This window comes from Dreissena polymorpha, chromosome 3 (assembly GCF_020536995.1).
Source record: "Dreissena polymorpha isolate Duluth1 chromosome 3, UMN_Dpol_1.0, whole genome shotgun sequence".
In the NCBI taxonomy this organism is placed as follows: domain Eukaryota; kingdom Metazoa; phylum Mollusca; class Bivalvia; order Myida; family Dreissenidae; genus Dreissena; species Dreissena polymorpha.
Genome location: NC_068357.1, coordinates 60,384,738 through 60,528,916, shown reverse-complemented (window position 1 = coordinate 60,528,916; position 144,179 = coordinate 60,384,738). Strand labels below are relative to the sequence as shown.

At 35.3% G+C, this 144,179-nt stretch overlaps 5 protein-coding genes and 1 pseudogene across 11 annotated transcripts; 3 read left to right on the top strand and 3 right to left on the bottom strand.

Moving 5' to 3' along the window:
* The window catches only part of LOC127874404 (uncharacterized), a 7,565-nt pseudogene extending 2,855 nt beyond the window's left edge, over positions 1-4,710 (bottom strand).
* Positions 4,711-51,454: 46,744 nt separating this feature from the next.
* LOC127874397 (TBC domain-containing protein kinase-like protein) lies at positions 51,455-90,705 on the bottom strand. 3 transcript variants are annotated; one of them, XM_052418702.1, is made up of 27 exons: positions 90,641-90,705; positions 89,399-89,609; positions 87,949-88,021; positions 85,365-85,479; positions 84,451-84,524; positions 81,866-82,007; positions 81,294-81,363; positions 80,838-80,893; positions 79,825-79,886; positions 79,640-79,697; positions 76,949-77,036; positions 69,070-69,208; positions 68,686-68,785; positions 66,828-66,877; positions 66,148-66,250; positions 63,685-63,819; positions 63,395-63,457; positions 61,416-61,593; positions 58,280-58,363; positions 57,750-57,835; positions 56,531-56,567; positions 55,589-55,750; positions 55,215-55,381; positions 54,679-54,854; positions 53,108-53,267; positions 52,149-52,227; positions 51,455-52,117 (listed from the first exon to the last, which is right to left on the bottom strand). In XM_052418702.1, the coding sequence occupies exons 2-27, from the start codon at positions 89,586-89,588 to the stop codon at positions 52,086-52,088; spliced, it is 2,679 nt and encodes an 892-aa protein (XP_052274662.1). In that variant the 5' UTR covers positions 89,589-89,609; positions 90,641-90,705; the 3' UTR covers positions 51,455-52,085. The 3 variants fall into 3 exon arrangements, with proteins under 3 accessions (XP_052274662.1, XP_052274663.1, XP_052274661.1); XM_052418703.1 differs by having other exon boundaries at positions 90,645-90,687; XM_052418701.1 differs by lacking the exon at positions 90,641-90,705 and adding an exon at positions 90,402-90,522.
* On the top strand, positions 73,010-74,967 carry LOC127874410 (uncharacterized). The gene is made up of 2 exons (XM_052418721.1): positions 73,010-73,208; positions 74,282-74,967. The coding sequence occupies exon 2, from the start codon at positions 74,296-74,298 to the stop codon at positions 74,764-74,766; it is 471 nt and encodes a 156-aa protein (XP_052274681.1). The 5' UTR covers positions 73,010-73,208; positions 74,282-74,295; the 3' UTR covers positions 74,767-74,967.
* Positions 90,706-90,773: 68 nt separating the features above from the next.
* On the top strand, positions 90,774-117,550 carry LOC127874398 (rab proteins geranylgeranyltransferase component A-like). 5 transcript variants are annotated; one of them, XM_052418707.1, is made up of 17 exons: positions 90,774-90,943; positions 94,013-94,079; positions 95,051-95,123; positions 97,535-97,671; positions 98,184-98,604; positions 98,877-98,993; positions 99,682-99,802; positions 100,129-100,244; positions 101,577-101,683; positions 102,129-102,203; positions 103,298-103,342; positions 103,877-103,939; positions 104,875-104,935; positions 108,371-108,470; positions 110,517-110,603; positions 111,596-111,750; positions 113,136-117,550. In XM_052418707.1, the coding sequence occupies exons 1-17, from the start codon at positions 90,901-90,903 to the stop codon at positions 113,364-113,366; spliced, it is 2,019 nt and encodes a 672-aa protein (XP_052274667.1). In that variant the 5' UTR covers positions 90,774-90,900; the 3' UTR covers positions 113,367-117,550. The 5 variants fall into 5 exon arrangements, with proteins under 5 accessions (XP_052274667.1, XP_052274666.1, XP_052274668.1 ...); XM_052418706.1 differs by having other exon boundaries at positions 103,877-103,945; positions 111,599-111,750; XM_052418708.1 differs by having other exon boundaries at positions 90,775-90,943; positions 108,374-108,470.
* Positions 117,551-119,647: 2,097 nt separating this feature from the next.
* On the bottom strand, positions 119,648-124,320 carry LOC127874402 (suppressor of cytokine signaling 6-like). Its single transcript, XM_052418713.1, has one exon. It carries the CDS (start codon positions 123,911-123,913, stop codon positions 122,777-122,779), a length of 1,137 nt encoding a protein of 378 aa, XP_052274673.1. The 5' UTR covers positions 123,914-124,320; the 3' UTR covers positions 119,648-122,776.
* Positions 124,321-132,652: 8,332 nt separating this feature from the next.
* On the top strand, positions 132,653-143,377 carry LOC127873112 (zinc finger and BTB domain-containing protein 14-like). The gene is made up of 2 exons (XM_052416751.1): positions 132,653-133,056; positions 141,880-143,377. Exons 1-2 carry the CDS (start codon positions 132,657-132,659, stop codon positions 143,310-143,312), a joined length of 1,833 nt encoding a protein of 610 aa, XP_052272711.1. The 5' UTR covers positions 132,653-132,656; the 3' UTR covers positions 143,313-143,377.
* Positions 143,378-144,179: the final 802 nt, after the last annotated feature.

Genomic DNA, 144,179 nt, shown 5'->3' with positions numbered 1-144,179 from the left:
TGAAATGAGAGATTCACTTTTTTTTATTCAACAGTTTATTCAATATACAACTCAATACTTAAACTTGCAAAATAGCGTTTTGAGGTAGAAAAATTGCATATTCGAATTCTCGAATGACTGGCTGAAGATAAACCCTTACGAAGAAATAATGTGTTTGGTTCTATTTAGATAAATTTAAAATAAACTTACAAAATCAAACTCTTTGAAGTAAATGTCTATGTCTTGCTCAAACTGGCCCGTGTTCGCAGGGAAATAGTAGTCAATACCGAACACGAACAGTCCGTGGGAGGCCAGTTTGGACAAGAATATCGAGTAGAGTTCCGTCAGTACGAGGGTGTTAAGGCCGCCCACATAATAAACAACCGCAAACTCACCCGCGCCCTGAGGGAAGAACACTGCAATGGAAGATGCATTGTTCTGTGAAAACTGGGTTTAATGAATGTGCGTAAAGTGTCGTTCCACATTAGCCATTAGTTTAAACCTATTTATTTTAGCTCGATTGCATAGAAAGTAATTCCTACTTATTTGAAAACTCTCTCGAGTCCGTTTCCTGGGCCTAGAACTAGTACTTGGTGTCTATATGGGAGATCGAAAGAACGCTCCCACAGCGGGGATCGAACCCGTGACCTCACGGTCGCTAGGCGGACACCATATCCATTACACCACGGCGACCATTAGCCATTGCAGTTCGCTGTTAATGTCTCTTCGTTAAAAGAAGTCTCCTCCTAGCGAAACTCCAGATGATTCAGGAAATGTCGTCCCTGATGAGCTTGACACTATAAACACATGCATTATGCCCAGTTTTCACAGAACGAGGCTAAATTTAAAGCAACAGCTGAGATACGAGTTTGACCTGTTTATAGTCCAGGGTGAAGTATCATGTGACTTTATGGGGTTCACATATGGATGTTTATGGATGTAAACACACCGGTAAGCGGTGCTTTTTTCAAATAACTTTTTGTAACAATTGTTCTTCTGAAGAACTGCAACTTGTGCATAAAAGACAGTTTTTGTGCGACAAATGGCAATTTGAAAAACATCAGAATTACTTTATTTAACAAGCCTGTGTTCTTGTCCAAAAATTCGATTTTTACAGTAGTCATATACACGATAATGCTGCACGCAATGTGAAATTGTGGCACCGATTTTAGACGTATTCAATGTATTCTAAAAGAATTTTACAAACATATTTCAAAAACGTTAGAGATTTGCAAATAAAGTTCTGAACGGTATGTTGTCATTCTGTCCAGCCGGCGTGTAAATCCCTGTGGACCCCGTTGATCATGCACCCTGTTGTCATCAGTGTACTTTTCTGTCAAAATCTGAGCGTTCAGGTCTCCCACCGAAAAATAAATATCTCCGAGTGTACAATGGGAGAAACAAAGATACCACTTAGTTAAAACGTAGTTATTGGCATAAAACATGAACCAGTTTTGGAATTCAAGTTTTTAAAACATTTCTAAAAGCATGATTTAGTTCATGTCCTAGAAGTTCTTAAGTATACATGTTTGTATATATTAGCCTCGCTCGCGGACGGTAGCGTTCCTAGCAGCTCAATTGGGCGTTGTCGGTTAATGTACTACTAACAAGTACCTGGTGTACTCTGGAGTATACTAAAATTTACCCCGTTTACATGCAATTCATAAATCATCAGTATAAAGCATCATCAATCAAATATTGTTGACTTCAATACACTTTATACAAATTTGCGCCGATACAGACACATTTCCTATTGTATGTTGCGTTACAAAAATTGTGTCTATGTGTCTTTTGAACCAATCTGCATATATTAATGGGGTGTTCCCAACAGTGCACATATTGTATTCATTCAGTAGGTCTCTGCTGTACAGCAGCGAATTATGTGCAATTGAGAAAAACTGAAGATAATTATGTTTATTATCCTGACTACGTGTTAAAATTTGTATTTGAGAGTTTTATCATCCGCCTGTTATCTAAACAATGTCATTAACACTAGTCTAGGCTCACGCTTCTACAAGTAAGCCAACTTGATCTGATTGCATCTCATAAGAGGCCACATTCATATGACCTTTCAATAACAAATCGTCGCCTTCATAAGCATTTAGCATGGTGATCAGTAAGGATAGCCAAACAGCCAATCTCCACGCAGAGTTGTTGTTCCATGCTCTCACATACAATCTCTGCTTTGACAAGAAAGTCCTTCCAGAAGGAATTTATGTTTTGTTTAAGTATTATTTTCTGAAAAGTAGTATTATTTTCCTTTATATTTTGCAAATAGTGTATACCTTTAGGTTCAAAATAAAAAATAATTACCTAAATTAAAAATAAAATAACAAAAGGAATATTATTGTACCATGTGGCTCGGCTATAATCATGTCATTTGTTATAACGGCAGGGATTTGATCAGGCTATGCTGGTTCCAGTCTAATCTCTGCGCGGAGGTTGCAAAACCGCTTCACATAACGCGATACTTAAAGGGGCCGTCAACCAGATTGACGAAAAAAAGAAAAGTTCTAAAATACTGCATTTTTTACAATTATTAGTTTATATTGATTAAAATATCACGACTGGTATATGACATTACTTGAAAAAAAATGTTAAGTTTAAATATTTTCAGTATATTCGGTAATAAATTTTCGCGATCTGAAATCGAAAGTACATCGCGAAAATAGGTGACATAACGATATGCACACTATATATCACGCAAGTAGATAGATCATTTTATAATAAAAAATATATACAATTCACTACACGTGCGCAATTTGCATTCCTGGGTTTACCACGTGGCGATGATGATCAATCTACTTGCGTTTTTTATAGTTAACTGATAGTTACCTGGTAGACATACTCAGTAAAATTGTACTACCGAATAAACTGAAAATATGAAAACGTTTTTCAAGTAATGTAATATACCAGTCGTGATATTTTAGTTAATATAAACTGATAATTGTAAAAAAAAACGGTATTTTAGAACATTTCTTTTTTCGTCAATCTGGTTGACGGCCCCTTTAATTGGTTGAAAATATACACTTGCAAACCACAACCTAACTTGACCTCTCAAGCGAAATCATAAGAACATGTTTGTGAACACTACCTTGGGAAACGTTAGGATGTAGTTTTAATGAAATCAAGTTACACTCAACCACGTTCGAGTATATTTAAACAAAGATGTGTGTGTGTGTGTGTGTGTGTGTTTGTGTCAGTACCAACGTTAAGTTTATAACAACATTTTTCTTACATGTATGAGCCTTGTTCTGGGAGAACTGGCCTTCATGCGTGGGCGTAAATTGTGCAGTTCGTACAGGCTAATCAGTGACGACACTTTAAGCCTAAACTGAATTTTGGTTAGAAGAGACTACCTTTATAAGAAAAATACTATAAAAGCAGAAAGGATTGTCCCTGATTATTTTGTGGGAACTGCACGGGCTAATATGATATGACACTTTACGCACATGTATTAAGTCCGGTTTTCTCACAACGAGACAGGTACCTTGAACATGTTTAGGACTTGTATCTGTTGTTACGGTGATGTCTAACTTTGCCACTTCTAATGGTCCGTCCGCGTATGGCGACCCCTCGTCTATAAATATTCCTTGCGAACCTACGATAATAGGAAATATATTAACAAAAACCCTGTCTATATACATGCCTTCCGAAAATAGGATATATACGAACATAAGCCTTGTCTATAAATATGCAATCCGTACTTCGTAGCCAAACCTAGAATATATGCGAATATCAGACCTTCGTGGAGAAACCTAGGATAACTGCAAACATAATTCCTTCGTGGTCAAATCTAGTATGTATGAAAACATAAGCCATTCATGCCAAAACCTCGGATATATGCGAACATAAACCCTTCGAGGCAAAATCTTGGATATATGCACACATAAGCCATTCGTGGCAAAACCTATGATATATGCAAACATAACCCCTTCGTGGCCAAACCTAGTATGTGTGCAAACATAAGCTATTCGTGCCAAAACCTTGGATATATACGTACATAAACCCTTCGTGGCAAAACCTAGGATATATGCGAATCTAGCCCATCGTGGTAAAACCTAGGATATATGCGAACATAACCCCTTCGTGATTAAACCTAGTATGTATGCACACAATGGTGTATGCGAACACAAGCTCTTCGTGGCCCTTGTTTTGCCCCATCATCATCATCATCATCATCACCATCACCATCACCATCATCATCATCATCATCATCATCATCATCATCATCATCATCATCATCATCATCATCATCATCATCATCATCATCATCATCATCATCATCATCATCATCATCATCATCATCATCATCATCATCATCATCATCGTCATCATCATCATCATCATCAACATCATCATCAGCATCATCATCAGCAGCAGAAGCAGCCGCTACATGATAACATAAATCAGTATCAACATTATTGATAAGTATTTTTAGTGGTAAACGAAGTGGAAGATGTTAAGTTTGTTGTATAAAAACTTGATGACAACATACTATTAGTTGATTTATGATGTATGCAATAATAAATTCATATTATTTATGGTTAAGTAGACTTATCGAATTCTACATATACCGTTACCGCGACATGCGTTAGTTAAATACAATTTCTTACCTTTGCTTAAAATAATGGCGAAGAGTATTGCAAACCCGTTCATGTTGTAATATTTACTACACTTTCATACATATGATAACAATTTTGTATCGTTTATCAACACATTCAGGCGTTAAATAATTGATATAAAGCCTTAGATAACACTTTCATATTGTACAAAATAGGTTACATTATTGTATCCGAAATAAAAGATAAATACAGATGCAGGGGATAGCGGGTATGGGGGAAAGGAAATATATTACAAGAGTCAAGAGTAAAGAAAGTTTAATATTGAGCAAGGAGAGAGAGGAAGGGGAATGACGAATTGGCCAGATACAGTTGTTGTTCGTGTTTTATTTTGTTTAATCATTACATTGACATTTGAATGTGACTCACAAGGCGGATACTGTTACCGTTTATTTTGTTATTAAGCTTTCATAAATAATACTTTATTTGTCTTTCTTCAAACAAATATAAAAAGTTAAAACAAAACAATTATTTTCTAATTAAATTCTTGTTTTCCATGTGTGTGTCTTCAATTCTGGTGTGTGCACACATATAATTTAATATACTTCAACCTGCGATTACGATATCAATAAATAAAGCATGATGGGGGGAAATTATTATCCTGTGTTTAAAAAGCCTAACCCATTTCAGTACATTTATGAGCGTAAGCGAATTTAGCATTTTGTTCTCGATCAGTATATTTCGAAAACCAATTTACATAACGTATATGAATTTACCATACACTTAACCGACGTTTGTTTTGTATAAACTGGTATGCCATTTATAATTACTTTAAGGAACCTACTTTAAACAGTCATACATTTTACGAATGTTAATGATTGTCACTTTTTAATTATAAAAATAAGTTCATTTGACATGATATCAAAATCGTCTTATTCAAAATAAATAAATACACATTCACTTTTTTTTCAAATACGCATTAGGCTTGCTACATTGAGCACATGTTATTCCACAAAAGAAATCATGGATACTGTGGCTTGTTTGCAAAAGAAAATACGATGATCGTGCGAATACTTTGTTTTAAACGCGCGTCAGATGTGCAAACACATTCTGAATGTTTGGAGATCTCAAGATTCACGCACAGAGGTCTTGCGAGTCGCGTTGAACATTAGCATGCGTGCGTCACTCTTGACGTTCCCGCGCAACAACCGCACTATGACTAAACGTACATTTTCATTAACTGGATGCGTTTGTCTTGCGAACACAAACCCGTGGAACTGCTTTGCGGTCTGCGTCAGACGAACTTGATTTGATTGTAAAAAAGGTTTAACCGAAGCTGCTTATAATAAAAAAATACGTAATTTAAAACCATGACTGGCGGTTTATGCATATCTAAGTACAATGGCGTTGTTTATAAAGCATAAGAAATTACAAGTTCAGAAAAGCTTTTCAATACAGGTCCAATGCCCATAACACAGTTTGCCCAATACGGGAACCTAGGAATACTGATATTAACCATCATGGGATCATATTGCAAATAACACTTCTGTTAAGATCGCTAATCGATGTTTGTATTTTTGTATTTTGTACATGTGTAGCCCATCTTACTTTCTAAGACACATTTCTGCGATTCTTTGCTAAATTATTTGAATGTGTATGCTACTGTAACTGCGAAGGTGCGTTCAGTATATTTGGAAATAAGTGTGTGTGACTATGACCTATTCAAACGTTTAATAAAACTGCCGAATGTGTAATGGATTTGAGTTTCATAAACGTTTTGTTTAGAAATCCAAGCATAATCATGTAATTAGCTGTTGTAATATTGATAATATTCTGAATGTTTTGATATTTAATAACGAAGTATTTATTGCTTGTTTTTGTGTATTTAAACATGGAACACACATGTTTTTATTTCTAAGAGCACAAAAATAGTCAAGCGGATGCGATAATTATATAAAAGTATAAACCCTTCCAAAGTCAGAAGGATATTTGATAGCTAAAATAGAACTCTAGTATAGATAGCCATATGCATAGTTTAAATGTTTAACTCTAGATTTGATATAGATTTACTGTTTATTCATATACATTCAAATGTAATTATCTTATTCAAGGCAACGATTTGTGTTTGAAATCCCCACCAGAAAACCTTTCCGTACATTTTTTCTGCGATGCAGTTGCAGTACCCATTCGACGATATTTTATTTAAACATTTTATATGTCATCTGCATATGAAGTGCTACAGAGTAAAAACAACACAATTATACCAAACCGTTTTCGTTAAGTTGCTTTTTTAATATAAACCTTTAACATACTGGTTCTATGTATCATCGTAAAACTGAAGTAGTTGGATTTATACGATTTGTATAAATTATTTTCTTAATATACGTCATAAATGTGTTTGTACTTTTCTTTTGTTTTGTTAAAAGAGCGAATTCCTGTTTTCCAAGTACAATGCCCTTTTTACTTAATGCCTCGTTTTTGGCCTGGGGCGAAGCCCTAAGGCCACAGTAATGATACAAATTTCTGAGACAGTCAGAATTGGCTGGCTGCCAAAACAACCACGAATGAATGAATTCCTAAAAGTGTGATTTACCACTTGGCGGTCATTCATGCGCAATCAAAGAAGAGGGACCTATACAACAAATAGGTCCCTGCAAAGAAGTTCTCAATAACCGGCATTGTAAATACAAAACATCACTATATAACATGACAGTGTCATAAAACGTGTAAAAATATTATTGAAGCCAAAGTGCTAAGCATTGGGTACAACATAGTTTTTATTATTGTTTGCATATTCATGCGAGAAAAAGTTCCTCACTTGACGGTCTAGGTCGAAAAAATACGAGTGTCTACGGAGACATTAAGAATAATTTTTTCTGACACATTTTTTTAAGGTATTAGCACCCTAATGGACTTCGTGCAATATAGCCTTCTTTCGTATATATATATGTCACTCCGAACGTAATCCGGGAATGTGCGGAAAACTACGAATATTCTATAAATACGCTATGAAATACTAAATGTAGGATCCCCTAAATACAATAACAACAAATATGGCCGACATTGTACCTCACAGTTTGGGTCGTTTAAAGAAAAAGCAATTTGCTATATTGAAAGGAAAGATTAATAAAAGTGTTATTATTGTTCATATTAATGTGACTGGAGTTAATGATAAACGTCAACTAATGCATGGCAGTGTTGATATTTATGAATAAAACGATTCCTGTAAATACGGATGTCAAACGCTTGAAAATTTTGACCACTGTGAAGAATAACGTTTAGAACCCGTGTCACTTACAAAATTTAATATTGTTGGTGAGCAGTAAAAGGGGATATATGGATTTATGCTTGTGTGATGACTGTAGCCAAGTGAACGGGTTATCGTACGGCAAACCCATCACGTAAAGAAGAGTATTCAACTTTACAAGAAAGGAATGCCTTGTTTTGCTATCAACACAAAGCTCGGAACAGGAAGGTATATGGATTATGCAATATTTTTTTTCAAGTATAACAGTTTCATTATTCATAATTGGAGTAAAGAAGATTTTGAAAGGAAAAGTGCACCCTGTCAGTGATTTTTACCACATAATCAGGCTCATATTTGCATTTTGAAAAATAAAATATGCCATGTAAGGAAAAAGTTGTGTTGTAAATGCATGGAAATCAAGGACAACATATTTTAATTTTATGACCAAGTAATGATGTTTTCCTCAAACAAACAACAAAAAAGTATATTATGTCCCAAATACTAAAATTACTTTTCTGCAAATGATATGCCAATGACTGCTACTTGTGTGATCACCTAAATTATGTATTATGATTATTCATATTAAAATGCTGCATATTTATTATCTTTTAAGCAATGATCAACAACATTGGTGGTCCAGGAACGGTTAATTACTTTTTGTCAACACTGTATGTTCCAATGATCAATTGAACTTAAAGAAAATAGAAATACGTGCGGGAAGGACGTACGTTCATCAAGTTTCAACTATCTCCTTTATAGCAAACAGGCTTATAAGATGGAAACGAAGTAGGTATTTCACTGATTTATGTGATTGTTAATGTAGAACCAATGTTTCAAGTAATAAATAACATGTAACGTTAATAGTCAGTTTCATATCAAGTAGTGATAATACATGTATTTGGTATTAACATTTGGATGAAGAATGTATATATGTGGTGTTAACACTTACTTATTAATCCAGTTTAAAAGGGTGTATCATATAAAATACTAGTAATGACATGCTATGTCGTGAATGTCTGAATAAATAAAAACGATGACGCATATCATAATGGATTATGTCACACTTCTCATGAAACACTTATGTCAGTTCTTACTCCTATACAAGTGCTTGTGAATTTGACATCTGTATATGATTGTTTTGTTAAATAACATGAAGCAAATGTTGTTAATTTATAGAAACAACTTTGAGAAGGCTTATTGAAGCCAAATTAATAAGAAAAGACCATATATTTTTATCTTAATAAATAAAAATGGTTAAAATGATTCATACACAATTTGCAACTATGCATAGTTTTCTTCGACTGAAACTTATTGAAGTTCTTATGAACCTGCCTGAATTTAACTACATGTACTAGTCGAATATCAACTTCAAAGGAAGGATGGTGTTATCTGTTCAGTGATACAGTGTATGCTGATTGCCTGTGCAAAAGGAAAATGAAACCAGACAGATTATGGACTCAAATTCAACCCGTAAAAAAGCTAGGAACTTGCAGTCACTGAGTGTTCTTGTTTACAGTCGTGTGTTCAATGCTGCAACAACATACATATTATAGCTGGCTCTGGACTCAACCTTATGCTTCTTAAAATGATCTTTGATTGTAAAGCGGGAACTTTTCGTTTTCACTGGTGACCCTCATTTTTAGCTGCTTATTATTTTAAAGCCTGTTATATATGAAATATTTGTAGTGGAGCTATCCTACTCACATCGGCGTCGGCGTGAGCGTGAGCGTGCATATGTTAAAGTTTGCGTACCACACCAAATATTTCCTATGTGCCTCGACATATTGCTTAAATATTTTGCATACGTCTTTACCAACATGACCCCAACTTGTAAACAAGAGCAGACAACTGTATCAAGCATTTTATAAGAATAATGGCCCTTTGTTCACTTACAATATGTATATTATTAATGTTAAAGTTTGCGAACCACCTCAAATATTTCCTATGTCCCTTGACATATTGCTTTAATATTTTGCATACTTCTTTACCAACATGACACCAACCTTTAAACAAGAGCAGACAACTGTATCAAGCATTTTGTATGAATTATGGCCTTTTTTTTCATTTAGAATATGCATATTATTAATGTTAAAGTTCGCGTACCACCCTAAATATTTCCCATGTCCTTTGACATATTGCTTTCATATTTTTCATACTTCTTTACCAACATGACCCCAACCTTTAAACAAGAGCAGACAACTGTATCAAGCATTTTGTAATAATTATGCCCTTTTTCACTTAGAATATGCAGATTATTGATAAATCTATGTTAAAGTTTGCGTACCACCTCAAATATTTTCAATGTCCCTTGACCTATTGATTTCTTATTTTGCAAACTTCTTTACCAACATGACCCTAACCTTTAAACAAGAGCATTACACTGTGTCAAGCATTTTGTAATAATTATGGCCCTTTTTATGTCCCCGGTAGGGTGGCATATAGCAGTTGAACTGTCCGTCAGTATGTCAGTCAGTATGTCAGTATGTGTGTATGTCAGTCTGTCCGTCCGTCCGAAAAAAAAAATTAACGTTGGCCATAACTTTTTCAATTTTTAACATAGCAACTTGATATTTGGCATGCATGTGCATTTCATAGAGCTGCACATTTTGAGTGGTTGAAGGTGAAGGTCAAGGTCATCCTTCAAAGTCAAATGTCTAATATACGGCGTCTTTCCGTTCGTTCGAAAACTTTATCATTAGCCATTAATTTTTCACTATTGAAGATATCAACTTGATATTTGGCATGCATGTTTATCTCCTAGAGCTGAACATTTTGAGTGGTGAAAGGCGAACGTCAAGGTCATCCTTCAAGGTCAAATATCTAATATATGGCGTCTGTCCGTCCGTCCAAAATCTTTAACATTGGCCATAACTGTTTTACTATTGAAGATAGCAACTTGATATTTGGCATGCATGTGTATCTCATGAAGCTGAACATTTTGAGCGGTAAAAGGTGAAGGTCAATGTCATCCTTCACGGTCAAATGTCGAATATATGGCGTCTGTCAGTCCGAAAACTTTAACATTAGCCATAACTTTTTCAATATTGTAGATAGCAACTTGATATTTGGCATGCATGTGTATCTCATAAAGCTGCACATTTTGAGTGGTCGAAGTTTAAGGTCAAGGTCATCCTTCAAGGTCAGAGGTAAAAAAATAGCGGCTTGCTCATGAAGCTGCACATTTTGAGTGGTGGAAGTTCAAGGTCAAGGTCATGCTTCAAGGTCAATGGTCAAAAAAAATATCAAAGCGGCGTTCTCATGAAGCTGCATATTTTGAGTGGTGGAAGTTCAAGGTCAAGGTCATCCTTCAAGGTCAAAGGTAAAAAAAAAAATCAAAGCGGCGTTCATGAAGCTGCACATTTTGAGTGGTGGAAGTTCAAGGTCAAGGTCATCCTTCAAGGTCAAAGGTCAAACAAAATATTTCAAAGCGGCGCAATAGGGGGCATTGTGTTTCTGACGAAAACATCTCTTGTTCCATCTATGTTAAAGTTTGCGTACCACCTCAAATATTGTCAATATCCCTTGAAATATTGCTTTCATATTTTGCAAACTTTTTTACCAACATGACCCCAATCTATAAACAGTAGCAGACAACTATATCAATCATTTTGTAAGAATTATGGCCTTTTTTGTCTTAGTACCTGAATATTTACTTATATTTTGTGTTTAGATCAACTTGACTTCTAACGTATCAAAGCTATTGCTTTCAAACTTCAAATATTTTCTTACTACCATGAGGGTACTGTACCTGGCAAGTTAACTTGTACCTTGACCTTTGAATAACCTTGACTCTCAAGGTCACAAGAATCAATTTTAGTTAAATGCCATAACTTCTTTATGTATGATAAGATTTTATTCATAATTTGACAATACAACACTTACCTGAATACCACAATGGACTCCACCCAAACAAAACAATACCCCATGCCCCAACCCAGAATCCCTGCACCCCCCGCCCCCCCCCCCCCGTAAAAAATTGTGTTTCCTTTTATATTTGAATGAAAGATTGAGTAATAAATGACCACACCCCAAGTTATACCCCCGCTTAACCCCCCCTCCCTACCCAACCCCAAAAAATATTTTTTTCTTTGAAACATAGTTTAAAAAAATTGTTTACTTTATTTTTGAAGGACCACCTAAGCTATTGCTATCAAACTTGAAAAAAAAATCTTATTGGTATGTTTTATGTCTTTACAAATGTTCAATAGATTGTTGAAAATATACCTGAACTATTACCTTGACCTTATTAAATAATTTGAACAATTTTCCCATGATGGCTTATGTTATACTGTCAAGCACTCGAATAGTCGAGCGCGCTGTCCTCTGACAGCTCTTGTTTTCTTTATTTTTCATTCAAGCATACAGTGTAGATAATTTCTATGTTCGAAGATTGTAATTTACTTTTGACATGTTTTTTGTATGCCCCCTTTCCAAGAAAAGGGGGCATATATTGATCGGACTGTCCGTCTGTCCGTCTTTCCGTCACACTTTGCGTTTAGGTTTCGAAAAATGCTCATAATTTCTATGTCCCTTGAGATAAAGCTTTCATATTTGGTATGCATGTGTATATGGACAAGGCCTTTCCATACGCTCAAAAATTTTGACCCATGTGACCTTGACCTTGAACTTCGGGTCTGCGTTTAGGTTTCAAAATCTGCGTTTAGGTTTCGAAAAATGCTCATAACTTCTATGTCCCTTGAAGTATAACCTTCATATTTGGTATGCATGTTTATATGGACAAGGCCTTTCCATACGCACAAACATTTTGGCCTCTGTGACCTTGACCTTTAACTTAGGGTCCGCGTTTAGGTTTCGAAATCTGCGTTTAGGTTTCGAAAAATGCTATAACTTCTATCAAGCGTATATAGGGGGCATATTTCATCCTATGGTGACAGCTCTTGTTTGACAATTTATTTAAAAAACGACACGTGACTCGAGATTGCAATTTTTCTCTTTTTCGAAGGATGATGACATCACTTGTTTGTTAATGTTTATGCCCCCCTTCGAAGAAGAGGGGTTATATTGTTTTGCACATGTCGGTCGGTCCGTCGGTCGGTCCGTCCACCAGATGGTTTCCGGATAATAACTTAAGAACGCTTAGGCCTAGGATCATGAAACTTCAAAGGAACATAGATCATGACTGGCAGATGATTCCTATTGATTTTCAGGTCACTAGGTCAAAGGTCACAGTGACTCGAAATAGTTAAATGGTTTCCGGATGATAACTCAAGAATGCTTAGGCTTAGGATCATGAAACTTCATAGGAACATCGATCATGACTGGCAGATGACTCCTATTGATTTTCAGGTCACTAGGTAAAAGGTCAAGGTCACAGTGACTCGAAACAGTAAAACGGTTTCAGGATGATAACTCAATAATGCTTACGCTTAGGATCATGAAATTTCATAGGTACATAGATAATGACTGGCAGATGACCCCATTTGATTTTCAGGTAACTAGGTCAAAGGTCAAGGTCACAGTGACTCGAAATAGTAAAATGGTTTCCGTATGATAACTCAAGAATGATTACGCCTATGATCATGAAACTTCATAGGTACATTGATCATGACTGGCAGATGACTCCTATTAATTTTTAGGTCACTAGGTTAAAGGTCAAGGTCACAGTGACGAAAAACGTATTCACACAATGGCTGCCACTACAACTGACAGCCCATATGGGGGCATGCATGTTTTAAAAACAGCCCTTGTATCTTTATTCATTTTGTCACATGTTATAAACTATCATATTTGTATATAGTATGCATTTATCTATTAATTTATACTAAAAAAGTGCTGTTTGTTCAACTTTGGATGAATGAGTGTGAATTTTGTAAATAAATGGTTCACAAAAGATGGAGGAACAAAATTTGGGGGGTTCAAAACTGAAAATGTCAAAAAAACAATTACTGTACAATGAATTGTATTTAAACTTTAATGATCAATGCAGAATACCACAATACTTAGAAATATGCGAAGAAAGAAGAGAAAATCAACATGTCAACACCCTCAATCTGCGAAAAAAAGCGTTAACTTTTTTATACAATTTTCTTTTCCTTTATTTTAATGAATGCCGTTAGAGTCCCGGTATAGCTACGGTACATAAGAAAACCGGCGCTCTGCCGGAATGCCACCGGCATTCACCGGGACTCCGCAGGTGCATAATCGGCGACGGCGGGGAAAAAAACGGGGCGTTGTCGTAGCTCTGCCGGAGTCTGATGCCGGTATAGACACGGTGAGTGCCGGCGGTGTTACGGTATACCGGGGCCCTGCCGGGACGCTGCCGGCTTTCACCGGGGCACTACCGGCGACGACCAGGGGCTTTGCCGGGACGCTGCCTGCTTTCACCGGGGCACTACCGGCGACAAACGGGGCTTGACCGGGATAAACCTTAGCCAGTCCGGGTTGACCGGGACTCTGCCGGGCTGTTGACCGGCTTCAACGGCGTGGCACCGGGAAATAGTGTGACTGCGTTAAAAATGTCTACGCTACGAATCATCCCGGTCCTCGCCGGTCGACCGGCGTTAGCAAACCGGGATGGACTGGGGCTCTACCGGCAAAAGTGAGACTTGGGCTTAAGTGGATTTTCTTTTGTATACACATTACAATGGAAGTATAAGTGTTTTCCTGATCTGTTAATTATGTAATAGAAAACTATTTTAGGCTATTGAAAGGTATTTATTTGACCCCAACAATAACAGTTTTTTGCGGCCATGTTGTGGTTGTATATCTTCACTGCCTATGTAGACAAACCTCTATCAGATCTGTAGAGTTGAACAAAAGGTTATCGTTCCCACAACCAGTATCGTGTTGTCCTCCACCGTCTATGTACACTGTAGTATATACACAACTTTTGTCTTTTCTTGCAGTTCTTGTGCTTCTGCACTCAACCGCTAGGGCCAATCCGAATAAATTTGGACAAAGGGAGAAATTCGGACAAAACATCCTAAATGAATTTTACGTCACACTAAACATAGCTCCAGGCCTTCAGCGCCTACAGCGCTTAGATTTGTATAAGTGTCTTTGTTGTGGCGACATTCGTATGATACATGTAAATGCAATGCTTATAAATTAACCGTGCTCTGAGAAAAGGGGGTTTAATGCATGTGGGTACAGTGTCGTTCAGGATTAGACTGAGCAGTCCGTATAGGCTTATCAGGGACGACACTTTTTGCCTAAACTGTATTTTTTCTAAGAAGAGACTTTCTTTAAAGAGAACAAATTAAAAACGGAATGTTTCATCCCTGATTAACCTGTGCGGACTACACAGTCTAATCTGGGACGACACGTTACGCACATGCATTAAACCCCCTTTTCTTAGAGAGCGGCTCAAATGTAATTAAATAACATTGATATGAAAATATCTTCTAGTGGGCAAACTTGAGTTTTTATAAAATTATTTACAACATTTCAACATTACGCGAAGTACAATACGTAGGTTATATTTTTGCGTATCTAATACTTGAATGTTCGTTAGTTTACCATACGACCAATTTACAAACCGTTTGTATATCGAATTATTTAACATAGACTATCCAAGACTATTATATTTTACTTAAGTTATGTAATAGACACTTGTTCCTGGACGACAATTATGAGTAAACTGTTCATAAGATGATTTAGTTCTTCATTAGAGGGACACAGTCAAACCATAATAATTGTTGTCAATTCTAAGAAATGATGTTGCTGTTGCAAAATACAGATTAACTTCAAACATAAAACATTATTGTTGTAAAGCATTGAACTATACGTATGTATGTACATGTAATATACTTCTTTTCCGAATTCCTTATTACTCTGCGAAAATATTAATGCAAACCTACACTCATCAAGAGCCTTAAGTATTTATTGGCCAATTATTATGCACAATAAGAGTTTGGGTGTTATACTCACAAGAATTATTTGGTACTTGAGAAGCAACTTTTATATTGTACAACCTACTTCCGTTTTATAAATAGAACCACTTAATTATACAAAAAACATGTTTAAGACAAGGGCGTTCACTATAGAGAAATATTTTACACTATACGGGAGGTTAATATTTTAACAACGTTTAATAGAAACATAAAGTAAAAGAACAATGTTTGTCGTTTATGTTCTTGGGTTGGGTTGTTTGTTAGCAAATTGCGGACAGTGTGAAATAACATGGGAAAATTCGTACAACCGGCTGTCATTTCGACTGGACGATAACGTGTTTGATATAAAGTCCAAACAGAATTCAATGATGAAACAGGTCCAGGATCTCATGTCCATGATGACTGCGACAGATCAGAAGTTGGCCTCCTTTGAAAAAAGGCTCAGTGAAGTGGCTGATTGCAGTGCGAAGCCGGTCACCTTCGATGACAAACCTTTTCAAATCGAGACTTACGCCAAAGAAGTCGTAGAGTCGGTAGTAGGGCGACGGACGCATCTATTGAGACGAGGTCTTGAGCAGGAAAAGGCGGCAACGATGACACGATTTGAATCACTTCGGAAGAATCAAGAGCAAATCCTGTCGCGGACTGTTGATATGGATACGCGATTGAATGAAACGCAAGTTAATGTATCAAATATTGAACATGAGGTGATTGGTACGGTTAATAACACAAGTATCTTGTTTGGAAGTGTCAAAATGCTTGAAAATACGCAGGTAGCGATGAAAGTGACTGAAGAAAAAACGAGAGCGCTGATAGCGGTCATTGAAGTGGAAGTTAAATCTACGCAGCGAATCACCAATACAATCCAGTCTCAGGTTCAAAACCCTTGCGAGAACGCAACGGGATCTTCAGTCCAAGACAAGAGCTATCGAAGCAAAGGTCAACACGACACAAGCGAATATATCTCGGCTAACTGAAGAGAAAACGAGAGCGCTGGTAGCGGTCATTTCAGAGGAAATTAAGTCTACGCAGCGCAATTTTCACACACTCCAGTCTTAGGTTCAAACCGTTGTGGGAACGCAAGCGGAGCTGCAGTCAAAGACAAGGACTATCGAAACACAGGTCAATAAGACACAAGTGGATATTTTTCGGCTTCAACGTATCACCGGTAATATTATTTAATACATTTTGTTCACTGAACTGTATTTATTTTTGTTAAAGCACTCATGTATCATCTGAACTTTAGTATAAAGTTATCTATAGTAAACAAAATGCCAAAGATAATGTGGACATTATTCGTTGTGAAGCACAATCAAGCAATACACAATTAAACTTCATGTTTGCTATTGGACATGCAACATCGTAAAGTGGTCCTCTTTAAAGTTTGTTTAACTGATACCCCTTTGTCCTTTTCTCTTGGGCTGTAACATGTTTTCTGTAAGTGTACTTATCGGTCCTGTGTACATGATTTATTTTTCCAAATACAATGATAAAAAAGCATCCGTAAACCAGTCCTGTATTTACAGTAAAAAAAGACTTATGATATGATTCAAGGTCTTTACAAGTTTAATAATGAGGACCCCGTCATGCTGGTTGTCAATAATATTTTATGAAGATTTGATGTCCGAGGCGCACCTACTCATTGTCAGATATGCTTGAGTATTGATTACGCAAAATCAACGTACATGCAACTACAGTTGGTGACGGGCTAATAATGCGAATAGTTGAACGGCTGTGCATTTGTTTATAAACTACAGTGAAATATGAGTATGCTTTTCTTTTTTGCGTCCGATCAATTTTGTTTATAGTGTTTAAGAAACTTATGATCAATTATATTTTTCCAATCGATAATGATTTATTAGTATATTTTGTCATTTTTCAGTTTTCAAATATTTATACTGGGTTGTGTGAACTATATCTGCGATCGATCTGAACTCTTCAGACGATAAAAAACCAATGTATTAATTCAGAATCATTCAACGGTTGCTCCAAGCTTCTAAGCAGTGGTACCGCGCAGCTAAGTGGTGTGTACAACATCAACACCCCTCTCACTCACACGAAGTTACAGGTGTACTGCGACATTGAGACATATGGAGGAGGCTGGACGGTTGTATCAGTTTAAATACTTCAAAAATTTATCACCATTCAATCGCTCACAGCAATATACAGCTGTCTTCTGGCAAAGTTACGGATGGAGGATAAATAACGACAGTAATCTTTTTATTATAAATACAATATCACCATTCCATTCACTCATACAAAGATACGGTTGTAATGTGCAATGGAGTCTTAAGAAGAATGCTCGTGTAATTGCATCATACATTCAATACGTTCGATTCACTGACGATTTTTATTCAACAGTGGCTATTCTTCGGTTATATTGTTATGCCATGTTGCTTCTTTAGTGATGCATTTTCCCTATCATTGACAAACGTGTGATCTTATACACATGCATATTTTAATTATATAATTTTGTGTTCACAGAGGAATAACTTATGGGCTTGAAAAAAGGAAATTATTGAGCTCGTGTCTCAAAATATGAATTGCTCTTAAAAGTAATTAAACCTAAACAAACATATTAACCAGCATGTCAATTTTCATGAACTGCATACATGTAGTTAGGTTAGTTATTGGTTTAACATATACACAAAATATATGTATGCATTTCTAAACACTATGTATCCTTTAGATGTTTTCACACGGAATATCACTTTCATCATTTTACGGCGATGTTCTTAAACATGATCGCTAATGTAAATATGCAATGGCGAATACATGCATAACGCATATGCATAATCATAGCATGTGTATACTCTTTTTTATCAAATATATTTTACTTACACTTAAATCTGCGTGATTACTCGTGTTTATTATTGCATTTGTTAATCTTTACAAATAGTGACTTTTTTAATTTTGCGAACTAGGAGCTTCAATGTTTTCGTGTGTTAAACATATTACGTCATCGGACGCACTGTAGGTAAGTGTATTGCGTCATAATCTAATTGATTTTAAAGTCTCTGCACACTATACAGAACAACGATTGTTTAATTAACGGAATGTTTCATCCCTGATTAAAACACTGTTTATCACTTATTTCCTAAAGGTAAATACACATACATTTTTTTTTTGGTTTCTAAATACAATATTTCTTTAAAAGTTTGTAAATGATTTAAAAATAAAACGACTTTCTATCTACAGTGACTATCTCAAACGGGTGCGCCACACGTTTACATTTATAAATGAATGCAAATAATAACTCGTGTCATATGGTACCATATGTCTTATCGGAAGGAGATAATTTGATAAACCTTATATAATTTTAGTTAATACTTTATGCTTGTTCTTTTTATATACCGAATATATTCTGTCTTAACACAGATCGAGTTTCAATGTGGTGAACAAGAAACTTGTATGTCTTGAGATTTAAACAAATGCCATCGTTTGAATTGCGCGCTCAGACGATAACGGCATACAATTATCGAATCGATTTTACTGTTTCAGAAACGTAGTTAGAAAAGTCAATATTTTAAAGCGTTACATGGTTACAGTTTGTGTTGGCATGAATATTCGTATTTGACAAATTTAGTCTGCAAAATAACGTATGCTATTGGCCGGGTGTATGTGGGTTGGTGCGTTAATACAATAAAAATAAAAACACACACTCATCAATAGACAAAATATTTCAAAATCCGGCAATCAATATTTTCAACTTTTTATATTGTTTGTTTAATGATTGGAAATAAGACCAATAATGCAAGTTTTCAGTTTTTATTTATTCCATGGCATGCAGTAAAAAAACCCACAATAAATGCACTAACATTATACGATATTTGAATAAGTCCGTTTAACGTTCAGCTCCTTTCAGAATGAATTATGATGAGCAATGCATACATATTTTTTCTAGCGACCAAACGGTATGCGTGAAGTGTCAAAATAGTGTGATCATGTAAAAGTACAATAATTCACGCGTCTATGGTCAATCGTTCAACTTCCGGATATTCCAGTAAAGCGGGTATAAACATGGACATTACACGATGTTAAAACTATTTCACATTAAACTATTCAATGATGTAACAGTCCATAACAATAAGTTGTTTATAGAGTATTTTTGAATTGAGGAAAAAAACTGCATGTACATATTGAGCATGAACACTTGGCCATGTCATAATTTTATAATTAAGGTAGTGTTCATTGCAACCTGCTGAATGCTTTTTGTTTTCCATTATATTTAAGTACATGGTTTTAAGTTCTCGATTTTGTCTCGACTTTTGTAGGTATTTCAAAAGCGGTTCAATGGCAGTTAGAATTTTTATCGGAAGTTCAGTGACTATGAAGCCGGCTTTGGATCTGTTTACGCAGAATACTGGCTGGGTGAGAGTTGATACAACTAGTTTAATCTAGTATTTCATAAACATGACGCTCAAAACAATCCTTAAGTATTTTCTCAAATGCCTGTTGCTGTTTTTCAAAATGTTTTAATGATACGACTACATGTTGTTTTCAGGAATAAACTTTTTTAAGTATGTAAACATGTTGTTTTTTAAATAAGTTGGGATATAGGCCCAGTGTTTTTGTTTAACGTTTGGATTACGTTTTCTGAATTAAATGTGTTTCTTTATATATTCAATACAATAAATAATGGACAAACATCTAGCATATCAAAGTTCACATTCAACAAGATAGGCATGATTTCCTTTTAGTTCTTACCTGAGCTCAATGCACACTATTTATATAAGATTATACTTGGTGACCTTGTTTTTAGCTCACCTGAGCGATAGCTCGGGGTGAGCTATTGTGATCACTCAGCGTCCGGCGTCCGTCCGTCTGTCTGTCTGTAAACAATTTGTAAACATCTTCTTCTACTAAACCACTGAGCCAATTTCAACTAAATTTCATGTGGAGCATCCCTAGGTCATAGGACAAAAGAATTGTTAAAAAAAATTTGATCACATAACCAAGATGGCCGCCATGACCATATATGGTAAAAACCTTAAAAAATCTTCTTGTCAGAAACCGCTCATCAGATTTTCAAAAAAATTTCACAGGGATGACCTTTGAAGGCTCCCCTGAAAAAGTTGTTCAAAGAAATTTGATTCGTCAAAAAACATGGCCGCAGGAGCTCGTTGAACTTTGCATGTTTATTCGTTTTTGCCTATTTTGTGAAAACTTTCAAAGATCTTCCACATTTTACATCCAATCTTTATGAAATTTGGTCAGAATGTTTGTCTTGATGAAATCTGGGTTGGAATTGTATATGGGTCATCTGGGGTCAAAAACTAGGTCACAAGGTCAAATAATAGAAAAACCTTTAACAGCATAATTAATTGTTTTTCACTAAGTGTATTATAATAATTTAAAAATCAGATTAAAGAGAATAAAATTTTCTTTATAATGGTTTTTATTTCATGAAAATCCATAAAGGATAAGTTATTAATCGTTGCTTAATTATTGAACAATGCGAAATATCGGTATTGATTTTTTTCCTGACATGCAGTCCCAGATATTAACCGCTTTAAGCTGTAGACTGTGCTTCAATACATCGCCGTGTTATTGAGCTGAAAAATTGATACGCAGTCGGCATACACACCGGTCATCGAGACAAATTACTGATGTGAAAACAAAGTGTACATCGTAGCGGCTTAAATAAACAATTACATCTGATTAAAGATTAAAGATTGCTGCCGATTTAAATCAATTTGAGTACTTTTTGCATATATTTAATGCCGAATGGGAAGCTGTGTTTAGACTCAAGTTGACAAAAATGGCAACGAGATACTTGCCTGTTGGATATAAGGTGAAAGATCTTGAAGGTGCATAAAATAAGTAGCGCTGGGAATGGTTACACGAGAAATACTACGCTGTAGTCTACGGGCGTGAGGGAAATGGTTAATAAAAGTGGAAGCTTGTGGAAAAGCGATTTGAGAAGTTTGTAAGAAAACCCTAAATTATCAGTCTTGTGGGAAGAAGGCATTTCGTTTCCACGCAGAGGACCCTAATCACATAAAGAATATAAGAACCCTCAAGACCAACCAGGTAGGGTTTTTATTTTTTTTAAACTAACAGCCCGAATTTGGTCGTATTATCTGTTGCTAAAGTTTATTGTTTAGTTTTTTTTTGCATCAAAAATCAGCAAGATAGATCTAGCAAATTTGCCAATTTTTTTTATTAATAACGTTTGATTCATTGATTGTGAGCTTTTAAAATATTTTGACCTTTGAATAAAGCATAAAACAGGAAAATAATTTTAACAGTAATTGAAAATACGATCAAATACGCCATTTTTGCTGACTGGGACAGGTCTTTTTTAGTTAAATAAAATGTTTTATTGTCCCCAACATATGAGCCCAGCAGCAAGAAATGTTTTTTTTTACTTTTTGAAAAACAAATATGGGCAACCTACCGTAACCCAAATTCGACGATGTTCTATTTTTATCGATTAAATGGATGATTATTGTCTTGGAATCATTTCAAAGTAATACAGCCGAGTTTTAAATTATTATTTTGTGCTATTTAACATTTCATTATTTCTTTAATTATTTGCTACATATTGCTTCATGTAACCATTACATCGTCGAATTTGGGTCACACCGGGATACAATTATTTAGCATTCAAACAAAACGATTGGGATAAAAACTAGGGGAACCCATGCTGAAATTTTCAATTTTAACTGTTGAGCAGAAGCCACCATACCCAATTTTCTTAGGTGAATGTGGAGGCTTCTGGAAGCATGATTCTGTGAATATAAATGGTGACAAACATTTGATTCCGCATTTATTAAACATGTATTATTGACTTTTTAAAGTATGTGTGAAAAATATAATAATGTGTAACGACTGTTACAGGTTTGACCGGGTTCTTCAAAAGCAACACCTGCAGTCGAGTCCATGCCAGACAGTGGGTGCATGTGAATGAATTGCCTTTTGACTAACTTTTGTGTGTTCCGTATCAAATACATGAAGATTTTCAAATATATGTGTATGTTTTTTTTTTAGAAAATAGAATCACCAGAACAGGTACAGGCACCCTTTTAATGCGTCGAATCCAGGAGCTTCCGGGGGCCTCCGGCCCCCTTGTCCCCTGGACCCACTGAGGGCCCTGCGGCCCCCTGGCCCGCAGCTTTAAGTTCAGGATTTTCAAAATATCCAACTTTGACCCCTGCAAATGCTTTGCTAAAACTTTGGCTACAGTTTCTAAAATTTGGCTACACTAAATTCCATTTGGCTAAAAAGTTGGCTACAGAAATTTTTGGGCCAGGGGAGCCCTGTTTGGATTGTATTTGGGTCATCTGGGGTCAGCAACTAGGCACTAGGTCAAATAATAGAAAAACCTTGTGTAGACTATAGAGGTCACAGTTTTCATCAGACATTTATGAAATAGAGTAAGAATGTTTGTCTTGTTAAAATCTGGGTTGGGATTGAATTTGGGTCATCTAGGGTCAAAAACTAGGTCAGATTTAACAAAAACTTTTGTAGACAGTAGAGGTCACAGTCATTAAATCTTTATGAAATTTGACCAGAATATTAATCTTGATGAAATCTGGGTTGGGATTGTATTAGGGTCATCTGGGGTCAAAAACTAGGTCACCAGGTCAAATCATAGAAAAACTTTGTGAAGACAATAGAGGTCATAGTTTTCATATGATCTTAATGAAATATGGTCGGAATGTTTATCTTGATAATATCTGATTTTGGATCGTAAATGGGTCATCTGGGGTCAAAAATTAAGTCACCGGGCCAATTCTAGTAAAACCTTGTGTAGATGAAAGAGGTCACAGTTTTCATCACGTCTTAATGAAATTTTGTCAGAATGTATTAATTAATGAAATTTGGTTTGGGATTGTATATGGGTCTAATAAAATTTAAGTTTATGAAGCAAGGTTAGTCAGGTGAGCGATTCAGGGCCATCATGGCCCTCTTGTTTATTTTAAGTGACTCACTGTTACACTTCAAGTAGATATCTATATGATTAATATTTAGACTTACTTTCGTTGTCATAATTGTCTGGCAAATCAGATTTTCTGTTGTAAAACATGTCTCGATCGTGCGAGTGAAAGAAGAATCAGCACATCCAATGTTCCAAACTTTATTTATTTTAATTTTCCGAATCAGCTAACAAGAAATAGCTAATACTGTTACATCAGCTATTTATCTCTTATAGACCGTAAATGTGGTGACAATAAAATTTCATAAACAAGCACACATTGTCGACCTACGACCGAAACCCGGAACAGTATTGTATTGTCAAACATGACAAGACAAGAAAAGACAAGACAATTTATTTTGTAAATAAAGGCCACCGGCCCAAAATACAATATACAGACATGTCATATTTTACATGCATGAGTTGTGAATAGTTTTATGTTTAAACTTTTCGCATTAACATATATATAAATAATACAATTTTCTTCAATGTCAGATCATTATTTGTTTTCATCAGATTAATAAAATCTATTTCTTCTCTGTTTCCTGTATACCAAGAACAAAGGTGAATGTTACGTTCTTCGTGAAATTTAGAACAATAGAAAAATACATGAAATTCGTTTTCAATGACACGTGTGTTTTCTACATTTAGACAATTTATACAATATCGAAGACCATGCTCTATACCAAGATGTCGTCCAGTTTCAATAAGAAACGTGTGGTTGGAACATCTGAACTTTGTAAATGCTTTTCTATAGAAGAATGGTATTTTAAGCGAAAGATATTTTTCTGGTTCAAGCAATGATTTATACATTCTATATGTTTCACATCTAGACGAGTCGAATAAACTCCCTGACCATTTTTGCGTGTTTCAACAAATAAGGCGATCTTTAAACAGTTTTAAAAAGACATCAACATTGCCAACATCCTGATACACCCAGACCTTACCAAATCCATAATTAAATAACAGATTTTTAACAGAAGTAGCTCAATTTGTCCTTCCGATTTCATCCTGGCTTTTTAACATATTATAACAATTTTTTGGATATCTATGCAATGGCATGTGAATAAGTTTACACCAGTATTTAACACACTTGAAATGATATTCTACACATCGTTCTAATCTACCAACCTCCCCTAGTGCCATGGAATTGTTTGTTGACCTATTCAAACCAAGAAAATCTTTGCAAAATTGAGCCTGGACTTGTTCTATATTTTCAGAAAGGGTATGACCCCAAATTTCAGCCCCGTATAAAAGGATCGGCTTAACCATTGAATCAAAAAGTTTAAAATACTCTTGAATGTCAAATTTTCCAAAATAGCCTTGGTAACTCTTTATGGCATTAATAGATTTTTTTAGCCTGCATTGCCAACTTAGCTTTAGCCTTGGACCAACTTAATTTAGGAGTAAACAGTAGACCCATGTACTTGTACACTGACGTAACATTTACATGCTTTCCATTATAGAACCAATTTTCATATGACCGCAATGGGCCACCATTTCTAAATACAATTATTTCGGTTTTCTTTTCATTTACAGTCATGCCACTTATTCGACAAACATCAGAAATACTATTTAATTGACGCTGTAGTTCAATAGCCGTTTCAGAGCAACTCGCAACATAGTCGGCAAATAATATACATTGTATATTTGGTATATCTTCCGTAATGAAAATTCCTTGATGACCCTGGTCACGCAGGTAAAGGGATAACTCATTTATGAATAAATTAAAAATGATCGTGCTAGTTACGTCCCCTTGCCTTGTGCCAATGTTACACTTAAAATCAGTGGTAACATTGTTATTTATGTCTCGCCCGCGACTACGTAAATTAGAGTACATAGAGACAAGGACATTATAAAGTTTTCCTTTTAAACCTATTTTTTGCATTATGTCAAATAGTTTATGGTGCAATATACCATCATAAGCCCTTTGAAAATCAACGTATAATACATAAAACCTTCCTCCTGGTTTAGTTATATATTTTTGTACCATGCTTTGTAATACGAATAGGTTATCAATTGTAGAATAACCTTTCCGAAAACCTGATTGCGACTCATCTAGTTTGCCAAATTCTTCGGCCCAAGTACACAATCGTTAATTTACAATATTTCCAAATATTTTATACATTACATTTATTAAAGAAATACCTCTATAATTTGTTGGTTCCAGTTTAGAACCGCATTTGTGTAAGGGAACAATAATGCTTTCGCTCCACATGTCAGGAAATACACCTGTATTAAGAATATGATTAAAAAGAGAACAAAATACTGGACATATAACATTAGCCGTGTTTTTATAAAACTCTGCCCCTATACCATCAAACCCCTGCGCCCTTCCCATTTTTAATTTATTAATACTTCTCATTATTTCTTCTTGTGTGATAGGACTATTTAGAACTAATTCATATTCAGGTAATGCAGCTTCTTCAGAAGTTCCAATCAAGAGCATATTTTCTCGAAAAAATAATTGATTAAAATAATTTAACCAATCACTTTGTTTGATTTGTTGCTGATAACTACAATGTGAAGCTTTTTTATAATTTGCACTTTTAATTGTTTGCCAAAATAAATTTGGATTACTACGTGCTTGGCATAGCCTATTTCTCATATTGTGTTGGAAAATATCCTTCTTGTTTTTACACATTACTTTAAAATTTCTTTTTTCGTTAATGTAAAATTGCAAATCCCCCCTTGAGCTTGTGACACGGAATTTTCTCAAGGCTTAAATTTACAATATTTCAAAATATCACATTCATTATCCCACCATGGTATATCTTGCCGTTCATACACGTTACGTTGTTTGGTTCTATTATGGACTTTCATGTTTTCTGCAGCAGTTTTATGAAGTGATACTATTGTTTGAAGAGCCTGGTTCATATCTACAGTAATTTGATGAAAAATGTTGTCTTTGCATGTGTTATACATATTAAAGTCTCAATAAATCTATCCCTAAGCGTATCATTCCATTTAAACTTATCAAGTTTAATATTATCATCAGTTATGTTACTTTGAATGCTACGGGAAGAAGGTAAATCAATATTCCTGTTACTATTTTGTCTATGAAAAATCATAGTAGCGCAAATAGGGAAATGGTCAGATTCATCAATGGATATAATATTAAACTTCGTAACAAATTGAAATAAATCAGTTGAAATAATGTGATAATCAACTAAACTAGCTCGATTATGTGTAATGCATGTACACTCACCATCAGGGTCACCAGTAACACGCCCATTGAGTATATAAATTCCATGAGCACAGCAGAGTTCTAGTAAAGTTTGCCCGAATGAATTATAAATATTATCCTTATTATTTCTAGGCATCTAAAAATCATCTGTATTGTAGTCTACCTCTGAATTAAAAATAAAGTCAATGTTATCTGCAGGAATGTAGTCCAGCATAGTTTTAGTCCTAGCATTTAGATCACATGCAAGATATAACATACAATCGGGATATATATATTTTTTAACAATAGGAGCTTTTCGTCGATATAGGTAATTCCGTTTGCATCATCTCTGTGTTCGTATATCGGTGACCCTTCTGGCGAGACATATGCAATATACAAAATAATATCAGATGGACAATTGAAACAGCTCACTTTTAAATGAAGTACAGCACAATCAATAAAATCCGAACAAATTCGTGTAACTAAGCCATCTTTTGTTAAGTGACTTTTTACAAAAACTGAAATACCTCCACTATTACGTAAAGCATTATTTTGCCTAACTCTGACATTATCAAAGCAACAATATCCTTCTAATAAATAAAAAAACTGTCCGCTAATATCTACCCATGTCTTTAGTAAACCTAGAATATCGAAATTTGATAAGACATTTGAAACAGAACAATTTTTTACAAACTTCTTTAACCCGCACACATTCCACGTGCATGTATTAATGTTTATTTTTGGGCCTTGACCCACTTCCTAGTCAACACCAGTTGCATCGCCCTCTGCTCCATGGTCACGTGATATATTGCTGTCAACACGTCCCGATTCATGTTGACCACTTTGCTGGCTATCCCCCTCTGCTCCATGGTCACGTGATATATTGCTGTCGACACGTCCCGATTCACATTGCTGGCGATCAGCGTTGCGTGACTGTCCATATTGTCTCGCTCCACGAAATCGGCGAGAATTATTCGGTGGCGGGATTTGCTGGTGTCGATCCGCGCTATGTACCCGTGAATTGCCTATACGCTCGACCGATTGTGTAACTTCATTAAACTTGTACACGTCTCCGTCAATTACAAGTTTATCGAAGCGTAGCGATGCAAATTTACCCTCGTTTCTGGCCGTGACTAGTGTATGCGACAATTGTCTTCTGTGTAATTGGACTCTTTCAGTAAAGTCCTCTCGTACTGAGAATTGTGATTGTGCATTTAGAGTTTGACGCGCCGTTTTAAGAATCGTCTCTCGATCCTTATATCTGGGAAATTTTGCAATTATTGGGCAGTTGTCTAATCGCTGACTTCCAACCCTATGCACCCTTTCAATCTCAACATCATGCATAGCTGTCAGCCCAAGTGTGTTTGAAATAAAGTGTCGCACCTTCTGTTCAGTTTCTTTCCAGCTCTCACTCACACGCCCATTTACACCGAGAAAACGTAAATTGTTTATGCGTGAATAGCCCTCGAGACGATCTAATTTGGATGACACACTTGAAAGCTCCTGTTTCATACTCATATTCTCTTGTCGTAACTGCTCATTTTCGCTTTTCAATATGTTCACAGTGTTACTAATATCGTTTATTTTACTGTTTATAGATGAGAGATCATTTTTCAACTCCAATTTCATTTCACGTAAAAAAGTCATTACCTCAGAATCATTGTCCGTTTTGTTTGATCTAGTTCTTGCGTTTCGTTGTGATGACGGCGGCGGCGGTGGTGGCGGCGGTGTTTCCGACGCTGGTTCCTGAGACAACGATAGCGTTTACTGTCTGGTGTTCTTTGTGGCCGGCCCTGGATTTTTTTCCACATCCCCACCCAGTAGTGTTCATAACGAGAGGGCAATTGCAAGCCGCAAAACTACACTAACGCACTGCCTTTTAACACACAAAACACGCAGTTTAAATCCAGTTTTAATCGGCATTGAGAACAGTCCTATTCTTATCCGATACAGTCCGATATATATCCCCATTTTCGCTAAATTTGCTAAAATTTAACAGAGCACAAAACACGTGCAGCCATTATCAAGGGGCACAACTCAACTTCATACACGCATTACAAGTCTTTGTTTAGTCAAACTCATTTGCACTGTCATTAATCATTTTCTTGGAAGATCTAGAGATTTACCTATGGGCGTCACAATCCTATTTGAAGCTCTGATATATACATTTAATGATAGCTGCCGTTTTTGCATGTATTGTGCAGATCATTGATCTCATCCTAAAATAACGTTAAATGTATTTTGTTAAAACGATTTTGAAGACATGTGTTTGAGCTGCATAATCAATATTTCTTTAAATATGCGAAACAATAAACAATCATACCTTTAAAATTTGGCTAGACTTCAAAATGGAGTTTAAGAGAATTTATCGAAAATTGATACGACGAACAAAGAACAATTTACGACGGACGACTCCCTTACCAAAATCTCTTAGCTTTAAACACTTTTTATATAAGGAAATATAATAAATTAATTGTTCGATGATTTGTGGTAACATTTACAAATACACGTTCAATTAGTAACATCCGGTATAAATACTGATCCTATCAATAAGCTTGAACTGCTCTTTATTCCAGGTCTTAAATACATTACCGAGATAACATCACATGGTTCCTACCAACTCCGTGTGGGCATTGTTCGTTTGACCGGAAGCAAGGGATACGATGTGTACGAGGGCTTTATTCTTCAGCCTGGAACGAACTACACACTGAACGTTGGGTCAGGTGTACGGTCCAATGGTCGTAGGTGATTTAATCGTTGTGTTTAATCTTGTTTTAACGAATTTGTCTTACACAACAATTCACCTACTTACTATTCAGACGCATGGAAATCTAGTGCTTAGTCACATTAGAATGTCAAACATTAAATGAAATACTGTGTGATATATATTCCGAAGAAGAATTAAAGGCGGATAATTACTGTACTGGCAATTTTGTTTTTGACATTAGTCATTAATGAAACAATTTGGAGTATCTCTGTGGTTCTCGTTCTCGAAAATCTGTCTGATCGATATTTACTTTTGTACCATTTTAAACTCATTCAATGTTAGGTTTAGTTATATATTGAAAACATTTCCGGAAAAAGCGAAATATAAACAAAAGACTATTATTTTATAACTCCACCCTGCGGTAGTGTTTAAGAATGAAACAAAACATCTCAGTAATCTATGTTTGATTTATAACCAGCGATAATTAAATAATTGAAATATTCGGTGAATTCATGACACGGTTCATTTCGCAATAATTGAAATAACTACACTTCGTCAGATCATATGTATAATTTCAAAGTCGTACACAACATACCGCTTTAAAGACAATGTTCCAACTACATGGCGCATATATATGTTGTACAAGTAGTTCCGGTCTTTCTTAATTGATAACGAACACTTTCAGGTCAATCGTAATGAGATGCACTCTACAAAGTCTATATACACACATCAATCGTTGTAGACATTGAACCAGTTATGTAACAAGACCGTTACTTTATTTACTGCATAACGTAATTTAAAATGATGCATTGCGTATTAAAATTTGACAATAAAATTGTATAATAAGATGTCATAAGCAATATTGGGTATTATAGTGTCATTGTTTCGATTGGACTATTCCTTAAAAAATCGAATCTTGTAAGCTAACACCATGGTTTCTAAATACAATTGTTTTTCACATGTATATCAATCCGATTATCATAACATAAATTGAATAATACCTAGAATATAGCACACATACATATTATTTTTTTTAATTAAGCGCACTCGATAGCAAATACATCATTAAACAATTACTTTTTGTTTTAAATGATCTACATACAATCACGCTACAGCATGTAAGAGTTACAACAGATTTAAATAATTATATGTTTGGTATATTTTTATGTGTGTATTTTCGTGTTATTTTACAGTTCCTTCCGACTATGCATTACATGTTAACATTTGGCATTCACCAGTCGGAAATGCCTTCAGTACGTATGATCATGACGTTGACCGTTATTCGGAGGGCAACTGTGCAGCAGAGTTTGAAGGGGGGTTGTGGTATAATAGGTGCAAGGGAAAAATCAATCTGAATGGACTTTACCTCCAAGGACGAGCTTATACCGATGCTGATAGCAAGGCCATGAATTATGGCGATGACTACAGTATTGCTGCTAGCACTATGATGTTTAAAAGCATGCCATGAAACAGATCATATTTTCACTGTGTATTTTGATCATTTACAATCCGACTCAATACAACAACAAACGCATTTACGAAAAAAAATTAATAAACGTAGGGACCAATTTGCGGTTTTCTTTAAGTTGCAAACGTCAGTAAATAATGTTGTATGCGTTAATGATTTACGGTAAAACCCGCCGATGCATACTTATCCATATGCATCTACACGTATGCATACGTATATATAGCGAAAAATAGGTTAGTTTTGATTATAGATCAGGTTTATCATGCGAGGCTTAGAAAACAAAAATCACGAGACTTGGCGAGTGCTTTTTCGTTTTCGAGCCGAGCATGATAAATCGGATCTATAATCAACACTAACCTATTATTCTATTTATCCCACTTTTTATTCAGTAAACCTTTTTATTTAAACAAAATCAGTCTTCATGAGTGTTTGTCGTACTTTGATAAGGACTGTAGTGTAACCAAGGTTAGTATATTACTCCGCGTTCCAAAAGTAACCGCTGATTAAATAATCTTTTTTTTAAATCAGAATATCGTTCTGTGACAAAGAGTCGTGCGTTATTAATAACAATTTAATTTATATTGAATTGCAAATCTAAAAGTTTTATAGCATCAATATAACATTTAGTTGTTATATACAAGGAACTACATTTGTTTACAACGTAGCCTTACACCACACACAATTCATTTTCAATATCAAACTATCAACTCGATCACGAGATGCAAAATATTTGCTTCTTTGTTATAATATGTTAGGATCCAACCTAACCCTAACCCTTTACGGCAAACCTTAGTTGCATCAAATATTACAAACAAAAAACGGATACATTCTAGACACTACGGAAAAATACGAGTGACAAGGTGCGTTGGAAAAAAAGTAGTCCCGATTAGGCACGTGCCGTGACTTATAGCAGAAATTTAATCAGCGGTGCTTTAATCAGCCGAAGTCGCTGTAATAGGAAACGCACAAATTACGCGAAAGAAACCAAACACAGGGTAGTATTACAATTTCACACTATATTAAAACCATCGCATCCGGATAGCTGGCGAACTTTTTTTTGCATGACGATGCTCCAGATGTCACAAACTATACGATGCTATGTCTCTTAAGTTTGTTTATAAAGACAAGATTTAGCTGATGTATGAAAGTATATGTATATTGTATATGTTTAGCAAATAATGTGTACATTATGATGTCTAGGAACGTTTGTGTACATTTGTTCTGTCTATCACGTTATGCTTGTTCAAATGAAAATTAACTTACACTCGCGAGTTGCTGGATTATATACATGTAATGTGTAAGCATATTGCTACCTTGACATCTAGAATGGCCGCCCACACGAGGTGTCTGAACAGCGGAGGTATGTCCACCCTGGCCTCCCGTAGGATGTCGTTACGTTTGTATGGGTACCCCTTGATTAGATGCTCGTACAGAATCACTCGGTGAAACTGAGATAATGATAAAGTGTCATCTTGATAATATTTTTGAAGTCAAGAATCTTCTCGGTTTGGCCTCAACAAATTGATCAACGGAATCGATCAACAAATGCCGCCATGTTTTCACTTTTAGCTATTAAACGGAAAATGAAACATCTTTATCGTAAAATATAGGCTTAATCAGTTTCAAATTAAAATAAAAAATATGTGCGAAAAAAAAACGGATGCGGGGCAAAAGCTGCCATGCAAACGAAATTACAAAAACAATTATTTTAATTTACGAATTCTACATTTGGCAAATTCTAAGATCATCTGAGCAATGCGTGATGGTATTAAAGGCACAAACTAAATGAAGGCATTCACGCTAAGGGCAATAAGATAACTGATTTTTTGTTCAATCAAGTTTTTTAAACTTAAGTAAACAATGGGTTGAGTATCGGTACCTTTCAATTTAATAACATATAAATCGGCAAATAAAGTTGGATGATCAGACTCAAAATGTCGTTTTGAAAGTAAAGTTACGTTTATTTTACGAATATTGGCTTCAAACACCATTTACATTTCCTGGATCATTGAAAATTAGAACATTATAATATGAATAGTCTTTAACATATATATATACCATAACATATCTAAAACAACGATCACCACCTGTGACATCTGTTGTACTCAGGTTTGTGCATTCGTTTTGTTTCTCATTGTTTGGCAATTAGTTCTTATCCACACATAAAGGACCTTGTAGTATGTTAAACAATCTTGCTAGTGCAACTGAATTTTCACGTATTGTCTATTTTGTTTCAATAGGGCACCGAGATATACAATAAATACATCCATACACATCGGAATAAAAATGGAAATATTAACTATAAGAATAATAAAACTCCAATAACATAATCTAGAGAGACATTATTGTTAACACACCTTTCTCTTTACTTTAATGAAAGAGACTTAATGCCCATACAAAACTGGAAAATACTTGCAACAGTACATTAACATCAAAACAATAGTTAAATGTGGATAGCCTTGAAATGGTCAATGAAAGGCATTTCGGTGTTTAAACCGGTAGAAAGGCATACCGAATCTCACACCAGTTATACAAGTAACACCAGCAACAAACCTGGTGTTCTATGTCTTTCTCTTTGATCACAAGCGGAAGGTTGGCAGTATTTGCGAGATCGGCGTTGCTAAGCGATGTAGGAATGGCGTCACGAGAGCTATTCATAAAACATCAACAAATTAAGTAGATTCTTAGACGGAAATCTCCGAAAATCTAAATAATTAAAAATACTTTCCTACTGAAAACAGGTAGTATGCATATCAATTTATTTTATTTGAAAATACTATGTCAAACGAGTAATGAACAGAGAACATTTGTATATAATATGATCGAGTGATTTAATTATATTTGACAATAAGAGTATGGTATTGATTCAATTTATATATTGTTTTGAACGTCCAACTTGATCGGTCTTCTTTGACCGCGTAAGTAAGAGAATGCTGTAGGTATGCAAACGCATACAATATATAACACAAACGGATTTTTGTAACGATATTTATGGTAGACATTTAACGTACATGACAGTTTCTGAATGGCTCATGTGGCGTTAAGCTGCCACCCTCTTGCGGCAAGTGTTTTTTTTCTTACGCATGATGTTTAGTGTGTTAAATCCAAAGTGTGTGTTTAGAGACTGATACCTTGGTTGAACCAGCGTGCGTATCTTAACCCGCCAATTATGTATTCCAACGAAATTTAAATGTCAATTACAAACCTGATGTAAAATGCATATAAAAACAATCTGACTCATTTTCAAGTAGAGGATAGTACGCTTTTCCATCCATGTCTGACAACCGCTGAAAATCATCCAAAGAGTACAAAGTTACTGTTATACGCAAACAAATATATTAAGTATAACGTTTTTTTACTTATAGAAGTTGTGCGTAATTACGAAATTAATGTACTGAAGCAGAAAAAAAATCGGTTTTCTTGTTTAAACTATCTTAAGATTTATAATACATTTGAAGGTTCTTATTTTTCAAAAAAAAAACAGCTAAAATTAGTATTACTGCAATTCAAATTTCGAAATAACATTATTTTTATTTAAGTCATAAAAGAGAAAAAATAAGTACACAAAAGTTAGAAGACCTATGTTGCCCTTGGTCTTAAAAAAACTAAAAACTGTTATCATTCTAATATCCCTGACAAGTAATTTCACTGTCTGCCAGAAGCCTTAACTATTATAATACAAATGAAATAAATTGAGCGTCAACTTCACGTTTGCACACCAGATGCCATGCGTCTATTACGAGAAGGGCAATCAAGCCACATATAGTTACGAATAAGAATTATAACCAAGGCGTTAAACGTCTTCTAATAAAAATAATGTCTCATAAGAAACGGACAGTAATTTAAGGTCTCATAAATAGTGATGATGATAACAAATGTTGAAAACCAGCTCACATTAAAGCCGAAAGTTAAACATACACACGTCTGTAAACAGTATCATGGGTATTTATATTTGTCGTTTGATGTTCAATGAAAGAACAAAAACAATATATATTGATGAGCTGTGGAGAATGTAAATTTGTTTATTGAAGCTTCAGTGAACCCGTTGCTAATAGACTGAACAATTTTATCAACGAAAAACGAGTTCGGTGAATTTAAGCAAGTGAACATGGTAAACAAAATAATAAAACTTCTGACGTTAAAACTTTATAATAGAAAAATAAAATATTGTCGCAGTGACTTATGACGGGAACAATATAATGACAAACAATTTATAATTGCACGTTTCATTTTTTATTTGCATCTCGTGAAGTATAAGAGCGAAACGTAAAGGCTATGGGCCAATTCAGTTAACCTGTCTGAGCTGGTCGAGGGAAAGCAGCACCACCCTGGTGTACCAGAGCTCCGCCTGGTCCCGACCTTCCCCGAGGACGTCACCGCTATCCAGGGTCAGGCTGAAATGGTATCATCAAGTCGGTAGTATCTTTAGTCTTTTTTTATCGTTTTGCGTAAATCGGGTATTTTCATTCATAGTTTAAGTCTGAATGAAACGGCCCGGAACGATATAGCATCTTAAAATGAAACCATTTATTGATGTCATTGGCAAAAAATAAACATAGGAATGTGTAAATTCATAAACAATATAATATTGAATGTTTAAAAACAACACTTTATTACCATAAATATGTGCAATGGTGTTTCACAAGAAAACGTCATTGGTTTTAAATTCATGACTGTACGATGTCAAGCACATGAATGGACAGTCAATTAACTTGCTTTCGTACCACAAGGAAACTTGTTTAACATGAAAAATAATAAGATGTGTAGAGTATGGCGTCAACGTCAAAGAAATTATGTATTTATTCGACGCACTAAAAGCTAGTATGACTGTTTGTGCAGTGTTTCATCCACACAAATTTAAAAACAATTAACCAACGTGGCTGGTGTGAAGTATATCGCATATTTGCAGATCGAATATACAGTGTAGTATATGTGTACTGCATACGAACGGCGCTTTAATTACCCCCAAGATATTAACAGTTCCATACATTACTAGATGGCAAGAACATGACATTGCATTGTCTTATATGGGCAGGATGGTGACGGACGGTTTGGCCTTGATCATGCCCACTTTCTTGAGGACGGCCTCCAGATCCCCGCCTGCCAGCTTCCACAGATAGCAGAACTCCTCCATGCTGCGCTCCGAGAGGTAGTCCACAACTTCATCTACAACGTGAAATACAAATAGTCAATCACTCAACCTGCAACGTGAAATAAAAAAGTATAACACTTTGCCAACAACGTGAAATTAACTTAGTCCAACACTCAATTTCAACGCAAAATACAAATAGCCGGTAGTCCATCACCTAATCTAAAAGTTGAAAGACAAACACTTCATCGACGACATGCAATAAAAAACTACAATACGTGTTCTTCAACGGTTCAAAACTTTATCTAGATTGGAAAATACAAATAGCCCAATACCAATACACTTTATCTGCATTGGAAAATACAAATACGTCATGGCAGAAAGATGTCTACATTGTTGGTTATATACATTTTAATGTATCTGCAATTCTACATAACAATAGACACCAAGAACAGCACGAATGCTGCATACAAAAGTATAACAATTTGACGTGTAAAATATCAACCATTTCAACAATAATGCAACATACGTATAACCCACCACTTCATATACTACAACGAGTCACACAATTTCTAAAATTTCACCTAATATATTAAAGACAAAGATTCTACAACAACAATGTTGCATACAAGTAGTCTTCCCCTTACATAATAATGTTACATAGCATACATCCATAATTGAATATACAGAGTCACATACAAACTTTACACTGTAAAATACGGATAGGCAAACAAGTGCGCGGGATCGAGTGCGCGCGTGTATATATTAACCGTGCATGAAACGAACCCGCCCACAAACTACAAGAGACCAGTGTGTTTAGCAGCAACCGACCAGTTATATAACAGTTCTTCTTAGTGAAACTGATTTCTGACAAGGCAATGTAGTTTTCAGTAGAGTTTCTCCTGTGTAAAAAAACAGGTTGCAACATATACCTGCAAAGTGTATATCGCTTGCGTCAGGCACATTCAGTAATCATCTTGTGAACACTTAGCTGGTAGTAGAGGATCACCTCACTTACATTTTTTTTACTTTTCTCCGAAATCTATCTTGAATGCTGACACAAGTATTGAACCGCATGGGACCATGTTTTATTATACACGTACATCACATATTTGCATTTATAAACGTATGTTTAGATTGCGCTTTAAACGGTAACATGTAGGCTTTACTCTCTGTTACTTAAGTATAGAAGAGAACAGTAACATTTATAAATGTATATACATTTGTATTACAAATGTGCATTACTAAACGTATGTATGCATTACATGTACTCGGGAACATGTTGGCTTAACTTTCCATCGAATTTATCCATTACATCAAACAAGGTTTGGCAAACACAGTTTCTAAGCTTGAAGTCGGTATAGGACTTAGAAATAATAACGTTACGTTAATACGGACTTGTAAATTCGCCTGCTGAGCGAATTTAAATTCGGCTTTAGACATAAATATCACATTTAACCTGTTAACAGACAGGCAGTGTATTCCAATAAACCTCAAATTATCTTTTTTTTTGAATTTGCAGTAAATCATAACCTGCAAGAAACATTATAAATCAACTTTTATTGAAAATCTGTATACGTTAGAGTGTTGGATTGAATAAAACACCAATAAATAATATGCAAAGAAAACCAGTACGTCATCGATCGTCCAGAAGATGTTTAAAGAACGTATTTTTCCCGATCATCATCTTTAGACCTACGTTTTCATTCAACATATAATAAGAGTATGTCTGTTTTGAACAGTTAGCGATGCTCAACTTAACTCGGTATTCGAAAGTATGAAACACTTTTTCGGACTTATACCTTCGTAGAGTCGTAAGATGACGCAAGTAGCAGGGAGACAATAAGGTAGTTATTGTCATTGTATATTTGTATGCTTAGACAAGCGAAAAAGAACATCATGTTTTTCTCATTCCGGTGTACTCTATATCTTCAAGTTTAAGTTGACTTCATTTACACACAAGCAGGTTGCTGTTTAAAGTAAAGCAGTTTGGTCATTGTTTACATCAATTTAATAGTACAACAACTTCAGGAGATTGAATAATATATAAATATATAGTCATGCAAACAAAACTATTAACCATTGCAACTTCACTCCATTTTTTGATAATTTAAATGTATAATTGAACTGACTAGCATATATGCGCGTTCATATTTACATCATATTGTCCTGCCAACGTGTTGAAGTACAACTTCAGATATTCGTGCTGTTTATTTGCTGCAGTGCATCTCTTACACGTTCGACGTAAATTATATTCACATTATTGCGTCATTAACCATGAACAAAGTTATGGTCCGCTTATTCATTGTTAATTATTGCGTCTGTGGTGTCGAGAAGTGCATTTGCATCATGTTTGTTTTTTGTTGATGTTGTTGTTTTTTTTGTGTGTTTTGTTATATTTTGTTTGTTTGTTGCTGTTGTTGTTTTGTTAGTTTGTTTTTGTTTTTTTTTCTTTTTGGGGGTGGGACTTTGGGGCTGGGGGTGCTTGGGGGGGGCTTTGGGGGCCTTGAGGGGAATGAGGGGGGCTCTACAATCAGTCTCGTTATCTCTGGTGATTGGTGCATGGTTCCCAAAAGCGCATGGCAACGCTTGGCTAGTATGCCGAAGGTATGTTTAAAACTTCTTCTGCCTCAGGAGATTCGGTAGTTGTAGATTCGCTGTTCCCTTGTAAGGTTCCGAGCTATGAGTCACTTCAACAGGTAAATCAGGAGACCAATAGAATTGTCGCCTTGTCGCCAAGGAGAGTTAGTATTAAGTATCCTGGTCGTCATGCGAAACGTGTGCCGTTGAAAGGCTATTGAAAAGCATATTGATCTATCTCACAGAGTGTGTTCAAAGTGATTGCAGAACATGTCATCAACCAAAGACTCATATTATCCCCGTTTATCTTCATCCAGGTATGGTCTAACCGGCGTTTTATTTGAACAAGCTCATAGTAGTCTAAGTGAGGTAGCCACGATATGCTCGCTTGACGGTTGGACACCGTCTTCACCACTTCTCACTACGACTCCACGGCACAATAGCCTTCCCAAACCATTTAGGACTACTCTGAAAACTCGTATACAACCACTCTGTTTGATATTCATCATTTGTATATACGATTCACTACATGTGAATGAATGGCCGCAATACGGAAATGTTTATAAAACTAACAAGTGGTGTGAAGTGTTCCTTAAGTGATGCTCTCGGCATTTAAACCACCCTATATACTTATGATCGCCATTTGCTCCTGATTGGTTTATCGTTTTGTTTCACATCTGTGTAAGTAGCATCTGTGACTGCAAACTTCGATTACACATCAAACTCAGTTTTGGAACATATTTACGCAACTAAAGGTAATGATATTCACACAACTAATTTTATGTTATATTATAAAATAAATGCTTGCTTTAAAGATTGTATTCATTAAATATTAATTTACATAGAGCTGATTCATTTTGAAACAATCTTAGTAAAGATCGCTTACAGTAAATATATTATCATAAACGCGGTATTTCTCTGTTATTATATTCGTAATTGGAATTACATAACCACACAGACTCATATTGAAACAATATTCTATTGATTACATGTAAAAACTTTCACAAATCAAACTTGTGGCAGGAATTTAGTGATAGTTTATATTTATAGCTAATTTCGTTGGAAAATTATTAAAACTGTTTTTATTCGCTTGTATTGCTACATTTCATACCAAATTCATGGTAAAAACATTTCATTTTGAACTTCACCTGAATATCAATTATTTCTGTTCAGAGCTTAAATTCACAATTTGACGATTGTGAATGCAGTTTGAGCAACATATCTTTAAGAATGTAGATCCGCCCAAAATTCAAATTAAAGCGAGATAATACGATGTGTATGTGTTAAATTGTAATATATTGATAAAAATATGTTACAATAACACAAAATAGGCAATAAAACTTATATATTGAAGACGAATTTCATAAAATGCAGCAAAGACAAATTAGCGCCCCGAGCCGAGTGTGACGAAGATATTTCGTACATATTTTCCTACAATAACCGAAGCATTCGTCTTTTATTAGGATCGGAATAAGTGTTCGTGTGTCGTATGAAAATATATCGTTGCAGGAAATTAAAATGATTCGTAAAATAAAAGTGTGTTTTTGTGTCGTATGAACGAATCTGTACTTAAACAAAATTTAGATTCACATCGTACATGCATGATATACATGCTGGCGAATTCGACTACAGACATTTTTGATTTCAGAATTTAATATTTGGCTTATTTCGCATTTTTCGACACATGTTATTTCAAACTTGTATTTTAATTTATATCGAAATATATGTAAAAGTTTTTTACACTTTTTATACAAATTCATAAATATTTGACAAAATCGTATAATCTTGCTTTAAAGCGCATGCAAATGTAAACAAAAGTCCGCTTGCAATGTATTTGTTTCTTTAAGAATCAACATGTACCGGCACATCATCTTGTTACACTATATCCATCCGTATACACAATACACATATTATTTGGGCGATTCTGATAACAAACAGAGAGAGCCGTTAATTTCTAGTTTGGTGATAACTCGAGAGTGTACAAACTGTACTTGCTATAAACATGAGGTCGATCGTACTACAATTTAACATAAACGATCGCTATTTCTTACTCAATAAGGTTTTAATACTTGTATATCTGCTGCTGCCCATTTTAACTATGCCAGTGACATAATTTTAAATATTCAGCACGTCTCTCTCATGGTAACATGTACATTTCAAGTTTTATGTGATTGTTTTAGTCGTCTACACGGGAATGCAAAGTTCCGATTTAAACCAGGATATTCCAGATGTCGTTATAAGGAGCTTTTTCAAAAAGTACGACGCGGACAACAGTGGATTTCTTGACAAGAAGGAACTCTCAAGTTTACTGAAAGACGATCTGGGCCTGACTACTGCCCAAACGGAAGTGTATATCCATCTTCTGGATAAAGATGGCGACGCAAAAATCAGTTCCGACGAATTCTGCGTCTGGCTTCGGAGTAACGAACGATTCAGTTTGATGGACAATTCGTCGCGCTACTATAGAGTGAGCAAAGCCGTGGAGTTGTTCAAAAAGTATGACAGGGATGGAAGTCAAAGTATCAGTTGTAAGGAGTTTACAAACTTGTTGACCGAACTGGGATACAATGTCGATTTTGACGCAGCATTCCAAGCCCTTGATGTTGACGGAAATGGAACAATATCGTTTCCGGAGTTCCTAAAGTGGCTCAATTGGGTCCCGTTAGATTAACTGCTGCTGTTGATAAACGTTACGCTGTCAAGATTATATTTAGCTAAATGCAATTATGTTAAAGTTGACCTAAGCATACGTAAATATATGACTAACTATTTGTGAATGACAAAATACTGTAAAGATTACGTCAATAAAACATTCTGTCTTTCTGTCTGTCAATGTGACAAACATTTTAGGGGAAATGATGCAAAAGACCAAGTAGATACGGAAAATTTTCATGAAAACGATTTTTGTCACTTATTATGAATAAACAACAATTTAAACCAGAGTTCTTCCTTAAGCTGTATATAATATCATCGATTGCCAAAACATGACGAACTATGCACTACAAGACGTGTATATAAATGAAAACTTAATTTAAAAATAGTTCACCCAAAAATGATTCACACGTTTAGCATAACTTCACCATAGTTTCACTTATTTGCACTCCTAAGTGCATGTATAGACGTAGATCACGATGATGATGATGATGATGATGATGATGATGATGATGATGATGATGATGATGATGATGATGATGATGATGAAGATGGTGATGATTATGATGACGATGATGTTGATGATGATGATGATGATGATGATGATGATGATGATGATGATGATGATGATGATGATGATGATGATCATGATGATGATGATGATGATGATGATGATGATGATGATGACAAAGGGCCGTACTTCTTCAAAAACAAATTGCACACACAATTCCTTTATCTACACATTCAGGCACATTAAAGGTTCAACAACATCCGTAACAACATCCGTAAAATCGGGAAATTCGCGTCGTGAAGTCTTCATTTTGGGAAATTGGTGCATTGGATTTTTTTGCTCCCAAAAACTTTACAACTTTAAAATGGATAACTTAATGTTCTCCAGTGATCAATATTATATTATAAACTTACTATATGTTGCATTTCATTTATTACAAAAGCATAACTAAAAATGGTGTTGTTCTTGTTTTAGAAACCTTTAATTGAGATTTGTTTATACAGCAATTGAGAAATTGGTATTTTTTTCCTTTTTGAGAATGTGCCATTTTCCGGTACTTTATAAAGAAGGAAAATAAACGCTGCTACATGTAAAGCGATGATATTGATGATGAAGAGGATACTTGTGCATACCTTTATCACCATCAGATAGTACAGGCAGTTCTAGATGGCGACATCTTAGCACTGTAGAAAACATGTGGTATCCATTATTTGGCATCTCCTGTTGATTGAATACTAACAACAATAGCATACGTATTTACGTACACACAATTACAAAGTTAATAAATTACACGTAATCTGTTTATTGTTAAAACGTTCTTCGAAAGTTCAACTTTTACAGTTCTCTTAAAATAATGATAACAGATCAACTCACGAAAAACCGTTGTCTCATACTATACTAGGATTCTTAGCTTAATATTATAATAAATAAATGTACCACTTTTAAGAGACTTTTCACAGTTTGGCTACATAACATGTGTCAAACAAAAATCATATATTTAAAACATTAAACGGAGTCGGAACCGTGCTGCAGGCGCCGCCGCCACAACGGCAATACTTTGAGAAGTACCGGTATCCGTTCCTTCAGGGTCGTTTTCTGCAGCAGCTAACGACTTGAATCAACAATCAAAGCGCTGAAGGCACTGATGATGTTCGCTATTGCATAATTTAACACGCAATTCATTTTTCAAAATCAATCGCAACTTTGAAATGAACACACGCCATTCAAATTTATCAAGTGTGTGTCATAGTGCACGGGTCGAGTTGTGTGTGCACTTTTTATCATCCTTATTATTTCATTGAAATAACTTAGACAACATAAAAACAACATGGCTTTTTGGACGTTCTGAAAGCATAGAAAGTATGATGAAAAGGGTAATGAGAACTGAACATAACGAAAATTTGCAGTCACCATCATATTAAATGAATATTTTTGGAATATCGAATAACTATCTCACCAAGAATATAAATTCATAATGAAAGTTCCGTGTACAAAACTTTTGATTTTTGACACCATATACAAATTCAAAAAATACTGTAACAATGACGCGTTAAAATCCATCTCGCAGAATTTCACTTTTGCTTCCAAGATGAGAAAACAATCATAAGCGAAATAGTATAGTGCCACGATAAGAGAAAAATCATTAAATTATCATACCACAATGTTTGCCGTACTTGGTCAGCACGTCTGGAAATCATTCCTTAATGTTTGGATAGGCTGCCATTATAAACAAGTTTGCTATGTTGAATTCATCTTTGTATCAAAAGCATTGTTCTTAAATGTGGCCTTTTCAATTCGAAATGAGATTTTTAATTACCCTCGTCATGCGAAAATGGGTCTTATTCCATATGCGCCCATTATATAAATAGCCCACTCAGCTATCTTTCAGTCTGGTAAGGAGAAACATAACACATTGAGTGATTTTATAGCGAACAGCATCGCCTATGGCCGACTGCGCAAATGCACATGTTGGGTTTAACAAACGCTTGCCGAAACGCATAAGACCCATTTTCGCATGACGGCGCTATGGACGTGTGATTCAAATGTGTCGAAAGAAAACTGCGCTTAAATAAAATATCAACATACGATATATTTCGATAGTGAAGAAAGAAACTCATAACAAGGCATATGAGGACACATATTAAGTGCTCTCCCGTAGTATATATTTTATCTACTCACACTTATGTGTGGTTTGACAATGCTAACACACATTTCATGCGGTGAATATGCAACTTACAAGTGAAAAACACAACACAATAGTTTAACTTTTGTATAATTGTATTTATTTATTTAGAAAAGTGAATTGCACACTTTATTGCAAAGTCAGCGTATACGCCGACTACATTTTTAAAAGATATTTATTGTTATATTTGTTGTTTTGGTTTTAGCGATTATAAAGCATTTTTGAGGTTGCATATAGTATGCCTGTAGTAATTGATGAACTCATATCAAACTGTCTATGCATTGCGAACTGTGAATATAAACAAGCTTTACCTTCTACTAACTTTCTACTTATGCGTTGCTAGCACCCGTAAATACAAAAGATCGCCGCTATCTGTTGAGAAACATGAATCTTCCGATCGATAACAAGATGTGCTTACAGAGGGAGCTATCGTCAATGTTTTCGCCTTAATAATGTTCGTATTCACGTAAACGTCAGCACCATATTCTTTAAACCATATTAATTTCAGGTAGATATCACTAATGCACTAAAGCTTGTCAGCACACTGTATACTCGGTCACCTTCGTAGAATCAGAACTTTGCGTCTTTAAGGCCGAATTTCAAATAAAAAATGCAAAATCGGTCAATTTGACTTTTGTTTTAAGTGTTTTTTAAATGGGATTCAAAAGACGTTGTTGTTGTGTGTGGGTTGTTTTTCAATCTCATTTGCTCAGAATTTTTTATCATGGTTAACTATAGGTAATAGCATTTGCAATAATCCGAATAAATTACACCATATTATCGCGTCATGCGAAAATGGGTCTTATACCATATGTGGTCAGCGTAGCTCAAGGTCAGTATGGGTAGTCGCGCAGTCTGGTCAGGAGCTACCCTATCCGATATACAATCGGATAGGGTAGCTCCTGTACATTATTAGCTTTGCATGCAGCTAGATAGAACGAAAATAGAGACAAAGTAGACGAATATACTTATATAAGTCACAAATTTTGCCTTCCACGGAAGACTGCTCTATAGTGTTAAGATACACTAACATAGATTCGATAGACATGTCAACATCATATGTGTAAAAAACCTGGCTCAGAGCGTCCAACACTAGTTCAGGATGCTTACAGCAGCTTTGCACATTAAATGTAAAATGCCCAAAATATGAGTCAACAGTTTCAGATATCATTTTCAGCAACACTTTGTTCTAAGCCATTTAGGTGGATGAGCGAGAAAATTCCGTTATTCTGATGCATTCAATTAGAATTGTCCATAAATGTTTTCGCTTATCCTCTGGCAAGTGACAATAAAACACATCTTATGAACTACTAGATTAACGGTTTTCAAGCAAACATGTCTGAGTTATCGTACAAACTGTCTAGACACAAACATACCTATATGCTGTACAATATCGTTTTACACACGGTAAGTATTTTTGATTGTCCTTTGCTTCACGCAATAAAGATGAGTAATTATTGGAGTCTATTACATGCGCAGTTACTCCCCATTGATCGGTGCCTTTGATACGAATCTTTATTTCGTTCTCTATGTTCATTTCGACTTTTCGCTCAACTATTTCCTTCCATTGTCGCTTTGTAGGGAAATTTCCATCCTGGACGTATGAACTTAAGACGTTCATTACGTCGTACTTTTGTAGTATCCTGTATGCGTCAGGGATATATCCGAGGCATTGGCCTTCTAGTTAAATGTGACGTATAAGTCTATTAATGAAGATATTTATCGCTAGGTATTTAGGATTTAATCTGCAGATTTGGCCTAGGAATGTTAGTTTTCTGATTTCCAGTTCATTACTATCGGAACGATATTAACGGTTGACAGGTAATAATCTGTTGAGATGTTCCTGTCATACAATTGCATTGCATTGTAAAAATGCTTTTTCTTTACTGTGACCTCATGACCTAGCCTTTGACCCCAATCAGTAATTATTTGGGACAAATAGTTTGGCCAAGATTGGTGAAGATTGTGATCTGAATGTTGCCTTCACAGTTTTAACAATGCAAATGTTGACGACGCATTGCGAACGACGAGCGACGGACCAAATTCGATAACATACTCTTACAATGAGCCCTGTGAGCTTTTAAGTTAACAGAAAAAGGTTCAAGCTTTCCATTCTCAAAGATATTTTACATTTTCTTTCATTTGTATGGTCAATATTGTTGACATATATGCTCGCTCGTTGTGTATTAATACAAGTCTGTTTTTAACACTGCTAATGTATTACTTGTTAATGAAAACGTCGAAATAACAAAAACGTTATAACGCCCCCCACCCCCCACTCCAACCCGCCATCACATTCGTAGAAGCTGGGTGTATTGCGTTTCATGTATTTGTCGGTAGGTCGGTCTGTATATCGGTCTGTAGGTCGGTCAGAAGACTTCTATCGCGCGCGATATCTAAAGAACGCGTTTCCCTATAAAATTTTATTTATTTATTTTGTAATACTGAAACTGTTGCTCTGACGAATCAAAAGCACTCAATGTCACGTGAGCAATTATAAATTTGAAATAAATATCAGCTGAAATCAACAGATAAGAATGAGTTATGGCTCGCCAATATCAACCCTGTCACTGTACTTTATGTACGTATATTGAACTATTGTTTCAAAGAATAAATAAGTTTCTAGAAGCAATTGTAAACGACTGAAGCATACATAATTTAACATACTGTTTAACGTCTGGTAAAATTCGTGCCAAAAGGAACGAACGAACCCGAATGCAAATAAAGGAAAACAACACATGCGTGAAACTTTTGCTTATAAAGTTCACGAGTGCAATATCAATGTTGTCGAGCTAAAGGTATAGATAGTTCAAGAAATAAATATTAATTCCACAAATACTTAAAGACACATAACTTTCAAGCAAATCGAATGTTTTAGATATCTTACAAACACAAACAAGAATATCAGTTGAACTGATGGTTGATCCCCTATAACTCGCTCATACGAGTTAGCATAAAGATGAATAACGCAAAGACCATGAAGCACATCACACAATGATATGCATGTGTATATGTCTTGAATTGTTAAAAAGCACATAAAATAGATATCTGACATTTTTTTTGTAAAACATGTTAGGCCCAATACCCCCGCCTCTCCATCCCCGGCCCTAACATGCAGAAAAGTAGTCGTGTAGAGCTTGGCGTTTGATTGTTTGAAAATCAATACGGTTCATCAAGGCTAAAACTAATTATACGAGTATTAGTGTATATAAAAGTTAGCGATGCTCAACATTACTCGGTAATCGGACGTGTTAAAACGTTTTGTTGTTTTTTAAGACTTTAAATCCTCATAGATTCGTAGGATGACGCAAGTAGCTTTGAGGCAATAACAGTAAGAATGTTTAGTTCATAAAATTATGTATTTGCTTAGACCAGCGAATGTTACATTATGCGAAAACGATGTCAACTCATTTATGTGTTCATTCCGACGTTTATCTGAACATTTCAGTTGAAACACACAAATGTTACCGTTTAAAACAAATTCATCTGATAAGTTTTCAAGTAATTAATGATATTGATTCTCTATTGCCAATTTACTCATTCACATTTTTTATTCTATAATCGAACAGACTTTCAGACATTTGTTTCGTAAACAAGTTATGCGCGTTCTTGTTTATGTGGTACTGTGCGGTTTCTTTGCTGAGGTGCTGTCTCTGTTTCCCCTGTTGCGTGTCCCTCGTAAAGTATGTCCACGTTCATGAACCAAGATAAGCAGTTTATTGTCGATCGTGTCGTCTGTAGTATGTGTAATCGCATAATGTAATGGAAGCAGACTAACAATGAGTCTTTCTATCTAAAGTGTCAGCTAAAGTGTTCCCAACAGCACCTTCCAACGCTGGGTTATACTGCCGAATACATATTTTTGAACAGTTTCAAAGTTGTCGTAGTAAAGTGTCCACACTCGTAAGTGCTTGTTGTTTGCATCCGTCTTCATGCCTTTTCACTACGACCGCGGCGTCCAGGGTTGCAATAAAAACCGTGTCTTCAATCGTGCAATATGGACATTGCATAGCACTATGTGAAAACAAGTGTGATGCTAAAACTATATACTCTGAGTGCTTAAGTGATGAATATGAGCGTTGATAACTGAACGTTAACGATCACGTGATACCACGTAGTGTTCTATTCATCTGACTAGCCATGCATACACATCAGTGGTGGTTGCATACACGAGATTGAAGCTTGTAACGGCAGACACAATACGGGAGGTTTATAAACGTTAAGGTATGTGATTCAATTTGTAAACACATTAACTTCGATTTAAATTAACAATAATCATACCCAAAGTCTCAGCACTGTTAAATGATATTGATGTCTGACTTCAATATTGTATTTATTAAATATCAATTCACATATAACTAGCACAATCTTGGAAGGTATTGTGTAATTATCGATAACTTTTAAAGATATTATAAACAACGTGCTTTAAAATGTTTGTTTATATGCGTATTATATTCTGATCAAACACACTTTTAATGGTATGTTCTACAATTGGTTACATTTTGGTAGTCTAAAACATAAGGCGTTTGACGCGATTTAACTGACACGTTCTGTATAAGAGCAAATTTCCTGAAGCTTAACTTAATTAAAAAGTATCATAATATTTGCTTGTGTTTCTACATTATCAGAGTACCACATTTCCCATATCTTTTCGGATCGTACAATTTTAATTCCTTTCTTTAGTGAAACTTTTTTAATGAGTATGATACGAATTGTGATGTAAGATAAACTAGCAAGTTTGTGTATTGTAAAACAAATGTTGAATCCATTTTATTTTGGATTTTCGTGTGCGTCTTTAGTCTGTTTCGCTCCATAACACATTGAATGATACGTATTTAAGACGCCAAACTGACTAAAACACAGAGAGAGTCGTTTATTACTAGTTTTATCATAATACGTTGTTTCTAAATGCCCTAAACATTCCGTCGTTCGTAGTAAAATAAAACATGTAGGATCGCTATTTCTGATTAAAATTGTATAAATTGTACATATGGTGCTGTCCATTGAAAGTGTGCCAGGGATATAACATAAATATAGCATTAAAGCACAAGAGTGTGTTTGATACGTTTTAATTTCGAGTTTATTCCTCTATAAAGTGGGTATTATGTTGTTTTTTCCAGACGTTAATGCGACAATGGCCAAGTCCTTGTTTGACCCCAATACCCCAGATATCGTTATTAAGAGCCTTTTCCAAAAGTACGACAAGGACAATAGCGGCTTTCTCGACAGGAAGGAGCTTTCAAGTTTACTAGAAGACGATCTACTGGAAGACGATCTTGGCTTGACTTGGCTTGACTTGACCACTCACCAAGTGGAAGTGTATTTTCATCTATTGGACAGAGATGGCAATGCCAAAATCAGTCCCGACGAATTGTGCGCCTGGCTCCGGAGCAACGAGCAATTCAAAATGGTGAACGACAAGTCACGCTTCTATGCGGTTTGCAAAGCAGTGGATATGTTCAAAAAATATGACAAGGATAGAAGTCAGTATATCAGTTTTGAAGAGTTGAAAGATTTGTTTTTCGAATTTGGTAGCAATATTGACGTTAAATCCGCTTTCAAATAAATTGATCAGGACGGAAATGGAAAGATATCGTTTCCGGAGTTCTTGAAGTGGCTGATTTCGGTAAAATTAATATTGAAAGCTTCTGCACGATTTACATGTGACGTGATGTATTTTTAAGAATGAAATATAATAATGCGTATTTACATTAAGTCACGAAAATGCTATTGCTGTATGCGCTCTGTAGTGTGCCACACATACTGTTTATGACTACTAAAATTATACCTTACTAATACTAAACTAGTCTAGCCACGTATTTTATCTGGAATCTCAATGTACAATACAGCAAAGAAACGATCTAATATTAAAGTTAGTATTAGGTGGATTGCTGTTTCATTTCAACAATGTTACAAATAACAACGAAACCTGCAATACAAAACAGACTTAACTTTGTTACACCTTGCGATTGGACATTTGTATATGTACACTTGTTAATTCTTATGTTCACATGTTCAATAGTTTATAAAATAATGCATAAACTTATTAAAAATGAATTACAATACTGAAATACAATTACCTTATTGAACAAATGTACTATTGGATCGGTATGATTCAGAAGTGTAAAGTAATTTAACATAATGTATCATTAATTATTTTTTAAAAACGTGTTCTAACAATCTATTAAAAGAATATTATTACCAAGTAACTGTTATAAGGACGGAATCAGACCAAAAACTATTGATACTTGGAACAACAAAAGCACCTATATGGCTTAATATTGTTATAAACAACGTGCTTTTAAATGTTAATAAACTTTTGGGAAATAAAAAAGATCGGCTGAGAAGTCAGGGACAGGGCCTTCTTATATAAGAAAATCAAATTTAATCAGCTTGCTTGCTAATAGGCGACCAGTGAAGTGATTTAAAGAGGTCAAGACCAATTTGAAATCTTGAATCAAGATAAACAACAAAGGTATAAAGCTTGCTCAGACTTGTTTGTAATTTAGTTTTAAGCGCATGCGGGGGATTTTAATACCAAATTGAATATGCATTGTTCAAAGCGACATTTTGGTTTTTAGTTTAAACTAAAGCGACATTGGATCAGAGCCATAAACAATAACCTCTCAGTTTGTTGAGTAATGTAACTTTTATTTGTATATAAAAATACGTACCATTATCCTTCTTTAATGCAAAGCGAGCAAAGGAATCAAATGACAAGGTCTGGTAAATCAAAGCAATAAAAGTATTTTCCACGCATTTTTTAATTCAATAACAAAGCAAATAAACTATATATAAATGAGAGTTTGACCGGAGTCGATGTTTTGAATAAAAAATGTAAAACTTAACTTGTTTCCAAATACAGGAAATCATTTTCATCAAATAGTCACCGACTCACTTAGTACATAACGTCTTTGATATTACCTGAAACTAGATTCCTCGAGTCATCTATATAAAGTAAAAGCTTATTTTGACCGATGAGGATATATCAATTACGTAAATTTAAAAATGGACACATTTATGATATGAAAAAGAGGTTCAGTTATGATTGGAGCATGACAGAAACGCCCATCACACATTATAAATGATGTTAGCATGTTTCCCCAACACGACACTATTTAATGCAAAATACCATTCTGTAACATGATTGTTTTAATTAAAACAAGACTTTTGCCAAGCAATATATGTCCCCTACCGGCTCCACCATTGTCAGAAATTCCACCATTGTCAGAATTTTGTTGTTGTTGTTGTCATAACAACCAGAAATTTTGACATAGGAACAAAATGAAATGACGTGCATAATGTCCATATTGCCATCTATCCATGTTTAAAGTTTCATGAAAAATATGAAGAACTTTTAAAGTTATCGCAGGATCCAGAAAAGTGACAGACTCACAGACTCACAGACAGACGCACAGAGCGCAAACCATAAGTCCCCTCCGGTGAAACCGGTAGGGGACAACAAGTGTAGCTACTGAAGTCATAATGAGTATTTTATCAGCATAACTACGTATGACTTAAATGTAAATACGTTCAATAAAAAACTTGAAACAGTTTTATTGCACATGACTTGGTAATACAATACACGACGTGAATAATTCAAGTCAAAGACATATACATAAACATAGTATCAGACGTTCATATACATATAAAATACTTTATATACATGCACTTGAAATAGGTAAAGTCCTACTTATGCTTGAACAACCTTATTTTCATCTTATATTCATATTCGCGGTCATAAATGTAACGCCATACACGAATTATAACGCAAAAATGAATCCCAATCGTCTATTAGTTGTGATCTATTTAAACGCTTTGCCAAACTTTAGTGGTGAACATTTATAGATATACCCAAGTCAAAGGAACCGGAATTACTATACTAATACCATAATAAACTATTAAAAACAATTGAATTCCAGTTACCGAAGTTAGAGATAACACAATTATTGTTTATATTAAAAAAACGCGTTTTTTTCTTGCGGCTGATTATGTCTGATTCAGAAAACATGTATGTTGAAGTATACGAAACAGAGTCCATGGGGATCGAACCCTGCAACCGTATAACCACTCCAAATTGTTTATGTTTCACACATATGAACTGATTAAGTAAATTGGAACTGACTAAGCAAAGCCAATTTAAGTGCTGATGATATGTATTTTACTGCTCACAAATCAGCCGGTGGCACGGTGAGAATGCCTCACAAATCAGCCGGTGGCACGGTGAATGCCAGTTTGTCGAAGCACATCGATGCCTTTATGCAGCGTACACACACGTGTATATCCAAGGCGTACCAACTCGTTGGCAAACTGAAAAAGAACCGTAAATAAGATCATTTTAGCACACAATTTTGCAAACGAGATATCACTTTAAGTCGAAGTTCACCTTGTTTTTAGTAAAGACTAGACCTATTCTGAATGTATTCATGCTACCACATGTATACCTTTTTGAAGCAGGTTTAAGTGCTTAAGTTTGTCATTCGATGTAAAAATATGACCTCGACCTTGATAGTTGCAATGTTAATTTGTGCTCGTGATATGTCCTAATGACGCAGTAGTTTCAGAAGTACAATCTTATTTCCAAGAATGTTGTCAGTCGGTTATCTTGAATCTGATCTATGAACAAATTGTACCAAAGACGGTCAGCCATTTTGTAATTTACAGAGACAAAAGAGTCTCACATTTTTTCTCATCGTATTAAGAAAGTGAATAAAGGTTCGTAAAAGCAAAGATATGTCACACAGTTCTATTCAATATGACGCCTGAGAAGTTTAATGTTAATCAAACAAAATTCAAAATAATATTCCATCAACAAACTTTGGGTCACTTTGAAAATAATCAATAACAATTTCACGCAATAGTTTTCTCTTATACTATAAAGCGTACGAAGTTAGATTTAAATTGTACAAAAGCAATACATAATTCCACTACCAAACAGAAACACGGGAAATGCAACCAAACACCAGCTAACATGATGACTTACTTACACCCTTTCACATTTTATTTTTGGAGGATAATAACATGCAGTTTTGGAGGTGCATATTGCAACTAAAATATGTTTAGGCCGGAATCTCTCGTAAAAATGGCACAGCCAAGTTTGAATTGCTAATTGCATTGCCTCTTCTGTACACTTAACTGACAATATGTAGGATAAGACATCAAACGGTCAGAAACTCTTAGAATGACTTACATTAGAAGCATTTCTGCCCCTACTTCCCACCACGACCTTCACTTGACCTCTGTTCTGTTTAAGTGTCGCCACAGCTGAACATGGTACAAGGTCACCTTCCGGTGAGAATGCGGACTGGAAGGGAATGTTGATACTTCCGGGCATCGTACCTCGTCGAAATCTTAATTCTCAGTTTAGGAAATTTCTTATAGTGAATTCCATTTTCCATAAATATATTGTTAATGAATCAGTTCGATAAAGTTAACTTTATTAAGTTATACAGATCGAAAAAAAAACATGATGAATACGTGAGCGGTTGCATACATTCAGATGGGTTTGTTGTCCCGTTAAATAGTATTTGTGACTGGGAACGAGATTTTGACCCATCTGGTCAAAAAATGACGTTTTCAGATAAGCATATATTATCACAGTGATACATCTGACAAAACAAAATCTGAAATTTTAGCATCCCATTCCTAACAATGACGAAGTTATGTCATTTTTTGTATTTCATGTCATAAACGCCGAATAGATTTATTTTACAAACAAATTTGCAATATGTTGAATCAAAACAACTCAAAATGTAAGAAAAACTCACCTTTAAAAACCAAGAAATTTATCCGAAAATAAAAAATGTCGAACTGTACCCTACTGTATCAATGTTAAAGAAGTTAAGGTTAATTTAAACCATATAAGGTTATTCTTCAAAATGAAACTATTGTTTTATCGCATGAAGTAGGTTTACAAAGTACGCAAAACGGTAGTCACAAGTTAAAGTCATTTTTCTCGGAAACGACATCAGCGCCAAACGGGTCAAAATCTCATTTCCAGCCACATAACATGTTAAGTTTGTTTGATCTCAAAAGCTGTTACTTCAATATGTATACCCTTACTCGCTTGTGAGCTTGAATTTTTAGAAATAACGGTATTAAGTCTTCTGTAGCCATACACTTTAAGGATTCAGCATTTTAATAACGTACACAATTAACGTTATCTGACGAATGCTATCTGCACATTTGAAAGGTTTCACAAAATTTAAAAAGCTTCACATCATATTTAAACACAAGTAATATAGTTGTAACCTTTTTATCAAAGTAGCACATCAACCAAGGTGCAATAAATAAAATACCGCGAATTACATTTGATACGTTTCAGTTAACACATATCATAAATCACAGCCATTAAGATTTATGACAATGAGTTTGACATGTTTTCGAACATCAAGAATAAGTTTCAAATGAACAACAAACTTCATATTTGGCACATTGATAAAAAGAGCGCTTTTTAACATTTTATCTCTTTTTTTTTAACGTCCATAGTAAAAAAAACAATTCAATTATCTAAAGAGTCATTCGTTCGTTTAATTGAAAAGTATGTACCTTGCTTTTACATCAATTCTTGTAACGATTGTAAATGTTTGAATAGGTTCTATAACGCTGTGTACGATTAATAACAATGTATTTTTAGCATGGCACTTACATGTTTATGTCGACCAATAAAGCAATCACCTGCAAACAAATCTTTATTTCTGAAAAGTATAATGTATTGCCTACAAATGTGAGGCTCGTGCTATAACATTACTGAAAGGATACTCGTCCGGACTCCTCACATCTATGACCAGCAGCATTGGCTTCACGTTGGTTGTGGTCTTCGTGGGGCTTCGTTGAGCGCCGTTACCAAGGTAGTCACCCAGTTCCAGCAAGTCCTCAGCGGATATTCGTGGACCTTTCTCCGACTTCAATTCATCCAACGACAATGGTTCCATCGACTGAAGAACATTAGATGACTTTCAAAAGGATTATTTGACAAAACATCATTCTACATCACTCAATTGTTTTTTTAATGGACACGAGGACATAACACTAACACTTTCATTCGCATGAGTAAATATATTAGTTTCGCTCGGTCAACTATTATCTACTAGGAATGGGGGCTCAATGGCCTGTAGCATTTCTTTATAAAACTCTTTAGGCTAAATGTTTTAACTTAAAAACCTCTGTCATAGAACAATACGTTTTTTTTAACCTTTGGGCAACCCATTCATACATGTCAATGAAAACCGATTAATCTTTGAGCATGCCCCTTTTCAATGTTACAAACTTAGTTTTGAACATAAAAACATGTTTACCAACTCATTTGAAGCCTGGTCGTTGTAGTCACGTGAGTAATAAGACGCATTCGGCGTTTCATCGGCTTTTTTCGCAACAGGGCGGGCATGTTGGCGATAAGTTGCGCTCTTGGGTGTCCTGCAGAAAATCTGAATGGAGTCTTTAACACACTGCTGAATGTCGATCTCTGAAATGTATGCCAGTCAAGAATGTGTTCGTTAAAACACTGAGTCGTACCTGTTGAAAAAAACAAACAAATAAAAAGCAATAGTTATAACAAATGTATGACACCAAATGCAGAACATTTGGATCATTTTACCCATGTCACTAAGGAATATTTAAAAATAATAACTATACAGATCTTTATTTAAAACAATTCAAGCATAAAACATACCTGGCATATCGGAAAACAACAATATACACTCGTTAAAACCAAATGACAGCAGACGGTCATGAAATTGTTGCAGAATGGCAACTCCAACACAGAGCGGAAACGAGGAGTTCCCCAGCAACAGAGTATCCCACAGATGGTAGACTTTGTGTAAGGGGAAAACATCTGTAAATCAAAGGTAAACATGGAACAATTTAGTTTTATACAACTATGAAAGCCAGAAAATCGTTCAAGTGTGATGGGAAATACTATTTTCATACAGTGGTATATGGGAGAAAAACGAGAACGAAAAGTCTATTGTGAAATAAGTAAATATGAACTTTCATATAAACCTCTGTGACTTACTGGTTAAGAGTAAAAAAAAGTTGTCACATACCACATAAAAACGCTATGGGTCTTCAAGTTTTAGAAGAAACGATTATTTAATTATTCACTGTTGGATAAATTTAAGGAAAACGAATTAACTTCAGAGCGGGGCCTATGTTGACCCCCCCCCCCCCCCCAGGATAACGACCTCAACTACCTAAGTGAAGAACCACTATTAGATGTAACATGAAACATAGCAAACCTTCGAGTTTTGTTGATGGGAAAATATTTTTAAAATGTTAACTTTATACACATTAGGAAAACGTGTTACCCCAGCTCGTATTCAATTTTGCCATAAGCGGCATTATGAACAAACGTGGTTTAGAATCACCATACGAATTTACATGCCAGGTACTTAACCTCTGAATCTAATCATTTTAAGTGTCGATTTTTAAACATAATTTGCTCTATAAGTCTATATAAATCACGTGTCCGATTGGGTGTTGCCAGTTTCAACCCATGTCATAATTTGAAACATCTGTGTAGGTGACTTCATTTTGCCGTCCTTGAAAGTCAAAACGAAACGTTGTTTATGTGAATGATTGTTTAAAGCATTCAACAAAAAACCAGTTTACTTACGTGCAAACATAGTCAGGAACCATGGTATAGCGTACAACTGAAAATAAAACAAGAGGCCTATGTGTGCCGTTGATCTCTTCCTTTAGTTCACATAGTAATAGTACACTAGAGATATATTAGGTTGGAGAAGGGTTGATTTTTTAAGTTTTCACAATGTACAATAATGAACAAACCTAGTCGAAGGAAGAAGCTTCTTCAGTGTGAATGTCAGAGTTTATTTACAGGTCATCGCTGCGTCTTCACGACTACCTTATGTGCTGACCTGCCCCTGTGACCTTTCAGGCGGAAATATTTTAATTTTGAACCAAAGTAGGTCAAATTTACCCCAACACTGCTTGGGTTTTCGCCGAAGATTGATAATTATTAATTTTTTTATATACAAATACACCAGTGCACGGTAGCCAATGAAACCTTATCGTTCACTGGAAAAAAGGAGAATTTTATTACAATATAAAAATTTTAATCATATTAGATCCATTATAATATAAATAGATAAATGATTAGGTATATGTTTCGTTAAGTGTATAAATTTTGTCCTATTATAACCATAATTAGTATTGTTATCATCATTATCATTAACTCAAGCATCACAATCATCACGTAGAAGCTTCTTCAGACCATTTTATTATGTTAAATACCAAATACCAAACCTCTTGGTCGTGTGATTTTTAAGGAGGTCATTGATACAGTATAAATATCAATATACACTATACATGTCAATAAACACAATGAGACCCCTGGTGCGTGGACAGTTCTGATCCCTTATTTGAACAAATTTTGAACAGAACAAATACATAATGTAAACGATCAAATATCTAGGCTCCCAAACAGGCACATTTGTAGACTTGGGGATTATTTTTGAACTTCTTCTATACACTTAATAAGGGAAACAAATTACCACCAGAGCGAGGTCATTTGACCCCATAGGCATGATATAACAAGCCAAATACCAAATAAATTGCCTCGCGTAAAAACATACGGTTCAGTTTATCAAGTCCAAACAAAATACTACAGTTAATCAAATAGCGATATGTATTTGAATTAAATGCCTTCGACCATTTTACTTTATTATATATAATTGACCACAAGTTAAACAGATCAGTTACCACGGATGATCATTAAGTTGTTAAACAAGAACACATCGTATAGGAAAATGCAAATATTCCCTTTTCATATTTTGGAAAGCAAATAGTTTGCATATTCGTAACGGTCTACATACATCTGGTATGAATCCAATCCCTTCCATATGATTGGACAGCTCAGGATCATGGAATGCTATCAAATGACTAAACACGGCCAGGTATTCTGAAAGGGTAAAAATAACAATATATGAATGCTTTTATCATCAATGGCCATCAACTAAGATAATGAAATTAATTGAAATGCATACACATAGAGTATCTAATGAATGTTTTATTAATTAATGTTTTAGCGTATCATTTAGAAAGCATTTGTGATGATATGTGCTAGCAATTGTATTATATAACAACTCAAAAATAACGGAACATTCTGTTTATGGCTAAAATAAATATACATATGTCTGATTTATATATCATTACTTAATTAAACAGGTTACTTGTAGCTATGATAATGTGAGTTTATCTTTCTTTGATGACTATTTATATGAATGTATAACCATGATAACTGCAAAATAAATGTATAACTGATGTCATGTCCTTAAATTTTAGCACATGAATGTAGAGTAAAGCAGAGAAGTTTATTCTCAACCAACCAAATTTATATACTTACCTTGGATGACAGGTGAATTGTCTTTTAAGAAGAAGTTGTACAAATATTTGGGGATAAACGCCTTTATACAGGAATATGCTAGAGCTGCAAATAAAAAATACCAATAAATTGTATGTGAATTGAAAATTGCATAGCATCACAATCGCACTTTTGTCAAGACAGAATAGCAATATGCATTAATCTGTTTTCATTGTGTATTTCTAAATCTTCTAAGAATCTCGCATACAACGAGATATTGAATATAGCCGGTGTGTCAATGTTGTACACATGGCGTAAGCTCTAAGCAGAGTGCCATATATAAAAGAGATTTAGACCATACGTTATATCTGTTTCTTGTAAGAGTACCAAGAACACGTGTTACGGAAACTACGATGGTTGTATTCTCTTTTTTATTGAAATATTCTTGTTAATATTTTGATAATATTGAGGCGCTATGAGTTTAACCTTGATTTATAAAGGTTAGGTGACAAATAAAATTAAGATTTAAGACAAACGTGTTTCAATTCTGTGATTTGTTTTATAATGTGTACAGCGCTTAGGTCGGCAATAGTGTATTTCTTAAAATAAATCTTCGCACGCAGCTGGGATTTAAATTAGTCTATAGTTAGAACGTCGTAAAAATACAAATACAGTCATTTTTTATGTTGGCAATTTATTACAAATGTACGCCGGAATATGAAACTTTCAGCGCATATATGTAAGACAAAGGAATACCAATAAATGAAAAAATAAAAAGCGCTGAATAAAATCATACAAGATTTTAAACATTTGGCTCCCAATACTACGCGTACATAACAAGCATGCTTGCTTTAAATTCCTAGCAGTTAGTCTCCATAATAACTGCAATTGTATTTTATTCTAAATGATCAATTATTGAAATATCTCGGATAATTTATTCCTATTAATTGTTTCACAAGGCTGAGACTAATACAACTGTTTTCAAATATTTACTAAAAGCAGTTTGATGCCTGTCATGTCACTGATTATCAGAACAAATCATCTGAAAGAAGTTAATATAAATATCAGTAAATATTTATTAAAAATACAGTTACAACTCACAAATGCTTAATAACACTCCATATTGAATTTGAAAATACAAACTTACATATCGAATGCCATATAGAAGTGATTATCATTGATTTTAGTTTCCGAAGCCGTCATAGGCTGAGGTGACCACCAGACAATGTCTAGAGGGTATTTATTAGACCCACAAGATATGGAAGCTAATTCTCTTGGTACAAGCGTTGTTTTAAAATTCCGATTACTTTTATATCCGTGTCTGTGTTGAGCGTTAAATTTTCCGCCAGTATGTTTTCTAGGCCACCTTTCCAAAATCCATTACGTTGACATTTTTTAATATGTTAGTAACCCATTTCAGAATACTCTTCCATCATAAATCTTCGACAGTACCTCTTCAAAATTGTTCACTTGTAAGAAGCATTATTCCACGTGTTCAGCTCTTCCTCTTTTACGAAACAGTTTATGCGTTTCCATTTGGTATGACCGTGACTTTAACATGTCCGGGTCCTCAACACGTCTCAAAAGATAATTGTCATAAATAATATTAAAGTGAATCCGTACTGCAAGTAGCAGTCCGAAAAGATTACGGTTTAAATCAAAGCAAAAATCTATTGAAACCTAATAAGGCGCCGGGATCTTAATTTCTTACCGAAGTTACTTCTCATAAAAAAATAAAGTGGTTCGGGTAAAACACGTGTAAAGGTAACTTACATGAAAAGAATAATTTAAAGTATTTAACAGAGAGAAAATGTGTTTGCTTTCTGATTATCACCGTGAAATAATTTAGTGAAACAAGAAACCGTCGGAGACAGGTGATGCTCCCCAAAGTTTTTTTGTCACAATATTGCACTATATATTCAGATAAAAGGAAACGTCTTGAGGGCCATAACTTTGGACCAACATAATACGATGGATGGTTTAGCAACTTAAAAATTTCAAAGGGCCATAACTCCCTTAATAAATCATCTAACCAAAACCCACAAATAACATGCGCATCTCCTTAATGTAGTTAAGCTTCCCATAAAGCTTCATTGAATTCCAGTCAGTAGTTGGGGAGAAATAGCCCAGACAAGAATTGCACTATATGTACAGTTTATAGAAAATTTCAAAGGACCATAACTCTGTGAAAAATCATCCGACCATAACCGGCTGATAATATGCACATCTCCTGTTGGTAGTGAAGCTTCCCATAAAGTTTCATTGAATTCCCGTAATAAGTTGCTGAGAAATAGCTCGGACAAGAATTGCACTATATGTACAATAAAAAATTTCAAAGGGCCATAACTCTGTGAAAAATCATCCGACGAGAACCGGCTGATAATATTCACATCTCCTCTTGGTAGTGAAGCTTCCCATAAAGTTTCATTGAATTCCGGTCATTAGTTGCTGAGAAATAGCCCGGACAAGAATTGCACTATATGTACAGTTAATGGAAAATTGCAAAGGGCCATAACTCTGTGAAAAATCATCCGACGAGAACCGGCTGATAATATGCACATCTCCTCTTTGTAGTGAAGCTTCCCATAAAGCTTCATTTAATTCCGGTCATTAGTTGCTGAGAAATAGCCCGGACAAGAATTGCACTATATGTACAGTTAATGGAAAATTTTAAAGGGCCATAACTCTGTGAAAAATCATCCGACCAGAACCCGCTGATAATATGCACATCTCCTCTTGGTAGTGAAGCTTCCCATAAAGTTTCATTGAATTCCGGTCATTAGTTGCTGAGAAATAGCCCGGACAAAAATTGTGCACGGACGGACGGAAACACGGACACACGCACGGACAGACGAAGCGGCGACTATATGCTCCCTCCCAAAAAAAAAATTGTGGGAGCATAAAAAAACCGGTTCTTGAAAGGCAGTTATTATTTAAGCAAATGCAACAGTTCAGCAATACTTCAAAGCGCCGAAAAAATTAATAAATCATATCAATTTTTCAAAAGACTTCTATTTTTACCAACGCATGGTACTAATATATATTTTTTTTTAAATCAAAATAAATCACACATATATTAAGCTTCAACTTGCTATATGGCGATTATTAGACATTGATATATTTGTGGGGAGTGTGTTGAATAATAACTTCATTAAAACAGTAATGAGTTCCGACAAACCTTCGTCGTTGAAATGCAGTGCGAGGAACGGAGCGCAAAGGGAGTCGAGCCCCTGCCAGTACACATACTGCGGATGACTGACCACCCATGCCTTAAGGACTCGCTTGAATTTAGCGTGCGCAGTTGGGGACGCAAGCAGTTCATGGTACTGGTGACAGCGCGGAATGTCCACTGCGATCTAGGAAATACGTGCACAAACTTTAGTATTTTCAGCACGATTTTTGACGATGCTCCGAAGCATCGTCTAAGTTATCATATCATAAAAAATTCTTCACAATAGGAACCTATGTAAAAGACCGAGCCAGTCCGATTGAGATAGCTCGATTGTTCTAATCGGCTTACCTCGCTGATTATCATTGATAAAGGTATAGGAAGCTCAGCTATAAATAGGACAGCATATTCTGGGAAAAGATTTAATAATAGTTTGAAAACGTTAATTTTAAATCAGTTATATTCAATCCATTATATGTTTATAGATCAATGAAACAACCATGCATTTTCTGTATTGTATTTGACATTTGTCGTGATTCAGTAAATAAATTGCGAATTAAAACGTGTTTAATTAACTTTCAACGCGATCATGAGTGTATAGAAAACGAATTATTTCGAACCTGCAATTTGTAAACATTGTAGCGACTATGGTATATAAACAGCATAATAGCCTTATCATATCTGTGATACTCGCTCTTCTGCGTGCTTTCTCATTTTTGCATATTTTATAAACTTTTCAAACATAAATTAAAGAGCCACATCAGTGCACATACTATGTTTGACAATTCATTCGTTTGTTGGATATTGTTTGCTGTTTTAAACACATATTAGGTCATATCGCGGAGATTTAGTTAACCTTATCATGTGTTCATGGGCGAACTCACGTATTCAAGTGCTCTAACGACTATGTGCTCATACCCACTTTCGATCGGGAATCGTCATGAAATTATTGCCGTACTTAACGAACAAACATGCCTAAGCTTATTGAATTAGAGAAAAAGAACGATAATCAAAAGAGAAAAAGTACATACACATGGGATTGTGAAATCTCGTCCGTACACATAGCATCATTAACTTAGGAAAGGAAACAACGAAATATAAAGTTTGGTATGATATACATGTGAAATTAAAGAGCATGGTGTAATTAAAGAGCATGTCAAGTTTTGAATTTATATGCTGAAACGTAATTTTATAACCCACAAACGTTTTACTGTAACAGACAGTTTTTTTAAGATAAGTGGTACAGAAAATACACGTCGAATACCTTTTAAAAGATATTTCTTGTTATATTTGATCGAGAATGTAACCCGCCTCCCAGTTTCGCTGAAAGGATCAAGTTCTTCACGGGTACTACTTCCCCGTACCCCCAATTTTTTTTCGTACCCTACATTTTTCGTACCCATTTTTTTTCGTACCCAATATTTTTTTCATACCCAAATTTTTGCTCGTACCCAAATTTTTTTTCGTACCCATTTTTTTTCCTACCCAAATTTTTTCGTAACTAAATCTTTGTACGTACTTAATTTTTTTTGGCATAATTTGTGTACCCAAAATTTTCGTACCCATTTTTTTCCTACCCAATATTTTTGTACCCACATACACAATTGTGGTGATGTAGATAAACTTAAATAGATGCTTTTATATCAATCCTCTTCAAAAGCATCGTCACAGCAGTACTGTCAGTACTTTGATTTTTCTCTGACTCAACAGTATGGAAACACATTGATTAAAATAAAATACCGACGCACAACAAACATCAAATATGGATGAGCACGCGTTATTAACTAGTATATTTAAAGTTAACGTGTTAACTTAAGTTGTACATTTTAATAATAGACCTACCGTTTTCATATTGCCAATAAAAATACGCGATGTTGTTTTCAGATAATTAGAGATGTCAAGTATATAGGTAACATTACCAAATTAAAGACCTAAATGCCCAAGGATGGTAACGTCTACCAAATGATCTCGTTAAAAACCACATGTACCTGACGATCAGTACCCGTTGGTGTTTCCTTATCAATACTTTCATATTCTGCTTGTATATCTCCCTGAAATACGTTCAAATAAATGAAAATATGTTCGTTTACAAAGAAATAATCAAATAAATGAGAATATCTTCGTCGTTTAAGCAACAAGATTTTTAAACGATCATAATTATCATGAAGTCATGTGTACACATTGCATGCAACAAAATAATTTGAACACAATCATATTAAAGAAAGCGTTAAGATATTAAAACTTTAAGGATTGATACAATGTTTAAGTTTATAGCTACCTTGACATCTAGAATGGCCGCCCACACGAGGTGTCTGAACAGCGGAGGTATGTCCACCCTGGCCTCCCGTAGGATGTCGTTACGTTTGTATGGGTACCCCTTGATTAGACGCTCGTACAGAATCACTCGGTGAAACTGAGATAATGATAAACAAGGGACAAAATTGTCACAAAACCAGGTTTTCAATTTGAAAAAAAGTCTGATAAAGGGAGACAACTCAAACTGAACTGATTGTTTATAATTAACCCCCTTTGTTTTAAAATAAATATATTTTAGTCGTGGCGACCTTGACCTTGGAGATATTGACATAATTCTTTTGTACGACACACCGTCCAGTGATAGTGAACAAATGTGCCAAATGATTTTAAAATCTCACAATGAATGACATAGTTATGGCCCGGGCAAGCTCGTTTATGGCCATTTTTTACCTTTGAACTCAAACTGTGACCTTGACCTTGGAGATATCGACGTAATTCTTTCGCGCGACACACCGTCTAATGATGGTGAACAAAAGTGCCAACTGATTATAAAATCTCACAATGAACGACAAAGTTACGGCCCGGACAAGCTTGTTCCGCACGCCTGCCCGCTAACCCGCCCGCCCGCCGACATTCGCTAATCTAATAACCAGCTTTTTCCTTCGGAAAACCTGGTTAAAAAGACCACTTGATACTACTTTTGAGGTCAAGATTTTACCTAACAAATATGACATAACAGTCTGCTCGTTTTGGCCTCAACAAAAAGATCAACAGAATTGATCAACAAATGTCTCCAGGTTTTTACTTTAAGCTATTAAACGAAAGATGAAGAAACTATATCGTAAAATACAAACTAAATTTCAAACAAAATTATTTCATTTTACAAATTCTACATTTGGCAAATTCGACGATCATCTGAGCAATGCGTGATGGTATTAAAGGCACAAAACCAAATGGAGGCATTCCAGTTAAGGGCAAGAAGATAACTGATATTTTTCCAATCAAGTTTTTTTAACTTCAGTAAAATATGGATTGAGTATCGGTACCTTTCAATTACAAAACATATAAATTGGCAATTAAAGTTGGATAATCAGAATCAAAATGTCGGTTTAAAAATATAGTTACGTTTATTTTACGACATATTTGTTTCAAACACCACTTTCATTTATTGGATCATTGAAAATGAGAACATTAGAATATTAATAGTCTTTACAAACGCGCAAACATTAATAAAACTGAGGACACCGCCTGTTACACCAGTTTTACTGAGGTTTGTGCACTCGGTTCGTATCTCACTGTTTGGCAATTAGTGACTTAGCCATACATAAAGGACCACAGAGTATGTTAAACGATCTTGCTAGTGCAATAGAATTTTCACGTATTATGTATTTTGTTTTAGGTGGGTTCCTACTGCAGATCCGATCAACTCGATCATCCCGATCACCGAAATTTCCCGACCAAACCCGACCAAGCACGACTAAAAAGGGTATACACGACTTCTTCTCGACCTCTTGTCGATAACACACGACCCCCACACGACTCATTCACGACGTCCACTCAATCATCCTTCCGATTTCCGCTCGATCATCTCGACCTATACGCAAGCCCTATACGATCTCAGCTCGACCAAGTGGACCTAAGCCCGATCGCCACCAGATATTCACACGACCAGATCGAAATGGTCGTACTACAGTGGTACAAAGCGATCTAAAATAACTCGGGTAGAGGTCGAGCGGGTCGGGTACAGAGCTCGTGTATGGTCGAATAGAAATCGGGAAGTGATCGTGTACGGTCGAGTAGCCGTCGGGTAGCAGTCTAGTAAATCTGTTGTACATCAAATCGAATAGAGGTCGAGTGGATCGTGTTGCGAACTTAAATAACTCGGGTAGAGGTCGAGTGGATCGGGTACAGATCGTGTAAAAGATGTCAATCCGATCGCCCAAATGATTGCTTCACGATCACTTCGATCTTCTACTCGACTAATACACGACCACTTCCCGAGCGCTTCTCGATCCATGTCCTTCTCGACCGCTATTCGATATTTTTGACATGACATAAAAATATCGGGTAGGAAGCCCGACCAATGCCGACCTACCCGACCGCCCCCGACCACTCATGCCGACCGAACCAGACCGGTACCCGATCGCTTGGTCGGGCTTGATCGAGTTGATCTGATCGGCAGTGGGAACCCAGCTTTTAGTACGGCACCCAAATATACAATAAATACATCAGAATAAAAATGGAATTAATAAAAATAAGAATAATGAAACTCCAATAACATTATATGGAGAGGCATTATTGTTAACACCCTTCTCTTTACTTTCATGAAAGGGACATTTTGCTCATCTAAAACTGGACAATGCTTGGAACAGTACATTTACATCAAAACAATACTTAAATTGGGATAGCCTTGAAATGGTCAATGAAAGGCATTTGGGGGTTTAAAGGCCTACCGTATATCACACCAGTAACACCAGTAACAAACCTGGTGTTCTATGTCTTTCTCTTTGATCACAAGCGGAAGATTGGCAGTATTTGCAAGGTCGGCGTTGCTAAGCGATGTAGGAATGGCGTCACGAGAGCTATTTCTAAAACATCAACAAATTAAGTAGATTCTTATGGTGGAAAACTCCCTAAATCCGAACAAAATACTTTCCTACTGAAAACAGGTAACATGCATATCAACTTATTTGATTTGAAAATAATATGTCAAAAGTGTAATGAAAAAAGAACATTTGTATATTTTATAATCTAGTGATTTAATTATATTTGACAATAACAGTATGGTATTGGTACAATTTATATATAATTTTTAACGTCCAACTTCATCGGTCTACTCTTACCGCGTACGTAAGAGAATGCTGATATATGCAAACGCATTAAATATATAACACAAACAGATTTTTGTAACCATATTTATGGTAGAAATGTGGTAACGTAAATAACAGTTTCTGTATGTCGCATGAGGCGTAAAGCTGACACCCTCTTGCGGAAAGTTTTTTTTCTCACGCATTATGTTTAGTGTGTTAAATCCAAAGTGTGTGTTTAGAGACTGATTTATTGGTTGAACCAGCGTCAGTAACTTCACCCGCGAATTATGTATTCCAACGACAATTAAATGTCAATTACAAACCTGGTGTAAAATGCATATAAAAACAATCTTACTCATTTTCAAGAAGAGGATAGTACGCTTTTCCATCCATGTCTGACAACCTCTGAAATTCATCCAAAGATTACAAAGTTACTGTTATACGCAAACAAATATATTTAGTTTAACGTTGTTAGTTTTTACTTATACAAGTTGCGCTTAATAACCAAATTAATATATTAAAGCAGAAAAAAATCTCAAGATTTATAATACATTTTATAGGTTCTAATTTTCAATAAACAGCAAAAATGATTATTACTGCAATTCAAATTTCGAAATAACAAGTTTAACAACATTAATGTTTTAGTTATAAATGAGAAAAAAAAGTATACAAAATTTAGAAGACAGTTGCTATCTTTGGCCTAAACAAACTATAAACTGTTTTCATTCTAAAATCCCTGGCAATTAATTTCACAGTCTGCCAGAAGCCTTTAATTTATGATAACACAAATTAAACAAATTGGGCGCCATCATCAAGTGTGCACACCTGATGCAATGCGTCTGTTGCAATCAAGCCACGTATAGTTACATATAATAATTAAAACCTTAGATATCTCCTTAGAAAACGGTCTGTAATTAAAATTATCAAATCTCTTTTTCCTTAAAGAGACGTGTGTCGTCATTATAGCACGTTATCAACTAGTGCTAATAATAAACAAGATGTGTTTGTGAAACACAATGTCCCCCTATATGACGTTTGACCTTGAAGGATGACCTTGACCCTAGAAGGATGGCCTTGACCCTAGAAGGATGACCTTGACCTTTCACCACTCAAAATGTGCAGCTCCATGAGATACACATGCATGCCAAATATCAAGTTGCTATCTTCAATATTGCAAAAGTATTCATAAAATAAGCGATTTGGGCCACATATATTTAACCTCTGACCTTGAAGGATGACCTTGACCTTTCACCACTCAAAATGTGCAGCTCCATAAGTTACACATGCATGCCATATATCAAGTTGCTATCTTCAATATTGCAAAAGTATTCATAAAATAAGCGATTTGGGCCACATATATTTGACCTCTGACCTTGAAGGATGACCTTGACCTTTCACCACTCAAAATGTGCAGCTGCATGAGATACACATGCATGCCAAATATCAAGTTGCTATCTTCAATATTGCAAAAGTATTCATAAAATGAGCGATTTTGGCCACATATATTTGACCTCTGACCTTGAAGGATGACCTTGACCTTGACCTTTCACCACTCAAAATGTGCAGCTCCATGAGATACACATGCATGCCAAATATCAAGTTGCTATATTCAATATAGCAAAAGTTATTGCAAAATGTTAAAGTTGGCGCAAACCAACCAACCAACCAACAGACCAACAGACCAACCAACAGACCAACAGACAGGGCAAAAACAATATGTTCCCCACTACTATAGTGGGGGACATAAAAATGTTGAAAACCACATTAAAGCCGAAAGTTAAATATACAAACGTCTGTACACAGTATCATGGGTAAATATACAGACGGCCTAAAACGTGACAACGTCACAACTCTATGTTAGAAACGTATTTATATTTGCCGTTTGATGTTTAATAAAATGACACAGAAAATGACCATGAGCTGTGGAAAATGTAAACTTTTTTATTTAAGCTTCAGTAAATCCGTACCTCATGGACTGAACAATTGTATCAACGAAAAACGAGTTCAATTAAATTAAGCAAGTGAAGATGGGAAACAAAATAATAAAACTTCTAGCGTTTGAACTTTATAATGGAAAAATAAAATATTGTCGTAGTACCTAATGACAGGAGTAATATATTGACACGCAATATAAAATTGCATGTTTTATTTTTTATTCGCATCTCCTATAGTTTAGGAGAGAAACGTTAAGGCTATTGGCAAATTCAGTTAACCTGTCTGAGCTGGTCGAGGGACAGCAGCACCACCCTGGTGTCCCAGAGCTCCGCCTGGTCACGACCCTCCCCGAGGACGTCACCGCTATCCAGGGTCAGGCTGAAATGGTAGCATCAAGTAGGTAGTATCTTTAGATATTTTTTATCGTTTTTCGTAAATCGGGAATTTTCATTCATTGTTTACGTCTGAATGAAACAGTCCGGAACGAAATAGCAACTTAAAATGACACCATTGTGTGATGCCATTAGCAAAAAAAAAAATAGGAATGTGTTAATTTATAAACAATACAATATGGAATGTTATTAAGAAACGCTTTATTAACATAAATATGTTCAATGGTGTTTTATTACTAGATGGTATGAACATCTCTTGCATTATCTTACATGGGCAGGATGGTGACGGACGGTTTAGCCTTGATCATGCCCACTTTCTTGAGGACGGCCCCCAGATCCCCGCCTGCCAGCTTCCACAGATAGTAGACCTCCTCCATGCTGCGCTCCGAAAGGTAGTCCACAACTTCATCTACAACGTGAAATACAAATAGTCCATCACTCAACCTGCAACGTGAAATAAAAAAGTATAACACTTAGCCAACAACGTGGAATTAACTTAGTCTAACACTCAATTTCAACGCAAAATACAAATACCCAGTAGTCCATCACTTAATCTAAAAGTTGAAAGACAAAGACTTCATCGACGACATGCAATAAGAAACTACAACACTTGTTCTACAACGGTCCAAAACTTTATCTAGATTGGCAAATACAAATAGTCCAATACCTTAACACTTTTTCTGCATAGGAAAATTCAAATACGTCATGGCAGAAAGATGTCTACATTGTTAGATATATATATATATATATATATTTTAATGTATCTTCAATTCTACATAACAATAGACACCCAGTACAGCACGAATGCAATAATGCAATATACGTATAACCCACCACTTCATATAATACGAGTCACACAATTTTCTAAAATTTCACCTAATATATCAAAGACAAAGATTCTACAACAACAATGTTGCATACAAATAGTCTTCCCCTTCAATTATAATGTTACATAGCATTCATCCATTAATAAATAAACAGAGTCACATACAAACTTAAGACTGTAACATACGGATAGACAAACACGTGTGCGGGATCGAGTGCGTGCTTGTATACATTTACCGTGCATGAAACGAACCCGCCCACAAACTACAAGAGACCACTGTGTTAAGCAGCAACCGACCAGTGATATATCAGTTCCTCTTATTTAAACTGATTTCTGACCAGGCAATGTTATTGTCATTAAATGTTCTTATGTTGCAAAAAACAACAACAGATTTCCACCTTTCCCTGAATAGTTTATATAAATTGCTTGCAGATCTTGTTAACACTTTGCTAGTAGCAAAGGATCGAGCACAGGTGGTTAGCGTGTGGCTATAATAATAGTTAGAAAAAAACATCATTTTGAATGAAAAAATATCAAATTGTAACGAAATATCAACTTCTCAGAAGAAAAAAAACAAGGGACAAAATTGTCACAAAACCAGGTTTTCATTGTGAAAAAAAATCTGATAAAGGGAGAAAACTCAAACTGAACTTTTGAAATGACCAAAAAAAATTAACCCCCTTTGTAAGTATTTTTTTTTTAATCTATTTTTAGTCGTGGCGACCTTGACATTGGAGATATTGACGTGATTCTTTCGTGGGACACACCGTCCAATGATGGTGAACAAATGTGCCAAATGATTTTAAAATCTCACAATGAATGACATAGTTATGGCCAGGACAAGCTCATTTATGGCCATTTTTGACCTTTGAACTCAAAGTGTGACCTTGACCTTGGAGATATCGACGTAATTATTTCGCGCGACACACCGTCCAATGATGGTGAACAAATGTGCCAAATGATTTTAAAATCTGACGATGAACGACATAGTTATGGCTCGGACAAGCTCATTTATGGCCATTTTTGACCTTTGAACTCAAAGTGTGACCTTGACCTTGGAGATATCGACGTAATTATTTCGCGCGACACACCGTCCAATGATGGTGAACAAATGTGCCAAATGATTTTAAAATCTGACAATGAACGACATAGTTATGGCCCGGACAAGCTTATTCCGCCAGCCCGCCAGCCAGCCAGCCCGCCAGCCAGCCAGCCCGCCCGCATTCGCCAATCTAATAACCAGTTTTTTCCTTCGGAAAACCTGGTTAAAAACGAAAACAGGGCGCATCGCTTAGAACAGCCATAACTTGTGCAGCGATTTCGATGAACTCGGTATTATTCATCGCAGAAATGAATTTCCTTTCTAAAAATGTATATATCTTGTAATATTTTTACATATGCTGGGTCAAATGTTAAGAAATAACACGATACACAACTCGCGTAACCCACTTGTCAATGTTTTTTGCAATTTGCAGTATAGTTTAACCTGTTAGATCCATTTTAAATCTACTCTATATTGAAAATTTCTATATGTTAGAGAGCTGGATCTATTATATCACCAGTATATCATATGCATAGAAAAGCAGTGCATCCTCGATCGTTAGCATATGTTGTTTTAAGAACGTATTGTTTCCGGATCATCATCTTTAGTCCTAAGTTTTCATTCAACTTATTATAGGAGTATGTTTGTTTTGAACAGTTAGCGATGATCAACTTAACTCGGTATTGGAAAGTATGAAACACTTTTTCGGACATTAATCTTCGTAGTGTCGTAAGATGACGCAAATAGCAGGGTGTACGTGTGTATGCTTAGACTAGCGAAAACGGACGTCATGTTTTTTCTCATTCTGGTGTACTCTTAATCTTCAAGTTTAAGTTGACTTAATTTACACACAAGTAGGTTGCTGTTTAAAGTTTAGGAGTTTGGTCAATATGTTAATATATAGTCATGCAAAACAAAACTATTTACCATTGCAACTTCACTCCATTTTTCATAATTTAAATGTATAATCGAACTGACTAGCATATATGCGCGCTCATATTTACATCATATTGTCCTGACAACGTGTTGAAGTACAACTTCAGATATTCGTGCTGTTTATTTGCTGCAGTGCACCTCTTACGTGTCCGACGTAAGTTATATTCACATAATTGCGTCATCAACCATGAACAAAGTTATGGTCCGCTTATTCATTGTTAATTTTTGCGTCTGTGGTGTCGAGAAGCGCATTTTCATCATGTTGTTTGTTTTATTGTTGATGATGTTTTGTTGTTGTTTTGGTTTTGTTTTATATTTGGTTGGTTTGTTGTTGTTGTTGTTTTGTTGTTGTTGTTCTTTTTTTTTTGAGGGAGGGGGGGCTTGGGGAGAAGTACTACAATCAGCCTCGTGATCTCAGGTGATTGGTGCATGGTTCCCAAAAGCGCCTGACAACGCTTGGCTAGTATGCCGAAGGTATGTTTAAAGCTTCTTCTGCCTCAGAAGATTTGGCAGTTGTAGATTCGCTGTTCCCGTGTAAGCTTCCGCGCTACGAGTGACCTCAACAGGTAAATCGGTAAATCAGGAGACCAAAAGAATTGTCGCCTTGTCGCCAAGGAGAAAGAATTAAGTATCCTGGTCGTCATGCGATACGTGTGCCGGTGAAAGGCTATTGAAAAGCATATTGATCTATCTGACAGAGTATCTTCATAGTGATTCACCGATAGACTCATATTATCTCCGTTAATCATTAACATACCATACCCTGTTTCCCATGTAATATAACCATTACGAATATGTTTTATCTTACACATGTGTAATACACTTTTTAAGCGTTTTCATTGGCTTAGTTTTCGTTAAATTAACCAATCGCATTTTGTTATATTGCTGAAATGACGTTGCAACGTCAAATGACGTCACGAAAGATAAACAATATTCGGGATTTATCATTATGTTTGCGTAAAAAATTATTTAATTTGCTCATTTAAAAGAATGTTATAAAAAAAGATCTGACACTCGTTGTCATATCATACCATATTTTATTAAACTCGTCCAGGAAATTTGTTAGTAAGCTCGCCAAAGGCTTGCTTACTAAGAAAATTTCTGAACTCGTTTAATAAAATATGGTATGATATGACACCTCGTGCTAGATCCTATATTTATCTTCTTCCATTTATGGTCTTACCGGCGATTACTTTGAACATGCTCATATTAGTGTATGTTAGGTAGCCACAATATGCGTTCTTGACGTGTGGACGCGATCTTCACCCCGTCCCACTACGATCCCACGTCACACTAGCCTTCCGAAACCATTTAGGACTACCCTAAATACTCGTATACACCACTTTGTATTATAGTCATCATGTGTATAAATGATTCACCACATGTGAATGATTGGCCACAATACGGATATGTTTATAAAACTCACATGTCATGTGATGTGAGATGTTCCTAAAGCGATGCTATTTAAACCATCATACATGCTTAGGGTCGACATTAGCTCCTGATTGGTTTATCGTTTAGTGTCAAATCTAAGTTAGCAGCAAGAGTGTGTCTGCAAACCTCGCATACATATCACACTTTGGAACCTATTTACGACGACTAAAGGTAATGATATTCACACAACAAAGTAAATGTTATAAAATTATATAAATGCTTGCTTTAAAGATTGTATTCATTAAATATCAATTTACATAGAACTGGCACAAATTTGAAACAAACTTCGTAAAGATCGCTTACAGTAAAGGTATTATAATCAACGCGGTCTTTCTCTATTAGTATATTCGTTATTGGAACTGTATAACCACACAGACTCATATTGGAACAATATTCTATTTATTACTTTTAAAAACATTCACAAATATGACATATGACAGGAATTCGGTGATGCTTAATATTTATAGCGAATTTCGCTGGAAAATTATTATAACTTTGTTTTTATTCGCTTGTATTGCTACATTCCCTGCGTAATACAAAATACATGGGAAAAATCATCTAGCTTCGAAATTTATCTGAATATAAGTTATTTCTGTTCAAAGTTTAAATTCACATTTTGACGGTTGTGAATGCCGTTTGAGCATTAGATCTTTAAGAATGTACATCCACCCGAAATTCAAATGAAAGCGCCTGCAAATTAGTCGTGTTTTCCGAGAAAACTGGGCTTAATGCATGTGCGTAAAGTGTCGTCCCAGATTAGCCTGTGCAGTCCGCACAGGCTAATCAGGGACGACACTTTACGCCTTAACAAGATTTTCGGTAAGAAGGGACTTCCTTTAAACGAAAAATACCATAAAAGCGAAAAGGGTCGTCCCTGATTAGCCTGTGCGGACTGCTTGCAATGTATTTGTCTCTTTGAGAATCAACATGCACCGGCACATCATCTTGTTACACTATATCCATCCGTATACACAATACACATATTATTTGGGCGATTCTGGTTGTGGTTGCAACGAGTTTTCTTTTAATTAAGTTTGTTTATAACTAGCAATGGTACAACGTCGTCTTGCTATAAACACGAAGTCTATCGTACGACAATTTAACATAAACGATCGCTTTTTCTTAATAAGCTTTTAATGCTTTTATATCTGATGCTGCCCATTTTTACTATCCAGTGACATCATTTTAAATATTCAGCATGTCTGTCTCACGGTTACATGTAAATTTGAATGTGATTGTTTTAGTCGTCTACACGAGAATGCAACATTCCTATTTCAACCAGGACGTTCCTGATGTCGTAATAAAGAGCTTTTTCAAAAAGTACGACGCGGACAACAGCGGCTTTCTCGACAAGAAGGAACTCTCAAGTTTACTGGAAGACGATCTGGGCCTGACCGCTGCCCAAGTGGAGGTGTATATCTATCTTTTGGATGAAGATGGCGACGCAAAAATCAGTTCCGACGAATTCTGCGCCTGGCTTCGGAGCAACGAGCGATTTAGTATGGTGGACAATTCGTCGCGCTACTACAGAGTGAGCAAAGCCGTGGAGCTGTTCAAAAAGTATGACAGGGATGGAAGTCAAAGTATCAGTTGTGAGGAGTTTACAAACTTGTTGACCGAAATGGGTTACAATGTCGATTTTGACGCAGCATTCGAAGCCCTCGATGCTGACGGAAATGGAACAATATCGTTTCCGGAGTTCCTAAAGTGGCTCAATTGGGTCCCGTGAGATTAAAAGCTGTTGTCAATGTGACAAACATTTTAGGGGAAATGATGCGTATACGGATATACTTGTCATTTGTACGCTCAGGGTTCATAAGGTTCATTTTTATTTTCATTAGCATTAACAAAAAGTAAACAATAAAAGCCTCTTTTACTAGAGACCAATTGGATACAGAAAATTTTCATTAAAATGATTTTTGTCACTTACTATGAATAAACAACAATTTAAACCACAGGAGGGAAGCCCCTATATATTTTTTATATATGCTATAATAGAGACAAGGAGTTCAACTTCGTTTACCGTAAAACTAGACCATCTTTACTGGAAACCATGTAACTCGAACATTTTTTAAAGAATCAACTACACACCGGTTGACTTCAAAAGCTTATAAAATAATGTATCGGGAAAAATGAACATCAGTACCATTGGTCCCGCAGTATTTCGATACCGGCCCTCAGAAATTGACCCATTTCCAAAATCGTGTTTGGTCGGACACAAGTGTGTCAACATAGAGATTTTCCATGTCGATCACTTTAAAGAGCTAAAACTCAATAACGAAGTCATTAAACGGTAGATAAACAGCACCTGTATGCACATTAAACATTTTTTCAATCGGTTACAATACCTATGGTAATCGAAAAGAATGGTAAACACCATTTTATCGCGTCTTTCGATCCGCGAGTACAAAATCTAAACAGAAAAATTATATTTTGACTCTGGAAAACCCTTTGATTACATCAGAGATTTTGTAACACAAAAAACGATTGGTCAGTTTTCAATAATTTCTCACTCACCTTTTTTAACGGAGATCCTCGGGAAATTCCGCCCAACCAATAAAAAGACCCGTAGCAAATGTATGCTTTATTGAATGACGTCAGAGAATTCCCGATAAAAATTCCTTGAAAAATTAAACCTCTTGGTTGTTTATTAACAAATCGGAGAGAAAAAACACGTTTGATGGTGTGTGAATGACTATAAAATGTATTGTTATCGATTCATTAATGAAATAACCGTTTAAATGACGAACAGTCAGGTAATCAGTGTGTTTCTGCTGTTTGAAACGATCGGAAATTGAAGCTAATTTGGACACACTTGTGTCCGACCAAAAATTGTACCGTGAGTGTCAGCTTCTAGTTTTACGGTAAACGAAGTGAACTCCTTTTCTCTATTATAGCATATATAAACAAAAAATGTGGGCTTCCCTCCTGTGATTTAAACCATTGTTCTTCCTTAAGCTGTATATGATAACACCAATTGTCGGAACATGACTAAATATGCACTACATGACGGGTATATAAATGTGACCTTAATTTTAAAAAAGTGCACCCCAAAATGTTTCAAACATTTAGAATAACTTAACCATAGTGTCACTTATTTGCACTCTTCATGATTGCTTGTGAAGACGTAGTTAACGATGATGATTTTGATGATGATGATGTAATTATGAAGGGATTCTGATGGCAATCACAATAATGAAGACGACTATACAAACTAGAAATTTGTCAAAGACACTTTTGCCCCAAACGATACATGTCTGGACACGGACCAATCCACTTCCACAATGGACAGAAAGACAAAGGGCCATACTTCTGCCAAAGAACGTTGCGCATGAAACTCATTTATCTACACATTCAGGCAAATTAACCGATAAAGGTTTAACAAAATCCGCCAGTAGTTAAGACCACACAATTTGGGAACATACATAAACATGTAGCATAATGTTACAACAGACAAAGGACCAGTATCTTTGCGAGACTGGCCTCAGACGGAATTCCTTTCATTCCGATCATACACGCCTAAATATCATTCAGCTTTGAAGGCTTGAGGAGGATCTGCTACGCAATTTAAGATAATCTGAATCATGGGGCTACATATTCCATTAACAGACAAAGCTCATACTTCGGCGAAAACTCGTTGCAACCACAATTCATTTATTCCTGATATTCTACACATTACAAATGTAAACATTAGGGCGAGATCAAACATGAAATTAAAGAGAATTTGAACACATGTGCTTGGGATGTACGTTCAAACGAAAGCACCTACGTACGTACGTATGGACGGACAAGTCCTTTGCTTAATTTACAACATTAAGTTGGAGCATAAAAATAGAGATTATGCTCGGGACGACTAGGCCAATGACGACTTTAGCAATGATGTTGATGATAAAGAGGATACTTATGCATACCTTTATCACCATCAGATAGTACAGGCAGTTCTAGATAGCGACATCTTAGCTCTGTAGAAAACATGTGGTATCCATTCTTTGGCATCTCCTGTTGATTGAATACTAACAACAATGGCAGATGCTTATTCACGTACACACAATTGCAAAGTTAATTAATTAAACGTAATCTGTTTATTGTTAAAACGTTCCTCGAAAGATCTACTTTTACAGTTCTCTTAAAATAATGGCTAACAGATCAACTCACGAAAAACCATTGTTTCATAATATACTAGTGGTCTTAGATTTATATTATAATAAATAGACGTACCACTTTTAAAATACTTTTCACAGTTTGGCTACAAAACATGTGTCAAACAAAAATCATAGATTCAAAACATTAATAGGAGTCGGAACCGTGCCGCAGGTTCCGCCGTCGCAACGACAATACTTTAAGAAGTACCGTATCCGTAGCTTTAGGGAAATTTTCTGCAGCATCTAACCACTTTAATCAACGCCAACTCGCAGCGCATTATGAAATATATCAGCCAAGTAGCTTTTTTTAACTGGCCACATGCTTATCAGTTACAACACTTATTTATTGCCTAAAGTGGATATTTATTTATTGCCTAAAGTGGATATTCGCAATTTGTAATCGATACAGCCTGTTGACCGATCTTCCATTCTATAACAAGATGTTCTTACAGAGGGAGCTATCGTCAATATTTTCGCTTCAATGTTCTTATTCACGTCAACGTCAGCAACATATTATTTTAACCATATTAATTTCAGGTAGATATCACTAATGGACAAACGCTTGTCAGTACACTATAGACTCGGTCACCTTCGTATGACCAGTACTTTGTGTCTTAAGGGCCGAATTTCAAATAAAAAAATGCAAAATCAGCCATTTGTACTATTACTTAAAGTTGTTGTAAATGGTATTCAAAAGACGTTGTTGTTGTGTGTGGGTTGTTTTTCAATCTCATTTGCTCAGCACTATTGATCATGGTTAACTTTATGTAATAGCATTTGCAATATTTCGAATCAGTCATATGACCGCGTCATGCGAAAATGGGTCTTATACCATATGTGGTCAGCGTAGCTCCAGGTCAGTATGCGCTTCGCGAAATCTGGTCAGGAGCTACCCTGTCCGACATAAAATCACAAAATGTATTGTGGTTTCATTAGCTTATACATTATTAGCTTTGCATGAACAACCCATAAACTTTAATTTTCCGAAACCTACCATGGACATTATTAATTCCGAACATAAATCTATCTCTGAGTAAAATGTTTCAGGATCACTATTGGCGAGGTCAGTGTACATGCTATATATTGTCGAAAAAATACGACTGTTTGGTGGAAAACACTTAATGTGGGAGATTTAACTTAACATATTTGTAAGCAGTGAAAATAAAGTTACAAACATACTATCGATTTATACCTAAGAACTGAACATATGTAATATTATAAAAAACTTAAATGATGTATGTTCAGATTTCTACTTTCGTTTACTGAAAAACTAGTCATATAACCTACAAAAAGAAACGTACACGATCAGATCATTTATCAGATCAGGTCATTTATCTACGAAAGCAGTCATCGTACAAGCGTTCGAACAGGATACTGCGTATCGATCCAATCATGCTCGGATACTCTCTAAAGTTATATTTATCAATTGACTGATGGTAAAGGCGGATCTTTATTCTATACAATCCGCATTCCATGTCAACATTGGTAGCTCACGCACACGTTATATTAGCTATGACGTCCAGGATGATACATCTGTAATTATTGATACTAATCATCTGTATTAAGGAGCACGGGAGGTCTACACCAACAATAAACGTTTCAAATTAAGGTTATCTTTAGTGATAAAAGTACGAAATGGTATATTATCCCATTATTCACGATACATATTATTGATGATAATTGAGTTAATCTCAAATTAACTATAGGTCATGGAGTCCGAATAATTAGTTTTCAAGAAATCTCGCTAATATGGAGCAAAAATCAGGGATCCGAGGAGACAACTTACCATTCGTCTTGTTCCTGCTGTTGTATAATTTGAGACAAAATGACCTCGATGTTAATTTTAACTCCGATTGTCTTTTAAAGACATTTGTGGTTGAAAATAATGTCACACAATGTTTTTAGTCTTAAAGGGACCTTTTCACAGATTTTGGCTGTATTGAAGTTTGTCATATTGATAAATGTAAACGTTGGATCTAAAAAAGCTCCAGTAAAAAAAATAAGAATAAAATTAAAAAAAGAAACCATCAACTGGGCTAGAACCACTGACCCCTGAAGTACAAGTACTACCCCTTAGACTACTCGGCCATCTGTACTCATGCAGTGAGTGATGTATTTTATACTTATTATTGGCAATCCTCTTAGTGTCACAAAATATAACGATAACAACAGAACTCTCCAAACTATTCAATCGTTTCGCGTTGCAACCCTTTATATTTTCTGGTTTTTAAATCGTCAACATATGCATATAATGGATATTTTAGAGCATGGTAAATGTTCAGTATTACTGTTTCCTCATAAATATCATAACTACAACGAAAATTTCCAAATCTGAAACAATTTTTTTTCAATTTTGTCAATTTTCCAAAACGTGAAAAGGTTCCTTAAAGGTAGGTCTGCCGAATATATTTGCAACTTCAATGATAATGTTCATTGACAGAATTACACAAACGATCTTACCTGTTTCAGATTACACTGCACAAAAGACTCGTGCTGCAATAACTCGCAGGGAGCTGGCCTGAAAATGCATATTATTTATCAAATGATAGAATATAAAGTTTCTATTCCAACGATCATATTGAGCTTTGTTTACAATAAAAAGGAAACAAATGTTAAAACAACTTAAACAAATATGTAGAATTTACCTATTTTTTGGATACACTGTTAAACAAAGCCTCAGTAGTTGTAAAGTTGATTCCTTCAATCCCTGTAAAAATTTAGCACATGAAACGGTGAACGCAGTTTTACCTATACACTTGAATACATCTTCAAGTGTTAACTGAATTACTCATTATGGAAAGGTACAAGTTTAAGTACATTAACAATATAATGTGCCTTAATAATATCCGACGCACATGAGCATATGTCGTGATTGTATATTTTCATTTAAACACATCAATACATATACCGGTATTACTATTTGTAAATATGCACAGGGCCGATATGTTATGCTATCTTTCTACTAAAAGTGTACAATCAATAAAATGATACACTGACTCAACGCAAACGGTGATGATTTGTTTATGATGGCGGTGATTAAAAATATTACATATTTTTATATGACCGTAGTAAAACTGCATAGCTTAGTATAAGATCGAAAAGTATTAGAAAAAAGATGACGGTGATGACAACAATGACGACGAGGACGATGATAAGAGTCGTGTTCTGAAAAAACTGGGCACAATGCATGTGCGTAAAGTGTCGTCCCAGATTAGCCTGTGCAGTCCGCACAGGCTAATCAGGGACGACACTTTCCGCCTAAATTTACACAAACAAACCCACCCAATAGCAAGTGATTGGTCATCGCGAAAACGGATGGATCAACAAGGGCAAACATTACGACCCCTGTTAAGTGTTGGCAAAAACTTTATTTTTTTTACAGTTGGAAGTCAGCAGAAGACAGTTGACTGTAAGCACTTGGCAGTAGATAATTGGCAGTTGGCAGTAGACAATATAACTATAGTAGTATAATTGACAGTAGAGAGTTTGCAGTAAGCAGTTGGCAGTCAGCAGTAGACAGTTGACAGTAAGCAGTTGGCAATAGACAGTAGGCTGTCGTTTATGGTATTCCTTAGTATTCAACACTAACTAGCATTCTCTATACATGTTTCACCCAGTATTAAACAGAATGTATGAGGGTGTTAAGCTCACACGTTACCTTTATTTCATTTTCGCACTGTATTTCTTGTACAAAGAAGTTGAAAGCATCATCCTCTGAAAATAATCAAGATATAGGTATATATTTTAATAAATTGTAAAGAAATAAAATCAGTGTAATTTTTATATTACATTTATCACAAATGAAACATTTTATGTTGAACGCTGAAAAATAAACATTATTTTGTACATATTTACATTACAAATATTGTTTTTTTAACTGGAGCATTTAAGATCCAATGTTTACATTTATCAATATAAAGCATTTAATGACAAACTTCAATACAGCCCAAATCTGTGAAAAGGCCCCTTCAATGAGCTTTATCACCATGTGTTTCACAAACATATGAGAGGGCAGATTTTGCTCTTCAATCATAGTCCCAATCTACTTTATATCTTTATTTTTTAGAGTTTATGCAAATATGAAAACTGAGCGAGATAAAATCATGATGAATACCATTCTTTGCAAGAGTTGTAACTTTTTTGATAATATTCTGCAATGAAGAATCTTTCCACAGTTGCTTCCCCTGAAAAATATTGGCATATAAAAATATAATATAATTTAATACAATATGCAATGTATATTATAATATTCACTAAAGCAATTAAATATATAAAGTAAATATAAATCAATTTTTCAGAATAAAGTGGATATTCCTGAATCCTACCAGCTCATTTTTCTGCACAAAATGTAAACATCTGTAATACATTAACTGTGAAACATGCTGTGATTATGACATTTTTATAATAACATCACTACTAAGCTCTTTCCTTTTTGTTGGCATTTTGTGTTCAAGGTGTGTTTGAAAAGTAAACACACACACAATCAAATAACTACTGTCAATTTTGGTCAGTGAATTATCGATCGCCTAAAATTATTCACTACATGTACATGTATTTGCATAAGGTAAAATCTTTAAGTGTTTTAATTTTTTTAATGTCCTATTAAATCTAAGTTCTGCAGAAACATGTGTTTCGTCATAAGCATGGCAGGGGCATAATTTTTTTTTTCCAAAAATCCTAACTAACTGTAACAAGCTCCAGCAGGATACATCCAAGAGACCACACGTCCACTTTTGGGCTGGAGGAGGGCAGAGTAGACAACTCTGTGTCATCATCTATCTTCACTGGGCCAAAGCTGAACACCTCTGGGCTCATGTAGGTCATCTTTCTGCATTAATAACATTTAAAGTCCATCAGCAGTTGAAGAAAGCGATGTGTAAACAAATATAAAAGCAGTCGATTTGGTTAAAATGTGTTTAATTCTGTAAAATCAATCCCAAATATGGCCTGGACTTTACTTCTTCATAAACTTGTTCTGGTTCATGGAAATCCACCTTGGGTGAAAGCAGCGCTGGTAGATATATATTATAAAGCCTATGATGATGTGGGTTACAATATACTATAAATATTTATTTACTTACGTTTTTTTTTAATATACTATAGCAAAAACACTTAAGTTGTAACCACTTGCAGAAGATCTTAAATTCTCGAGCTATGTACTCTGGCATAACAGTAGGTGTCTGCAAACGATCACGAACTCAAAAAGGCACATATTTTCCCATGATTATAAGACAAATACAGGAATAAAACACACAATAGGTGCAATCTCTCACTCAATGATCCAGGAAAACAAGAGGGCCATGATGGCCCTTTATCGCTTACCTGTGTATTAGAAAACAGCCAGTTTTATTTATTTTAGCTTGATGGCATTGAAAGCCAAAGGTTTATTTGAAACACTTTCGAGTCCATTTCCTAGGACAAGAATCAGTAATTGGTGTCTCTTGGGGAGATCTAAAAAACGCTCCAACAGTGGGGATCAAACCAATCATCTGCTAGTCGCTAGGTGGACACACCATATCCACTACACTTCAATATGATGGCACATACAAAATACCAAAGCTGTGTGGTTTGTGGTTTCAAACAACACCACAATAAGTTTTAATGCTGCATAATTAAATATAAAACATTTCACTCTCACACCTCAAAAAAGGCCTCTAAAGCAGGGGCAGTTTCCACCATAGGAGAATTTTAACCAACTAAGTAGCATGTTACACATCAAATATTTGATCCATGACCATTGAAGTTAGAGAGAAAATTTTAAATGTATTTACCATACAGGTCCATATATACATATCAAGTGATCATTGGTGCCAGTTTTTATCCCTGGTGTGATTCAAACAAATAGTAGAGGTCCACTTGACAATGTTTCACCAAATATAATTGCCATTTCAGAGAAGATTAATAAAGTTATTTACCAAACAAGTCTATATAGATCATGGGACCACCAGGGCATGGCCAATTTAGGATCTTAGGGCAGGTTTTTAAGGAGGTACTTCATTGAAACTAAAAATACCATAAAAGCGGAAAGTGTCGTCCCTAATTAGCCTGTGCGGACTGCATAGGCTTATCTGGGATGACACTTTACGCACATGCATTAAGCCCAGTTTTCACAGAACAAGGTTTATTTGATCACAGTGGTGTTGCCACTTTTGTCCCCTGGGGAATTATTGGAACAAGCTGAGTAGAGGGCCACTGGGAAATCTTACACAACAAACATTTAACCATGGGCCCTAAGGGTTTCAGAAACAATAATATATATTTTTACTATATACATCTCAAAATTAATGTGCATACTGGGGCATGGCCCCATTTGATCCAAGGTGCATGACTTGAATAAACTCTTTGTTGGAATGATATCTGATAATTTATATCAGATATAAAAACTAAGAGACTTGTGGTGTAAGAGATGACTTCTAAAGTTATATGTTTATCATTCTTTTTAATCATGTAACCCCTGTAATGTTGCCAGGTTTTACCCCAGAGGTATGATTTGAACAAATTTAATAGAGGACCAGTAGACAATGTAACATACTAAACCCCTGACCCTTACAGGTTAAAAGAAGATGTTTATTTTAATTTTATTTTTTCAATTTATTTTTAGCTCTGCAGGTGACCTGCATATAAGGTGGACCGCAACTATTTGAACAATTTTGACAGTGACATCCAAAGATTAGTCCAGTAATGCTTGGATTAAATCTGCCCAGCAGTTCAGAAAGAAATGCCTTTTTAAATGAAAAGTTTGCACACAAATGACTACACTTTGCAGACAAAAGGAAGTCCCAATAGCACACCTTGTGCATTGCACATGTGAACTAAAAACAGTTCTGCAATGCAATAAAACTAGTGAGTGATTTTTAATATCCACTTAATAAAATGCATTCTACATCAATTTAAACAAAATATCTTATCCATTTAATAAAATGCATTCAACATCAATGTAAACAAAATATCTAACATATCATGCATTCAACATCAATGTAAACAAAATATCTAACATATCATGCATTCAACATCAATGTAAACAAAATATCTAACATATCATAAAAGAAGTTTATTCAGTGTTCTTGAAAAGGATAGTATGGCAATTGTGTACACTGGAAAATACAAGCAAATAAAGAGTGCCATATATGAACATAGCAAGAACAAAGTAATCTTTATAATAAGTCAGATGTGATTCATTTTCATTTCTTTCCATAAAATATGCAACTGCAGAAACGAACTTCTAATATAACATTCAGAACAAAATGGCAACAGAAGTAGGTAAAACCCACCCTATTGGGAACCGCACTGTAGCACCATAATCTGTCATGTAATACACGCCACATGCTGACAGCTTCACTTTGTCCTTGAAAAGAGCAACACAAATTCTTAAATTCATTTTTTCCTTGAAATACATAAAGGACGTTATGTTTTAACCCTTTACCACTCAGAAGCGAAATGAAATTGGCTATGTGCAAACAGCATAAAACCAAAACAGCCTGCGAGTTAGAGTAACTCGCAGTCTGTTCAATTTTTATGCTGTTTGCTGCTCATCAGTATTTAGGGGTTTAAGCCTTTAAAACTTGAATCTAATAAGAAAGGTCTTTACATAAATTTATCTTTCTTAGGGACTACACATGCATAAAAATAGGTATCTACATTTAAGTGGTAAAGGTTTAAATTCTTTTTTTCCTTGCAATAAATGAAGGACAATATGTTTAAAAAAAGCTTCTCTCCATGCTCTGCAGCTGAGGTTTTACTTTGTGCAATTTGAATAAACTTAATCCAACATAAATTTCACAAAGTACCAGGATATTTATGTGTGCAGTTGTGCATTACAGTTTCTTATATTTGTACCCACCAGTAATTACCAGTACTATAACTATGAAACAAGTAAGGCTCAATAAATTAGAATGCAGCATGCATTGCACATAAATACACGACACAGCCTTTGTTAAGTTTATAAGTTTTTATTTCAGCTTGAAGGCTTCAAAAGTCTCTAGCTTATTGATATCTTTATGAGTACTTTTGAAGAGATCTAATAAATTCAACCAGAGCGAGTTACAAACACTGAACCTTGTGATTGAAATTCAGGTATCATACACACCATACAATCCATAATAATTTCTAACAATTTTTAGCAATAAAATTGCTAAACTGGTTTAAGCCTAAATTTAAACCCTTTTCTGTAAAATATACACATTACCTCACTGTCAAAGAGGATGTTTTGATAAGACAGGTTTCTGTGTGTGACCCCATGGCGGTTCAGGTAAGACAGACCTTGTAGAACTTCAAACCCAAGACATAATAAACTTTCCTCCCTGTACAAATAGATGCAAAAAAATTACTACAAAACTTTCCTCCTTGTAGATTTAGCCACTTGGTATGCAGGTGGAAAATGGAGATGAATAAGTTTTAAAGGAACTTGTTCACAAACTGTGAAATACAATTTTTAATAAATGTGTCATTGTCAATGAATGTATGAACTATATTCCAACAATCAAAATAACCCTCCTGAAATCTTAAAAATATTTGTTTACTGTTTGAGAATTATCAATCGAAATAAAAAAATATCATTCATAGCGGTTTTCAATGAATATTTATCAAACACTTGTATAACCAAGATGGTGTTTCAATAACTATTTAAAGTTTTTTTTAGGGCTAATTTTGGGCCAAAATTAATCGCCATTGCCCTACTAAAAAGGTATATTTTTCCACTATAATGACCTTAATATTCCCTGCTCCATGTAACCTTTATTTTGAAAAACTTATTCAACTACATTTTGAAAACAATTACCGTAGTAAATTAACAGTAGGTGTACACAATCCAAGCTTCTTTCTGCACATCAAGTTTGAGCTGTTTATTAATTTTAGCATTTATAGTTAAGTATATTACTGCTTTATTACAGTCAATTAGAATATAAAACAAGAGCTGTCAGAGGACAGCGCGTTCGACTATTCGAGTGCTTGACAGTATAACGTAAGCCATCATGGGGAATTTGTTCATATTCAATTATTTATAAGACGATCTTTCAAAAATAAAAAAAAGGAAAAAAAATTGTTTTTTTTGGGGGGGGGGGGGGGGTGGGGGGGGGGGGTTGAGAGGGGGTATAATGTGGGGTGTGGTCATTTATTAGATGATCCATTGTGGTATTCAGGTAAGTGTTGTTTTGTCAAAGTCATAATAAAATGTGATCATAAGCAAAGAAGTTATGGCAATTTAAGCAAAATGTTCAATTATCTAAGTGTAAAAGGGGCCATAATTATGTCAAAATGCTTGATACAGTGGTCTGCTCTTGTTTATAGGTTGGGGTCATGTTGGTAAACAAGTATGCAACATATAAAAGCAATATGTCAAAGGATATAAGAAATATTTGGGGTAGTACGCAAACTTTAACATAGATTTATCAATAATATGCATAGTCTAAGTATAAAAGGGGCAATAATTATGACAAAATGCTTGATAGAGTTGTCTGCTCTTGTTTATAGGTTGGAGTGATGTTGGTAAACAAGTATGCAAAATATGAAAGCAATAGGTCAAGGGACAATGAAAATAAAGGGGTAGTACCAAAACTTTAACATTTGATGCATATTCTAAGTGGAAAAGGGGCCATAATTATGACAAAATGCTTGATAGAGTTGTGTGCTCTTGTTTATAGGTTGGGGTTATGTTGGTAAACAAGTATGCAAAATATGAAAGTAATATGTCAAGGGACAATGAAAATAATTGGGGTAGTACGAAAACTTGAACATTTGCATGCTAACGCTAACGGAAACGGAACGGAAACGCCCACGCTGGGGTGAGTAGGATAGCTCCACTATATATATTTCATATATAATAGTCGAGCTAAAAATGAAATTTTTCTAATCTAAAAATTATGATTCCCCTTTCTTCATAAAAGTCCCCTCCAGAAGGGCCCCACCACCTTGGGTTATACAACCCCAGCACAGAGATTTGACTGGAACCATCATGGCTCGATCATTTGACTGGAACCATTATGGCTCAATCAAATCCCTGATGTTAAAACCAACCATGACGGATGTGATGATAGCCAAAACCATGTGGTATTATAATTTTCAAGTTGTTATTTTTACTTTTTTTAATTTAGATAAAAAAATATAAACCTAAACTTATACACTGAATTAAAAATTCATAAAAATATGATACTACTTTTCATAATATAAAACTTAAACAAAAAAATAAAAGCCTTCCAGATCTAAAAGGATTGTCTTGTGATGGCAGAGATTGTATGCGAGAGCATGGAGCGGCTACTCTGCATGGAGATTGGGTCTTAAAGTAAAATGTGAGCTTTTGGTTTGAATCCCAGGGCCTGCATTGTTTTTTTTATTATTATAATATCTTAAACTATTCCAAATATTATAGTTTTGTAAGTAATTTAATTTATGACGTTAAAAAAATGAAAATGTGAACCTGCCCCCCACCCCCCCCAAATCCTCATCTCCAAATCTGCATAAATTACCATTTTGTTGGTTTCAATTAACAATCGCAAATCAGATAATGTATAATATATTATGAGAAATATTTTGTTGCAAATCACATTACTAAATTGAAATCACTTTTTATCTGTTGATTTTTCTAAATGTTCAGGTTCCTACACATTTGTAACATCACAAATATTGTCTAAATATACTTATCTTGATTTATAATGGTCTGCTTAAGTTATTCAATGATGAAAGTCATTAAGACTTTTCCTCTATTGTGGATATATGTTCACTCATAAATTGAAAAGAATAGCAGAAATATAAATTCTTCTAATTTAAATTGTTACCTTTGATATTTTCCAGTCTTTCTTGCGATCTCCAAGTTATTTGTGTAGTGTTCTTGTACCAACATAAGTCTTTCTACAAACAAAACCAAGTGAACATTAAAATGTGTAAAATTCATTATTTATAGTTTCTAACCTGTATTATAAGTTTCAAAACACCCAATAAAATACTACAATTATTCATCTATGCAATGTAAATAATAATTACTGCACAATTTAACCCTTTCCCACTCAGAAGCATAGTGAAAATGGCTATGTGCAAACAGCATAAAACCAGAACAGTCTGCAAGTTACTCGCAATCTGTTCAGGTTTTATGCTGTTTGCTGCTCATTAGTTCTTAGGATTGGAAATGAAGCCTTTAAAATTTGAATCCAGTAAGGTAGGTCTTTAATAAAATTTAACTTTCTAAGGGGCTACAAATGTGTGAAAATACGTACATGTATCTAAGTGGTAAAGAGTTAAAAGTTAAGGTGGGTCCCCAGTGCAGATCCGATCAACATGATCATCCCCATCACCAAAATTTCCCGACCAAACCCAACCAAGCTCGACTAAAAAGGGTATACACGACTTCTTCTTGACCTCTTGTCGATAACACATGACCCCCACACAACTCATTCACGACGTCCACTCAACCATCTTTCCGATTTCCGCTCAATCATCTCGACCTATACACGAGCCCTATACGATCTCAGCTCGACCAAGTGGACCTCAGCTCGATCGCCACCAGATCTTCACTCGACCAGATCGTGATGGTCGAACTACAGTCGTACAAAGTCGCGAACGGTCGTTTATTGAAACTTTGAGAATAAAACCGTCAAACATTGTTGTTCACTAATCACTTCAATCATCATGGATTTTTTTTACTAGTTTTAGCAGTATCAGTCGCCTTTTAGCCATTTCTTGGCATCTTTGGATGTTTACTCGTCCGATTCTAAGAAGTTTATGAGAGACAAGCACGACGTTTTGCATGTGAGTTTTGTTTAAGTGACATGAGGTCGTGTATGGTCGAATAGCAATCGAGAAGTGATCGTGTACGGTCGAGTAGCCGTCGGGTAGCAGTCTAGTAAATCTGTACATCAAATCGAATAGAGGTCGAGTGGATCGTGTTGCGATCTAAAATAACTCGGGTAGAGGTCGAGCGGATCTGGTAGAGATTGTGTAAAAGATGTCAATCCGATCACCACACGATTGCTTCACGATCAACTTGATCTTCTTCTCGACTAATACACGACCACTTGCCGAGTGCTTCTCGATCCATTTCCTACTCGACAGCTACTCAATATTTTTTGACATGTCGAAAAATATCGGGTAGGAGGCCCGACCAATGCCGACCTACCGGACCGCCCCAGATCACTCATGCAGACCGAACCAGACCAGTACCCGACCACTTGGTTGGGCTTGATCGAGTTGATCTGATCAGCAGTGGGAACCCAGCTTTACAATTGTGCCTACCATGTTTGCCTCTTACGCAGTCCAGGTACTTGCATACATTTGGATGATTGAGTGTCTTTAAATACTGAAATCTGCCAACAATCTTGATGGAGTTTGGAGTCAGCGGAAGACCATTGGCTCCACATTTGTCATTCGAGTGACTCGACGCAAAAAATGTAGAAACCCCAAACTGAGCTTTTCCTAATATCATTCTGTATGTTTCTTCAAAAAGCTGAAAAATAATAACACTTTTAGGGGGTTTAAAATCATTTTGTAAATTTTAGTATAATGATCTGCTGAAAATATAACAATTTAAATTAAGATAAGTATTATCTAAAAAAAATAATGAAATTGTGAAAAGTGTTAAAAACGGTCTATTATGTAAAGTTGGAATACAACATTAATTCTAGAATGGACTGTTACAGCTTCATTTGCTTGGTTTTGACCATGCAAATGTCAGTGGTCATAAAAACAAAGATTAAAGCCATAAATTTTAGAGTTATCAATTAAAAATAGATGGACCTTTGTTCATACACCGCATGGGCAAACCCCCTTTTGCTCATGCACCGCATGGGCAAATCCCCTTTGCTCATGCACTGCATGGTCAAACCCCCTTTGCTCATACACATGCAGTGCATTAGCAAAGGGGGTTTGCCCGTGCGGGGTATGAGCAAAGGGGGCTTGCCCATACGGTGCTGAAACAGTCCATTCTAGAATTAATGCCGTATTCTAACTTTACATAATAGACTGTTTAAATGTGTAATACCTTAACTTATTATTGTTCAACCATTACTTAACCTATGAATGAAACATGCTTTACAAAAATCTACAAAAGATCTGTTCATGCAAAAAGCGACATTTTGAGCTATATAGGATTAGGAGTCAGAACAAATAATAAACAATTTAAATGTCAAGAGACAATATTAAATAATCCACCATATCATATATTATATTGTCTAACCATGTTTTAAAGGAAAAAATCCCTCATAAAATAAAAGATTATTACTGATCGACCTTGCCTTACCAAAGCTATGGCCCCTTTGTGTACTACTCATTATATTTAATTCAAATAACAATGATTAGTATTGTTAGCTAATCAGTCATTTAACCGGCCATTTATTACTGACGTCACGATAAACGAATAAAGTCAACTTCATTAAAAGAAGAATAAATACGTTTTGAGGAATTGAAATTGATTTTATACGAGTGTCTGATTTAATTAATCAACTAATACATATATTGTATAATCTGAAAAATACACACCTACTTTTCTTAAGCACAAAATGTTGGTGTATTGTGGCCTCTTCTTCCGCTTTCGTTTTCAAAATGAGCTATATTTATAATATTCGGATTCAAAGTTATCCCAATTTTCGTGTTGTTTATCGCTTAAAATTGTTGTTGTTTACATAGCCTTATTGAATTTAAATTTGAGTTGTATTACGTGATATGTTATGATTTTAATGAACAGAATAAATAAGTTCGTAAATCTGGATACAGTGTAAGGAGTTGGCAAATTATCGAAAATGGACCTTCCAAACGAGTTCGACGTAGTTGTTTTGGGGACAGGTTCGTATAATTAATGTTTACGCCAGTGTTCCATTTTATTGAAGCAATGACTCTAGGGTTACGAAAAAGTGTATTTTACATAACTGACACGTTCAAATTTTGCCTGTAGTGATACAGTTTTTGTGAGTTTTTCAAAAACTGTATCACTACATGCAAAATTTAATCTTTTTGCTTGACGCCCTTGCTTTTCCTCCTAGGATGTTGGAATCATCCATTAAAGCGTCATATAAACAAAAATATGAACCATAAATTCAGGCTATATGGAAGATTTCTTGGATTTAAATAATCAAACCCTGATTCTATAAGATTTCCTTCAATTCAAAATTATAAAGCAATCTTTGATTCTGGGGCCAGGTAAAAACATCATTACATGTCTGTATATCAGACCCTATTAATAATAATATAGTCCATGACATAAATGTAAAACAGTTTATTGAATTATTGTTTTTATCATTAAATGCATTTATGTCATTGACTATTATTTCTGTTTTAGCAATAAACACATTCATTTCAAGAATAATTAGGTCTTTATAAGATTCATTTGAATATAAATAGTAACATTTTTGCATTCAGGTCATCATACTTCGAGTTGTCATTAAATGTTATTTTAGCTACTAAATTTTAATGTTTTTGCAAATGTTTGTACATAGTAATACAATTTATAATAACAATAATTTATTTTGACACATTTTAAGAGTCAATAAACATCTTTGTCAGCATGAAGTACACTATGTGACCGTGATTTTTGCCTAATTCGCGGAGTCACGGTGGACAGTTTGATTTTTTTGTGGAAAATCACTGAGATTTCAAGTGATTCGTCACTCAGCCTTCGCACAAGAGCAAGATAATCTACGTGGTGGTTCACCACAATTTTGTGGTGATTCGCCATGATCGCAGTGGATATAGGTGACATCAGTGATTCGCCAATTCATACATATAAACCGAAGCGTATCAATGACTGTAAACATACCACTTAAATTCTAATTTTCACAATTATATGATAATCCAACATATTACAACATCACTTACGAAAAAATAATCTTTAACATTTATGACGATAAAAACTTTTAAGAATTTCATAAACACAACCATATGCCTACGCCATTTTTCAGAAGTTTAAAGAGTACAGTGCATAATGGGACACAGCTTTCATTGGATGAGCGAATTTAAATTTAGATTAAATGAAATACGGTCATGTTAAACAAAAAAAAATTTGTGCGTCATATGCAGCATGTAAAAAACGTGCTCACCGGGGACTTTCTGATAACGGGTAAAAATGACAGTGAATATTTGTTAACAGTTACTCTGCATTAGCATGTTAATAAATCGTCTGGATTATTTCATGTATTTTTCTTACACGTACTGCTCTGATTGGGAATACATGAAATAAACACTGACTCGCGAGTTTGTTTTTCACAGCTTCATTGACATTACACAACAGATCAACACTAATAAGCTGTCGAAGGTCGTTTAACCTCTAAGCCATTAAAATAGGATAAACAGACGGATAAAGCAATGAGGCTGTGATTGTCGCCATCTTTGTCCCAGATTGCCGAATTTCAGATTTCCAGTTTGCGAAGTCATTTTTTGCCAATTCTTAATGGGCCGATTATTTATTATTTCAGTTATTATGCCCCCCTTCGAAGAAGAGGGGGTATATTGTTTTGCACATGTCGGTCCGTCGGTCCATCCATCCACCAGATGGTTTCCGGATGATAACTCAAGAACGGTTAGGCCTAGGATTATAGGTACATTGATCATGACTGGCAGATGACCCCTATTGATTTTCAGGTCACTAGGTCAAAGGTCAAGGTCACAGTGACTCGAAATAGTAAAATGGTTTCTGGATGAAAACTCAAGAATGCTTAGGCCAAGGATCATGAAAATTCATAGGAACATTGATCATGACTTGCAGATGACCACTATATATTTTAAGGTCACTAGGTCAAAGGTCAAGGTCACAGTGACTCAAAATAGTAAAATGGTTTCCGGATGATAACTCAAGAATAATTAGGCCTATGATCATGAAACTTCATAGGTACATTGATCATGACTGGCAGATGACCCCTATTGATTTTCAGGTCACTAGGTAAAAGATCAAGGTCACAGTGACAAAAAACGTATTCAACAACCACTACAACTGACAGCCCATATGGGGGGCATGCATGTTTTACAAACAGACCTTGTTTACATTGTATCCCAGTTTGCGGAATGCATATTTCCGATTCCCATGTTGCCGAATTCTTCTATTCAGCGACAAAAGTTGAATCACAGCAGTTCCCGGTGATTCGGGTTGATTGCCGTACACCGAGATGCATTGGGCAATGGTCACCATGGAATTGCGGAGACATCACCCAAATGTTCTTGTCGCTCAGAATCACCGCCAATTGATTTATTATCATGTATTATCCCCCGCCATCGGCGGAGAGATATTGTTTTGGCGTTGTCCGTCCGTCTTTCCGTCCGTCCGTCCAAAGCCATATCTTGGAAGTGCTTTGACAGATATTATTGCAACTTGGTATGAGTATATATATGGATACTAGGATGATGCACGCCAAATGGCATTGTACACCATCTGTTAATAACGGAGTTATGGCCCTTTGTATCTTGAAAAAATGCTTTTTTGAGTGTCAAATATAACACGTTTGTGAAGCATATTGGCGGGGGATTTCAATTCAACAAATTTGCTTGTTTTCATACAGATAAGCACAATCTACAATAATATGTCATTCATGAAATTCGCCACTTTGAAAAAATTGTCGCCGCTTTTGAAAATTTGTCCCAGTTTGTGACAGTGGGGATCAACAGCTAAACCCCTGTGATTACATATATCCGTAATACTCTTGAGACCATGAGTTTAATAAGTCCACTTAAAATAACTATTTAGAAGTTTTAATGCTGTCAATGTTTGGGAGGATGGGAATTTATTTAAAATTGATACTCATTTGCATTTTCGAACAAATAACCATTCAGTTTAGGCTTAATTGCATAATTCTTTTAACTGCACTTCAGTAAATTGTAAAGGATATTTTATTATTTCAATTTGTCATTTTGTTTTCTTTATCATAGGCATGCCTGAGAGCATTGTTGCTGCAGCATTCTCCAGAATTGGACAGAGAGTTCTTCATTTGGATAAGTATGTAAAACCAATTATTCTTAACAAAAAGTTCTGTTTGAATTGTTTGATTATATGAGAGTCATTATTACATTTACTTTAATACTTAACTTAAATGTGTTATTATTTAAATATAAAAGTTCACATTTAAAGCATGAAACCTTATGCAATTCAATTATAGATTTATGTAGAATGCTTATGTAATACATCAGTGTTTTTTTAAGGCAATTTTGGGGCCGATATTCGGCCCCATTCCCCTAAAAAAAGAGTGTATATTTTTCCCCAATTTTGTAGAAAAAATCCCCTCCAGAACTTTAACAAAAACAAAAAACAATTTTTTTTTTATTACAAAGAACTCTAATGATAAAAATATATTTCAAATTAATTTCCTAAACAACTAACAAAGTATATAAAAAATAATATGATTTTGAATTATTATAAAGAGTTATATTAAATTAGTTTTTCCCACATCTGTGGACTTTTCATATGAATTGCATTTTTCCCAAAATGGCCAGGAAAAGACCTGATGTATCTATATTGTGTCAATATTGGTTGATAAAAACATTCCAATTTGGTCCATTTTATTGATAAAAAATGCTCAAATTTGCCATTTTATCGATTAAAAAATCCCAATAAGACTCGAAATGGCTAGGAATACTGAGACTGTGCATGAAGGCTGAACTGTCTGAAACTAATGTTGAAAAAATCATTGATATACATTTAAGAAAAAGGACAAAGACATTCAGCTGTGAATATTACATTCATACATACACGTACATGTGTATTCATATAATAAATATCATAACATATAAAAGAGTGAATTTTTAATTTTCCCCTTTTCCTAAAAAACGACGCGTTTTTCCCCTTTGGACAGGCCCCGCCACCATCTTCCTATTTGTAAAAAAAACACTGTACATGATAACTTAATAATAAATAAAAGATTGATGTACATTGCAAAGTGTTTGTGTTACTCTTGAGATTCTTCCCTGCAGAAATGATCACTACAGCGGAGACTGGGCCTCCTTTAACCTGAACAGTCTGGAAGAATGGGCACAGAGACATGCTGTAAGACACCTTTGAGGCATTGGTTCTTTTTTTAACCCATTACCCCTCAGTTGCACGTTTTGACCTGTTTGTAGTCCATTAGGAAACTAAAATTCAATTACAAGCATTTCTTAATTAATAGAATCAAGTTTTAAAGGGACTGGCAACCACAACGATGAAGAAAAGAAAAGTTGTAAAATACCGTATTTTTTTACAATTATTAGTTTATATTGATTAAAATATCACTTCTGGTATATTACATTACTTGAAAAAAGTTGAAAAGTTTTCATATGTTCAGTATATTTGGTAATAAATTTTACTGGGTATGTCTACCAGGTAACTACCAGTTAACTATAAATAACGCCAGTACTGTAGATTGATCATCATTGTCAAATGGTAAAACCCAGAAATGCAAATTGTGCATGCGTAGCGAATTGTATATATCCAATATATAAAATGATCAATCTTCTTGCGTTATTTATAGTGTGTATCGTTATGTCACCTATTTTCGCGATGTACTTTCAAGTTCACATCGCACAATTTATTATCAAATATACTGAAAATATTAACTTTTTTCAAGTAATGTAATATACCAGTCGTGATATTTTAATCAATATAGACTAATCATTGTAAAAAAATACGGTATTTTAGAACATTTCTTTTTTCGTAATTCGTGGTTGACAGTCCCTTTAAAGGTTTCATTTCCAAGCCTGCTGATAGGCGGAAATAAATAGCATACAATCTGAAGAATCTAAGTTACTGGTTTCTGGTTTATGCATATAGCCATTTTCACTTTGAGTTGAAAAGAGTTCAATTCAATAAAAACTCGCCAGGATCCAAGACTACAATATTTTTATTTACTGTTTCAATGACTTTATTCAATTTGTAATGTATTTTTATTATACAATCAATTTACAAAGACATGTATATGCAAGACTTAGTTAATCATATATACTTTGTTATAAGTTCCTTCCAAAATTGTACATTGTTTACTTTAAACAAATACTTATTAATAAGCAACGCAATATTAAGTGATTCTAAACAAAATATGTTAAGGTTAACATCTACACTTTAACAATGATTAGTGTTTCTAAATTTTTGAATCCAATAAGCAAACTATAGTTGCTAGGTTACCAGCAATTATTTTTTCATTAATGCCATTATGAATCACATATATAATGAGGAATCTATGCTAAAAACAAAATGCAGTTTTGAATTACATAATAGTCTTATAACGGTCCAAAAGATTCCTATATTTGATTAACTTGTTGTGTTTGCATACATGTAAATAAATTACTACAAGATAACTATGCTTTATCTAAGTCTTAATTGTAAATTTATCTTTAGGTATAATATGGCTAAGCATTTGGTTGTATATTATCACTTTGGAAATAACTACTATGTGAAGAAGCAAGTCCGTATTTTGGATTCATTTATTATTATTATTATTTGGGGGGGGAGCATATAGTCGCCGCTTCGTCTGTCCGTCTGTCCGTGTGTCCGTCAGTGCACAATTTTTGTCCAGGCTATTTCTCAGCAATTAACGACCGGAATTCAATTAAACTTTAAGGGAAGCTTCACTACCAAGAGGAGATGTGCATATTATCAGCGGGTTCGGGTTGGATGATTTTTCACAGAGTTATGGCCCTTTGAAATTTTTCATTAACTGTACATATAGTGCATTTCTTGTCCGGGCTATTTCTCAGCAACTAATGTCCGGAATTTAATGAAACTTTATGGGAAGCTTCACTACCAAGAGGAGATGTGCATAATATCAGCCGTCTTGTCGGATAACTTTTCACAGAGTTATGGCCCTTTGAAATTTTCCATTGTACATATAGGGCAATTCTTGTCCGAGCTATTTCTCAGCAACTTATTACTGGAATTCAAAGAAACTTTATGGGAAGCTTCACTACCAACAGGAGATGTGCATATTATCAGCCGGTTATGGTTGGATGATTTTTCACAGAGTTATGGCCCTTTGAAATTTTCTATAACCTGTACATATAGAGCAATTCTTGTCTGGGCTATTTCTCCCCAACTACTGACTGGAATTCAATGAAGCTCTATGGGAAGCTTAACTACCTTGAGGAGATGCGCATGTTATTTGTAGGTTCTGGTTAGATGATTTATTTAGAGAGTTATGGCCCTTTGAAATTTTTAAGTTGCTAAACCATCCATCGTATTATTTTGTCCAAAGTTATGCCCCTCAAGACGTTTCCTTTTATCTGAATATATAGTGCAAAATTGTGACAAAAAAATCTTTGGGGAGCATCACCCGTCTCCGACTGTTTCTTGTTCAATGTCTGCTATGAAACCAATTGGGGGAAAAAAGGTTGCTCTATAAAATACTGAAAATGTAATTATATTTGACCCAGCTTGTGGTGCCATTCTAGCAACAAGTCACTGTGATGTTTTCATTATCATCATAGGAAGGGTCAGCAAGCGTAGACTGCATTGCACGACCAGCTGTGAATGATTCTGAGATCCTAGAAAGCAATGAACGTCTCATTGAGATGCCCTTGAACAAAACCTCCTTCTCCAATGCTGTTGTAGAATATTTTGTCAGGTGAGCAAATTTGTACCCATTTGACATGGATAATAAAGTTCAGAGAGGTTTGTTGTTTCAACTTGTTGTTCACTTGATTAAATGAATATTTTTATATTAAAAAGTATTATGTATATAACTATGTTCCATCAACGTGCTTTAATATCAGGAATTTCCTATAGATATCACTGAGATTATTTTGCGTATCTTGATGTCTTGATGGTGCTGGTGTTTATATTAAGCCAGCCAGTAAACCTTCAGCGTTGATCAGTTGGGCAATTACACAAAATGACAATTTATATGATAGTGGCTTAGCCTGCGACTTTATTGCCAACCTGATGAGTGACATGTTGGAAGTCTAATTTTGTGGCAGACTTGTGTATGTGTTTATCAGCATACTGCATTCATACAATTGTTTAACCTTCCAATTTATAGTATTTACAGTTTATTTTTCACTGGTACTTAATGAGGCGCTGGGACATTTAGTTCTTTTTGTTTTTTTTAACTTGATCAGATATTTATTTATATTGCAGTGGCACAGATGAAAATAATGAAAAGATTGACGAAAATCAACAAGAGGCTGGCAAGGAAACGCCTGACATTCCTGAAAATTTAGAGGCAAGGGTTGTTAAACCTGTAGAAAGTGAAGACCATGGAAAAACTGAACAATCAACACATAAAGATGAATTAACACCCTCACATATTGAAAGCCATCCAGGCCAGTCTAAACCAGATGATGTCACTGAGGTTAGTGATAGACTTGCAGCAGTAGGAGTGGCCGTAAAGGAAGCAACGGAGAATGGAGACGCCTCTAATGCCACTTTGGGGAAAGCAGATAAGCCTCAGAGTTCTGAAACTATTGGTGGTGTTCAGCAAGAAATAAAGGCTAGACTGTGGACAACAAGTAGAATTAAATCAGAATGGAGAAGATTTAACCTGGACCTTTCCCCAAAGGTACATTGGATACTTATGTCTTGTTGGTTATATAGTCATATTGGTACTTCCAATGCATCGTTCGTTATTTGATAACTGTCATGTGATAACAATGGTAACTTATATATATCTTTTTATTTCCACAGTATGTTTTCTTAATTGAAATAATGCCATCGTTCTATGGTGGCAGTTTAAATTCATTAACATTAGTTTAAAGTTCAAAATGTTAATGAATTAAATTCATTATCCATATTTATATTTAATGTAACAATTCTGTGTGTTATTGCTTTTAGGTTCTGTTCTCAGTAGGTGATATGGTTGAGCTACTGATCCAGTCCGACATTGCAAAGTACTGCGAGTTTAAAACAGTCACACAGATACTCACTGTCATGAAAGGAACTGTAGAGAAGGTACAGATCCCTAATAAGATGTCCTAGTTTATGGATACAGTTCTATTTAGCCTCGTTTTGAGAAAACTGGGCTCAATGCATGTGCATTAATTTCCATCCAAAATTTTCATCAGGGAAGACACTTTCTGCTTTAATGGTATTTTTTGTTTGAAGGAAGTCTTTTCTTAGCGAAATCTCGTTTAGGCGGATTTTTTGTTTGAAGGAAGTCTTTTTTAGCAAAATCAAGTTTATGGCAGAGAGTGTCACTCTTGCAATCTGCACAGGCTAATCTGGAACGACACTTTATGCACATGCATTAAGCCCAGTTTTCCCAGAGCGAGTCTGAAAGTATTGCTATGTGCACTTGGGTTGTATGAACATTCTTATACTGACAAAAGATTTGTGGGTAGATAAGTTTGTATCACAATACATAACATAATGGGTTATGTTGATATAATTTGTGCATCGTGTATGTTATTGAAAATAAAAATAAAACATGTTTATTAAGTTCTGAATTAAATTGGGGCTTGTTCTTGGAAAAACTGGGCTTAATGCGTTTGTAGTCTGCACAGGCTAATCAGAGAAGACACTTTCCGCTTTTATTATTTTTTAAACCACATGTATTAAGCCCAGTTTTCCCAGAACAAGGCTCAATTTATTACAACAATTTAAGGCTGAAATACTAACTCTTGTTTGCCCACGTATGTAGGTGCCATGCTCCAGATCAGATGTGTTTAGTAGCCAGTCTGTCAGTATGCTGGAGAAACGGATGCTTATGAAGTTCATACAGTTCTGTCTAGACTATGAGAACAAAATGGAGGAATTGGGAGGTTTATAGTTTTGTTGGTTTTATTTCTGTTTTATTTTTAATTCAACAATAGAGCATTTAGTGTGACTATTTGTCAGTGCATATTTGGGTTGTTTATGATAGCATATGTTTGTGCAATGCAATAAATCAAATGTCACAATTCCTTTGACAAAGAAAGGTACACAAGGTGATAACCCTGTACAACTTTGCCAATATTTTCACCTTGGATTGTCGAGTGCATACTGGTTATATTGTAAAATATTTAAAACATTTGAGATCAGGTATTTTTTTACTTTGAAAATCATCAACTTGCCTATGTTATTATAATGTCTTGTTTCATATTTGTAGACGTTCTAGATGCACCATTCACTGATTTCTTGGCTTCAAGAAATTTGACACCAACAATCCAGCACTATGTTCAACATGCCATTGCCATGGCTACTGAATCCATGGCAACCAGACAGGTAAAATTGACAGGAAAAACTGGGCTCAAAGCATTCGCTTGAAAGGTTATCCCAGATTCTACCATGGCACGTGACTTGTTTTCTATATACAAAGAAGGAAAACTACCGTTGGTTATTACCCCGAAATACCAACGGTTGTTTTAAGTGACGTCACTTTGATTGTCGGCGCACTGTTTATGAATGAAGACCACGTCATTTGATTTTCATTGTTGTGGTGTCGTCAGGTTTTCGCGGAAAAGTGGAGGAGGTTCGGTTAATATAATTCTTATTTATAACCTTTAAATTGCCGATAACTTATTAATGAAATCGTGTTAGAAACGAAATAATCGACGGGTAATCGTTGGTTATTGCGGTAATAACCAACGGTATGTCGTTCCGATGCTTGCTTTCGAACCACTTGGGCTACGCCCTCGTGGTTTAATTCCTACGCATCGGAACTCCATACCGTTGGTTATTACGTCAATAACCAACGGTTACCTGTCGATTATTTATTAATTATCTTGTGCAGCCATCACTGGCTTATCAAGGACAACCCTTTCTACTTGTGTGCAATTTTTTGTTCAAAGGAAATCTCTTCTACCCGAAAATCCACTTTAGGCAGAAAGTATTGTTCCTGATATGCCTGTGCGGATTGCTATGGCTTACCTGGGAGGTCACATTACAAACTAACATTTATCCGACTTTTCCTTGAATGAGCTTCATATCATGCTCATACCATACTCAGTTCCTTGGGCGGTAATGACCTTCTTGTCATGCCCCCACCAAGTTGTATGCATGAAGCAAACACCATGTTAGAGCATCCAGAAATTTCCAAACTTCATTATTTGTTAGGAAATTTTTTAATATGTTGCCAAGAATGTGCACTGTGTTTATATTGTATGTCGCAAGCCATAATACCTATGTCCATACTTTATAGGTCAACGTTCCTCTTAAAGGTTGAACGTCAAATATATTATTGATAGATCAGTTTGTATTATGTAAAAGATCTAGAGCAAATTGAAAAGTGCTGCACATTGCACCCCCCTATATCTGTTTGGACTTTTCAACACAGAAAATGTGATAATCAAGTAAATGTAATTTATTTTTTGCAAGTAGCAAATAGATTATGAAAATATTTTCCTTAAATATAATTAAGAAGTTAGACAGAAAGAAATTCTTAAAATTTAAGAGGTGATTATCAGGAAATATTTCTTGACTGGTCCGTCTTTCCTTCCAGCACCATTTTAGCACGACCCAATACATGTTGTGATCCAGATCATATTCAAGTTCATTACCACTCCTGATATGATGGCACCCATGTCTCAGTCTGTTACATATCTGCTTGTATTACAGGGTCTGCTGCAGATGAAGAAGTTCCTGAAGAGCCTTGGTCGCTATGGTAACACTCCATTTCTGTGGTCACTGTACGGCAGTGGGGAAATGCCTCAGAGCTTCTGCAGGTAGTGGCCATGTCTGACTTTTAAAACACGTTAATAACTCGGAAACAACCGATCAACAAATATTTATGATAATTAGGATACTGTTGTCGGACATAAAACCTATTTAGACTTCTATGCACATGTGTTTGTCAATGAGTAATATATTTTTTCGCTGAAATTACAATATTAATAAAAATATATATAAAGGAAATTTAAAAATGCATTAATGACTGGTAAATTGATACCGCTTTAATTTTGTGGTTCTGAATAATTTCTTTTCATTTTGGGTTGTTTTTTTCTTTGTTAAGCTTTATTAAGCTAGACTTTGTTGTGGGCAGTGAAATTTGGCTTCTTTGTGTGTAACACCTTACCTTTGAATTTAAGATAAATGGAATTCAAAACCATTTCTTAATTTTAATAATTATTGGTTATACTTTTGGTGTTGTATGCCTTGTTCGATTGGCAGGATGTGTGCTGTGTTTGGTGGAGTGTATTGTCTGCGGACCACAGCATCTGCCATCACTGTGGATGAGGCCAATAGGTAGGGCACTGGAAACACTGTGAGATTGGCAGGGGGTTTTTATGCATCTGTCCGCACTGGCTTATCAGGGACAACACATTTAGGTTTTATGGAATTGTTCATTAAAAAAAGTCTCTTCTAAACCACAGCCCAGTCCAGGTGGATAGTGGTGTCCCAGATTAGCTTGGACAATACTTTTTATTCCAGCTCAAAGGGGGAGGGATATAGAATTGGGCTTGTCGGTCCCTTTGTCCGACTGTCAGTTTGTCTGTCTGGCTGTCTGTCACAAAACTTTGCATGGCTGTATTATGTATATGGGTGTAAAGATATGAATGAGGAGAGGTGCAATGCACATGAACCATTACCCAATACTTTCTTAAATAAGAGTTATTGCCTTTTGTTGCTTTTGTATTGTGTATTGTGTAACTTTTCAGGTCTATAGCTCAGATATGCTACAAGATTTCAATATGAAACTTCATGGGTGTATAGATATCAATAAGGATAATTGTAATGCATAAACACAATTACCCTTCACTTAAATATTTTTTTTAGGATAACATGTATATCATATATCAAGGGCTTTGCACCTATCCATAAACAAACTGTATTTTGCTTGTTTCTAATGAATTAAGCCCTGTTTTTCCAGGGAAAGGCTCAATTATAAATGTGTGGATGAAAAGTTTACACAAAATATGTACTGCCCTATATCAACACATGTGTACATTGTATGATTCTGTTTTCTTTATGTACAAAATAATTTCAAAGCCTTCAAATATTGTGACATCATTTTAGCTTATTTATCATTCTGTCACCATTGTGGTGAAGGTAGCAGTCACATTATGAAATCCTTACATAAGGAATCTTTGAATGTCTAAACAAAGCACATATTTTTTTCAATTGGAAGGTGTTTTGCTGGTTAATCTTTATAGAAAGAAATGTGTATAAATATACTATTTATTATTCAGTATAGTTTGTATAGCAATGAACTACATGTAGACATTTTTTCAAAATTGTTAGACTAAAATAAATGAAAGAATAAGAAAGAATAAAATATAAAAATAGCAAAGAACAACATATAAACAATACACATTTATTTTATTAATATTAACTTTTAGATGCACAGGGATTGTGACTACAGAAGGAAAGAAGATAAAGTGCAAGTAGGTGGAATAGTTTAATTTACTATATGGAAATTGTTGCTGTAAGAACTCTAATGTACACCTCAATACTTCTGAAAATACACTTTAACACTTCTGTAAAATCATTTTACTAGATTATTGGCTTTTTCCTCACATATCATGATATATGAGGTGAGTCATAGGAAAATGGCTATTATGCCTCATGCAGCCAGACTACTGGTTCATGGTCACATTAGTGGACAGAGTAGCTCCTAACCAGACTGCGTAAATGCAAATGCACAGCTGGCCTGGAGCTATACTGGCACATATGACATAAGACCCGTGTTTGCATGACGCTGCTTATAAATGATTTTTTACATTAAATTGACTGAGATCCTCGAAGAAATTGTCATATTTATCCATTAGATCACAGTATTATATACACACTGAATGCTTATGCACTATTTATATTTGTGTAAAATAAGTTCAAATTTCCACAAGTTTTAGTTAATATTTGCGTACAAATGCTCTGATACAATTTACTTTTATCTTAAAACTGTTACTTTCTCTCTACAGGTGGCTAATAATGTCATCAAGTTATGCTCCAGACCAGTTTCTGTCTATATCTGGAGACAAAAGGCTTGTGTGGGTTCTCACTTGATTCTTACTTTTGTTCACACAATTACTAATTATTAAGTACCTTTGTGGTATGTTAATGTTAAAATATCAATAAAAATCTGTGCAATGCTATTCGGTAAGTACAAAAATGTGCCAAGTTTTATATGCCTAGAAATTACATGCATGCGAACAGATATACATGTAATAAAACATTCAACAATAAATAAGCTCCCAATAAATTTATTTCTATGTTAATTTGAATAGCACATATGCAAAAAAAATGAAGTTGGTGTCAGTCATCTATCAAAATGTTTTGAACAAGTTTAAATGAGGGTAGACAGAATACATTTACATCAAAGCTCCGGTTTACATATTTGTAACTACATCATAGCTTTAATGTAAGAGTTTTTTAGCTTCATCATAATGGTCCCCCCTGTTCCAAGCATTGGGATTTGCACCCCTGTGTCCGTTGTTCAATATTTTGTTTGTTTGGTTGGTAAGTACTAAGACTTTTCCACATGATATCTTCAGCAGACCATGATCATGCAAATTACAAACATGTAGTGGGACGGTTTCTTGGGGGGGGGGGACTTTTTTTAGGTCAACTGGACATGTTCACGGGGGCGATTAATATTTTGCTGCAAGATGAGGTATACATGTTTAAGCAACATTTCTTGTTTGTATAGATACCTTGGTACAAGACAAACTGACTGGCCATAGCCTTTAGCCAACTGTAGCTGGTCTGTTATTTGCTCTACATAAATTATCCTGTCTTCATCAACTTGTGACACATATTTGTTAATGATACCAATAAACTAATTATACCAATGCTTTGTCTTTAGTACTAAAGGGATACTTAATAGAATGTTTTTTTTTAATGATTATAACATCAAAACACTAGTTGAATGCCTTCAATATAAGGTTTATTTATATTGCTGAACTGTGAATTTTTATAGATCTGTATCCCGTGGAGTGCTGTTGACAGAAAAATCATTGCTAACTACTGGCCAACAAGAGGTTTGAGTTTCTATTATAAATAATTACTTTTTAGCTCACCTGATTGCTCAGGTGAGCTTTTGTGGCCGGTCTTTGTCCGTCGTATGTCTGTCCGTCCGTTAACATTTGTTCGTAAACACTCTAGAGGCCACATTTATTGTCCGATCTTCATGAAACTTAGTCAGAAGCTTCGCCCCAATGAAATCTCGGTCGAGTTCAAAACTGGGTCGTGCCGGGTCAAAAACTAGGTCACTAGGTCAAAAAAAAGAAAAAACTTGTAAACACTGTAGAAGTCACATTTCATGCCCAATCTTCATGTAACTTTGTCAAAATGTTTTTCTTAATGATATGTTGATTGAGTTCATAAGTGGTTCCGGTCCGTTGAAAAACATGGCCGCCAGTGGGTGGGGCAGTTTTTCTTATTTGGCTATAGAGAAACCTTGTTAACACTCTGAAAGTCACAATTTTTGCCCAATCATCATGAAAGTTGGTCAAAACATTGGTTTTATTGATTTCTCAGACGAGTTCGAAAATGGTCCAGATCGGTGACAACATGGCCGCCAGTGGGCGGGGCATTTTTCTCTATATGTATATAGTGAAAACATGTCAGCACTCTAGAAGTCACATTTTGGCCCAATTTTCATGAAATTTTGTCAGAACTTTTGTTTCCTAGATACGCGAGTTAAGTTTGAAAATGGTTCCAGTCTGTTGAAAAACATACGCACACATTTTTTTAGCCCTTGACCTTGAACTTAGGGTCGGCGTTTAGGTTTCAAAATCTGCGTTTAGGTTTCAAAATCTGCGTTTAGGTTTCGAAAAATGCTCATAACTTCTATGTCCCTTGAGATATAACCTTCATATGCACACAAAAAATTTACCCCTGTGACCTTGACCTTGAACTTAAGGTCCGCATTAAGGTTTCGAAATCTGCGTTTAGGTTTCGAAAAATGCTCATAACTTCTATGTCCCTTGAGATATAACCTTCATATTTGGTATGCATGTGTATATGGACAAGGCCTTTCCATTCGCATAAAAACTTTTACCCCTGTGACCTTGACCTTGAAATAGGGTCCGTGTTTAGGTTTCAAAATCTGCGTTTAGGTTTTGAAAAATGCTCATAACTTCTATGTCCCTTGAGATATAACCTTCATATTCGGTATGCATGTGTATATGGACAAGGCCTTTCCTTACGCACAAATTTTTTACCCCTGTGACCTTGACCTTGAACTTAGGGTCCGCATTTAGGTTTCGAAATCTGCGTTTAGGTTTCGAAAAATGCTCATAACTTCTATGTCCCTTGAGATATAACCTTCATATTTGGTATGCATGTGTATATGGACAAGGCCTTTCCATACGCACACAATTTTTTACCCCTGTGACCTTTACCTTGAAGTAGGGTCCGTGTTTAGGTTTCGAAATCTGCATTTAGGATTCGAAAAATGCTCTTAACTTTTATGTCCCTTGAGATATAACCTTCATATTTGGTATGCATGTTTATATGGACAAGGCCTTTCCATACGTACACAAATTTTGACCCCTGTGACCTTGACCTTGAACTTAGGGTCCGCGTTTAGGTTTTGAAATCTGTGTTTAGGTTTCAAAAAATGCTATAACTTCTATGTGAGCTTTTGTGACTGGTCTTTGTCCGTCGTCCTTCCGTCCACATTTGTTCGTAAACACTCTACAGGCCACATTTATTGTCCGATTTTCATGAAACTTGGTCAGAAGATTTGTCCCAATGAAATCTCGATTGAGTTTGAAACTGGGTCATGTTGGGTCAAAAACTAGGTCACTAGGTCAAAAAAAAAGAAAAAGCTTGTAAACACTGTAGAGGTCACATTTGATGCCCAATCTTCATGTTACTTTGTCTATATGTCTGTGTTAATGATATGTTGGTTGAGTTCAAAAGTGGTTCCGGTCCATTGAAAAACATGGCCGCCAGTGGGCGGGGCAGTTTTCCTTATATGGCTATAGAGTAACCTTGTGAACACTCTAGAAGTCACAATTTTTGCCCAATCATCATGAAAGTTAATCAAAACATTGGTTTTATTGATATGTCCAGATCGGTGTAAAAACATGGCCGCCAGTGGGCGAGGCATTTTTCTCTATATGTATATAGTGAAAACATGTGAACACTCTAGAAGTCACATTTTTTGCCCAATTTTCATGAAATTTGGTCAGAACATTTGTTTCCTTGATACGAGAGTTGAGTTGGAAAATGGTTCCGGTCAGTTGAATAACATGACTGCCGGGGGGGGGGGGGCAGTTTTCTTATATTTATACAGAAAAAAAAAGCTTGTTAACACTCTAGAAGTCACATTGTTTGCCCAATCATCATGAAACTTGGTGAATAGATTTGTTTTATATATATCTCAGATGAGTTTGAAAATGGTCCCGATGGGTCAATAAACATGGCTGCCAGAGGGGTGGGGCAGTTTTCCTTATGTGACTATATAGAGAGAAACCTTGTGATCGAACACTATAGAAGTCACATTTTTTGCCTGATCATTGTGAAACTTAGTCAATACATTGGTTTTATTGATTTCTTGGACAAGTTGGAAAACAGCTCAGATCGGTGAAACACACTTTTAGGCTCACCTGATTGCTCAGGTGAGGTTTTAGGATTGGTCTTTGTCCGCTGTCCGTCCGTCAACATTTGGTTTATAAACACTTTAGCATTCTAATTTCTCAAGCATTCTTTATCAAAGTTGCTGAAAGATCTCAGTCAAGTTTGATGATGAGCAAAATCACATAATTAATGTCATAATTATTGCCCTTAGATTGTCCAAATTTTCATTATATTATACAAAATCCTTGTAAGCAAAGTTTGATGTTTGGGGGGTCGACTCAAAATATAGGTCACCATTTCAAATCTTACAAAAACAAAAACACTCCCTACGCCAGAGTTTTGGTTCAATAATGATGAAACTTGACCAGGATGTTTGTCTGGTCAATATCTAGGTCATGTTTGACATTAGGTAAAGATTGAATGAACCGACTCCTCTCAGGTGAGCGAACTAGGGCCATCTTGGCCCTCTTGTTTACTTTAAAGTAAGATAATTTATTCAAGTTTACCTTTCCTAAACCACAAGCCTAATTGAGTTTGTTACATTTTTTCGGGTAGCAAATAAAATGATAATAATTCAACAATTACCTTGTATTTTATGTTTCCTGTCATTTTATGTCTTTTTTGTAAAAACAAACTATGAAAGAAAACCCTGTAAATCACTTCTAAATGATATATCTGTTGAATATGAAAATACTTTCCCTGGCTTGGTGATTTACCTCTTTGTAGTGAACTTAAATGATACATCTGTTGAATATGTAAATACTTTCCCTGGCTTGGTCATTAACCTCTTTGTAGTGAACATTTAACAATAAGCATTGAAATGGCAGTGTGATAAAAAAGTGTAAAAACTTCTCTTCTGTCTTCTCCTGCATTATTGATACTTCCAGCAGCTGTCTATGATGTGTCTACCCTGCCCAGACGATGGAGACAGACCTATTAATGTCCTAGAATTGCCTCCGTCGAGCATGGCTGCACCACCTGGACTGTGTAAGTCAATGTACATACATAGATGCAGAGTTGCCTCCCTCTAGCATGACTGCTCCACCTGGACTGTGTAAGCCAATCTACATACAAAGATGCAGAGTTGCCTCCCTCTAGCATGGCTGTTCCACCTGGACTGTGTAAGTCAATCTATATACATAGATGCAGAGTTGCCTCCCTCTAGCATGGCTGCTCCACCTGGACTGTGTAAGTCAATGTACATACATAGATGCAGAGTTGCCTCCCTGGAGACCGGCTGCAACAAATGCATAATTTTTAAATGTTTTTCTCAGCCTAGTTATGCATTTTACTCTTCCATTCTAAAGCACAGATAATATTTAATTATGTCTTTTTAGCTCATCTATTTTTTGAAAAAAATTTATGAGCTATTGTCATCACCTTGGCGTCGGCGTTGGCGTCCGGTTAAGTTTTGCGTTTAGGTCCACTTTTCTCAGAAAGTATCAATGCTATTGCATTCAAACTTGGTACACTTACTAACTATCATGAGAGGACTGGGCAGGCAAAGTTAGATAACTCTGGCGTGCATTTTGACAGAATTATGTGCCCTTTTTATACTTAGAAAATTGAAAATTTTGGTTAAGTTTTGCGTTTAGGTCCACTTTTCTAAGAAAGTATCAATGCTATTGCATTCAAACTTGGTACACTTACTTTCTATCATGAGGGGACTGGGCAGGCAAAGTTAGATAACTCTGGCGTGCATTTTGACAGAATTATGTGCCCTTTTTATACTTAGAAAATTGAAAATTTTGGTTAAGTTTTATGTTTAGGTCCATTTTATTCCTTAAGTATCAAAGCTATTGCTTTCATACTTGCAACACTTACTGACTATCATAAGGGGACTGTGCAGGCAAAGTAATGTAATTCTGACTGGCATTTTGACAGAATTATGTGCCCTTTTTATACTTAGAAAATTGAAAATTTGTTTAAGTTTTGTGTTTAGGTCAACTTTATTCGTACAGTATCAAAGCTATTGCTTTCATACTTGCAACACTTATTAACTATCATAAGGGGACTGTGCAGGCAAAGTAATGTAACTCTGACTGGCATTTGGACGGAATTATGGGCCCTTTATACTTAGAAAATTGAAAATTTGGTTAAGTTTTGTGTTTTGGTCCACTTTATTCTAAAGTATCAAAGATATTGCTTTCATACTTGGAACACTCGCAAACTATCATAAGGGTACAGTAAAAGGACAAGTTGCATAACTCTGGTTGTCATTTTTACGGAATTATGGCCCTTTTTTTACTTAGTAACTTTGAATATATAGTTAAATTTTGTGTTTCGATCCACTTTACTTCTGAAGTATCAAGGCTATTGCTTTCAAACTTTAAATACTTTTATGCTATCATGAGGTTACTGTACCTGGCAAGTTGAATTTTACCTTTACCTTTGAATGACCTTGACTCTCGAGGTCAAATTATTAAATTTTGCTAAAATTGCCATAACTTCTTTATTTATGATTAGATTTGATTGATACTTTGACAAAACTATACCCCCCCACCCCAATTTTTAAACGGTTAAAAAACCCAAATATTTTTTTTATTATTTTATGTTTGAAATACCGTCCAACCAGCGCACCCAAGAATCCCCCCCACCCCCCCCCTCTCCCCACCCGAATCCCCCCCCTAATTTTTTTTTTTTTTTTTAAGATCATCTCACAAATGACCACCACACCCTCACACTATACCCCCCCCCCCACCCCACCCCCCCCCCCCAATTTTATTTTTTTATTTTTTTTGAAACTGTTAAAAAACCCAAATATTTATTTTTATTATTTTATATTTCAAATACCGTCCAACCATCGCATCCCCCCCCCCCCCCCCCCCGAATTTTATTTTTGGAAAATAATGTAATATGTTCACACCCCCACACTATACACCCCTCTTCACTCCACCCCTCCCTCCTTTGTGATTGAAAATGAGAGTCCCTTCACCTTAAAAAAGAAAATAGATGAGCGGTCTGCACCCGCAAGGCAGTGCTCTTGTTTCAATAAATTTCGTCATTGATGATAAACCAAAGATTTTGTTCCAGATGTCTACCACTTAACCCGGATGGGCAAAAAATCTGTCAGTCCCAAGGATGATTTGCAGTATGCAGTCGATACTCTATTTAGCAAAGGTCAGTTAGCAAATTCTTGTGTTGTAAGCATATTTAACTGGAACCACAGTTTAGCACAGGTCATTTGGCTTTTACTTCTAATTTACGCACCCCTTATCCACAGAGCAGGGCCCGTTTGTATTGTATGTATTGATACACAGATACATAGCAATGAGCCCATGACTTGTGCATAGGATTGACTGCATCTGTCTCTCTGTCATGCTGTCCATAGTTTAAACCTATTTATTTTAGCTGGATTGCATTGAAAGCCTCAAGATAACAGAAACACTGTCGAGTCCGTTTCCTAGTGTTACATGTACTTGGTGTCTTTGGTGAAGATCTTGAGAAGGCTCCCCAAGTGGGGATCGAACCTGTTGCCTCCTGAACGCTTTACAGACACCATATCCATTACGCCACGACAAACTTAAACTTGTAAAAGAAAGTACTATCACACTATATTTATAACATTCAAACTTGATTGCTTTGATATTTATTAAATAAATTTGTTGTCTGAGCAATTTCAAACTTGCTTGCTTTGAAATTTATTAAATTAATTTGTTGTCTGAGCAATTTTGTTTTGTTTATTAAGTTACTTTTTTGTCCATATTCCAATGTAATTATATGATTAATACTGACTGCTACATACCATGGCTTGGGGGGGGGGGGGTATTTATCATTTTATTCTTAAGCTATAGTATTAGTGGTCTAGGTTTAACATTGAATAAAGTGAAACTTTATCTGGGCCTGAATGTCAGAAATCTGAACTGTTAATAGAATGAAATCACTGTGATTTGAAGAAATAATTTGTTTACATTTCAGTTTTATGATGGTGTTGATCATGAATAATATAGGTTGAATGAGCAATAAATAAACAATGCATTTAGGCTAACCTAGCAGCATTAAATCTAATGCACAATATTTCAAACATAATTAGAGTAATGTACTATTACTGTATGACATCTCTGAAAACTAAACAACAACTGCTAGATTGTTTTCCATGCACATATTTCCAGAAGATTGCAATGAGACTACGCCAAGGATCCTGTGGTCATTGTTCTTCACCCAGACAGACATGTCACAAGTGTCGCCCAGTGCGTGTGTACCGGAAAATGTGTTCTTGATGTCTGGGCCTGGAGCCGAGATTGATATCGACAGACCCGTCAGTGAGGTAACATGACAGGCTTCTTGTGTTAGAAATATACCCTATATCAGACTTGTTTGGGGATAACTGGACTTGTTGCATGCGTGTAAAGTGTTGTCCCAGATTAGCCTGTGCAGTCCCACAGTCAATGAGTCATATAAGGGACGAAACTTTCCCCCTAGACTGGATTTGTGTGGCTCATAATATTTCCTTTTATAAAACCCAACATAATAAATTCCCCCCCCCCTCCGCTATTTTTAGCTGACCTAAGCGCAACTTTGTGTTGTGCGTTTACATTTACCACGTTCTAATCATATATTGGCTAAGTCAGAAGATGGTTTTGGTCCTCAGATGAACATGGCTATTTTGACCAATTTTTTTTTTAACTTGCTCAGATCATTTTGTCAAGGGGGCGATTTGTGCCAATGATATCTGGGCTAAGTTCCAACTGGGTTCCTTTTAAAAACATAGTGGCCTGGGGCTAAGTAGTTTTCCATATATGGCTATAATGAAACATTTTTTTAACACTTTAGAAGTCACATTCTAGGCCCAATATTCGTGAACTTGATCAGAACATTTTTGTTCAAGTAAAATTCGAAAATGGTTTGTCTGTTGATAACATGGCAACAAGGAGGTAGGGCAATTTTACTTTGATATAGCCATACAGACATTTTGTGAACAATCTAGATGTCATATTCTTTGCCATTCATCATAACCTTGCTTAAAAAAATCCAATTATATCTGGACATTGTTTGAAAATAGTTCCAGTCCATGAAATGACTTATGTAACCTTTTGAACACTCTAGAACTCGCAATTTTACCATTTCATCATGAAACTTTGTTAGAACATTTGGAAATTATAAATTAGCTGCTTCAAGAATGGCCTGGGTGGTTAAAACATGCTTGAGGGAGGGAGATTGCTCTTTTGATGTCTATAATGAAAAATTTCCTGCTAAGAACAGTACAGTGGCAGAGACTAACTCATTAGCAGTATGCAAACAACCCTTAAATTGTTTGTTTTTCGACTTAAACATTTCTGAACAAGACGAATCCATTATCATGGAATGAAAAGATCCGAAAGATACAGTAGGAAGATTTATGCTCACGACTGACATTCTGACGGAATTCAAAAAAAAAGAAATTGTACAAAGCATATGTCCAGCAAAAAAATAATATGACAGCATAACTGAAAATGACATAATCAGCTAGACACTCATGTTCTTTTAAAGGCGTCATTTATCTGTGCATACCATCCAAAGAGACTATGATATTAACTGCCTGATAAGATACTGTGTTGCCCCCCCCCCCCCACCCCCCCGAGTCATTTAAAGGAAATACAAATAGGGAGCATTATATGTTTACAAAAATCTCTAGAATAAAACCATTTCTAATGTGTATTATGTTATTTGCAGGCCAGAGAAGTCTTCAAAAAAATTCTTCCTAATGAAGAGTTTTTGCCAAAAGCTCCAAACCCAGAAGACATTATTTATATAGATGACTCTGAGGCACAAGCTGCATCTTCTAACAGCCAATCGGAATTTGAAGAAACAAGCAACAGCCAATCAGAACCAAGCCTGATTGAAGATAGAGAAGAATCTGAGAACCAGGCACATGATCGTCTAGTTGAAGAGCCTACAAATTAAAGTGTAAAAGTGGATAGTGAACAAGCATGAGATGTTTATAAAATGTGCTTAAAATTCTGACCATTGACACCCGTTATAACTATTTCTACCAATACTCCTCAAGTTTGGACTGGTATTCCATACTTTATTACCTTTCAGTGTATATTCCAGTATGCTATTAATTTATTTATTTATAATAATGTTGATTTAACCTGTAGTTACTTGTGAACTTTATTTTGGAGCCTTCATTACAAGAATGGAAACTAAGAATTATATTAATAATAAGACAATTTCAAAACTTTCGTGCATTACGTCAATGTCTGGTTAATGTTTACTAGCTTCCACATAGCCTTATTTTCCCTCCCTCATTCTGTAATTCTGTACTAAAATTAACCAGCTTGTTAAACAACACTTGGGAAACACAGTTCGAAAATGAAATTAACTTTTTTTGCAGTCTTAAATAAAATCAAAAGATAGAATAATATGTTAATTAGCTGTTATCTTGAGGTTTATAATTTTAAAAGATGGCCAAAGGCTCTATTGCGCTTACTTAAGACTCAAAGAAACTGGACTGTTTTCAGCATGCAGAGTTAACAAAGTTTCATTAAAGACTTGTATGGGAAACTGTCCTAACAAATGGAAACAATCTCTTTTAACAAACCACAATCTCATTTTAGCTCAAATATCATTACAACAGTTTTTGACCCCATATGACCCAGTTTCTTACTTGGCCAAGATATCATTTAGATTAAGACTAATAATCTGACAAACTGTCATGAAGATTGGGCAATGAATGAAGTTTCTCAATGTGGCGACTGACTAATGGGGTTGTTTACCCTCGGGACTTCGGTTACAAAACATTGCCCGAGCACACTGCTTAACATAAAAACTCTGCTGTAAAAAGGTCGTATACGTCCATATGGTCAGCCCGATTTTACTGGGCTTTACCATGTATACATTAATTTATGATACTTGGCAGTGTTGATGCGGTGCTTCAATAAAAATCTAATCATTTTATAAATATCTTTAGGTATAACTGTTAAAGCGTTATAAACGAAATACTCAACAACAAAAAATCTTTGCATATATAACGATGCTAAGAGAGCAGTTTTTCCATTGGTGGACTTATTTTTGAATCAATGGCGCTGATTGGCTTAAATTGCATAAATGCATGGTAAAGACAAGTAGGTCAATCCATTTTGATTCAAGAAATTGTACAGTGGACGACCTTGACATTGGATTCATTATGTAAAACAAAGGTGTTAACAAGCTCAGTCTTCACGCTAACTATAAGCCCGACAGCCCGGGACTGGTTAAATGTTAATCGGGCTACTACAAATTAATAATTTATATAGTTGGGCTATTGGATTTTTTTGTCTGTTTCCAATAAAGCATCATAATTTGGGCTAGTGGTTAAAATATATTACCGTGAAGACTGAAGCTTTTTCTTTAATTTGACCTAGTTAGCTCCACTGGCCAGAGGCCAGCGGGGCTTATGTCATGGTCCTGTGTCCGTCGTGCATGAGTCAGTGCGTGCGTGTGTTAACTTTTCCTTAAAACATCTTCTCCTAAACTACTGGTCCAATTCTGATGAAATTTCTCAGGAATGTTCCTGGGGTGAATCTCTTTCAAATTTGTTCAAATTATGCCCCTGGGGTCAAATTTGACCCTGCCCCGGGGGTCACAAAAAATGAAAATTTGCTTATATAAGGCCTATTTTGTGAAAACTTTTAAAATCTTCTCATCCATAACCATTGGGCCTAGGGCTATCAAATTTGGTATGTAGAGACATCTAATAGTCCTCTACCAAATTTTTTTCAAATTATGCCCCTGGGGTCAAATTTGACCCTGCCCCGGGGGTCACAAAAATGAAAATTTGCTTATATAGGGCCTATTTTGTGAAAACTTTCAAAATCTTTCGTCCATAACCATTGGGCCTAGGGCTATCAAATTTGGTATGTAGAAACATCTAATAGTCCTCTACCAAATTTCTTTAAATTATGCCCCTGGGGTCACATTTGACCCTGCCCCGGGGGTCACAAAATTGAACATATGCTTATATAAGGCCTATTTTGTGAAAACTTTTAAAATCTTTCTGTCCATAACTGTATGGCATAGCGCTACCAAATTTGGTATGTAGGGACATGTAATAGTTCTCTTCTTAGTTTGTTCAAATTATGCCCCTGGGGTCAAATTTGAAACTGCCCCGTGGTCACAAAATTGAATATATGCTTATAAAGGTCTTATTTTTTGAAAACTTTAAAAATCTACTTGTCCATAAACATTGGGCCTAGGGCTACCAAATTTGGAATGTAGTGACATCTTATAGTCCTCTACCAAGTTTTTTCAAATTATGCCCCTGGGATCAAGTTTGACCCTGCCCCGAGGGTCACAAAATTGAACATATGCTTATATAAGGCCTATTGTGGGAAAACTTTAAAAATCTACTTGTCCATAACCGTATGGCATAGGGCAACCAAATTTGGTATGTAGTGACATGTAATAGTTCTCTTCTTAGTTTGTTCAAATTATGCCCCTGGGGTCAAATTTGACCCTGCCCCAGGGGATCACAAAATTGAACATATGCTTATATAAAGCCTATTTTGTGAAAACTTCAAAAATCTTCCTGTCCATAACCATCCGGCCTAGGGCTATCAAATTTGGTATGTAGTGACATCTTATAGACCTCGACCAAATTTGTTTAAATTTTATCCCTGGGGTCAAATTTGAACCTGCCCCGGGGGTCACAAAATTGAACATATGCTTATATAATGCATATTTTGTGAAAACTTCAAAAAATATCTTGTCCATAACCATTAGGCCTAGGGCAACACAATTTGGTATGTAGTGACATTGTATAGTCCTCTACTTAGTTTATTCAAATTATGCCCCAGGAGTCAAATTTGACCCTGCCCTGGGGGCCACAAAATCGATTATATGCTTATATAGTGCCTATTTTGTGAAAACTTTACAAGTCTTTCTGTCCTTAACCATAAGGCATAGGGCTACCAAATTTGGTATGTAGTGACATCATCTTATAGTTCTCTTCCAAGTTTGTTCAAATTATGCCCCTTGGGTCAAATTTGACCCTGCCCTTGGGGTCACAAAACTGAACATATGCTTATATAGGGCCTATCTTGTGAAAACTTTAAGTCTTTTGTCCATAACCATTGAACCTAGCGCTACCAAATTTGGTATGTAGTGACATCTAATAAACCTCTTCCAAATTTGTTTAAATAATACCTCTTGGGTCAACTTTGACCCTGCCCTGGGGGGGGGGGGTCACAAAATTTAATAAACGCTTATAAAGCTCCTATTTTGTGAAATCTTTAAAAATCTTCTAGTCGAAAACCATTCAGACTATGGCTACCAAATTAGGTATGCAGTAACATCTTATAGTCCTCTACCAAGTTTGTTCAAATTATGCCCTTTGGGTCAAATTTGACCCTGACCCCGCTGGTCACAAAATTGAACATTATATACGCTTATATCTTGCTTATTTTGTGAAAACTTTAAAAATATTCTTGTCCTTAACTCTAGGACCTAGGGCTACCATATTTTGTATGTACATGTAGTGAGATATAGTAGTCCTCTACAAGGTTTGCTCAAATTATGCCCCTGGGGTTAAATTTGATCCAGCCCAGGGGGTCACAAAAGTGTACATGTGCTTAAATAGGGCCTATATTTAAATATTTGCACATGCAGAGAATATTTGTTTCAGCCTTTTTTCAGCAGTGGAGTGATACAGGGCCATCATGGCCCTCTTGTTTTCTTTTACCCTACAATGGACCAGTTTCAAACTCAGCCAAGAAGAACAAATGTTATGGAAATGTTTGATAAACATTGGGCAAATGTGGCTGGAAGTGGTCACAAGCTATTCTTTAATCTGCCCTGCCAGTAGTTTTTAACAACAGGTGACCCAGGTGTAAACTAGAACGAGATATCATCAAGACAAATCTTTGAAATGTTATGACCAGGTTTCATGAAAAAATAAATAACAATAACATATAAATAACAGTGGCCTCTAGAGTGTTCACAAATATCGATAATGCAAAAGGAACAACAGAAAAAAAGGCTTTTCATTTTAAATCTGTGGATAAACATTCAAGATTAACAGAAACTGTGGTTCTGCAAATTATTAATTGGGGGTCAAAGTACAACTAAACAAGAGTTTAAGGTGCTCGGCTGCGAAAGCTTGTCAGAATGTTTTTATTTTTTTTTAGAGGTCACAGGGACCTTGACCTTTGACCTGGTGACCCAAAATGGGTGTGGCGTGTAGAACTCTATGACAATACGTGTACCTTGGGTTTTCTCTGAAAACAGCCTTGCTAATAAAAACTAGAGCTTTGTCACAGACGTGATGTATACCCCCACGTGCCGCATTGACACAGACTATTTTGCATGCTGTCTTCACAAAACAAGAGAATCTAATTTATGGCAATTTTTAAGAATTATTAAGCCATTATTATTTATAGCCATTTTGACCTTTGAACTCTTGAATTCTTCCACATGACACGCCATCCAATGACTGTGAACAAAATTAATGTACAGTCATTTTAAAATCTCACAATGAATGACATAGTTATGGTCCAGACAAGATCATTCATTGCCATTTTTAACCTTTGAGCTCAAAGTGTGACCTTGACCTTGGAGATTTCGACGTAATTCTTTCGTGCGACACACCGTCCAATGATGGTGAACAAATGTGCCAAATGATTTTAAAATCTCACAACAAACGACATAATTATGGCCCGGACAAGTTCATTTATGGCCATTTTTGACCTTTGAACTCAAAGTGTGACCTCGACCTTGGAGATATCGACATAATTCTTTCGCGCGACACACCGTCCAATGATGATGAACAAATGTGCCAAAGTATTTTAAAATCTCACAATAAACGACATAGTTATGTCCCGGACAAGCTCATTTATTGCCATTTTTTACCTTTGAACTTGACCTTGGAGATATCAACGTAATTATTTCGCCTGACACACCGTCCAATGATGGTGAACACATGTGCCAAATGATTTTAAAATCTCACAATGAACGACATAGTTATGGCCCGGACAAGTTCATTTATGGCCATTTTTGACCTTTAATCTCAAAGTGTGACCTTGACCTTGGAGATATCGACGTAATTCTTTAGCGCGACACACCGTCCAATGATGGTGAACAAATGTGCCAAATAATTTTTAATTCTCACAATGAACAGCATAGTTATGGCCCGGACAAGCTCATTTATGGCCATTATTTTACCTTTGAACTTTAAGTGTGACCTTGACCTTGAAGATATCGACGTAATTCTTTAGCGCAACACACTGTTCAATGATGGTAAACAAATGTGCCAAATGATTTTAAAATCTTACAATGAATGGCATAGTTATGGCCCAGACAAGTTAATTTATGATCTTTGAACTCAATTGTGACCTTGACCTTGGAGATATCGACGCAATTCTTTCGCGCGACACACCGTCCAATCATGGTGAACAAATTTGCCAAATGATTTTAAAATCTCACAATAAATGACAAAGTTATGGCCCGGACAAGCATTTGACCTTTGAACTCCAAGTGTGACCTTGACATTGGAGATATCAACTGTTCTTTTTTCACACGACACACCGTCCCATGATGGTGAACAAATGTACCAAGTCATTTAAAAAACTAACGAAAAATGACATAGTTATGGTCCAGACAAACTTTCGGTTTAAAACACACTAAGTGACCCTGTGACCTAGTTTTTTACCTGGCATGATCCATATTCAAACTTGACCTAGACATCATCTAGATACAACTTATGACCAAGTTTGGTGAAGATCGGATGAAATTTCGGGACAGACCGACAGACCGACCAACAAAGTGACTCCTATATAGCCCCCATTACCAGCAATGGGTGTTTGAGTCATCAAATGGTGTTTGGGGGTTGTTGTTTTTAAAGATAATGTTGAAACATAATTATTATGTGCACATGATGAAATTGAATGTTATGTGTGCACTATCAATTAAATGTACTGTAGTACAGTTGAAGCTAATATTTTTCCAGTTCAAAGTTTGATAAAATGCACAATTGTTTGTTCAATTAATATTTCTGGGAGAATGCATCATGTGTAATTGTTGCTTGCAACCTTGTAAACTGGTTGTACATATTGCTATTTATTTCATATTTTTTGTCAGAGCTTTAAAAGTTGTGCAATAAACTGTAATTGTTGTTTTATCTACACTCAGAATTTATAATGGCAATCAAGTCAGGATATACGTGATAATAACATGATGAGGTTTTGTGTATATACCAACAACACAACATAGAAAGTATTCTCATCTGTAATATCACCACTAGCTTCAAAGATATTCTTAAAACTACAAAACAAAGTAGACACATAAACAAATACATGTATTCATTAAAAACATTTTCGTCTCATTATCAAAATTCAAAACAAAAATAGAATGAACAAGAAGTTCCTTCTAACAAACTTGTATTTCACATCCAAATATACTTTTTGCGCATACATGTACATTTGAAAGCACTTGATCCTACTACATTTCAAATTACTACTTATTTTCTGGTCTGAATAACAGTCAAAAAAAATATCTAAAGAAAACTTCTCAGTTATCAACTATTTTAAAACTACAGATGGAAATTAATATTTGAAGAAGAGCACCGCATAACGGGTGCCACGCTCGGCTACGAAAGCTTGTCAATTTTTTTTTTTTTAGAGGTCACAGTGACCTTGACCTTTGACCTAGTGACCCAAAAATGGGTGTGGTGTGAAGAACTCATCAAGGTGCTTCTACATATGAAGTTTCAAAGTTGTATGTGGAAGCACTTTAATTTTAGAGCCAATAGTAAAGGTTTTAGCACTACGTTGGCGGACGGCAGACAACGAGCAGGCTATGACAATACCTTGGGTTTTCTCAGAAAACAGCCTCGCTAAAAACTGCTGAATATTTGAAAACCGAAATACAGATTGAATATTTGATTTTTATGTAAAGAAACTTCCAAAAATGTAAAAGTGCAAGTTCGCATTTTTGGTTTAGTGCAGATGACTTTCTTACACTTGTTTCAGTCATTGTTTGAACACAAGCCATTTTAATGAGAATTGATCCATTTTCACCTTTATAGGTTAAAAATAAACAGAATTTTATGAGTCACTATTAAAACATATTTTTCAAACTAGATTCCTGTTTTCAACATCAACCTTTTTTTAAGAATGCTTGTTATTATTAAAAAGTGAACCATTACTATCTTAAAAGTTTATGTCAAACCAAATAATATTTAAGTAGATAAACAACACAAAAACTAAAACAATTATTTGTCAATATTCTCAGATACCAGGTACATGTATGCATCTCAATAAAACCCTTGAACAAATTCACAACTCCAAATAATAAATAAAACAATAGTTTATTGCTAAAACTTTCCTGTAATCTGTAAAACCTAATGCCTTTGAAATGTGTGTTCTACCTTAAGAACACTTAAAAATATGATAGCCAGGTATATTTTGTGCTTTCAGTGGTTTTTTTTGCTTTTATTTGTTACAGCCTGTGCCATTTGAATTGGAAAAATTAGCGCAATAAACCATGACATTGGGGAAAATAGTGTGATAAAGCATGAAATTGGGAAAAATTAAGCATAAATTAATAAATATGATTATAAGTAACAGAATTAAAATTGTTTTTAAGAGCATGTTCAAAAGGGTTTTTCTAGCCATTTTGGGAAAAGGAATCTGGTCTAATTGTGATTGTTTTAAATGATAAAAGTGGCAAATTTGGGAATTATCTTTCGACAAAAAGAACTAAATTAAAGTTATATATTTTGTAGGATGTTTAAATAAAAAGTTGAGATCTAGAGTTAAGAGACTTCTTTCTTTAAAAAAAAAAAAAAAAAAATTGGGGGGGGGGGGGGATTGGATTGTTTTGGGATATTTTGGTCAGCTTTTTGGGAAAAAACGTTGATTTTTGCAATTAGGAAGAAGCAGAAATCGGTGGTAATTTTTAGCAAAAAAAAAACACTGGCTTTTAAGTATTTAATGTTAAAATCTGGACTTCTGTGTAAGTCTTTTCATTCAACATACAACAACATGAAAATTGCCACAAATATAACCATTAACATGGCTATTGTAATCTGTCTAACAAAAATTCATTCTCACTTAGAAAACAAAGAACTAAAGAAGTGAAATAAAATTCGAAAGACGGACAAAGCTTCAAAATAACACAAAGCATATAACACATTCATTTTAAATTGACAAAATATAAATTATGCTTACATCATTAATTTATAATACCGAACCATATTTGCGTTAAATTAACAAGGTGTTATAAAACATGTCATGATGTAATTTCCCTTGATGTTAGTGTGTGGAAACAAATTTCTTGTTACAAGTCCTTGTGACCTTGACCTTTGAACTCTAATATCAAAATCAATTTTGTGTCATTACTTAGTTCTAAAACAAGCATTCTACTAATAACGTAAAATGATCCAAGATCAAATAATTCTCTAGATATCAAGAAGAATTATGTTTCTGGATACAAACTCATACTACTTTGATCTTCAATCTGGTGACCTCAAAATTCAAGGCATCTGCTGTTTCTTGTAAGTAACAAATATCCCAATTTTCATGAACTCGAGTCATAGTGTTTAAAATATCTTGCTTAAACAAGTTATCAGTGACCAGTCCCTGTTACCATTATCTTTGACTTTTGCGGCTCAGGAACCCTCCCAGTTTGTACAGATGTAGCTTAAAGCATTCACTAGATCATCATGCAGAAACGAAAGGTCTATGGACATATTGGACTGACAGACCTACAGACTGACAAATGCAAACAAATATTCTCCCTCTTGGAAGGGTGCATTATTTGTAACTTTATGGTAGAGAGTTCTAAGACATATGCAATGCACATTTAACATACCAGTAGTGCTGTTAAAATTTTACTTTGGACTAAAAATGAAAAGCTTCTATTACATGTGTATACTTTTAAAAAAGACTGATGCTAACTTAATATAATAATATCTAATTAAATGTAAACTGTTGAAAAAGAGGTTTAAGTGGAGATATTTTTAAAAATATTCATTAATTTTACAAGAAACACTAGCTTATTTTTCACTTCATTGTCAAGTACTTTGAAGAAAAAAAAGAGACCAATATTTATTATTTTTAATTATGTCATTATTCTGAACTTCTTAATTTTTTAAATGCTGAGTGAAGCAATTCCTATAATGTTCAATACTGTTTTTCAAAAATGGAAAAATATTCAAATAAACTATTACATTTGCACTTAGTTAACTTTTGTTCAAAAAGGCATGGTGCATTGTATCATTGGTTTTTATTTGACACATATATTAAGCTTTTCTCCTACATGAATTCTGAGTGAATGTGAACTAAAGCTCTAATGCACATCAATAATTAACATAATAATTAAATACAATTGACTTGCACTTAATATTGATTTTCCCCAATCCATCCTTTCAGTTTTTTTGGCAATGGCAAATGCTGAATGTGATCGTAACGTGTGTATTGGCGTATAACAAATCTGCACAAATATTGCAATGACCTAACCTGTGTAAAGCGTGAAACAGGTTTTGTAAGTCTAACTGGGTAAATAGGGGGACTCGGGCAGCCACGTCTAGAGTAACTACAAATTCCAGTCTGAGGATCATTCATTGAATTTTGAATAAGGTCCACAATGGATGGGTACCCTTCTGTATCCGGCTGTGCATCAAATATGAATTTGCCATTACAATGTTCAATACGGGTATGAAGAGTTTTTCCATAGGAACGAAAACTAAGACTTAACAAGTATCGTTCATCCGAACTGTCACGAACTAAGAAAGCACCATCTGGTTGTCCATTTAATTTTCTCTCCGCTTCTCGACGTGTAATTGGACCCCAGTACCAACCGAAGTTGGACAACCTGAACAGTTCGTGTGTGAGACTCCATGTTTTAGGCCCTTCCGAGATAATAGCACCTTCATGTATTGATGTGTGATAACTGTGAACGCTAATTGCGGGATTCGAGCCTCTAGTTCCATTGGCATGGCACACTGCTTGAATCTGAAACTGGTTTGATAAAATGGCACCAGGAGACCTGTTGGTTATTTTACGGGTATCTCTGTTTTCAGTTGACAAGCCACATGAACAAATGTTACTGGATGTCTGAAAAACAGAGATGTCCTTTGACTTGCAGCTTGCTTTTTCTACACTTGAGGAAGCATCATTCCTATCCCTGTTATACCACATGTTCTCGTCTGCAAGTTTCTTCTGCAACAAATTAAGATCCAAACTTTCAGCACTTTGAGAGGAATTGGAATTAGACGGTTTTGAACACAAATTGATCCTGCACTTTTTCGTCTGTTTCTGCTTTTTATTAGGTGATTTCGGTTTTAAATTCGCTATGTGAGGTGTCCTCTCCTCATCTAAAGATTTTCTGTTGAAATTTGACTGAAATCTCCTTCGCAGCTTCCAAAACAAACTCATCTTTTCCTTCTTTTTGACTGAATCATTCTGCTTATTTCCCAACTCCTGTGAGCAACTCAACTGCGAAATTGCCAGTGACTCACTTCTCATGTTTGACATTTTAGCAAAAAATGACTTCTCATAAAACAACACTGATTATGTCAAACGATCTATAAATAATAACGGCATGACAACAGAACCTCTGAACAAAGTATATGAAAAACTGTCCCCACGACTAAATACCATGACATTGAAGGTCTCATAATCTACATTATTCGTGTAGAAGTAGAAATTTGATGATTTTTGTCTTGGATCACAAATTCTTAACGCACTACGCATGCGTAATTGCTTTATTTACTCCGGAAATATGCAACAAATATTTGCGCTATGAAATTTTTGTTCATAATGAACAAATCTAAAATATATATATATAAATAACATTCCTTTAATGTTAATGCTAATATTTTTAAAGAAATTATGTGCGCATGTGTTTTTGTAAAGACATTTTTTAACAAAGTAATAAGAACAATCGTGATACATCTGAAATAAATCGTCTGCTGATCCAGAGTGTAATAAGAAAAAATTGAGGTTACGTTCAACTAAACCTTACGAGTCTTGCTTTTTTGTTGGCCGAGTTGTTACGATTAGAGTGTTATTAAGAAAAGTGATCAGTATGTTATAGAAAGTTATATAGATCTTAAGAGCTATAAACTTCGGAACAATCTTGCAACGATTTTAAGTACAATATAATGTGAAATGTATTAATATGATTATAGGTGCTACCTAATTTACGGGCAAAAGCTTTTTAAGGTTTTTTTGATAACCATGTATTTTTTATAAATATATGAACATGATTGTGTTCAAAATATTATAATTGTTGCAATAATAAAGTAATGCTTCCAAAAAAATCATTCTTAAAACGAGTTACATATTCCAAGCTTAAGTTAAAGTCTAGCTTTTTTTTCTAGCCACAGGAATTCATAGCTGGTTCAGTGTCTGTGGTATAGTGGATGGGGTGTATGCTAACTGGCTTAGTCACTGGGAGGTCTCTGTATTGATCCCTTAAGTGGGAGCATTCTTTAGATAACCCTAAAAACATACTATGGCGTACCATTTGGGTTAAAAGTCAAGAAGACCTACAAGTTAAAAAGAGAAATGTACGTCGAAGTACAATAATTGTACGTCGACATAAATATAAAATACACTTCGAAGTATATATTTGTACGTCAAAGTACAATTTGTACTTTGACATACATGTTTGTACTTCTACGTACACATTTTCTGAACAGCCAATCAAAATACTAGTCTATTGAGCCGCTTTTCCTTCAGATTTATTCATAATAAATGTTTAAAATCTCTTTTTTAATTGAGGACAAAATGAATAAAAATATCAGAATGGCAAAAAAACAACACATAGAAGTTTCAAGTATTTAATGCATTGAAATAGATTATATACAAATTTGAAGAAGATTCAATTGTTACCTTTTTAAAATTAAAATTATTCAGCATATTGTGAGTATTTATTGATCATGCGGGGCGGAGTATCACGACCGTCCTGCGCATTACTGTGTAGGAAATTCCCAACGGTAATCAAACAGTTACCAAGCATTAACGGGATAAATAATGTATTATAACCTTCCCGTTGGTCGTATTTTGTGATAACCATAACTTGCATAAGTCAGAGGTTAATTCCGCCACGCCAGGTCAATAAATACGCACAATATCTATGAGTTAGCGGTCGATAGTCGCATAATTTGGTATAAATTATAATAATAATAATGTTTAATAAATACGCACAATATCTATGAGTAAGCGGTCGATAGTAGCTTAATTCGGTATAAATAATAATAATAATAATGTTCAATGTCAAATATCTCTAAAAGCAACAGACGTTAGGTGTCTTCTGATTGGCGAACACTCAAGGGTCGGTGAAAATTGTACGTCGAAGTACATTTCTCGTTATACCTAGTAGGTCTTGTAGACTTTCGACGCCATGGTACATCACATAGACAATAAGTACTGGTCCTACCCAGGAAACAGTTTGTTTCATCAAATGTCTCAATTCAACTTGACAGCTTACTTAAGCAGTTGCATTTAGCAAACAGTACACTGATTTAACATAATCAAAATCATCTGATGTGTCAAATCAATTTTGATTGACAAATTTGACAGGATTTTTTTTTCATCCAATAAGTTTTAGACTGTCAAATAACACACACTACGTATTGAAAGCCATACCTGGAGCTTTCGTCTTTATATCACTGACTTCATCAGAAGAATGATTTCTACTGTTGGGAAACGTTAACACCACTAATTGTCTTCTTATTTATTATCAATGTATAATTATGTGTAACAGCATAACAACATGTTTGTTTTGCAATTAAAATATTTAATAAATACAGGTATCTTGCAAGTTTCTAATTTTCTTTCGCAAACTATTGTTGAATAGTTTAAATTTTGTCGCCACTAAAAAACTAGCCATTTTGTAGCTATTCTAAAATCACAGTCTAAACTGCATACACTTAGCTCTATAGTTACAATTTGAATGCAAATATTACAATGCATCATGTTATATCATCCATATTTTTTATTGAAACATTCAAATAACACATAACACAGTACATATATAAAAAGGTATGTGGTATTGTGTGGAGATACAAAACACTTCACATCATTTATTTGCACATAAAATAATAGTTACAAAATAAGTAAAACTAAAACACTGTCATCAACCTACATTTCAAGAATATTTACGTATATGAAATTACAAAGTGGTGTTATTGTATTACCTTTTACAAAATTAACATTGCTGGTTTTGTACTAGCCATAAAACATTTATCATGGATTAACAAGTAACAACCTGTTATTAATTACACAATAGAACGGAAATCATATTAATTGCATTATGCATTTACTAAACAAGCTATTTGCTACTGTTTAGAATTACACTATCTTACTAAAAATGATCACAGGTACTTAGTGCTTTTACATACTTGTGGTAAGATTTGTTTTACTAGTTTGACAATTATCGGCAGACACTTGTCGATATACAGACAAAATTTGCATGGGAACTTTCATATTTTTTCAGCATAATTGCCTTCAAATTGTTAATTTAACAACCCTTTGATATTGTTTGCACATCTGATCTTATTATACCATAGCTGATTTTTGTTAATAGATAGACATATATAGACTTTTCAAAGTTCTATAAAAGTTCACACATGTTCCATCCAAGTAAACAAACAGAACCAATAAAGATCATCACAGATTATAACTGTGTGTTTAGCTTGGAAATTTTTATAGTTCAGGATTCCCTCATTTGTTGATTTCTGTAAACCAAAACTGTCAGTTTTGCTGGATAGAATGGCTTGTATCATGCCCAGCTCTTGCCTTGGCAGAACAGCTTCTAAAAACGGAAAACCAACAAATATCTTAAAATTGGATCAATAATGCAGACAATTTATAAATGTCTTGTTTTTTGTTGATTTCAAATCTGAAAGATTTTTTTACGTAAGATTGTGGTACGAAAATTCAACGGTATCGGATTTTGTGGTTTTTAGGCCTAAACTAATTATAGTGATATGTAGCCTTTCGGGATATCGGTAAAGTGCGAGCAGACGAGGTGTAAATACGTTAAAAATTAAAGCTAAAAGACTAAAAAGTTAGATCGGAATATCTTTAAATTTTGTGAATAAATGTGTTTCTGGTGGATAACAACGACAACTTACCAGAATATTGCTCATGATCACACGTAAAACTTCTTTCTGAGAGCGAATGGAAAATGCGTCACAAATTATGACAAATAAACAGTAGGGTGTCGTTATTGAAATACCGCGAGAATACTGGAAGAATAGAGATGCCAACTATAATGTTTAGAACAAATAATTTTTTAACAAGCGTTTGTGATTTGTCAGGATAATAATAACAATAAGATATCGAAAAGATCAAAGCAAATAAATTCGACAGAAATCTGAGATTCGGCAATATATTAAAGACGGGTTATGTTCACCTAAATTGTGTTTGGTAAAGACTGTCACTATATGTAGTGAACCAGTCTTCGGCTTATACCCACTGAAGAAGAGCATTCAGGGGAAATAATTGAGTAATGACTTAATTCTGGAACGGTTGCGAAGAAAAACAAATAATGCGAGAATATTTAGTGCAATTCGCTACACAATTATGATGTCATTGATATAATTTTTCCTGAGGTATGTATTTAAATGTGATTTAGCATATGTCAAAGTGTTTTTGATTTGTTCAAGGTCATAAATAGCATCGCGAAAATATATGTCGCGTGGCAATTTTTTTTGAGTCGCATCCACTCCATATGTGGTATTCTTATGTAAGTTAATGTCTAAATTTCCATACGTATGAACGGTCAACGCCCGCTTCGCGGGCTTTTGCCCGTATTATGCGAATAAAAATGTTTCATATGGACTCCAACACATTTTTAGACCTTCCCGTTCTTGCGAAACACAACTGATATCATTCCTACAAAACCTCACCCAATCAAATAATCAAGGTTTACAAACTGCCATCATCATTATTATTTTTGCAAAAGCATTCGTTAAAGCACCACACCAGCACTCTTATACAAACTAAAATACTATGGAATTAATTCAAATATTTGCTTCTGGATATTTGACTTCATTCCAAACAGATATGTCCTGGAGGGAATCATGTCAGACAAGGTACCTGAAATCTCCGGATTCATAATGGCACTGTCTTGGGTCCATCTTATTTCTGATCTATATAAACGACTTTGCCGATTATATCAAACATATAGCACTCTATGACTTTTTTGCAGATGGACGCATTATCTACACAAAAACCAGCAACCTCTCCAACGCCAATAACCGCTTGCTAGATATTGAAGCTGCTGGTCGATAAGAGCAGGACTGGTTGATGATCTTCGACCCTAGAAATGCAACATCATCAGCATTATTTAAAATGTAACAATATTATATTCTCATATAAACTGCATGATCACATCATAAAAAAGTTAATCACGCCACATGCCTAGGTCTTACAATCCAAAGTAACCTCAAATGGGATAAACTCAAATCTATAATAATGCAAACCCGGCACTAGTATTTCTTTGCCGCAACAAAACTAAGCTAATCAAAAGTTAAAGATCGTGTTTACAAAGCAATTAAAAGCTAAGAGCTCGATTGGTCACTGTCGGCTCGGGTACTATGTTCATCTTAAATATAATTACATGTACCCCAGGTACGGTAAATATACTTATTCGTACCCGGTCGCTTTTAGACTGGACCCGAGTTATATTCCCGCCCCAAATCCGATGTCGTAAAACGCGCTACCGATTATCTTAAACAAACTTCTCTTTTGAAAAAATTGCATCAACATGCTTTTTGAGTATGAGTTTCGATAATATAGAGGCCATTTTACAGAAAAGTGACATAAATGTGAATATAATAAATTGCAAAAAATAGCCGACAACGACCGATTTAGCGTAAAATTTCCCGGGTACGTTTCAATCGTGATACATCATAAATCGTCTGCTGATCCAGAGTGGGTACGTTTCTGTATATTTACCGTACCCGGGTTACATGTCAGTATACTTAAGAGTACCCGGGATACATGTAAGTATAGTACCCGAGCCGACAATGACTAATCAAGCATTTTTGTGGCTGTCATTGTCCACCTTATCCACCTGTAAACACTAACACTATAAAAAGTTTAAAATTAACACACAACTGAGCACCTTTGTACAGTTTTAACCCCTTAACCAATAGGCGCCGGCACACAATCTTCTATTTAGAAGAAGTGTTGTATTGTATAAGAAGAAGAAAAGAAAAAGGAGAATTGTGTTAATGCCTATATATAACTACGTATGTAACGTTGGATTGGGTTTGATATTTAGTACCGTTCTCCGAGAAAATGTACTGACCCAGCAAGCATCATACAAAGCACGGTTGTCGATCAGTATACGTTCTTACGTTTACTTGCTCTAATGTGTGTTTTATTTGGTGCGCATTTTTGACATTCATCTTGAAGCAACATGAAATGTAATCGTCACAAACGGGTTGTGTCAGACGCGTTCAACACGCGGAGCGAACCAGTCTGAAATCAAAACTGTCTTTTAAAATCTGGTATGTTTGTAACTTATAATAAGGTTCAAGAAATAGACCATACCAGCAAATAACACTTCTCACATCTGTATGCATGTATGTGCCAAGGTCGCGACCCAAAGCGGGATTGCTGACCTGTATTTAAGAAGGCCCTGTTAACTTACTCGGTACGGCCATTGCCTTGGTATCAGGAGGTCCCGGGTTCAAGTCCTTGACTGACTTACACGTTGCACTATCCGACGAAAATGACTCTAAACGTGGGGCTGGGGCAGGAGTAGTTTACATAGAATATGTTTTACCCGTGGGTAAAGTTGGGATCTTTTTATAGGACTTTTAAGTACACTGAAATTGCAGCTCGCAATCGAATGTGAATTTTAACTTGGCTTAAGTGACATGCTATCGAACATAATCGGGGATGCTGGTGAGTTGTGTGAGCGGGAGCGGGCCTGATTGCTTGAAGTCCCGAGTTCGAGTATTGATTTAATAAAAGTACAATTGATTGTTGCTGCCATTATCAATACCGCGCTGACTATGTATTAGCCAATTTGGTTGTGTTTATACAATTCTTGAAACGGATATGAACAATTATTATTTCCAATAAAGAGAAATGATCAATAAATGACGAATTATTATAAAAGTAGAATATATGTAAAGACAATTTAAGCTGATAGCAGACCATTGCCAGATTTATAAGTGCATTTGAACAACTGTAGCCTGGTGAAACCGTCTACCGGTGGTCTTAGCGCTCTTTACTTTTCTTTAATAACTAAATCAATAAACTTCATCAGATTTAACTAAATTGACCCTTTTCATGCAGGAATAAACATTCTGTTTGATTGGTTTATGCCTTTTTGCTCGGATATCGGCTGCATTTTACATATGGTCAGCCATCGTTTCATTTGTTTTTTAGGTACTGTAGACCGATGTATAAATGATGACCTATCTGGATGGTTGCTAGAATAAAGCTCAGTTTTTACATAGGCTTTACCGACAAGTGTTAACGTTAGTTGAACAGAATAAAAAGTTGTTTAGATTATATTTAATGTGTGTGTAGATAATTTAGGTATCTTATGATGACAATCATTCTTCAGCTTGTGCATAAAAATAAAAGATTTTAATAAATAAGATTAAAAAGTAACGAAAAATAATTAAGTGTTTCCTATTAATTTTTGGTGATGAGATAGAGCTGAAAAATAAAAAAAAACATCACAATAAATGAGCAAGCAACACATTTTTACAGCGTTAATAAGACTAAAGTTAAAGTGTTGTTTCAAGTGAATGTTTAAAAATATAGCTTCAGGCTTCATCGGTCCTGTGTGCTTTCTTGTCATATGACTATGGAATGTTGGCAATTCAAAAGTTTTACCAAAAGCAGAAATGTCTTACAGAGTCCTTGAATAACATATACAGCTTTATTAATATTTTGACCATTACATTATATATTTTTTTAATCTAACCATACTATCCTCATGAAGGCCGTTTATCTGTAAACATTCAAACCAAAACCAAAAAGTTAAATAGCAGATATATGGTATGTTTGGGATAACATTGGTAGACAATACCCACATGTGGACAGTAATCGAAGTATACCCAAGGGGGCATGCGTATACGGGAGCTCACCGGCTTTAAGTGAGGTTAGTTGGCACATACTTCCAAGATGGTGTACTTTTTGTGTTTTTCGTGAAGGAGTAGCGGATATATTCACCCGGTAAGCCACTTTATATTTATATACCCTTAATTCGGGATATTCGTGTATTTTGTTCATTCATGACGTTGGGTTTGGGTGTTATCGCAAAGCGCTGCTCACGGCAATGGGTGTTTATGCAAGATTCAATGGAATGACAACGGATAATATACTAATCAATCGGGGGCGACCGAACCCTTAGGGCCTGGCCCGTGATTCACAAGTAAATATTAATGCAAAGCCTATCCTAGCTGAACAACTGTACACGAAAACACAGTCCTCTACTTATTTCCGTGACGATGCAAATTCACAACATATCCTAAACGAAATGTAAGCTCTATCGTGGTATTAATCGGATCATAATAGTATTGATCCTTAATGCGACGAGCTGAACTTAAGGTAACGACGGAACCCGAAACCCGACGTTATACATGTGTACCTACTTAACAAATATAGCGCGAACAAAACAGTGTTTACTAATAAATGTCGATGTACGGCTTCAGTCGTGAAGCTCGTGAACTTGTGCAGCAGGCTTTTTTCTTGCATAAAATGGTTTTTAAAGAAAAGTGGATTCCGGGGGCATGCATGTCTTGTTATTTCCGAAACGCGATTAATCTTCTAATTACAGACATAGAATTAATAAAATTATTCATTGTATGTGACTTTTTGCACAGGAGGGAATCCCGTATTTTTTATATGTTTTTATAGAAACAAGGAGTGCAACTTCATTTGCCGTAAAACTACACCATCTTTACTGTAAACTATGTAACTCGAACACTTTTAACGATTCAACTACACATCGGTTGTTTTCGAAAGCTAATAAAATTATTTATCAGGTAAACTTAAGATAGTTGATAAAAACTATTTTCTAACATTTACCAAAGCTCTTTAAAACACACAAAGATTGGTGTTATCGTGAGTTTCCGTATGTTTATTGATGAATCTTTGGATTTACTCCATCTTAGATCTGATTCTGTCCGCAACTGGTATTTAGCGCATTGTGGTATGTAACCATCACATGGGCAATGCGGTATAGTCATTCGAACAACCAATCATCTGAGGATAATTATTAAATGCAGTTTCCAAGATGGATTCCTTTGACAGTTCTTCGAGATTTTTTCACGATAATAAACATAATTCTCTGATATTCAGCCTTTTAAATAAACAAAGATCAGTTCAAAAACTGTGCGATGTTATAATTCAAATATTCGACTTTCAATTTCACGCACACGCTTGCGTTTTGGCGTCTGCCAGTCCCTATTTTAATAAATTATTTTGCGATGCAGACATTCCTAGGGAATATTGTGAGAAAAGTCCACAGCTTATTGAGATTCACATTGACACAGAGGTCTCCGGGTACCATGCATACTCCACGGCTATTGAGAAAATTATAGACTTTATGTATACAAGTTCCATCAGTCTTGAGGACAACATAGTGACAGAAATTGCTGAAGTGGCAAAGATAATGCAGCTTACTAGCATCATCGGTATGTATCACTGGCAACCATGGAAACTGCACAGTAGACCACCATTACCTTAGCTGTTGCATATAACATATGTATTGCAAGTAACTATGGACTATGTGCATTAGTCCAACTCCCAGCTATTGACCCTCCGATTTCTGGGAGTTGCAACTCGTAACGCGATTTTTCATGGCAAGTCTACCGCCTGGAATCCAGGCGGCACTGTAATAGGTAGAATGAGTATCATTAAACAGGGATGGAAATTAGTGGTTGCCCGGAGCCAGTTCATTTTGGCCTGGGCAACTCAAATTCTAAAGTTAGTAGTCGGGCTGGGCAACTTGCTTTTTCAGCTTGAAGCATTTCAGTGCAATTAAACATTTAATAAAATTGGCAACTATGAGTTCATAATTAGTTTAATAAAATTCATTTATCAAAGGCAATGAAATGATTTTACTCAAACTTATATTTGGACATAATACACAGAAAGTTTGTCAATTAAGCAATGTTGTTTTTAAGTTTTCTTTTATTCTATTTAAAGAAAGTCTTATAATATAATTATTATAATTAGCTGGGCAACCAAAATGCTTAAGATGGTTGCCCATGTGGGCAACCAATTGTAAAACCTTAGTTTCCATCCCTGTTAAACAATTTTTGGCATAAATAAACACAAACAGATCATAATGAGTTTTTTCATGTCAATTATTTTGCCTTGAATCCAGGCGGCACTGTAATAGGTAAAATGAGCATAATTAAATAATTTCTGGCATAAATAAACACAAACAGATAATAAATGTATTGTTAATGCACAAATTAAAACAGTAATTTTAATTGAAGCAGAATCCTGCATTTTGATGCAAGAAAGTTGCAATTTTCTCATTTTTGACTCCTGAAAAAAAAATAGCCTTGCATCATTTTGACACATTTGTTTTCCACAATCCAACTTGAAAAAAGACCAGAAATGTTCATTTATGGAAATAATAAAGCTTTTGTGAATATGTTTTATTCATTATTATGATAAATAAGCTACTACAATACCTTAAACCTGCATTTTGGAACATTTCAAGTTACTTAAGTATTTTGACCATTATCATTTTTATTTTGACCTCTTATTATTTTGCGACCTTCGGCAGTGTCCGACAAATTTCTTATTTTTCAGGTAGCCCACTGGGCTACTAATAAAAATATTTGGTAGCCCATAAAATTTTCCTACAAAATGATAAGAGGCAGGTTTTCATCTTTATTTTATTTCTTCATTTACATATACATAATATGTATACATACATATACATAAAACAGCAAGTAGTCTGATGTACACAGTCAATATCGTAAATTAATGTTACAGTACAGGCACCGTGTACTTAAATGTAAATGAACCAAAGAAAATCATATACTACATATAGATATTACATGTATGTGCACATGTATGTGTACTTAAATTTGGACAGCACGTTAATTCGTAAACGTAAATAAAGCGTTTAGATGATCAATACGATTGACTCGTATGGTGTTAATCAATGCAATTGCCCTTTTTAACAACAAATACCGAGTTTCAAGAAATCAAGAGTATTAAATCATTTATTTACTTGTGTCCGACTTTAAGTACTGTCCGAATTTACGTATTGCATCCGTACGACACTTGTGTGCAGTCAGTATACAATACAATAATTGTTTCAATAATAAAGGAACTGATACAGCGTACGATAACGATACAGCGTGTTTACATGAAATTTTATTAAGAGAAAATGTCAATGCCAAATAATTCGCGAGATACCCTGGTACTTTAGTTGAAATTCACAACGAAACTTTTAATGGTAATTAAATGATCTCAATGCTGTACCCGCTACGAAATTTTTATTTACAAATAAATTCACCCACGCCAATTTTCGCGCGCTTTTTATCAGGACAAAGAAATTTATTTTTTAAATGTAGAATTTTGTAACCTAAAATAGCTGTACACAACGCGTGCAAACCGTGGCAGGTTATTTACGCATGTTGCAATACAACGGTCCTGATTGGGAGCTTATTTCATCATATCTTTAAATAGAACCATATGCCGAAATTCATTTGACATTTTAGAAAATTTCAAACGTTTGTGTTTATGACTCTTATCGTCTATATTACCCACCCATAATTTGGTTTTAAAAATATAAATTGGGCATATATGGAATTATTGATTAACAGTCGATTAATCCAATTATTAATTGACAATGCAAACTAATTAGCAAGTGTTAACCGCGTTCACAAAGTTGTCATTAATATTCAGTTTCGGTTTCGTTACCGTTTTGATGAATCCGCTATTGTTTTGATTTTTTTAATGTTTGGCGTCCTTGGATATTTAACGACATCAAAAACGTTGTCGCTATTACTCATTGTTGCGGTTAACAAAGAATGCCAAACTGCGAAATGATGTTGCATCATGTCCGCCAACTATCAAACCGGCTCTCATTATTAGCAGACGACAAATGTTGATTCTGATTGGATGATTAAAATACACTGTTACTGTTTAAGACATTACCGCAAGTGATCAGTGACTGATTAGATAATTGATTGCACTTTGTTATCGGATTATAAGCAATACACAGTGTACAAACACATGGTCAGCGTGTTTGTTCTACGTATGTTTGTCAATAAACCGGGCTACCGCTCTTATAGATTTATAGTAGCCTGGCGGGCGTCAGCTGGAAAATTTCAGTAGCCCTATGAAAAATTTCGGTAGCCCCCGGGCTCCGGGCAATGGATTTGTCGGACACTGCCATTTTGACTCCTGGTTTTCAAAATCTACTGAAATCCCTTTAAAACAATTTACTTGATGACATGTGCTCGCAGAATTATTATATTAATCAAAGTTTAAAACATGTCAACGGCACACAAAATGGAGTCAGTTTTTCAATGGAAAACGTAGAGTATTTCGAATTTGAAAATATGCTTATGTGCATAGCAACTATCTTCTGAATCCTTGGCAATATAGCTCTAGTATATGATCAACCAATCAGGCTTAACTGACTATCTCCAAAACCTCCGTTAGATATATTGAATTGTTTGGTTCGATAACAGTTTTTTATCAATTTTAGCTCCACTGGCCAAAGGCCAGAGGGGCTTATGGCATGGTCCTGTGTCCGTCGTGCGTGCGTGCGTGCGTTAACTTTTCCTTTTAACATCTTCTTCTAAACTACTGGTCCAATTCTGATGAAATTTCTCAGGAATGTTCCTGGGGTGATCCTCTTTCAAATTTGTTCAAATTATGCCCCTGGGGTCAAATTTGACCCTGCCCCGGGGGTCAGAAAATTGAACATATGTTTATATAGGGTCTATTTGTGAAAACTTTATAAATTTTCTCGTCCATAACCATTGGGCCTAGGGCTACCAAATTTGGTATGTAGTGGCATCTTATAGTCCTCTACCAAGTTTGTTCAAATTATGCCCCTGGTGTCAAGTTTGACCCTGCCCCAAGGGTCACAAAATTGAACATATGCTTATATAAGGCCATTTTTGTGAAAACTTTAAAAATCTGCTTGTCCATAACCATATGGCATAGGGCTACCAAATTTGGTATGTAGTGACATGTAATTGTTCTCTTCTTAGTTAGTTCAAATTATGCCCCTGGGGTCAAATTTGAAACTGGCTGGGGCGTCACAAAATTGAATATATGCTTATAAAGTGCTTGTTTTGTGAAAACTTTAAAAATCTGCTTGTCCATATCCATTGGGCCTAGGGCTACCAAATTTGGTATGTAGTGACATCTTAGAGTCCTCTACTAAGTTTGCTCAAATTATGCCCCTGGGGTCAAGTTTGACCCTGTCCCAAGGGTCACAAAATTGAACATATGCTTATAATTATAAGGCCTATTTTGTGAAAACTTTACAAATCTTCTGTCCATAACTGTATGGCATAGGGCTACCAAATTTGGTATGTAGTGACATGTATTAGTTCTCTTCTTAGTTTGTTCAAATTATGCCCCTGGGGTCAAATTTGAAACTGCCCCGGGGGTAACACAATTGAATATATGCTTATAAATAGCTTATTTTGTGAAAACTTTAAAAATCTTTTTATCCATAACCATTCGGCCTATGGCTACCAAATTTGGTATGTAGTGACATCTTATAGTCCTCTACCAAGTTTGTTCAAATTATGCCTGGGGTCAAGTTTGACCCTGCCCCGAGGGTCACAAAATTGAACATATGCTCATATAAGGCCTATTGTGGGAATCAAATTTTAAACTGCCCCGGGGGTCACAAAATTGAATATATGCTTATAAAGTGCTTGTTTTGTGAAAACTTTAAAAATCTTCTGTCCATAACCATTGGGCCTAGGGCTACCAAATTTGGTATGTAGTGACATCTTATAGTTCTCTACCAAGTTTGTTCAAATTATGACCTTGGGGTCAAATTTGACCCTGCCCCGGGGGGTCACAAAATTGAACATATGCTTATATAAGGCCTATTTTGGGAAAACTTCAAAAATCCTCTTGTCCATAACCAATCGGCCTAGGGCTATCAAATTTGGTATGTAGTGACATCAAATAGTCCTCTACCAAATTTGTTCAAATTTTATCCCTGGGGTCAAATTTGACCCTGCCCCGGAGGTCACAAAATTGAACATATGCTTATATAATGCCTTTTTGTGAAAACTTAAAAAAATTCTTGTCCATAACCATTAGGCCTAGGGCTACACAATTTGGTATGTAGTGACATTGTATAGTCCTCTACTTAGTTTGTTCAAATTATGCCCCAGGGGTCATAATTGACCCTGCCCTGGGGGCCACAAAATCGATTATATGCTTATATAGTGCCTATTTTGTGAAAACTTTAAAAATCTTATTGTCCTTAACCATAAGGCATAGGGCTACCAAATTTGGTGTGTAGTGACATCTAATAGTTCTCTACCAAGTTTGTTCAAATTATGCCCCTTGTGTCAAATTTGACCCTGCCCGGGGTCACAAAACTGAACATACGCTTATATGGGGCCTATTTTGTGAAAACTTAAAAAATCTGCTTGTCCGTAACCATTGGGCCTTGGGCTACCAAATTTGGTATGTAGTGACATCTAATAAACCGCTACCAAATTTGTTCAAATAATGCCTCTGGGGTCAACTTTGACCCTGCCCCGGGGGGTCAAAAAATTGAATAAAAGCTTATAAAGCGCCTATTTTGTGAAATCTTAAAAAATCTTCTTGTCGAAAACCATTCGGACTATGGCTACCAAATTTGGTGTGCAGTAACATCTTATAGTCCTCCACCAAGTTTGTTCAAATTATGCCCTTTGGGTCAAATTTGACCCTGACCCGCGGGTCACAAAATTGAACAATACGCTTATATCTTGCTTATTTTGTGAAAAATTTAAAATTATTCTTGTCATTAACTCTAAGACCTAGGACTACCACATTTTGTATGTAGTGAGATATAGTAGTCCTCTACAAAGTTTGCTCAAATTATGCCTCTGGGGTTAAATTTGACCCAGCCCAGGGGGTCACACAACTGTACATGTGCTTAAATAGGGCCTATATTTAAGTATTTGCACATGCAGAGAATATTTGTTTCAGCCTTTTTTTCAGCAGTGGAGCGATACAGGGCCCTCTTGTTTGTTTTGAGCATTTATCAATAAAAACAGGCAAATTGATGTCTATGATAACAGTTATTGTGTTTGTTACAATGTTTTAGGTTGATTGATTTTACAGACGAACTTGCAACTTATTTTGTTTACTTGGAATTTCGTTTTATCAGGAAGAACTCTGAGCTGTTCATACAAAATAATACATGTATGTATTCCTTTAAGCTCAGAACATTTAAGAAGAAAGTGCGAAATAGTTGTTCTTGAATGCTTTGAGCTTTTATGAGTTATTACATACAGCTCAAAGTTGTTCTTGATAAAGCCCAAAACCATGTAAAAAAATTATACCCCATGTGTTTTTGATAAAATTGGGTTTACTCAATTGAAAACATAGTAACAAACAAAAGACCTGTTACCATCAACATCAATTTGCGTGTCTTTTATGGAGATATGCTCAAAACAAAACCTTGATAAAAAAACGAAAAGCAGAAGTTTTGAATTGACGATCCCATCTGTCTAATGGAGATTCTGCAGATAGTTGATGTATCACTTTTGGTCCGTAAGACACAAATCTTCCGGTATCTACAATGTAGTATAGATAGTCAATGTTCACATTTTTGAATTCTGAATACTCTGCGTTGTCCAGTGTAAAAACTTTACAGTTACACATTTCCATTAACCGTTGACACTTCAGGGTTTTTTTTCTTTGAGACCCGCCAAATATCGGCCCTTTCCCCTAGACGTATGTTTCCCCTCTTACAGAGAATTTCCCCAAACAATGATATCTAAAAAAATAAATATGAAAAATATTTATTTTTAAACATAAAAGTTAACCTGATACAGTGTAAAAAAATATAAAAATATTTCATAATTAAATTATCCGTTGACTTGAATTTGTTTTAAAAACAGTAAAATATGTTAAATTGATTATTTGAGACTTTCCTTATTTTCCCCCAAAATCAAGTTTTAATGTGTTTTTTTACTCCCAAACATCAGAGTAAAAAAAACAGCATATAAGAAACTTGGTTTAATATAATTATTCTTCCATCTCACCATATCACATAAAGTTGTTTTTATTTGTGCATTATGGATATATAATATTTATCATCTTTTTGTGTTTATTTAAGCCAGAAAATAGTGTGGGTCATATTATCCATTGAAGTTTACATGAAAAAATGCCTTAATCAGTTGCAACTCCCAGCAACCAAGAGGGTCAATAGCTGGGAGGTGGATTATTGCAACTAGGTGTGTTTTTATAAAGAGACTCGTGTGGCGATTTAAAAAAAAAGGTGAAATGCAAAAAATAATCCTCAAACCATGAATGGTGATTTTCTTCTAGATTAAAATGAAGGATTTGTGAAACATGATTGACAGGAATGGGCATGTTTTTACAATTTAAATTAACTGCCTTGTACTCAAACAGCTGCCATCTTGATACTGATGGCGATAAGAAAGCCAACTAAACACTGCACAAATTTTAAGATGAAAAATTTCTTTCTGTATGAAAAACAAAATATATTAATCAGGGTTGGCACCAATCGACGCCCCCAGTTTTAACCCGCGGTTTTTACCGGTTAAAACCGCCCTGGTCAATACTCCTGAAGTGGTCATTACTCGTCGATTGAACTTTACCCCCAATTTTGATTAATATTTCATGCTTAATTTAAACAATATTGAAAATATAAATAAAACAGACATGTTGCCAATAATGTATTCAGCTATAAATACCCACTATTTTATACCTGTTTATGCAATTTGTTGGCCAATATCTCAAAATTTTGCAAATCAGTCAAAGTTGGTCAATTGGATTTTTCTGGTCGATTGAACTTTTTTTCAATTCTAACGAATGTTCAGATAATTCTGTGCTTGATTTAATTTGTCAATTACTGTGTATTAGTTGTTCACCTTTTTAACACGACCCTTTAATACTTGTCATGTATTCTTGCCTAGATTTCTTTAAATGCTTTTTAAACACAAAAATGATTTTTTTATATTTTCCATTGATATAAAAATAATTATTAACAAAAAAAAATAATTGAAAAGAAGAGTCTTGAGTAGACCCACAATTGGAAAACATTGTTTGTTGGCAAAATCAAGAACTTTGATTGCTTATTCATTTGAAGACCAATATGAAAGGAAACAAAATATACCTCTTAATAACGAAAGGAGACAAGTTAGAAGTAACTATTAAATTAATAGCAAGTTATCTCCTTTTCTTTGAGTGATATGAAATAGCCTAAGGGCAGATTTGCTTCATTGTCAATATCAGAGACATAACACTGCATGCATTTTATTGCCAATTAAGGCTTAGGGGCCAGATTTATAACCCTAGAAAACACAAGAGTTCTGTTTGTCCATCTGTTTATCAAATAGATATATCAATAGATCAGTGAAATACTATGGTAACTACAATAGTAATCATACTTTAGTAACAGATGTGATACACTGAGATAAAGATATTGCCTTAGTCCTTATGTATTTGAGGCCATTTCCATAAGTAATAAAGAAGAAAATTTTTACAACTTGAAAGATTTTTTAACAATAAATAGCTCAAAACAAAGTTTATCAATTACCAAATAATGATTGATTTGATATAGAATAGCTTAAAGTCTTCCTAATGTTGTGTTTAAATGCTATAATTTTCAATCGACCAGTAATGACCAGTATTGACCAGTTTCTAACCGGGTATTGACCGCCGGCCCGGTCAATATGCCAAACCTAATATTAATACATAATAACATAACAAGTACAATAGTTATTTTACAGAAACATGTTTGAATCCATTACTGTCTGGCAATGTGAAGAAAATTGTTTGTTTCCTTGATGCTATTTTACTCACATGGGCTGAATCTGGTAAATGGCGTGTGCACATTTTGCAGACGGCCATTCCTCTAAATCTATGACACACAAACAGAATGCAGGCCTGTAAACTTTAAAACATTTACAATAAGTTAAGGCTATCCAGTTGGTTAAGTTGATAGTAGAAATACTTTTAATCTTATCTTCTGACCTAGGCGACTTGCTGTTAGCACTGGAGGGGAAGTCAGAAGGTTACACAATTGTATCAGATGATGTAGTACAGAAGTTTCATGTGCTGCAACTTCATTCATATATACATTGCAGGCAACAAGCCTTATGGGACAGTCAAACTCTTTGTTATTATGTGTAAAAACAACACCATTGAAGTTGCAATGCAGTGATTTTCAAATTATCTATTTATTAATTTATGTGAAGGTGTTGTACAATGTATATATCATTACCTGATTACAAACATAATCTTTTGCTGGTCGCTTTTTTCAGGTTTCTGTAATCTGTACCAGCAAGGCTTTATTGTGACACAAAGCGAATCACTTGACGTGTCAACTCAAACATGTGATCAGGCTTCTGACATACCTCTCATCAAGTCATGCAAGAAAAGAGGCAGGCCCAGGAAACAGCCTGTTGAAAATGTAGACGAGACTTCTAATAATGGCGGAAATAGTGAAAAAGAAAATTTAAATGATGGTGACACTAGTGTCAAAGAAGTCTCTAGAATAGCGACTGATGAAGTTGTGGAGGATACTCCTGTAAGAGTTAGTAAAAGAGGACGAGTGATAAAACCTAGAAAATTCGAGGATGAAGTTATAGATTGGATAAAGGTAGAAAAGGACATGTCAGAAAATGAAAACGAAACAACTGAATGTTTCAATGATGGCAAGGAAATTGATACAAATGATCCAATTTATGAGCTTCATAGTGCCGTTTTTAAGGATGCTAAAAATCTCAAATACATTTGTGAGCATTGTGGTTACACCGCTAATAAACTCTCTGAATTTAACGAGCATGAACTGGAGCACATGGTCATCGAAGGTGTTTGCTTGCATTGTTACTGGAAGTGTCCAGAGACTGATCAACATAAAACAAGCTTGGAACACTTGATTGAGCATGTCCAAACTCATAACACTTCTACAGAATTTGTGTGCAACTTTTGTTCCTCTAAATTTGACTCCAAAGCAAAGTTATATCAGCATCTTCCAAAGCATTCTCAGAATCGACCATTTGTGTGTAGCTTGTGTAAAGCCAGTTTCAAATGGAAGCATGCTCTGAAGACCCATTTGGCTGTACACAAATCCACCAAAGACTACATCTGTAACATATGTGGCTATGCTACTGTGCATAAGGTCCAGCTAAAGGAACACTTTCTCCTGCATACTGGAGACATGTTCAAGTGCTCAGAACCAGGATGTGATTACCAAACAACCAAAAAGAGCAACCTGAAATTCCACACGATGGTACATACAAAGGAGAAACCCCATGTGTGTGGCTCATGTGGGATAAGATTTTCACTGGAAAAGAACCTTAAACGTCACATGCTATTGCACAATTCCACAAGGCCGTTTCAGTGTACTTTGTGTGCATTTAATAGCACACGCTTTGATAAACTCAAAGAACACTACTATAAAACACATGATATTGGACAGAAGCCAGCCAAAAAGCTTCGATTAACGGATTACTTGAAAAATTCAGGTGTACAACTGGAAGACCATATTGTGGACGAGGAACCTGCCGTTCAAATGGAAATGTTGGAGCTACAAGTGCCAGAATGTGAAGAAGGCACCACTCAAATCATGAATGTGACTTCCTCTACAGGGGAAACTGTTCCCATTGCTATAACTAACAATGGCACAGAAATTTCATATACGATACAACATTTCCCCCTTCAGATTGTTTCTCAGGAAATTGTTTCTCAGTAAATTGTTACTGAATAAAATACTCAAAAAGTTAAACACCAGTTGTTTAACTTTTAAATGAATGCTACTGTAGAGCTTTTTTGAATCTTACTGTTTTAGCTCACCTGTGCACAATGTGCCCAAGGTGAACTTTTGTGGTAGCTTTTTGTCCCTTGTGCATTGTCAACATTTACCTTTTTAACACTCTAGAGGCCAAATTTTTTGTTCAATCTTCATGAAACTTGGTCCAAACATTTGTCTCAATTTAAAGTTCATAATTAGATTATATGGCTATAGTGAAACCTTGTAAATAATCTAGAAGTACATCTTTAGACCAGTATTCTGCAAATGTTTGCTAAGCGCTTGTGCTGGCATTAGAGCAAATCTTGCTCAGACACAGCCTGATGACTTGGCTGTGATGGAGCTTTGTCCAATGTCAGTTTGCATTTAATATTGCCGCTGGTGACTAACATTATCTCTTTCTTGCCTTGGCTTGTTTTCCTGAAGTGATGTCAACTGCATTGCAGCAAATGAAGATGTTGCATAGTGTCAAAGTTATAGATTAAATATACAGAATATTAAAAACATCTTCAGGGATATCAGTAGATTTTGAAAGCCAGGAGTCAAAATGACCCAAGGGATGAAAATAATTAGGGATCAAAATGGTAATGGTCAAAATACTCAAGTAACTTGAAATGTTCCTACATGTACATGCATGTGAGGTTGTGTAATAGCTGATTTATAATAATACATGTAATGAATAAAACATTTTCACAAGTTTTATTATCCCCCGCCAGAGGCGGAGGGATATTGTTTTGGCGTTGTCCGTCCGGCTGTCCGTCCGTCCGTCCGGCACTTTTGTGTCCGGAGCCATATCTTGGAAGTTCTTTG

What these genes read in the sequence shown, in the direction of transcription:
- LOC127874410 (XM_052418721.1), top strand. Translation starts at nt 74,296, where the DNA reads ATGCAACATTCCTATTTCAACCAGGACGTTCCTGATGTCGTAATAAAG.
- LOC127874397 (XM_052418702.1), bottom strand. Translation starts at nt 89,588, where the DNA reads ATGATATTAGGAAAAGCTCAGTTTGGGGTTTCTACATTTTTTGCGTCG. An exon ending in AGTGCGAAAATGAAATAAAG is followed by an intron (nt 79,887 to 80,837) that starts GTAACGTGTGAG and finishes AAATTTTTACAG; the next exon opens with GGATTGAAGGAATCAACTTT. An exon ending in TCCGTCACCATCCTGCCCAT is followed by an intron (nt 68,786 to 69,069) that starts GTAAGATAATGC and finishes CTACCATTTCAG; the next exon opens with CCTGACCCTGGATAGCGGTG.
- LOC127874398 (XM_052418704.1), top strand. Translation starts at nt 90,901, where the DNA reads ATGGACCTTCCAAACGAGTTCGACGTAGTTGTTTTGGGGACAG. An exon ending in CGTAGTTGTTTTGGGGACAG is followed by an intron (nt 90,944 to 94,012) that starts GTTCGTATAATT and finishes TCTTTATCATAG; the next exon opens with GCATGCCTGAGAGCATTGTT. An exon ending in AATCCATGGCAACCAGACAG is followed by an intron (nt 100,245 to 101,576) that starts GTAAAATTGACA and finishes CTTGTATTACAG; the next exon opens with GGTCTGCTGCAGATGAAGAA.
- LOC127874402 (XM_052418713.1), bottom strand. Translation starts at nt 123,913, where the DNA reads ATGTCAAACATGAGAAGTGAGTCACTGGCAATTTCGCAGTTGAGTTGC.
- LOC127873112 (XM_052416751.1), top strand. Translation starts at nt 132,657, where the DNA reads ATGGATTCCTTTGACAGTTCTTCGAGATTTTTTCACGATAATAAACAT. An exon ending in GCAGCTTACTAGCATCATCG is followed by an intron (nt 133,057 to 141,879) that starts GTATGTATCACT and finishes CGCTTTTTTCAG; the next exon opens with GTTTCTGTAATCTGTACCAG.